Raw genomic sequence first — 121,318 nt, 5'->3', positions numbered from 1 at the left:
CATTAAATCTGTCGTTTTGGATTTATAATCTCTGTCTGTGTCTGCTTTCCCGCAACCACTGTGACAACATTTCAGTAAAAGCAATTCAATTTATAAAGGCCAAAATTAGCCATTGTAAATGGGAAGACAGTGAGCCCCACACAGTGTTAAAAGGAAAAAAGGTGATAAAACATCACAGGATACTGTAGCTTTAGTGTGTGTGTGTGTGTGTGTGTGTGTGTGTGTGTGTGTGTGTGTGTGTGTGTGTGTGTGTGTGTGTGTGTGTGTGTGTGAGAGAGAGAGAGAGAGAGAGAGAGAGAGAGAAAGAAAGAAAGAGAGAGTAATAATTTAAAACAAAAAATATGGATCATAAATTCATTCTCTCTGTCACTTGTTTTTTTTGTAACTTTCTTTTTATTTTTTATATTTTAGAAAAAACAAAACAAGCAAAAACATACAATCACATTTAAACAACCATCATTTGGTCAACTACATTCTTACATACATATTAATGGAAGCATACCTCAGATGATACAGCAGACAATAAACGTCATAGAATCATAAACACAACCATTTTTAAGTTTAATGTGAACATCATCCTCTCCATATTTTGGACAGTGGTCACAATGTCCAGCCATTCAGTCTTTGTCGGAGGTTCTAATTGTAGCCACTTTCTTGTTACAGATTTCTTGCTGGCTGCTAATATTCTTTAAAAGGTATTCATCTTTCTTCATCAAATGAGCTGCTAAATTGCCCAGATAAATTGTAGAAAAAGAACAATCAATTCCCTCTCCAAAAATGATATATATTACTTGTATTACCTCCTTCCTTCCTTCCAATATGACTGAATGGCTGGGAAGCTCCAGAATACATGAAAATGATCTGCCAACTATTTCCCACATTTCCTCCAACACAGACCACTTCCATTCTTGCCAGTCTGAATAGATTTGAACTTTGGGGTTACAAAGTATTTAATAATATTACGCCAGCAGAATTCTCTCCACGTACCCAAGCTGGTAGAAGTAGCCTGTACAGAACAGATATTTAGCCAGTCTTCCTCTGAGATACCTAGACCAGATTCTTTCCCCCATAACCTTATTTGTTTCTTAATGGACTGAATAGCTAGATATAGTTTTGAAACATTTCCTATTGTCTTTATTTTTATACATATAAATGAATAGATCAATTAAATTGGTGTCATGCTTCTCCATGCATCTTATCTCTTTATTAAAATAAGCCCTAACTTGTTCTGAAGGGAAATTTAGTCCATTGATTTAAACTTTTAGAAAACTGTTCATATAAGATTTTGCTACCAAGCACTGATTGGAGTGGTACAGCAAGCTGTAAAACTCCTCTTGCAGTGACTCTCCAAGCCACTAGGGAGCGCTGTATGCTCCTTCATGCAATGACTCTATTGGTGGGCACCCCCTGCTCTTTACTGTGAGGACTCTCCAAGCCACTAGGTGGCACCACCTGCTGTGAACTCTCTAATTAAGACTGCTCATCAAGTTAATTTGTTCCACCTGTATTTTGTCCTAATTAATTTTGGTAGATTCATTGAGCTGTGTTCAGTCTTGGGGTCAACCCAGTACGGATTACCTGAGTTCTAGAAAAAGTTAAGTGATGTTTCTCTGTTGCCATTTGGCCTTATTTATGTTTTGTTTTGTAAAGCTATGATTGCTTTTTTTGTTTGTATTTGAAAACTGACTCCAAGTAAAGACAGCCTGCTTTTGAGTTATCTAGCCTCCTAGTTTGCCTTTGATTCTGCACATGGGTCTTCTGAAAAACTATCATCTCCAGTGGACCAGAGGTAGAGAAGTAGCTTTCCCTGACTGGGAGACCAGGGTTCGAGACCCACCTCAGACACTTTGGTTATTGTGACAGCAAGACTGAACCATGGAAGTAGACACAGCAGAGGAACAGACTCCGCCCTCCAACGTGAAACACATTTTATCTGAGCTCTCTAGCCAAGCTGCAGCCATTCACAAGCATGAACAGATTCTAACTGAGATTCTCCAGCATCTAAGACATCAAGCCTCTCCAGACCCACCAACCCAGTCCATTTCTCAAGTTGCTCCAGTCCCACCAGCACAGTCTCAAGGTATTCCTCAGCCAGGTCCACCAGCTGGTCTCCTGATTGAGCCTAGGCTTCCAGCCCCTGAGAGGTATGATGGGAACCCAGAGAGTTGTCGAGGATTTATTACACAGTGTACTCTTGCTTTCCAATTGCAACCTAACAGTTTCCCTACAGAGAGCATCAGAGTGGCATATTTGACAACCATTCTTGTAGGAAAAGCGCTGGACTGGGCTACAGCTCTCTGGGGGCAACGGTCTCCCCTCATGTTCAGCAGTGACCTCTTCATAGCAGAGATGAGTAAGGTCTTCCACCACCCTGTTAGTGGAGCAGAGGTCGATCATTGTTTGCTTCAACTCACACAAGGAACACGCAGTGTTGCAGAGTTTGCTATCAAGTTCCACACCCTGGCTGCAGAAAGTGAGTGGGATCAGCGAGCCCTGAAAGCTGCATTCCATCGTGCGCTATCACATGAGTTAAAGGATGAGTTGGCCTACAGAGACCCGGCTCCTGATTTGGAGTCTCTGATTGATGTTGCCATCAGACTGGTCACCGCATTCAAGATCGTCAGGGTGAACGTCGTTGTGAGACTCGACTGCCTGAGATCCACACCTCCACTGGTTCTATGGAACCTTCCTCACTGATTGGGTGTTCTGAGGAGCCAATGCAACTGGGGAGAACCCGGTTATCACAGAGACCGAGAGGGAGAGACGCATGAGAGATAAGTGTTGCCTGTACTGTGGTGAGTCAGGTCACTTCCGAGCCAACTGCCCTGAACTGGTGGGAAAAAGCAGCTCTTGCCCAAGAAGAGGGGCCCTGGGACGAGAGTATCACTTTACCCCGACCAGCAGCTTCTGGGCTTATGATTGATGTCTCAATATTCTGGGGCAATGAACTTCATAAGCTCAAGGCTTTCATAGACTCTGGTGCTGCAGGGAATTTCATGGACTTTACATTGGCCACACAGTTAAAGATCCAGCCCATCACTCTCCATAATCCTCTGACTGTTACTGCACTAAATGGAAGGCCCCTAGGTTCTGGCCAAGTAAGCCAGTGCACCACATTCCTCCATTTTCTAGTAGGTTCTCATAGAGAAGATGTACAGTTTTTTAATTAATTCTCCTGAGTTCTCTTTGATCCTTGGGTATCCCTGGCTAGCTCTGCATAATCCACAAGTTAATTGGTCTTCCAACCAGATAAGTGAGTGGGGGCCTAACTGTTGTGTATCTGTATCAGGCAACCTTCCCTAAACTACTTGAGTCACCAGTCCCATCCACAGAGATGCTGGCTATTTCTGGGTTGAGACAAGTGCCTTCCACTGATCCTGCTGCCTCTCCTGAGTTATCCCGTGTCCCCCAAGAGTATGCAGACCTATGTGAAGTGTTCAGCAAGGAACGTGCTGCCTCTCTTCCACCCCATAGGCTTTATGATTGTGCCATTGAACTGCAACCTGGCACTTGTCCACCTCGAGGGAGGTTATTCTCTCTGTCTGCCAGAAAGAGCCTCTATGGAGGATTATATCAACAAGGCTGTTGACAGTGGATTCATCTGCCCTTCAGCCTCACCGGCAGGAGCTGGGTTTTTCTTTGTGGGGAAGAAGGATGAACGTCATGGACCATGTATGTATTGACTACTGTGGTCTATATCGTATCATTGTGAAAAAACGCTACCCGCTGCCATTGATGACTACAGCATTTGAACTCCTACAAGGTGCAACTATATTCACCAAACTGGATCTTCGGAATGCCTACCACCTGGTTAGGATCCGTGTTGGGGATGAGTGGAAGACGGCTTTCAACACCCCGACTGGCCATTATGAATATCCGGTAATGCCCTTTGGGCTAGTCAGTGCCCCAGCTGTCTTCCAGGCATTCATTAACTATGTTCTACGAGAGATGCTTAACCAGTTTGTGTTTGTTTATCTTGATGACGTCTTAATCTTCTCCCGTTGTTACCAAGATCATGTCCAACATGTCTGGCAGGTTTTGTCTCAACTGTTAAGGAACAACCTCTCCAATGGCAGCATTCAGATGAATCCTGGCAAGACCCATGTAGTTCTGAATTGGCCTCAGCCTGGCTCTGTCAAACAGGTACATCGTTTTCTTGGTTTTGCAAATTTTTATAGAAGATTTATAAAAGATTTCAGCTCCACTGCAGAACCCCTTACAGCCCTTACCAAAAAGACCTCAAAGCCATTCCAATGGACAGAGCACCGATTCATCTCTGCACCCATCCTGACCCTCCCCGATCCCGAGTTGACTATTGTAGTAGAAGTGGATGCATCAGATGTTGGAGTGGGAGCTGTTTTGTCTCAAAAGGCCAAAAGGGACAATAAACTTCATCCTTGTGCCTTTTTTTCACATTGACTCACCCAAGCCGAAAAGAACTATGATATTGGTAATCGGCAATTGCTGCTGGCAGTGAAGCTGGCACTCCAGGATTGGAGACACTGGCCACAGGGGCCCATTTGTCATTTGGACAGACCACAAGAACTTCACATACATCCAAGAGGCTAAAAGTCTGAATCCATGCCAGGCCCAATGGGCTCTCTTTTTAACCGCTTTGAGTTCATTCTCTCTTATCGACCGGGCTCTAAGAACTCCAAGCCCAATGCCCTTTCGAGACAGTTTGACACTCCAGAGGTGGAGGACAGACCTGAGCCCATCATCTTGTCAGACGGCAGACCTCATGATGCAGCATGTCTTCAGGATCCATGGGTTTTCTCAGGACATGGTCTCTGATTGGGGGTCGCAATTCACTTCTTGGTTTTTGGAAGGCTTTTGGCCACCTCATTGGAGCTTCCATCAGTCTGTCTTCTGGGTTCCTCCCTCAGTCTAATGGTCAGACAGAACGGGTCAACCAGGAGATTGAGAAGACCCTTAGGTGCCTGGTCTCTAATAATCAAAGCACCTGGAGCTCCTGTCTGATCTGGGCTGAGTTTGCTCATAACACCCTACACCATTCATCCATGGGCAAGTCTCCATTTGAATGTCAATTTGGGTTTCCTCCATCTTTGTTTCCTGAGCAGGAACTAGAGATAACAGCCACAGCCCAATTAGTCAAGAGGTGCCATCAGGCCTGGCGGAAAGCTCGGACAGCCTTAGTGAAAGCATCGCAATAGCAGCAGAAACGGGCCAACCAGCGCCGTAGAATCGGGCCATCGCTATGTCAAGGTCAGAGGGTGTGGTTGTCAACTAAGGATCTTCCTCTTCATGTAGAGTCTCGGAAACTGGCACCCTGATTCATTGGACCTTTTAAGATCCTTAGGAAGATCAACCCTGTCAAGTCAAGTCACCTTTATTTATATAGCGCTTTTTACAATGCAGATTGTGTCAAAGCAGCTTTACATTGATAACTGGTTCATCATTTTTGCTGCACAGCAGCTCTTCAAGTATAGTGTCAATGCAGGCAGATCAAAGCACTGTTTGATCAAACTCCAACAGGTGACATCAGGTGGCAAACAAGTGGCAAATAGGTGTTAAAAATAAAAAAAACCTTGGGAGAAACCAGGCTTAGTCGGGGGCCAGTTCTCCTCTGGCAAATAGTGCTTTGTTACGAATCAGGTTGCTATCATAAGTCTGATGGGATCGCAACAACCAAAGTGTATGTGTCCTACGGCTACTCCTACCCAGGTCTATGCACATTCACCCCACTTTTCACATTTCACGTTTGAAGCCTGTTGTCTGCTCTCCTCTGTCCACAGCCAAGAAGCCCCCCTCCATTATCTCAGATCATTGGTGGGCAGCAAATGTACACTGTCCGTCGACTGATGGATTCATGTCGAGTTTATGGAAGGGTCCAATACCTAGTGGACTGGGAGGGTTATGGCCCAGAGGAGCAGTCCTGGGTACCAGCTGGGGACATCTTAGATCCAGAACTTATCAGAGAGTTCCACCTTGTTTCGCTGTTTCTGAGAGAGGGCCTCCTGTAAGACTCCTTGCAGTGACTCTCCAAGCTAGGAACTAGGGAGGGCTGTCAGCTCCCTCATCCAATGACTCTCCTAGCCATTGGTGGGCACCCCCTGCCCTTTACTGTGAGGAATCTCCAAGCCACTAGGCGGCACCACCTGCTGTGAACTCTCTAATTAAGACTGCGGAATTGGCCTCTTTTGGAGCACATTGGCGGAGTTTCTTGTACTCCCTTTGCCTTAAGAATATTAAGTATGCTACTGAGTACATTGCCTGTTGGAATGTGTGGACTGGAATTAAGCGCAGGTAGAGTTATAGTTGAACCTCACTGTATAGTTAGGTTCTATATGTGGCTCCCTGAGAGCTTAGTGTTTGCCACTTGAAGCTGATGCCATGTGTCGTTCTGAGTTGTAGGCTCCATTTGGGCCTCCTTTAGAGTATGATGGTGTAGGTTTGTAGTCCTCTTGCTTTAAGAGTGGAAGGTGTTTTTACTGAGTACATGACCTGGTGGTAAGATAGCTCAGGTAAGATAGCTCATTTGAGAATGATGGTTACTCTACTTGGCTCCCTTTGAGCTTAGAACACTGCCATGAGCTGATGCCACGTGTCTGGAAGTTGTAGGCCCTCTTTTGGGCCTTCTTTAGGGCGTGTTGGCGTATGCTGTACTCCTCTTGCTTTAAAGAGTAAAAAGTGTTTTACTGAGTACACTGCTCATCGGATTGTTAGGTAGTTAGGTAGACTGTTATGTGGGTACGCTTAGTCTAATTCTACTGGTCCTGCGTTCAGCAAGCAAAGCTGTTCAGGTGTGTGGCCTTCACAGGCCCCCTCTAAGCTTCCCCCTCCCATTTCTGGGTATTCTCTTAACAGACTGAGCACATGTTGGCCTTTAGTAAGGCTGCTGAAATGTATTTCTTTCTTTCTTTCTTTCTTTCTTTAGAAAACACTGTCCCACAACTGCTATTTGATCCAAAGTGCTGTACAATACAGGTAGAAAAAAATTAATAAAAGACAACAAAACATTGAAACACAACATAACAATACAATTAACAAGGCTACATAAAAGCTATTGACATGAGATGATTTTTAAGCCGGCATTTAAATACAGGCAGAGAAGGCACAGCTCTAATAGAAGCTGGTAAATTGTTCCATAGACTAGGACCAGAACAGCGAAGGCTTGATCCCCTCTGCAATGGAACCTAGATCTAGGAACAGTGAGGAGACCAAGATTACTGGATCTTAGAGACCTATTTGGTTTATAAGTATAAATTGCCTCAGAGAGATATGGTGGGGCTTGATTGTGCAAGGATTTGTAAACAAAAGTTACAATTTTAAAACTAATTCTAAATTTAACTGGCAACCAGTTTAGTGAAATAAGAATGGGTGAGATGTGGTCGAACTTTCGCCTGCCTGAAATCAATCTTACAGCACCATCTGTAAGCGCACTGTAGAAGACTTATACCATAGTAAAGTGAATTACAGTAATCTAGACGAGATAGAACAAACAAGTAAATAATCTGTTCAAACTGTTTAACAAATAGTAAAGATTTGATTTTTGATAAACTAATTAATTTAATTGCACTAATTTGATTCTCAAAACAACACCAGATTTTTGGCACAAGGTGTAAGGTAGGAAGAGAGATGACCAAAATGAGGGGCACAGTCTTCATATGACTTTGAGCCAAACAGAATGATTTCGGTTATGAGAGAAGAGATTCTGCTGTAACCATATTTGTAATTTGTTTATACAATTCAACAGAGGTCCTAAAAATTGTTTACTTTTATGCTGCAAGGGAAAGTACAGCTGAGTATCGTCCGCATAAAGGTGGAATGACACTCCGTATTTCTCAAAGATAGCACCCATTGGGGGTGTGTGTACATATGTGTATATATTTCTACACATATAGAATTTATGTCATGTGGCAGGCCACCTCCTGGGCCTCCATGATTTTGTGCCTACAGTACAGTTTATCTGTTAGGTCGAGCTTCGGTACTCCCCTCGTTTGAGGGTTGTCCTGCATAGTACTTAGATTGAGCAGAGTGTTACGCCCCTCATTAGTAAGGGTAAAAAGCACTAGGCTGAGTCTTGCTCTCCGGGATGCCCATCTCTACACTCTTGTCTGAGTTAGTTACTGCCCCTTTTGCATTCACTCTTACTAGATATCTTCTCTGAAGAAATGCGTTTGGAGACTTGTGCAGAAGGCCTCTTTGAGGCTTACAGCTTGGGCTGTTGGCTATAGGGAATGCTGTCAATGACAGCCTATGTATGACCCGAAGGGGGAATGGTTCTGGCAATTCAGTTGAAGCTGCTAGCTCTGACATTTGTCAGTCATTTTTTGGCATGCACTCCCCTCAAGCATGGCGGTGTGGGCATATCGTTCTCCAAAGCGTATTCAAACACAGAGTTAAGTTCCCTTTCGAAAGGGAACGTCTCAGGTTACGCATGTAACCATGGTTCCCTGAGAACAGGGAACGAGACTCTGTGTTTCCTAGCCATGCATTGGGGCTGCCTGCTGAACAGTCCCTTCAGACGATAAGGAACAGACTGGTTCTCTAGGCACTTCTTATATACTTCCGGGTCACGCTATGATGACGTCATAGGCTATCACCGGCCAATAGGATTGGTGAGATTTGACAATTGCTTTTAGACACCAGTTCACATGATGACGTTCCCCAAAGCGTATTAAAACGCAGGGTCTCGTTCCCAGTTCTCAGGGAACCATGGTTACATACGTAACCTGAGACATTTTCAAGGATCAGAAATGCACAAATGTGTGGGACGAAAAGTGACAGTCTTCTTGGAGCTGCTGCATCTTTGAAATTATGTGATTAGGCAAACTTATCTTGTTTAAAGACAGGAATGGCATTCTTGGTAGATGATTATAACTAATGACAGGGTTTGGGCTACTGTTTAATTGCAACTGATATGTAATGAAACACGTTGGCAAAGAGACAAAAAAAAATTCTGCATACAAACTATTTTACAGTCTAAATTTTGTTTAAAATAAAACGTATATAATTGATGCATTAAATCCTTTTCCTTCTAATAATAATCCAGAATCATAATGAAGTGTCTCAACCTACTTCTTTATTATTGCTGAACCATTTCTACCTGGTATGTTGTTTAATATTAATCAAACTGTGCATGTCACACTATATTTACACAGAGGAGAACAGTCTGTTTTTGCACATTGAAGCTTCTGAAAACAAAAGAGTCTTTTCTTTTCTCTCTTTTTACAAGAATAATCTCCTGGTGTCATGATTAATACATTATTTTTTAGGCATGAGGAACTGAGGAACAATGAGTTTTAACAGTAAAGTAATAAAAGAGTATAAATGATAAATGTCTGTGTACTTTATATTATCCACAAGAATGTTGAAGAGGTCATTTAATTGTTTTAATTAAGTAAAGCCTTACTGTTGCATCTCTATGACATTACATTACCTTTTCACATATTTTTAAGTACACCTTATTTACAAAATATTGTCCACTCTCAAGCTTAAAAAAACGGTTCTAAACTCTTCAGTATCAGTAACACTTCAATATCAGAACCCTTTTGGTTCTAAATAACCCTTTTAATCAGGTACCATAAAGAACCATGCTTTGAAAGTGATAGAACTTTTTTAATAAGTTTATTAATTTTATTTCATTAATATTTGTTTTTATTGTTGTTGTTATTATTATTAATGATATCCTTTTTACACCTCTATCTGTCTGGTCTTATAATAAGTTGTGGCTTCTCTTTGGGTTTTACATAAAAAAAAAACCTAAAATAAATAAAATTAGGTACTTTTATTTTATTTTATTTATTGACATGCAAAATTGTAGCAAAAACGACAACAACTGTTATTAGCTGAATATATAAATATATGATAACTGACAATAAACATGAATAAATACAATAAAAAAAACCAAAGAAATAAAAAACAAAAAGTAAAAATAATGAAAGCCATTTTCAGTAAAATATCTTCACAATCCTTTTGATGTCTCAACCGTTCATCATGTGTGTATTTTTGTGTAACTGAGTGGCAGTTTCTGGGGCGTTTGTGGGGCGTTGCAGCATCTCTGGGCAGAAATACAGTTTACAGTCACGGTACATTTTTCACAGTCTGTTCTGTTCATTTTTGGTTATCATGGACATTCTGTTTGTTTTCATGTCACATGCTTTCCTTTGTTTGTAATTCCCGTCACTCCTTCGTTAGCATGATAATTTCATTATTAGTTCATTCTGTTCAGCTGTGTTGCTTGTTAATGTGTTTGTGTTCCTAAATAAAGGTGTGTTCACACCATATCGTAATTACTGCAAGTACGAGATTCTGCTCATAAAAAGCGTCCTCGCAGAGCTTGTAATTACAGCTTGTAGGATGGGAGATTTCTGAAAGCTCCTACATCTACCACGTGGCGCTGTACCACCTGACCGCTGTAGATTAATTTAGGCATTGATAGTGGTGCCATAGAAATGCATTATTCCCAGTCCGAGGACATGAACAGCTCTGAATACAATGTCACATGTTGTCATCTCAAGATTCCTTTAAAGGTGGTATGAATGTAGCATAAGTTCATCTTTTTCAGTCACTCCTTGCACATTCACCATCTTTGTTAATATGTGTTGCTGATGTTCTGTCTGCTGGAAAACCATTGAATCTGTCATTTTGGATTTATAATCTCTATCTGTGTCTGCCTTCCTGCAACCACTGTGACAACATTTCAGTAAAAGCAATGAAATTTATGAAGGCCAAAATTAGCCATTGTGAATGGGAAGACAGTGAGCCCCTCACAGTGTTAAAAGGAAAAAAGTAACAAGTCATAGGATACTGAAGCTTTAATGTTTGTGTGTGTGTGTGTGTGTGTGTGTGTGTGTGTGTGTGTGTGTGTGTGTGTGTGAGAGAGTGTGTGTGTGTGTGTGTGTGTGTGTGTGTGTGTGTGTGTGTGTGTGTGTGTGTGTGTGTGTGTGTGTGTGTGTGTGTGTGTGTGAGAGAGAGACAGAGAAAGTAGTAAATTGTAAAGTTTTTTTTACAATCCCTTTCCCTCCAAGAAAGTGGGTTGTATTTATAGATAATTAATATTTCAATCTTTTATCCTACATTCATCATTACCTGATTGCTAATATTCCATCTTAACACATCTGATAAGTTGACACTACAGTAGAGTATATCAGCCAGCCACTATGTGGAAACATTAGAGATATTTAACAAAGATTGAAATAAAGCATACAAACATTTAAAAATAAATATAATGGGTCACAGATTGAATTTTTGCACCTTTTAATGCAAACTACTGAAGCCTGAACAGTTGGCAGGCAAAGCAGTAGAACTTGTTTAAGGGATAGTTCACCCAAAAATAAAAAATAAAATTTGATGTTCTTCTGCTTACCCCCAGGGCATCCAAGAAGTAGGTGACTTTGTTTCTTCAGTAGAACACAAATGATGATTTATAACTGTTCCAGTCTGTCAGTCGTAAAATGCATGTCAATGGGAACACCATCTATAAGAGTCAAAAAAACTTGCTTGGACAAATCCAAATTAAACCCTGCGGCTTGTGACGACACATTGATGTCCTAAGACACAAAACAATCATTTTGTGCAAGAAACAGAACAGTATTTATATCATTTTTTACCTCTAATACACCACTATGTCCAACTGCCTTGAGTGTCCGGTGTGTAAGGTCTGAAAACGCGTTCTGATGCCGGAAGTAATACGTCGCGTGTATACATCAATGAGTTCGAGCGATCACTCCCGGGTCCATTCAGGCCTCACCAACCGGATGCTCAAGGTAGTTGGACATGGTGTATGAGTATGATGTATCAGTGTACTAATCCTTTAACATCGTCCAGACAATAAAATGTTTTGATTAAAAAAATGTATATTTACATTGTATGGTGCAGCACTTCCAGGTTCTTATTGGCTGGCTCTTGCGTCAGCAACACACACATACGTTGTGGTACTCACGTGAGCGGTGTCAGCCAATTCTGACGCAGAACCTGAAAGCCTGTACTGACAATGTAAACAGTGTAGGAGAATGACAGGGTAGAGAAGAAATGGTTGAATAAAGTCATTATTTTAGTTTTGTTTTTGAGCACAAGGTATTCTCGTCACTTCATAATACGAACGTTGAACCACTGTAGTCACATTGACTATTTTACCAATGTCTTTAGTACTTTTCTGGACCTTGAATGTGGTAATTACATTGCTTTCTATGGGGGATAAAAATATCAAATCAAAAATATTTGTGTTCCAATGTTGTGGCAAAAGCAATGAAAGTGAGTAAATGACCTTTGAAACTAAAGAGGACTTTTCACACTGAATGCGATGCGAAAAAGCAAGGCGAAGAACAGATGTTGGCCCTCCAAAAACTAATTAAACACACCTGGACCAACTAATCAATGTCTATAGAATTGCTAGAAACTTCCAGGCAGGTGTTCTGGAGCTGGTTGAAAATCGGAATATCAGATAGTTGATGGTAAGCAAGTTTGTGAATATTATAAATAATAAAGGAAAAACAAAATAATAACTATCCATCTGTCATACAGTGTTTCTGTGGCTGCGTTCAGTGTACAGGCTCTTAACAGAGCATCCAGAAAAATGGAGCACATCTGGAAGAAAACAAAACTAGAGGTTTTTCGCATTTTGTGGAGAGGGAGAATGATTGAGTACAGAAAGGCCTTAAAAACTGGTAGATCTGCTTATTTTTCAAATGTTTTAGAAGAAAATAAACGCAACCCTATGCATTTATTTGATACAGTGCTAAATTAATGAGAAATAGAGCTTAAGCTTCTGATGTTTCCATCACAACAGTAATGACTTTTTGGAAGGACTTTTTGACTTTTTATTTTTTACTTTCACGATTGACAATAATAGAAAGAAAATTATAACCATGCAACCATCTACTACAGTATCGCGTCAGACAATGCATTGTGTCCCTGAGGAAAAATTCAATTCATTTGCTGCTTTAGGAGAGGAAGAATTGTCTAAACTTGTTAAATCATCAAAATCAACAGCTTGTATGTTAGACCCTATACCGACTAAGCTATTAAAAGAGATGCTTCCGGAGGTCATAGATCCTCTTCTTAATATCGTTAATTCATCTTTACCACTAGGATACGTACCAAAAACTTTTAAGCTGGCTATTATTAAACCTCTTATTAAAAAAACACAACTTGATCCTAGATAATTAGTCAATTACAGGCCGGTCTCAAATCTTCTGTTAAAAATACTAGAAAAGGCAGTTTAATCAGAACTTTGTTCCTTTTTTAGAAAGAAATAGTATCTCTGAGAATTTTATATATAGACTTGAAAATTATATTGGCATTAGTGGAATTGCATTGGCATGGTTCAAATCATCAGACCGTTATCAGTTTGTAGTAGTAAACGAAGAGATGTAATATCGATCACAAGTTCAATATGGAGTACCGCAAGGCTCAGTACTAGGACTGTTGCTTTTCACTCTGTACATGCTACCCTTGGGAGATATCATTAGGAAACATGGTGTTAGTTTTCACTGTTACACTGATGATACTCAGCTCTATAATTCTTCGCGCCTTGACAAAACTTACCAATTCACAAAATTAACGGAATGCATAGCTGATATAAAAAATTGGATGACCAGTAATTTTCCAGGTGATGATTGGATGTCCAGATTCTACTTTTTGGAGCAAAAACTTCATGTAATAACCTAGAATACTGTCTAACACTTGATGGCTGCTGTGTTAAGTCTTTGTCATCAGTTAGGAACCTGGATGTGCTCTTTGATACCAATCCTTCATTTGAAGGCCACATTTCTAGTATCTGTAAAACTGCATTCTTCCATCTAGCATTGGCTTCCTGTTAAACATTGTATAGATTTTAAAATCTTGCTAATTACTTACAAAGCACTAAATAGTATATCTCCCCAGTACCTGAGCAAGCTCTTAATGAATCATAGTCCTTTATGTTTATTGCGATCTCATTATTCAGGCCAGTTGATAATACCTAGAATATCAAAATCAACCGCAGGCGGTAGATCCTAAACTCTGGAACAATCTTCCTAGCATTGTTCGGGAGGCAGACACACTCTGTCGGTTTAAATCTAGACTAAAAATGCATCTCTTTACCCTGGCATGCACCTAACACATTATCAATTTATGTTTTCAAATCCATTAAAGGATTGTTAGGCTGTATAAATTAGGTCAGCTGGAACTGGGAACACTTCCTATAACATCAGATGTACTTATTACATCAAAAGAAGAATGGCATCTACGCTTATTACCGTAGTCAGAATAAATATTTAGACTGTTGCGATCCCAATCGGACTTATGATAACTGCCTGAATCATAATAAAGCACTGTTCGCTGTTGGCCAGAGGAGAACTGGCCCATTATTCCAAATATTCATTTAGAATATTTTAAATTCATGCTTGAAAGGGTTAACTTATTAATGGCTTTTTTTAATAAATGGTTTAAGTTTCCCACTGGATCACTGAATAATGTTACACAAACCTGTTGCAACATTCAATGCACTATTAAATAGTATTGCCCTACATTATAATGCATTCTTTGTAAAAAAAAAATAATAATAATAATAATAAAAAAAAAAAAATAATAATAATAAAAAAAATAGTAATCTAAGTATGGCTTAATAACTTTGGCTTTCACATTGTCCTTTAACCTTGGCTTTGGCATCTGCTTGCTGATGGGCATGTTGGTACATGTTACCCTGGACATCAATTTTTGTGCCGATGAACCAAGTATCTTATCTCAAGGAATGCTGTGGATGTTTGACAAATTCAATCACAAGTCTGTCCCATCCCTCTTAGTGGTTTCGAGCAGGCGCTTTGCACTACGAATGGCTCTCTCTGCAAGACCGTTTGCCTGGGAAAACTCAGGACAGCTAGTGATGTGACAGAAGTCCCATGAACTTGCAAAGTCTGTGAAGACCTGACTCGTGAACTGGGTGCCATTGTCAGTGATAGCTTCTGGGGAATACTGTGCACAGAAAAGTGCCTTTTGATGACATTTTGCGATGACAGGGTTCTAAGTGGGTTTATCTCAAACCACCCAGAGTAGAAATCTACCAGCACTAGTTACTGTTAGCTGTTTCAGTCAAATATGTAAACGGCAACGACGGACCAAGGTAATTCTGGGATCTTGTGGAGGTGCAATGGCTCCTTTTGTTTGGTGAGGTTTTAAAGCATTGCATATGCTGCAAGACTGGATGAAGTTGTCAATGTCCAGCCTGGTCTCATTTTTAATACGTAACTTTAAAAGACACAAAACATACATTTTTGTACATTTTGAAAGGCGCTAAAACGCAGTGTTGGGAAAGCTACTCTGAAACTGTAGTTTGACAAGCTACAAGCTACTCATAAATTAGTTAAACTACAGTCAAGCTACCCTTTTGAAAAAGTAGTTAGCTACACTACAAGTTAATTTCAAAAAGTAGCTAGCTGTTACAGACACGTCAGGCTCCACCGCTCACCAATCACAGCGCACCCAGTCACCAGAGTACTGATCACAGACACCTGCACCTCATTAAGCACCTCATCACCTCCAGCATAAAGAGCACTCACACACCACTCGATGTCTGGTCTCGTTTGCATTAACTTACCTTTATGCTTACCTTAAGGACTCCTAGTGATCTGCTTACCTGTCTCCAGTATTCTCCTCATGGGTTATCGCCTCTCTGTGTGAGTGCTCCTCATCTCTAGGGTCTCTTTTGTCTCCATCTCCAAGTTCGACTCCACCTGAAATCACAAAGGAACCCATCATCACCCAGCACTTCAAGAATCTGCACTACTTCACGTATTACTCACCTGCACTTCTACCACAACTCATACTGGTTCTCAATAAAGCTCCATCTCCTGTTAAAGACTGTCTCTGTCCCTTCTGTATTGTAACACTAGCTACATTGAAACTACTTTTATTTTTTATTTATTTCTTATTTTTTAAAATGACATAGCTTATTACAAATAACTGGATAACTGTTAATGAAGAATATTTAAGATGTTTGGGGTTTAAAACAAAGCAATGCACTACAATTATGATTTCAAAGCATATTGTTTTATTTTGTAAACTATATCAAAAGATACAATAGGCCTACTCAAATGTATATACAATGTCAATACTCCTATATCTCACACTGACTCTCTTTGCACGCTTTATATAGGCCTACATTAAAATTCTGAATGTATTATAAGTTTTGTTTTTCATGATATGAGAGGACCGAAGACCAATTGCACTCTGCAGTTTCAGAAATGATTCCTACATAGAAATGCAGGATTCACGCTCAAAATTGCTACCATGACCATAACACGGGACAAAAAATGCAATAATAAAAATAATAAGCAATGTAAATTTTAATATTAAAATTTAATATTTTTAAAATTCTATTCCAATTATTTGTAAAATGATTTAACATCTTAAATGTCTCACTCATAGACTGTAAAAAAAGATGGACGACGCGACGCCACTTCCTTCCATTGTAATGAACTGAAGGTAAAACGGACGATGATGGGCGTTGACATGTTGGAACCTGGGCATGCGCAGAAAGACTCGTCAGTGAAACCAGGAGGCGGAGGCGGAGTCGCGGTATCAAACTTCCGCCCAGACGTCTGCGTCACCAAGATCAGATCACCTATTTGTTTTATTATCTATTGTTTATTATATTTTTCTTTTCCTCCTCCCTTTTTCATTTGGCTTAAACGATGCTAATTACATCTGGCAATAAGGAATTTACATTTATTTGAATGTTTATTAATGCACATTGTTCAGTTTTAAACTAAATTACTCATAACTAGGTCAAAACAACATATCGTAATATTTTAAATAAATAAATTATACACAAATTAAAATTATACTTGTAAAAAAATATTCTGTTTCTAGAACAATAATATTTTTGAAACCTTGGTAAAGTTGAACTAACTCTACAGCAGATCGATTGCTGTAACGTTAGACAGTGCTCTTTAATTAACTAGAGTAGGATTAGTTTTGTCCTGATAATTATTATTTTATACCCATAAAGATAATTAGTGACTGCCAGATTATGATCACCTGCTTTTTCCGTCATGGCTAACATTCATAGACAGTAATTAGCCGTGTTATCTTGGCTAATAACATTTAGCTTATAAAGCACATTTAACGTGACCGAAAAAAACTCAGTGATCCGTCAGATCTGTAGGTCGGTTAGGACAGTTTACTGCTGAACAACAACTTTTGTCAGTGAGAAATAACACAGAAATCGAAAAATAATAGTTATTTATTCATCTTCAATCTCCCCTCAAAGCTCCGACAGTCCTCAGAGAAGCTGTCAATCAACTGTAAATTGTGACGACACACCCCGTTTCTATAGCACCAAATTGCTTGCAAAAATCAAACTGATCACAAAAATGAACTATTGAATATATATCAGCATGATAACAACTACCTTAAATGACCAAAACCATCTTTCGGAAAATTTTATTGTATGTGTAATTATTTTTTTGTTATTTTGACAAGTGCCATTAGTTTGCATTGAGAGGGCGGGTTTATGACTTGTACTATATCCAGCCACCAGGGGGCGATCAAAGAGCCCGCGGCTTCACTTTTCAGGACGTATGAGACACACCCGGTCTCACTACGCGAATCATATGCTTCTCACGTGAACATTCTTATACCCGATTTTATTAGATCAGCGCACTAATCTATGTTGTTGTTTTCGGTTCAACTGACGGATGCTGCCAATGCAATGAATCAAATCACCACGTTAGTGATCTAATGTTCATTATAAAACTGGAGGGACAGATTAGACTATGGCGGGTCACCACTGTAATAAAATAGTTTGCATACATTTGATATAGACTGCAATAAAGCAGAACAATCAATTTAAAAATTATTCACCTGTATGTGCTTCGACACAGACAGCGTTTTAATCATGTTTATAAATTAAGCGTAACTTTTACTAATCGATTCGTGCAGTGTCAACCCACTCCTGTCCTTTACATTATCATCAGGCGATCTCTTCTCAACTAGTGCAAGATTTTAGTTTGTGATCTGAAGACGCTGTGCTGCTTTATTAATGAATTAGGCTCGTCAGAACTCAAAACGGAATGTAGCTTGTAGCTTTTGGTCGAGCTACACTGCTACTTGCTGGAAAATGTAGTTAACTACTGAAACAGCTACACTGTTTTAAAAGTAGCTGAACTACATACAACCTACTGAAAATGTAGTTAAACTAGTAGTGCCGCTACATGTAGTTAACTACTCCCCAACACTGCTAAAACTTACAATACTGACGTAATTATGGCACCAAAACGTAAAAATACCTACGTTTTTACAGCGAATAAAAAGTCAAATATTTACGAATCTTTCATGTCATAAAAATATATTATGTTAAAAGAATAAAACATAATGGACAGAAATGTGTAGGAAAATGAAAATTGTAGTAAAAATATAACATTAAAATGATATTTTGAGCCACTAATCCTACACCTACCCCTAAACCTACCCATAACCATTTCTTAAAACTACATACTGTTATAAATAAATGAATAACAGACAAACAAGCCTAATGTTAATCACAATCATTTATTTTTTGCGAAAATGTCAAAAGTGGTACCAAAAGTAGTTCAAATGATAATGAGTTGCAGTCGCAGTCCTGTCTGGCGGTAATAGTTTTTATAGGGTACAGAGCAGAATTTAATTTATTAATCCGTGAAATTATGAATCTGTCTTCTCTCCGTGAAGGCGTGCACTTATTTCAAATGTCAATCTACTGAAACACGGCATGTCGCAATCTGCGACGAAGCAGGTGAGAACCAATGAGCGCTCGATATTAGTGCCGTAAACCATGTCGTAACGTTTCTCGAGGGTGGTGCACTGGCGCTACCATAGACAGACCCTGCATCCCAATGTGCATACTATCCACCCTATCCACCCTAAATAGTATTGAATATTACTAGTGTCGCATACTATTTAGGATGGATAGTATGCACATTGAGACGCAGGCATAATAAACATTTATTATATGTCTATGGGCGCTACTTTCAAATTTGAATCATAACGAGCGTGGACTTTGACAGTGACAGACGCTGCTGAGAATGAAGATGAAGATCGCTGGATAAAGGGCTGAATTTGGATCCATTCTTTGCAAACATATGGATTCTAATGATATGGAGTACAGCAAACAAATAAAATGGATGTGATTTGTGAATTTATGTTGTGTATCCTATGGTTGTATTGTCAGTCTCTGCATAGGAGAAAATCGCACAGCAAAATATTACAAAATGGTTAAACAATTACAGAAATTTTATTCATTTTAAGGTTTCAAAGTGTAGTCTTGTTTAACATTATATAATCCCCCGAAACGAGTTTGCAGCATGAACAGAAATGTTCATATTAAGTAGATAAGTAAACTGCTTTCAATAAATTCAACTAAAAACATGTATTGATATGACAATTGAATACAACAGATTTAAATCATTAAAGCCAGGATTTTAATATTAATACATGGGAATTCATATACATTCCCATTTTATGTTAGATGATTTGTTTTTTAGCTGCCAATACGTAAGTATTTGTACGTTTTAGTGCTATAAATACGTCAATGTTGTACGTTTTTGTGGTATGAAAGTAAATGTACATGTGGTAGAACCACACGTGAAAATACACACGTATTCTCATGAGATCACGTTGCAATTTCCTGTGTCATAGTTAACCAGAAAATGGTGTCACATGCTCTGCGTTTGGTCGCTTCAGCTCCTGCATGTCCTGTGTGCAAGATTTGTAGATATTTATGCTGTGGACTTTGAGGAATTACTACTCTTGTTCCCTCACTCTTGTACTAAGATTTCATCCTTAATAGTGAGCTCATCTTGGAAAGGGTTTTAGTGGCACTGGCACACTCTGGATTTTCTTTGGCCTGCCATGCTTGATGGTGTTGCACAGACTTTGCAGAAAGCTATCTTTTTCAGTATGTTCTTTGAGCTCTTGCAGTTGGTTGACTGAAATCCGTTGGACAGTCATCACCCTGAATTCATCCTGCTCTTTGAGATCTTTTGTTGTTACTTCCCAGGGAGCACGTGATAGGTTATCTGCCAGGTAGAGCTGCTTTCCTTTCTTGTAAGTAAGAGTCAAGTTGAATTTGTGCAGCTTCAGTATCATTCGCTGAAGTCATTCTGGAGCAGTGTGTAGAGGTTTGTTCAAAATTGTGACAAGGGGTTTGTGGCCTGTTTCCACCAAGACCGGTTTCCGTAAATGTAGTCGTAGAACTTTTGACAGCCGAAGACCACTGCCAATAGCTCATTTTCTCATACCTCATTTCTGTTTCAGCGTGAGGCATAACTGATATGATCACCATTCTGTAGGCATGCTGCACCCAATCCGTACTGAGAAGCATCACATGTGATAGTCAAGGGTTTGCTTTATATTGAAATACTTCAGCAATGGTGGGCACGTGATGCATTTTTTTTTCGCATTTCACATGCTTCCTGTTGTTACTGGGACCAGCACCAAGCTACATCCCTGTGGAGCAGCTGCCGAAGTGGTGCCGCGGGTTCACTGAAGTTTGGGATGAATTTACCCAGGTAGTTGGCCATGCCCAATAATTGTTGTAAGGCAGCTTTGTCATTTGGCGGAGGCATCTCTGTAATGGCCTGTATCCTGGCTGGGTCCATGTTCTGTGAACAGATGTCCCACATAACTGACTTCTTTTAGCCTGAATTTGCTTTTTTGTGGGTTTAGTTTCAGATTTACTTGCTGTGCTCTGTTTAGAACCTTCCTCAAGTTCTCATCATGTTCTTTCTCCCCTTTTCCTCCAACAATGATGTCATCTACGATTATGGAGCATGGGAAGCCTGTGAAGATCTGCTCCATTGCCCGTTGGAACACCTCTGATGCTGAATTAATGCCGAAAGGCATAAGCAGAAAACGATATCTGCCAAAAGGTGTTGCGTAGGGAAAATTCATGGTCTAACTTAGGGCTGTCCAGATCCGATCATGTGATCGGAAATCGGGCCCGATCACGTGGTTTCAGACTCGATCGGAATCGGACGTTACCTCCCGATCAAGACTATATTAGGGTTGCAACGGTTTTCGGTAAAAAAAATCGAACCGTACCGTATGGTTTGTTTAAAATAGCAACGTGGAAAACAGACAGACAGAGTTCAAATAATGTACGTTTCATTCGATGGATGCGCAAAACGTTACAACAACGATAATCAAAAAGCGTGGACAAAACAGTCACTCTTTTTTGCCCTCGAGTCCGAGTCATTTGATTTTGAGCATCTACCGATACCGAGTCCCGATCCGATACTTCTATAATACATGAAAAAGAATAAAGAAGAGCGAAAAAACAGATCCAGGAACAGTGCTTTTCAGGTTTTTCAGGTATCTAACAGTCGTTTCACGTACAGAAAATGGATAAAGTAATCAAATATAAAATATCACTGCATATTATCTTTACTGTATAAAATAAATAAAGATTAATCATTATTGAAGTTACAGAAACTATTCAGTCAAGAGCAGTAAGTGATTTCTTTGTTATTTGTTGTTTTATTTAATATTAAAAACAGGCAGCAGAAATAGTTTTTCTCCCTTTAAAACATGCACAATCCAGTATACCTTTATACTGTTCCACATGCGCTGTCATTCTCGACTAATATACGTTCACTTAAGACATAACCGACTATGTTTGCTAGGATACTCGCTAGGACGGGCATTTTTAAATAATGTTTGTATGAATTTGTCCGCTGAAGCGCAAGACGTGAAAGAGAACTCATTATTTGCGCGCTGACTGGAATAAGCGTGCGCGCGCTTCGGATGAGCGCACACAAATCTTCTCACAGCGCGTGCGAGTTCTCTTTCGCGTCTTGTTCTTGAAGGTTTAAATCAGCAAGGCTTAAAAAGAGTTAGTTTAAACACAGATAGCAACGTGTGCTGTTCAGGTCTCACCTGTATCAACACCCGGGTGATGACAGCGTAAATGACTGGACATCAGAGCAGACGGCACTCGCAGTTAAAGGTAGGGATGTCCAGATCCGATCATGTGATCGGAAATCGGGCCCGATCACGTGGTTTCAGACTCGATCGGAATCGGACGTTACCTCCCGATCAGGACTCAGGATATATATATATTTTAGGGGTGCAACGGTTTTCGTTAAAAAAAAAAATCGAACCGTACCGTATGGTTTGTTTAAAATAGCAACGTGGAAAACAGACAGACAGAGTTCAAATAATGTACGTTTCATTCGATGGATGCGCAAAACGTTACAACAACGATAATCAAAAAGCGTGGACAAAACAGTCACTCTTTGTAAACTGTTAACTGCAAGTGCCGTGATCGGGACATACCTAGTCTAACTTAATTTGCCAGAATAAGGCTGCAGTGAATTTCTTGTTTGTTAATTGCACTGTGGTAGTTAACTGCATCAATTTCACTAGCACCAAGACAGAGTCCATCAATATGAAAAGATTCTTAGCTGCTGTATGTGTTTGCGTCAGTGATCTGATTAATGGACTTGAAATCTCTTCTTTTGATGCAGATTTGCACTGGACTGGAAATGATTAAACTTTTTACAACAATGACTTTGTTGCCCAAAAGCCTTGCATAGTTCACGCTTTGCTGGATGATTTCCACCACAATTATTACAGTTAACAATGTTCTTTGTCCTGCTCGGACATTTCTGCTGTGGTTGCTGCCGGTGACTTTTCTCCCTTTTGCGTTATAAGGTACTGCATCAACGTTCGTTAGCCCACTGTGCGGCGCGTGTGCTGCTCTGTTAGTTCACTGATTTGGTAGATTTTATTTGAAGAAACAAAAAAATAAATAAATAAAAATAAAACAATCCAGACGAACTTGTTTACACTTTGATGCTGTTCTTCATACATACTGAAATGGCTCATGCATTGCAAAATATAGTATAAATTAATAATATAGAGAATGTGTCATCTTGACAAGTTTGTCCTGTTCACTTCCTCTAGCCACAATGTTTATTGTAAACGCGCAGTGAACTGCAAATAAACAAGAAAAGGCTGTCTTGAGATAATCAGTGACTATTAATCTGCCTGATACTGCATCTGAGATGTGCACGGATATAACTCTAAAGACCCATTGTTGTTTCTGATTTCGTTAATAGATAGCTTATGAAAAGGGTGAATGTGTTTCCTTGAGTTATTTATATGGCATTTCAGAATAGTAATCTTTTAGATCAAACTAGGTTAGCCTTTTGACCATTTCCTTGTACATTCTGCCCTACCTATTTTGGGCAGGAAGTTTGTTTTTGATGAAAATAAAGAAAGAATAATCATAAAGTGATATCTGTATGTCAGTTTATGATGAGCAACTAATGCAAATAGTGTGACATGATTGAGGAAAGCAGCTCATTAGCAGCATAATATCTAATACACTGATGAACCCAATGGCCTTTCCAAGAAACCTAGTATATTAAAAGAGATGGCACACCTTTCTTGTTGAATTACACTGTGACAAAAAGCAAATAGAACTCATTATAATCAGTGTTTCTGTCTACACTGGACGCGGTGCGATGCAACACAATAGATTCCTGACAGTAAATTGATGGCTCGTTCTATTTCTGACGTACTTCAAGTGCTAGGCTACTTCTGACACGAAGAACAAATGGTTTTGTTCAGAGTAAACAGCCTGAAGCTGTTGTAGTGCGCTGATGCATCCAGCGTAGACACCGTGTTAAAGGATAGTTCACCCAAAAATGAAAATCCTTTCTCCATCGAAACGTGTAAATTTAGATTATTTATACATTTTTAAACCGTGCTTTTGCATTTAAGAAGGATCCTTTTAATCAGAAGCACAGAATTAAATAAAAATAATTAACAAAAATGAATAGGCTGTTTTCTGTTTTAGAACAGAAAATCTTAAAATAGTTTATTCTTAAAATAGTTCCCATTCTTGAGAAAGAGAAAATGTAGTGATTGTTTCCTCAATAACAATTCATTCTTTCCATATGACACATGCAAAACAATCAATTCAGTTTTAGTTTCTCTTTGATTTAACAGCCTGTTCCTAGATATAGGTATAGTGACTGTCCCATTATTAAGGTGTGGAAACTTTGGATTTTCTTTATCTAATTGTTTTAATCTTTAACTGGGATTAAATGTGGTGAATTAATGACCTACTTATCTATCTGTTGTTGTCCTTTTTAAAGATACAGTAGATAAATATACACTATAATTAAAACTGACAGTCAACCACCTAGTGTAAATGGGCCTCATTCTTGAAACTTTACTAAATAGGCCTATATGTACAGAGCCCCACACATGACATGCGAGAAAAAAAAATTAAATCGTGCGCACGATTCACTAATTCATTCCCCCGATTAACTAAATCATGCGCACGACTTACCATTTCATACCCTCCATTTATAAATCATGCGCATGATTTATATATAGAGGGATCAAAATAGCAAATCGTGCGCATGTTTTAGTACATCGAGGGAGCAAATTACTAAATCATGCGCACGATTTAGCCTACTATTTTTTTTTTCTGCATGTCATGTCTGGGGCTCTGTATATATGAGTATATAATACCCAAAATATATATACTATAAATTAGTGTTTATATGACGTAACTTTACGTGTAAAACTCTTTAAAAGCTCTTCTGAAAATGGCCAGCTAGTGGCACTTGAGAGCACTTTGGAGGCACAGCGTTTCTCCAGCTGAGACACTTTCCTATGATTTGGAATATCCAAGGCAGTAACATGTTATCTAATTTTGAAGAATATTACTGATTATGCTGTGAATGCTCGGATCTTATCGGTTGACGAACGTTCTAAGGTGTGTAATGATTGCAATAGGTCCTTACAGCCTACAACTGCAAAAGAAATCAAACATACACACATACAGAGTGGACAAACACTCACACAGAAACGTGTTGTCTGCGCTGCTCTGACGAATTAATCAGTTAAATAGTTTAGCAACTTAAAAACCACATGACATTTCTCACCAGCGAGGTAATACCTGTGTAGTTATTGATGTAGATAAACTTATAGTTTTGCTATTAATAGAGACACTGCTGTAGTGAGAGATGCACAGACTCAGGTAGGCTAATTCACATATGCTTTATCTCTCTCTCTCTCTCTCTCAACTGTGCTCGTAACTGTATCAACTGTATTATTCTACTACCAAGGCTCAAGCGTTCATTACCAGTTCTAAAATGACGTTTTGGAATTAGCAACGGAGGCTTGGGATGAGATGTGTAACAAAATTAGTCCCAGTGTTTCAAGGAAATCTTGAAATACAACATCTGAACAGTGTCTTGAAGTGTGGTAACGTAGTATAAGCAGAATACTTGACTCCTGACCGTTGAATTATTTTGACGTTGACGTCATCCAAAACGTTATTGTGGCGACCAGGGCGGGCGAGAGCCGTGAGGGAACGGCGCGAGGCCGGTGGAGCGAGTGTTAATGAGCTTCACCTGGGAGGCGCACCGGCCTTGAGTCCCTCACGGAGGAGCTCCGGGAGCATAAAAGGAGGAGTGACTACCGTGAAGGACGAGAGAGGACCAGGCCTGGACTTTATGTTATGTTTTATTATGTTTGTGTGGCCGGCAGACGTCCGCGATGGTACTTTCGTTTTGTTCTTTGTTTATTTTATATTAAAGTTTGTTGAATGTTCGCCGGTTCCCGCCTCCTTCTTCCCACAACTATTAACTTCGTTACAGTTATTTTAGAACTGGTAATGAAGGCTTGAGCCTTGATAGTAGAATAATTTGCTTCACATTGTGGCTGCATTACCATCTCAGGTGTGCATTATTTTCTAATAATTCAACGGCCCATCGTCAATTATTGCTTACATATAAAAATGTAACTAGCTATTATTAACTTCTCCATTGTTGTTTATTCGTTGTACAATTAGGATGGTCGGTCGGTGTTTGTCCCGCCCCTCCTTCACTTTGATTGGATGGCTGCATGAAAACTGACATTGCAGGGTGCCGCATTTTACCAAAAGTTTTCAACTCTCAGCTACAAACAAAAAAATAAATAAATAAAAATAAAACAGTCTTAACAAACTCGTGAAATAGTATTATGGTACATAATGTTATCAAAATATAGCCTATAGTGTCATCAGTTTACCTAAAGAACAGAGCTTTCGAATGTTTTACGCACCATGATAGGGAGCAGGTGTAAATTTCTTTTGTAGCAACTAACATTTTGGAAATTGCATAGGCCAAAAAATTACGTCAGATTGGCTTTACGAACGATTTACACACACACAAAAAAATCATGTTGAATAAGGTCAATTGTGTAACAAATTCAAAGTAGGCCTTATATGCTTGACCTCCAAAATGTGTAATGGCACCATACAATTAAACCAGATTGTTTGTATTTTATGCAATCAGCATCATGACAAATTAATATCGTATGAACAAATATCACAAGGCTAGTTAAAATGTAATTTTCAAGAATCATAAATACAAAAATGTATGAGATGCAAAGTGACAGTCGTCTTGGAGCTGCCGTGTCTTTCTATGAAATCATGTGATTAGGTAACCTTATTTTGTTTACAGGCAGTAGCATTCTTGATTATATAAGTAATGGAATGGCATTCTTGTGGTAGCTGCATATGTAACTAATGGCATATGTAACTTGGGCTACCAATACTGAAATTGCAACTGATATGTAATGAAACATGATGGAAAAGAGATTTTTTTTTTTAATATTCTGCATACAAACTATGTTACAGTCTAAAAAGCTTAAAGCATGAAATGCTTTTGCTTCTAATAATAACCCTGCATCATAATGAAGTACCTAATTATAGGTACTACATTTATATCCTACTTCCTTATTATTGCTGAACTATTTCTACCTGGTATGTTGTTAAATAATCCAACTGTGCATGTCACACTATATTTTCACAGTGGGAGATTTCCTGTTTTTGCACTTTGAAGCTTCTGAAAACAACATATCTTTTATTTCTTCTCTTTTTACAAGAATAATCTCCTGGTGTCATGATTAATACATTATTTTTTAGGCATGATGAACTGAGGAATAATGAGTTTTAACAGTAAAATAATAAGAGTATAAATGATAAATGTACTTTATATTATTCACAAGAATGTTGAAGAGGTCATTTAATTGTTTTAATTAAGTAAAGCCTTACTGTTGCATCTCTATGACATTAGCTTGCCTGTTAAACTCTTTTCACATATTTTTCATACAACCTGTACACCTCTACTCATTGTGTCCAAAAATGGTTCTTCTAAACACTTCAGTTTGTAACTATCAAAACCCTTTTGGTGCTAAATAAAGAACCATGCTTTGAAAGCGATAGAAGCTTAATGGTGATATATAGAAACATTTTAATAAGAATATTAGTTTAATTCATTAATATTTGTTATTATTATTATTATTAATATTCTTTTTACCCCTCTATCTGCCTGGTCTTATAAGTTCTGGCTTCTCTTAGGGTTTTACATTATTATTATTTTTTTAATTTTTTTTTTTTTTTTTTTAATTGATTTGGGAAATTGTAGCAAAAAATTGACAACTTTTATTAGATAAATATATTAATGCATGATAACTGACAATAATAATGAATAAAAACAATAAAAAAACAAATAAAAAACAAAATATTATCAAAGTAAATATAATGAAAGACATTTTAAGTAAAGTATCTTCACAATCCTCTTTGATGTCTTCACCGTTCATCGTGTGTATTTTTGTGTGGCAGTTTCTCTCTGCAGATGAAGTTTGTGTGGCGTTGCAGCATCTCTCTGGGTAGAAATACAGTTTACAGTACATTCAAGTAAAAGCAATTAAGTTTATGAAGGCAAAAAGTGGCCATTGTGAATGGGCAGATAGTGATTGTATTCATAAACACAATTAATATTTCAATCTTTTATCCTAAATTCATAATTACCTGATTGCTAATATTCCATCTTAATAAGTCTGATAAGTTGACAGTAGAGTATATCAGCCACTATGTGGCAGCATTATATGTAGAGATATTTGACAAAGATTGAAATAATGCATACATACATTTGTAAAAAAAAAAAAAAAAATGTAAATGAAAAAAAAAAAAAATAGGTTACAGATATAATTTATGCACGTCTTAATACAAACTACTGAAAACTGAACAGTCGGCAGGCAAAGCAAGTAGAACTTGTTAATGCTTTAAAGTTCAAACCAGTTGATAGTCTGGTTACTAAATAAACTTGTTTATTTTCCGCCTTCTAGTTAAATATAAATGGGAAAATGAATGCTATGACTGATTAACTGAACCAAAACATTGGCATTCCTTCATCGTGTCAACACAGTGTCTGTTATGTAAAGGTATCAGTTTTATTTTAGGGTTTTTAGCCCTTAAAGGGATAGTTCACCCAAAAATGAAAATTTGATGTTTATCTGCTTACCCCCAGTGCATCCAAGATGTAGGTGACTTTTTTTCTTCAGTCGAACGCAAATTATGATTTTTAACTGCAACCGCTGCCGTCTGTCAGTCGAATAATAGCAGTAGATGGGAACTTAAACTATAAGAGTGAATAAACCTTGCTTAGACAAATCAAAATTAAAACCTGCAGCTCGTGACGACACATTAATGTCCTAAGACACGAAACGATCGGTTTGTGCGAGAAACCGAACATTATTTATATAATTTTTTACCTCTAATACACCACTATGTCCAACTTCGTTCAGCTTCCTGTTAGTGAGGTCAAAAAACGCGTTGTGATGACGGAAGTGATGTCTCGCCCATATACTTCAATGAGCGCGAGACATCACTTCCGTTGTCAGAGCGCGATCAGACCTCACTAGCCGGAAGCTGAACGAAGTTGGACATAGTGGTGTATTAGAGGTAAAAAATTATATAAATACTGTTCGGTTTCTCGCACAAACCGATCGTTTCGTGTCTTAGGACATCAATGTGTCGTCACGAGCCGCAGGGTTTCATTTGGATTTGTCTATGGAAGTTTTTTTGACTCTTATTGTTCAAGTTCCCAATCACTGCTATTATTTGACTGACAGACGGCAGCAGTTGCAGTTAAAAATCATAATTTGCGTTCGACTGAAGAAAAAAAGTCACCTACATCTTGGATGCACTGGGGGTAAGCAGATAAACATCAAATTTTCATTTTTGTGTGAACTATCCCTTTAAAGGTGCTAAAGAGGAGGTTTTGTCTTTACTAACTGATAAAAGACTATTTATTAGGGCACTGCAGCGCCTGTGGAGTGTGGAAAGTTACTGGAGCGTGCAGCCGTCCTGGCAGTGATTGACAAGCCATAGGGCCAATCGTTTACGCGATGATCGCGTAAACAATTGGCTGATGTTTTTAAGGCCCTACCTCGTGCACAGATGATGTATATTAATATTATTCCTTTCAGTGCACCTAATAAATAGTCTTTTATCAGTTAGTAAAGACAGTTTCAAGTAATATTGCAAAAATGTATAAAACAAAACATCCTCTTTAGCACCTTTAAAGCGGTTGTGCCAGTAAACTGAATCCTTTAACTATAACCACATAAATGAATAAAGATTGTGAGGACATGGTGTGAGATGAGAATATAAAAATACATAGGCTACAGGTCGCAAGATTAACCATTAAAATATCTCTATTGAGTGCAGCGCTTGTATGTCAGAACGACGACTCAATAGGGGTGTGATGAGATCTCGTGTCACGAGATCTTACGAGATTAAATTGTGATGAGATTTCTCGTCGAGGCGAAAAGCAGTCTCGAGATAGTGTGAGGGTGAAATTAGGATATAATATGCCACCGCTACGTTTACATTACGCCTCCACTGTTGTTTTGCTTTTTATAACAAAAAAAAACATTTAATTTAGTTGGATAACGGTAGCTGCCGCTCCCTATTCACAGAGTAGCCTACACGCGATCGCGAAAGTAAAAGTAAACGTGAGCGTGTATTCAAACGCGATGCCAATACCCCGCATTTGAAAGCGGCTCCCTGATGCATGCAAATATCTTCCAGTATGAAAGCTATCTTAGGCTGGGCTGTGTAGTTGTAAGCATCTCTCAGCTCTGTATCATGCTTAAAGAAAAATTTGGTATCTATTTGCACTTTGAATACCGAGAGAGTGCTTTGATTATGGTTGCACTTATTAATTGCACTTAATAGAGACTAAAAGAAAACGTTTTTTTATGGTAACTCTTTACAATAAGGATTCATTAGTTAATGTTAACTTTACATGAACTAAGGGAGAACAATACTTCTACACTATTTTAGTTAATGTTAATTTCAACCTTTACTAATAGAATGTTAAAATCAAAAGTTGTATTTGTTTACATTACTTGATGCACTATCATGAACTAATCATGAATGACTATTTTTATGTTTAACTAACATTAACAAAGATTAATAAATACTGTAGCAAAGATATTGCTCATTGTTGATGTTGGTTAATACATTAATGATTATAAATGAAACATTTGTATTTATTTATCTTTATTTCTATGATCAGTTTGTGGAAAGGAGTTCAGTTAGGAGGTCAAAAGTTGTAGAAGCTCATAAGTCATGTACAGTAAGGTCTGAAGAGACCTGTATGAAATCATACAGGAGAGAAGCCAGTTTGTGGCAAAACATTTTACAGTGCTTGAATATTGTTGTCTTTTACTGCATATGATAATTCACATTCAGAAAGTAGAACTGAAATGACATTCATTACAAGATGATTAGTTAAAACATTTCAAATACACCTGCAGATTATTGTTCTAGTCATGTATTTCATCTTTGAGGATTTCTTAAAAATAGTGTGTTAAAAATCTCGTCTCGTTCTCGTGAACTCAATCTCAAGTCTCGTCTCATCTCGTGAGGTACCCGTCTCGTCACACCCCTATGACTCATTATTGGCTGGCTCCTGTGTCTGCATCACGTGCATGCATCATGGTGTTCATGTGAGCAGCGTCAGCCAATACTGAGCCCACATTGTGATGTAGAACCTGGAAGCCTGCACTTCAGTGGTTCCCAACCACGTTCCTGGAGGCACCACAACACTGCATATTTTGTATCTCTCCTTTGTTTGAAACAACCATTCAGGTGTTGGAGTCTCTACAAATGAGCTGATGATCTGAATCATGTGTGTTTGATAAAGGAGAGATGGAAAACATGCAGTGTTGTTGATGAGGGGCCTCGAGGAATGTGGTTGGGAACCACACAGCGTAAACAGCATAATAACAGGGTAGAGAAGAAATTGATGAATAAAGTCATTATTTTTGTTTTGTTTTTGTGCACAAAATGTATTCTTGTTGCTTCATAATATTACGGTTGAACCACTGTAGTCACGTTGACTATTTTAATGATGTCTTTACTACTTTCTGGACCTTGAATGTGTATTTTCAGTGCTTTCTGTGGGGGGTAAAAACCTCTTGGATTTCATCAAAAATATCTTAATTTGTGTTATGAAGATGAATGAAAGACCTATGGGTTTGGAACGACATAAGGGTGAGTACTTAATGACAGAAATTTCATTTTTGGGTGAACTAACCCTTTAATACTTTTGCGCTGCTGCTGATTCAGAGAGTGCAGCACTCATGTAAGCTATATATGTCTGAAATAGATTCAGCTGACAGTATTATTTCTTTGTTGCAAACATACGAAAATATTGGGCTTAAAGTTGGATAAAAACAGATTTTGTGGCAACCGCAATCAAAATGAATAAATGACCTTTGAAAACTATTAAAGTTTGTATATATTACACTGTTAAGTCTGTAGGTGGCGAACAGTGACTGTTAAAATGCACTACTCTGAAAGAAACGAGTCTTCATTCATAATGGCTTTTTTACTGGCTAACGAATTTGTTGATTTTTCCTCTTTGTCGCCATCTCTTGTTTGAAACCTGCAATTGCAGTCATATGCGGAACAGTTAGCCCTATCTGTACGTGCCTTATCTGTTGCTCGTCAGCGCGGATGAATCTAATGTTTGCTGTCAGTCACACCGGTGTGGATAGTGTATTTCAGAATCACAGATTCTACGTCTTGAAAGTATGACCAATATAAGAATTTTCACTGGAAAATATCATCTGAACAAGTAAGTAACATTTCTGCCACTTTTGTTCTTAACAACTGAGGAAAAAGGCATCAGGCCTACAATAAATTGCGCTGCCAATGGTGATTAAATCTAACGATCACTTAGCTCTGATCACATCAAACCGTGCAAATTATTATTACTCTTATATTGTTCTCAAATTGTTAATGTTAACAACATCAGAATTACTATGACTATGTGTATATTAGTGTTACCGGTAGATTTCAATTTCTGTATCAACTCAACAGTCCAAAGTCTTTTGCTTTTGACTACGGGTGAATCTCCAGTTGTCACTCATGATTGAACCTTTCTGGATTACAATCCGCCATCAAAATGATAAGTTTAATTATTTCAGATGCTGTGAGAAAAGGCTATAAATGTGCCTTTACCAGCAGCATCCTCACATGATGAACGGGGCTCCTTCCTTTCTGTTTACGGACGTGACGTAATGACGCACAGACGAACCGCTGCATGCTCGAATTTCCCGCGGAAATCCACCAGATTGCTCTTATTATAAAACATTATTACAAGCTTACCTTTGTGAATTGAGTTAAGATAATGAGATAGTTTTGAATACTGGCTGGTTATGTACTTGCTCAAAAATTTATTTTGGACCATTTTTAACCAAAAAATGTTACGGACTGCAGCTTTAATAAATATTTTTTAACATTTAATATAACTCATAACATTTAGACTCATTTATATCATTAAATAGAACAGTTTGTCAGTAAATGACATTATTTTGTTTGGTTGTCAAATGTTTTGTTTTCAGAATCATAGGAGAACCGTGATCTCTATTACTGTATTTGTCTCTTAAAAAATACATATTATCCTGAGTTATAAATTAAGCTGAAAAGAAAATATATCTGGCCATCTAATTTATAGGCTATTAGCACTAATATTAAAATGTAATTGCAGTTTGCAATTAATATTTCAATCTTTCAGGTTAAGATTAAGTCTTTATGTAGCCTACATTAACAAGGATTTGGTGCAATTATAATTAATGGAGGATTCTGAAATGTTTTCCTATTTATAACGTGGTGCTTCGGTATGTTCTGCGATCCATGCTTTGTATTACAGTTTTAAGGTCTTCCAAATTTGTGGATAGTAAAGAAACGTACTTCATTATTGGCATCTGCTCTTTAATTTTCTCTTAAGTGTGTCACATAAGGGCTCAGAGACGAGAAAGTTAGATCCAAGTGCAGCTTTAATTGGGTAATCCAAAAACAGAGTCGTCCAGGCAAAGGTCATAATCCATCAAACAGTCCAAAACAAAACAAAGGAAATACAAACAGAAACCAGTGACATAAAACAAAACCGCAATAACAAAAGCAGAAACAAACCAGGTATAAATAGACAGACATTAATGATGAAACACAAAACAGCTGGGTGCAATGACAGGATCATGTGTCCAGAGTGAGTATGGGAAATGTAGTCTGCAGTAGTGAGGCAATTGTCTGGGTTGGAGTGCCCTCTGGTGGCTAACTAGGTCACTCCAACTGGTGATCATGACAAAGTGGTGTTCATCTTTGCCATTGAACTTCCTTCTCTTTTCACAATGACTCTCCTGATGATCTGAATCATCTGATCCATCTCTCTTGCTTCCTCCCTATTGTAATATATCACCTATTCACCAAAAAACAGACAGTAAAATTAGGTAAAGTAACATTTTTTTTATTTTTATCATGAGGCCTATTATTTGTTAAACTACATTTACATTTACATTTATGCATTTGGCAGACGCTTTTATCCAAAGCGACTTACATTGCATTATACTATACATTTGTATCTGAGTATGTGCAATCCCTGGGATCGAACCCATGACCTTGGCATTGCTAGTGCCATGCTCTAACCACTGAGCTACAGGAAAACTACAAGAGAACACTAGCTGAAATTTTACAATTATCACAGTAGCCAATATATTTCATAAATCATAACATTTTGAAACTGGATATATTTCCTTAAAAAACAAATTACAGTCATTGGCTACTCCAGTTGATTCATCACATTCTCAAATTTCTTCATGTTCAGAATCAGAATTCAGAAGAATTCTTGGTTCAAAGTGGATCAATGAAATGTGGTGTACAGATGCAACAGTGTTGAGGAAGATGTGCTGTCCCAATCTAGAAGCACTCTTCGTCAACTGTAAGGCTTTCTACTCGCCGCAGGAGTTTTCCTTGTTCATTCTCGTAAGTGTACATTCTTCCGTAAGCGTGTGTGAACACAGTGCTACAGCTGGCTGATCAGATCACAGACAGAGCAACAACACACAACACCCGGACTCTGTTATAATCATTTTTCGGGGACTTAAAAAAAGCAAATCTCTCCCATTAACTGCCAAAATACAGACAGCGCATCATGTCCTACCAGAGATACACCACAATAAAGGATGCATATCTCTCTGTCCCACGTGCAGCTTTGGGGCTCCCTGATCACTGTAACATTATATATCAGTTTCTGTCAGGATATGTACAATCCTCGCAGAACTCGTTTAACATACAACAATGACAGACCACAGCAAAACCCAGCTTTGTCAGGCCAAAGAAGATGCCTACAGAGGTACAGAGTCTTCAAGCAAAAAACACACTGACAAAGGAGAACAGAGTAGCTAAGAGAAACTACTCCAAAAAGCTGAAAAGGCTTTCCCTTGCAAGCCAATGACCCTGCATCAGTGTGGCCTGAAAGACATCACCAATTACAAGACACCATCCCCTAACACTGTTGAAAACCCAGTGTCATATCCCACATCCCTTCTGACCTTCTCTCCATGCATTCATCAACACTTCCAGCGACTCCCCTCTCCCACTCTCCTGCACTTCCACCATCGGTAAAGAGGATGTTTCTGGAAACAGAAGACAAGGAAAGCACCAGGCCTAGACGGCATTTCACCAGCCTGTATGAAATCCTGTATTGACCAACTGGCCCTATCTTCACAAAGATCTTCAACAGATCACTGGAGCTATGCAAAGTCCCTTCCTGTTTCAAATGCTCCATCGTCTGCATACCAAAATCACAGGAGACTGAATGACTACAGACCTGTCGCTTTTTCAATTGTGGTCATGAAGTGATTTTAAAGACTGGTGTTGGCCCACTTGAGAGACAACACTGGACCCTTGCTGGACCCCCTGCAGTTTGCTTATCGGGCAAACAGGTCTGGACCTGGGACTAATTTGAGGATCCTCAGCTTTCAACACCATCATCCCAACACTCCTCCTGACCAAACTAACCCAGATCTTTGTTTAGCTCCATCTGTCAATGGATCGCCAGCTTTCGGGCAGCTAGGCAACAGCACTATACTAGGGTTTAAAAATACTTTTGTAGAGGTTGAATTATCAACTCAAGCTTTTTACTAAATATTAAATATTTACTAAATAAGTAAATATTGTGCACTACTCCACCTCCTCAAAAAAAGCATTTTTCTAAAGGCCATAATGACTATAATGTTATAATAAAATGTTAATGTTGAAAACTTTGGGATGCACTAGGCTACCCTAATATATGCTCATTGAAAATGAATGCATTTTAGTACAATGCAAATACATTAAAGCACCATATATGTGTACTACTGAGCATTAACGTGTTTCGTGGAGTGGAAGATATGATGACTAGTTGCCTATAAGTATTGTAATGGTGCAACAAGTCATACTTCAGAGGCATGTCATCAATGACCTTTATTGGAATTTAAATGACATCCAAGCTTAAAGGTGCTAAAGAGGACGTTTTGTTTTATACATTTTTGCAATATTACTTGAAACTGTCTTTACTAACTGATAAAAGACTATTTATTAGGTGCACTGAAAGGAATAATATTAATATACATCATCTGTGCAAGAGGTAGGGCCTTAAAAACATCAGCCAATCGTTTACGCGATCATCGCTTAAACGATTGGCCCTCTGGCTTGTCAATCACTACCATGACGTTCCTTGTGAGAGACGAGTGCGACTGCGCTCTCCAGTAACTTTCCACACTCCACAGGCGCTGCATGCAATGTTTTTGTCAGGAGACAGGAGTAACAACTGCAGATTATGAGTTACCTGCGGTGAGTCCGACATAATGAATCCAAAAAACACGACACAGCGAATGCCGGTGGTAAACACCCGTGTACCAATATTCGTGCACGAGTTTTGGGAGGCGTTCCTTTGAAATGAGCTGTGAAGGAGGGAGGCTGTTCTTACGCATGCGCTTCAAAAACTCAGTCTTTGGATTCTCAGTCGACGAAAAAATCCTCTCTATCACCTTTAACTGCAGGAATCTGTGAGGGCAACAGATAAGAAAAATGCGGGTAGTTTTGGTGTACCCAGGGCAGGCTTAGTAACAATCTTGACATTAACACCCGCCAACCCGCCAAATGCGGGTAGTTTTCAGCTGTTTCAGTTCACACCGCACCGACAAACGCCAACAAACTCGTCTGTTGGAGTTTGTTGGATAAGTGTGATAGTCCTGTTGACGTTGGTCAGTCTTTTTTTTTTTTTATCAGACTGAACATGCTTAATCGGCGTTTGTTTGGTCGTCTGAGCATCCAACAAGCGGCACCAAATTCTGACGTAATCTGACCTGTTCACGAACCGTTGCCATGACGATGAGGCAAGTCCCCTGCAAAGACAGCTGTTTGATCGCGTCCGCGCCTCACACACACACACAACAAAGCTATTGAAGCGTGACATCGCAGCTTGTTCGTTATAAAAAATAAAATAAAGTTAAAATAAAAAAACATATTAAAGGTACAATTGTCCATAGTGCAATCCGTGCCGTTCAGCAAGAGCACTGCCCCACAGAGAGTTATAACAACATGAGAGCAACGCAGGTTTACCTTCAGTTTCGTTTTAAATTAGGCTAATTCGTTTTGAAAAAAAAAAAAAAAAAAAAAAAAGGTTTAAAAACCGGTGTATAAGCCTACGCTAATTTATTCAAACGTCTCTCCGAGCTACCTAGCTTAAGCGGAGGACGAAGAGAAAGCACCCGTTTGATAGCCCAAATGAGCCAGTAGTGGAGTAATAATAACTTTTAAGAAATAATATTTTTTGAGTAATGCCCCCAACACTGTCCTCCTTGCTGATGTGTGATGATTTGTGACATGTGCAGGTGATCGCGTACAAACCAATAAGGTGTCAGAATGGTATATGTTTATACTTCTCATCCAACCACAATCAAATTCACTCTATCCGGATGGCGCGATTTATCTGGATATTTTTTTTTTTTTTAAGAAATGAAATAAGAGTAACGAGGCTATTTTTAAGATGTAAGGAGTGGAAAGTACAGATAATTGCATGAAAATGTAAGGATTAGAAGTAAAAAGTTGGCTGAAAAATTATTACAAAGTATAGATACCCGAAATTTCTACTTCAGTAATGTAACGAAGTATTTGTACTTCGTTACTTGACTCTGGGCAACAGCTAGAGAGACTGGTAAAATTCATGTCCAACACTGTACAATAAGCGCTGGCACCCTGCAGGGATGTGCTCTCCCCACTGCCCTTCTCCCTCTACACCAATGACTGCATTGCAAAAGACCCCTCTGTCATGCTCCTGAAGTTCGCAAATGACACTCATTTGCCTCATCCAGGATAGTGACGAGTCTAGAAAGGAGGTTAAAGAGATGGCTGTCTGGGGCAGTCACAACAACCTAGAGCTAAACATGCTTAAAACAGCGAGATGATTGTGGACTTTAGGAGAAACCCCCCACTCACCATGTGAACAGCACTGTGGCAACAGTGGAGTCATCCAGGTTCCTGGGCACTACCATCACTCAGGACCTGAAATGGGACACTCGCATAGGCTCTATTGTGAATTTAAAAAAGACTAAGCAGAGTTTGTATTTCCTTCGCCAGCTAAAGAAGTTCAACCTGCCACAGGAGCTGCTTCTGCAGTTCTACTCTGCAGTCAGAGTCTGTCCTCTGCACTTCTGTAACTGCCTGGTTTTGGCTACCAAGTCAGAACTCAGTCCGGACTGCTGGAGGAATCATCAGTATACACCTACACTCTCCAAGAACTGTACTCATCCAGAGTGAGAAAAAGGGCTGGTAAAATCACCCTGGACCCCTCAGGCCACTTCCTCTTTGAATTGCCATCTGGTCAGTGCTACAGAACACTAGCACCAGAACAGCCAGGTACAATAAAAAATTTTCTTTTCTCGGACCATCTACCTCATGAACAGTTAAATGCCCCCACTAGGCAATAAGCATGTGCAATACACAACAATATTTATATTCATATTTATTTGGCATTATTCACAGTCCTTTTGCATTGTATATAACATACCTGGTACTGCCTGTATATTCTATTGACTATTTTGTATACTGTGTAATTTCTATGTATTTATTTGTATTCATTTATTTTATTTTTATTATCTGTCTTGTCGCTGTCATTCTGTCTGTGCACTGGAAGCTTCTGTCACCAAGACATATTCTGATTCTGATTTCTCCATGTTAAACACCAGGTGGCAGTGTTGTATAAGTTGGCGTAATATTGACTGTTCTCACCTCACCTTTCTGTTTAAAATTGTCTTTCTTAATACGGTATCATAATACACCTTACCAAATCAACAATGAGTCTGACTAACTTTTCTGGATTTTACTGTTCCAGGTTTGTTAGATACTTCGAAGCTCATCCCGGAGTTGATGTCATAGCAACAGGTCCAGCTCAACCTGCTCGGGAGCAGGCTTATTTCATGCAAACAAGATTCAGTTGCATCTTTTTAAGCCGAGGTGACAGGCCTATTTAAAGTCTGTCCCAGCCACTGCTACTTTATTGAACTTTTAGCCACTGTAAGCTACCCTACTGAACCAGGGACAATAATCAAATTTTGAGAGATGTAGCACAAAATAACCACTGAGTTACGATGCTCAAACAAAAGTTGTTACTTTCAACCCTGGTGTCCCCTACATGTTATTTAAGGAAAATAATTATATTTTCTGAATGACATAATTTTTTCAAACCTAGTCTATGGGGAAAACGCCACAGACATTGCGTTTGGTTTGAACATAACCACATCATAACAACTAAGTGCTACCTCAAGTTAGCATCAGCTAGCCAGTTAACATCAGTTGGAAAATTTTTCAGATAGCCTTTTATTCAGCATGGTTCATGAATAAATATTTATATTTATCTTCTGTTATTTTAGCTTGTCTTTTGTCACATTTAACTTTTGTTTCACAGAAAAAAATTACACAGACCTAAAGGGGGCATTTTCCCCCACTCTACCCTACAACATTGAAAAAAAAAAAAAAAAAATGTAAAGCCTGTATAAATATTCAAAATGGTGAAATATTTGGGAATTATGTAGTCTAACAAACAGTACATATTTAATTTATTATAACTTTAGATAAGTTTGAGAAAATAAGTCAGAATTGAGATATGTAAACTTGCAATTGTGAGATAAAAAGTCAGAATTGCGAATTTACAGTATATCTCACAGTTCTGACATTATCTGACAAACATGGACTAGGCTTAAGCATTGTCTGTGAAATTGGAGGCATAAATCACAATTGGGAGTTTATCTAGCAATTCTAAGATGTAAACTCGCAATTGTGAGAAAAGAATTGTGAGAGAAAAAGTCAAAATTATCTTTTAAATTGTTCTTCCATAAGAATGTGCAGTAATCTCAGACAATTTCTTCTAGATATTTTAAACAAATCCTCAAATTCGCTTGAAGAACTAAATTAGCCAGAGACAACTTATCACAATTAGAAGATCTGGCATCTGTCAAATCATCTCAGATGTAGCCTAGGCTATTAAGCGAGGTATGAACAATGGACCCCAGGCCTCAATTTTCACATATAGGGCTTAGATTAAGCCAGCAGACTTTAGTTAAATTAGGACATTCAAGAATCTTTCATAAATGTGACTTAGGAAAAATATTAGGTATTAGGATGTGTCAGTGCAAGTTGCTTTCAGTTAAAGGGTTAGTTCACCCAAGAATGAAAATTCTGTCAATACTCATCCTCATTTCATTCCAAACCTGTAAAACCTTCGTTCATCTTCAGAACACAAATTAAGATATTTTTGATGAAATCCGATGACTCAGTGAGGCCTGCATTGACAACAAGATAAGTAACACTTTCAGATGCCCAGAAAGCTACTAAAGACGTATTTAAAACAGTTCATGTGACTACAGTGGTTCAACCTTAATGTTATGAAGAGATGAGAATACTTTTTGTGCAAAAAAAAAAAAAAAAAAATTTATATATATATATATATATATATATATATATATATATATATATATATATATATATATATATATATATAATAAAAAAAATACATAATAATAATGACCTTCTTCAAAAATATCTAGTGCACTCTAAAAAATGCTGGGTTAAAAACAACCCAGGTTGTGTTGGAAATGGACAAACCCAGCAGTATGCTGGGCAGTTTTATTTAACTCAACTATTGTTTAAAAGTGACTATATGACTAGCTTAAAATGAACCCAAAATATTTTGGAAATTAAAAATCAGGCACATAATTACTAGAGGCAACAATAATAATAAAAAGGTGAACATAATAATAAGCACAATTTAATAAATGTTTTATTGTTTAATTATTATTAATTAAACTTATGAATTCAGTTCATTTATTAAACATATTAATAAATTCTAATTTTCAACATATTTTGGATTCATTTTAAGTAAGCAATACAGTACTTTTTAAAAAAATGGGTGAATTAAATTAAATGACACAGTACGCTGGGCAAACATTTAACCCAACCGCTGGGTTTGTCCATGTTAAACCCAACTTGGGCTGTTTTTAACCCAGCGTTTTTTAGAGTGTGATGGGCGATTTCAAAACACTGCTTCATGAAGCTTCGAAGCTTTACGGATCTTTTGTTTTGAATCAGTGATTCGGAGTGCGTATCAAATTGCCAAAGTAACATGAATCATTTGGTGTGTCCCAATTCATGTTCTTATGCACTATTCTATGACATTTTTAAGTATAAATAGTGCAAGTAGTGCGTTCACACTGAAAATTCCAAAAAAGAAAAAGTGCACTTTAAATACCCAGATGATGCCCTAAATTAATGGAAAAGAGTGTGGAATGTTGGTCACTTCATGCACTCAGCTGTCGCAGACTTAATTACGCAATGGAGGGGGAGGGGGTATCAGACTCCGATGTAAAATGACAAAATAACCGTATACAATTCATGCACTACATGGATGAGTACATAGTGTATAAATGCATAGTGTATAGTGCATCATTTGGGACACCATTGAAATTTCAAAATGTTTAGAAAAACTTATGATGTAACAAATAGTTTTCTTGAAATCACTTGAATTTGGCAGTTTGATACACTTATTCGAAACAAAAGATTTGTAAAGCTTCGAAGCTTCATGAAGCAGTGTTTTGAAATCGCCCTTCACTGGATATTGTTGAATAAAAGTCGTATTTTGTTTTTTTGGCACCCAAAAAGTATTCTCATCGCTTCATAACATTAAGGTTGAACCACTGTAGTCACATGAACTGTTTTAAATACGTCTTTAGTAGCTTTCTGGGCATCTGAAAGTGTTAATTATCTTGTTGGCTATGCAGGCCTCACTGAGCCATCGGATTTTATCAAAAATATCGTAATTTGTGTTCTGAAGATGAACTAAGGTCTTACGGGTGTGGAACAACATGAGGGTGAGTAATTAATGACATAATTTTTATTTTTAGGTGAACTAACCCTTTAAAGGTGCCATCGAACGTTTTTTTTTTTACAAGATGTAATATAAGTCTAAGGTGTCCCCTGAATGAGTCTGTGAAGTTTTAGATTTTTTTTTTTTAATTTTGGGGCATAATTAGAAATGCGCCGATTCAAATGCTCACGCCCCTTTAAATGCTCACGCTCCCTGCCCACGGAGCTTGTGCTTGCCTTAAACACCATAAACAAAGTTCACACAGCTAATATAACCCTAAAAATGGATATTTACAAAGTGTTCATCATGCATACTGCATGCATGCGTCGGATTATGTGAGTATTGTATTTATTTGGATGTTTACATTTGATTCTGAATGAGTTTGAGGCTATGCTCTGTGGCTAACGGCTAATGCTACACTGTTGGAGAGATTTATAAAGAATGTGTTGAAGTTGAAGTTGTGTTTATGAATTATACAGACTGCAAGTGTTTAATAATGAAAATAACGATGGCTCTTGTCTCCGTGAATACAGTAAGAAACAATGGTAACTTTAACCATAGGCGCCGATCCCGTGGAAAAATATGAGATATTCTCCATTGATTTTGACCAATAAAAAATCAATTGTAGCTTTCAGACACGATCTTCACCCTTTTTATAGTTTATTTAAGGCCGTTTCTATGGCGATATTTTAATGGCAAACGTCGAGAGCGCATCCAAGTGATGCGCGCGAGCACAAATGGCTCTGCTCTCGATCAGATACATGCGCGCACTCCAACTCCAACTTTCCTTGCACCAGATATCAGCGAGAGCATGACTCGCGACAACACTCATGAAAAGAATGTGCTTTTGGGTCGAAATTGTCATATTGCTGCACGGATATAAAGCAAATAAAACATCAAGCTGACGTTTATTTGAGTTAAATAAGAAGCAAACTAGCGCTGAAACGTGTTCTTTTTGAAATCATGCGTTGTGGCACGTTTAAGTTAGTCTTCTGACATACGCGTCAAGCTCTCGCTTGACACTTCTTTCCAGGGAAATCACTAACAAAATGCACACAGACATGTCCCTGGTCTTGATATACAAATATTAATTAACTTCTTTGAACTTTATGAGGGGAAAAAAAACGATATGAGGGCAGATTCGAACCACTGATAATTATAGGCTGGACCTCTGATTCTATTAAACATAACATAAATCGGGGCCTATGACTTTAACCACATTTAACAGTACATTAGCAACATGCTAACGAAACATTTAGAAAGACAGTTTACAAATATCACTAAAAATATCATGTTATCATGGATCATGTCAGTTATTATTGCACCATCTGCCATTTTTTGCTATTGTCCTTGCTTTCTTACCTAGTCTGATGATTCTGCTGTGCACAGATCCAGACGTTAATACTGGCTGTCCTTGTGTAATGCCTTGAACATGAGCTGGCATATGCAAATATTGGGGGCGTACATATTAATGATCCCGACTGTTACGTAACAGTCGGTGTTATGTTGAGATTCGCCTGTTCTTCGGAGGTCTTTTAGACAAATGAGATTTATATAAGAAGGAGGAAACAACGGTGTTTGAGACTCACTGTATGTCATTTCCATGTACTGAACTCTTGTTATTTAACTATGCCAATATAAATTCAATTTTTAATTCTAGGGCACCTTTAAGACAGCTCAAACATGCATGCCTGGAATAGGCTTAAGCCTTGTGTGACACTGGTGTGTGTTCCAGTCCCCATCATGCGACTTTTCTGACACTGAATCGTGTTTACGTGATTCACATTTTCTTATGTAGGCTATGCTCCATTTTGTCGAGTCAAGCAGGTATCAACGTATTACGTTTCATGTCCCCACAAACCTTTCAGGAGGAGTTTTGCGGGCATCATGTGTTGTTTTATATACCACTTATCCTCCGATAGAGGACGCTGTTTTACCTGGCTCACAATCTCGGAAAGTAACTCCGATCCCACCAGCTCTGGGAATTCAATCACACGCTTTCTAGATGCAAGATTATAGTACTGTAGTGAGAGCAGCAGAGTAGTGTGCTGCTTGCGATCTTCCGTTTTTCCTTTTGTATTTTTTTTTAAACAGAAATTAGAGAAAGGGGCGTCATCTGATTTACATGAACGTGACTGTCACAGTGATCCGCTGCAACGTGGAGCGTCTCCAAACCAAACTGCGGCTTGGTCTCAGGTCTGTGAGAATAAACAGCGTTGTTTGGGAGTGGAGGATCAACTTAAAAGTCGCGAATGTTTTGCCGAAATCAGACAGCGAGAGCGACTGTCGCTCGGGGCTCCGCGCTGGAGATGGAGATCCGCCGTGGAAAGTTCAGACAAAGTGTTTTCATGGAGACCCCGCAGGTAAATGAAGCTCCGGTGATCTCTGTGTGTCCAGAGGCTCAGCTGGACTCGAGTATAGTCTGCTGTTTAACGTTACTCTTCATAAATGTTAACATTTACGAACACCAATAAATAAAGGTGACTTATAAAGGAGTAGTTTATAGTAGGTAACGGTATTTCCTACAAATGATAGGAATAAATGATGTAGTGGCTGAATGATACTCTTGCCCTGGTTGAGGGCTTAATGTGGGGCTTTAAGTCAAAAGTGTTGAGGTGGTCTAACTGTCGCTGTAAAAAAAAAAAAAAAAAAATCTTAGGCTGAAATTCTTTTGCCATAAGTAGTCTCTAGTCTCTAGTTATTAAAAAAAAAAAAAAAAACAGTGAAGAGATTTAGTTTTAAATTATCATTAATGATTATCATAATTTGTCATATCAAGTCAGTGTGGTGTAGCCTAACCAACACACAGGAGGCCATTTTATACATTTTAAACTCCCTCATGACAGAATAGTAAGAGCATAACATTCAAGTTATTAATAAAAAAAAATTACTTTTATTTATTTATTTATTTTTTTGGGAAAATAGAGGAAGAAAATTATTTTAGTAACGTTACTTGATAGTTACGTTTTCTAGAGCCATTAAAGTCAGCAGTAATCAAAATGGACTGTTATTATTTATTTATGTACTTATTTTTCTTTTTGGATAATTGCAGTATTTATTACAAATGTTTTAACCGTGCACATTATTATTATTATTTTGTTAATTTATGTGCCCTTATAATCTGTGATCAAAATAATTTCCCTTTCCTCTTTCAACGACATCTCTTCTCTGGGGCACATTTAAGCTCAAACCGGTGCGCAACGTTTTGCTACGGTTTCCCTGTTTACCTACATGTTTCCTGGAAACGATGTGCAACAGGGTTTGAGATATGTTTTCTCTTGTTTGGTGGGTGTGTCAAAAATGTCAGCCCAATCAACATGTATAAACCACGCGGTATTAAAGAAACAGCTCATAAATGTAATAAACATCTAAATAAATTCACAAGAGCAAGTATATTTTTTTGCTCATGTTTATTTACATCAATGGCAAAATAACTTAAATAAGGGCACAAGTATAGATCTGGAACTTCTTTAAGTCTGTCTAAATATCATTTAGTAATTGCAATGTCTTCTGGTCCATATCTTTTCCTTAGGAAGATGTGCTAGACACTGATTAGTGTAACATAAAAATACTATACTTATATATTTTGCTATTGTATTGTGGTGTGATACTTTCATAAACTTTCATAAACATAAAGGCAAATGTTGGATCACAATAATTAGGAACCACTGTTTCCACAAATCCCTTCACTTGATTGGGATGTTCTCTTTTTATTCTGGACAGCAAGGGCACAGTGGCTGTAACATTGAGAGTATTTTGCACTATTAAACATGTATTTATACTGATTTCATCAGGCTCTGAAAATTATTCAAAAAGAACACAAAGAATGGCCCTCTCAGCTGCCGTAGTTACAACCCTTGAGTCATCAGAACAGGGTGTTCAATGCACCACCGTTTCTGTTTTAAAAAACGTTTTGCAATGTTTTGTCAGGGCTGAATGCAGCCTTGATGATGTGTTCACCGGCGTGAGGGCGGGATCAACCTGTCACTCACATGAGATCACAGCAATAGCAAACCACAATGATCCAGCAATCCAATGAATTCCTAATGGACAAAATCAAGTCCAGCCCTACGTTTTTTCTTGTTTGAAAATCTGTTTTACTTGGATAGACGTAACAACAGGGAAGAAAAGACAATCACAACTTCCGTTTCATGCCGACTTTAAACTTTTTTTTTTTTTAAATGCACTTTTTTTTTCAAAAAAAATGTGTGAAACAAACATAAATACAGATTGCATTTCCAAAAGCTTGACACACATGTTTTATTCTAGATATTTCCCCTCTTAGAATTTCTAACATGCTCATTTATCATTGACCGCCGGTACACATGATCTTATCAAACACTGCAGTAGATCCCTTGCATTCTTCTAAGGGGAAAGGGCTGCATGGCATCTGTATATGATTATCCCAGAGTAGGTTGAGTTAAAAGAGAACTCTGTCTAACCCCTAATTATTTTTATACGTAGCCTGCTGTGGTGAGATGGAAAGAAGCATGGTTGGTTCAGAATGTGGCTGTTGGATGTGTAGAGCCCCAGTGGCAGCTCTGGGCTGCTGTGCTTGAATTCCTAATTTGGCTTGGGATTTGGGACCTTAGTCTTCATTCTGCTGCGGTGACTATATGTTTACATTTTAGTTGTGCGGGAGGATTTAAATCCACGTTGATTTGACATTAAGGGATCTTAAATCATAGGTGAATCTTGTTGTGATTGAACAGGAAAAGTCACATGGACTGTCGCATCTTTTGGTTCATTGGTTGTTAATTCTCAACATTGGTTCAATGATTCTCAACCAGGGGACCTCTGCAAACTTCAAAGGGGCTTCAACATGACTTAAAATGTTTTAAAATAAGACATAAACATTAAAATAATCAAAAACAACTAAAAAATTAAGATATTCCTTATTTTAATTTACTCCTCGACACCTGTTTGTTTCCTTTTGAAGAACCAGGATTCTTGGAAATCCTGGATATAATTAGGTGAATTAATAAATTCTAAAAAATGCTAAGGACATTTATATATATATATATATATATATATATATATATATATATATATATATATATATATATAATATATAATGCTCCTTTCACAAGGCGTAATATTAGTCTCTGGTGTCCCCAGAATGTGTATGTGATGTATCAGCTCAAAATACCCTGCAGATAATTTATTATAGCTTGTCAAATTTGTTTTTGTGTGTGTCCCTTTAAATGCAAATTAGCTGCTGCTCCCAGCCCCCTTTCCAGTAGAGGGTGGAGCTTTAACAGCTTCGATTGCTCAACAACAACAACAACAACAAAGCCAAAATGATGATTGTCAGTAACAATTGACCCTCGTTTGTGAAGCAATATGGCATAAAATGATGGTATGGCAACAACACTTTACTACAGCAACTCTACCTTATCTCTAAAACAGCCCAACATGGCCTCACCCTCTTTGTTGTGTGTTCTCAGGGGCATGGCTTATGTAAATTTTGGGGTTTGTGATGTCACCAACCCGGGAAGAAGCTTGTTGTAGTCCCTACCAGCGTTTGTTCTGAATTCTGTAAAAGAAAATATCTCCCTTTGCATTGAACTTTGAGCGTCATAACTTTGCAGATGTTGTTTATGCTCTAACAGCAACATTACACACTAACTAAAGTTAAAAAGTGAAAACATAATCAACCACCCCTTTAAAACGGTTGAGAACCACTGGTTCTCAGTCAATTTTCAAATTTCTTTCCTCATTCAAGTATTAAGCCTATAAAATTACTGTCAGACTTAGAAGCTCAGTTAATAACAGTTAAAGGGAAAGTTCACAGAAAATAAAAATTCTGTCATTTACTCTCACTCGTGTCGTGTGTTAAATAGTTAGTTTTTTAATCACTAAAGTGGAGGTTCTGCTTGATTCTTTAACTGCTGTAATCAGAGTTTGCATATCTTCTCCATTGATAAGACTTACCTACTAGCCCCTATCAGTATCATTTAGGCACTAAATGCATGTTACTAATGGAGTCCTTCATTCAAAATGCATGTGATTTCACTCAAGTCATTGTGTGCTTTGTTGAAAAGCTTTTAAGACGTCCCAGGTCCCCACTGACATCACATTACCCCCTCTAGATGAGTTACATTCTACTGTTTGATGTCTTCACCGTAGCTGCTGATTGGAAATCAATATGACCTAATGAAAATCTTTTTAATGAGATCTTTTTACCTTTGCATACACACACAGAGATGCGCAACCTGATTGAACTTTACAATATCGTGCCCCAGTTTGCATTAATACTATAGTACTGCAGCAGGCTGTGTGTGAAAGCTCAGGTGAAGCAATTATACTGAGCGGTAGAGGGAAGGAAGATTGCCGGATCAGTTAAGTGACTTAAAGCAGTAATGGAAAAATTGGCTCACAGATCTGGTGTAATGCCTTTGATTACTGGCAAGTCAGCAACAAAATTAAACCTCTGCAGTGCACTTTTTTTAATTGAAAACTGCAACAGCTGATGAAAAAATGCATTTTTGGGGGGGGTTATGTTGTGTCATGCCCGGTGTCAGTTAAATCATACTGTCATTTTTATATTTGTCTAGTTAGCATACATTTTTTTTGGTTTGCTTACAACACAGTCCATTAAAACCACAGTGTTTGCCCGCTGAGGGACTCTGCCACATATAGATTTCCCTGAAGGAAGTTAAAAGTGATGTAGGCTACATACCACCAGACCAGACACACCCTTCCACCCGCACCATTGCTTCTTTCCTGACGGAATTCTGTTTAATTCACTCTGTACTGGATTGTCCAAGATGATTGCTGACGATTATTGATGCTGACAAGAAAACGTACCTACACTGGTTTCCTTAGACATGTATTATGTTCGTTTCTCTCATCAGGCAAAGCTGCTTGTTTTACACAGTCCGAGTTGCTGTTTTTTCCAGACTGTATTTTTTTATGATGATGTTTTCTCCATTTCTCCATTGGCTCTCCTGTGTATTTGCTTTGAGCACTTGACCATATTCTCTGTACTTCCTTAGGGAAGGGAAGATATGCATAGACGCACACTACAGTTTGGAGTCAGTGCAATTATATAATGGTAATATATAGTAGTGTAGTGTACCAGCTATCTTAAAATATTTCTTGCTATGGTTCATCTTAGATGGGCAATATAATATAGATGAATGCACACTTGTATTTTTAGCTGAAGATTTTAATAGTAATTTCACTCATATATTTGGCTTTCTTGGACTTAAGGTGAGGTCACACGTTGCACTTATGCGGCGCCTTTCGTCATGTTCAGAATGAGGCAATACATGCCATAAACTAGGAAGGAGTTGATATCTTAAAGAAATGCAAAAACTTCCCCTTCAGCATGTTAGCAGAGCTGCCAGGCCCCAGAGAACAATGAGAAATCTTTCAGCACTGGGGCCCAAACAGGAGCACATGCTTTTGGATTTAAACGAAGGTCCCTGGCAGAAAGCCCTGTTAAGAGGAACCGGAGAGGAGGATAATCGTCCACGCTCTGATGTCATAGAAGCCTTGCTCTTTTTAGTTAGTATGCCAGGCACTCTTGAACCGTGAGAGCTGAGAACAGGCGTTTTGAGCATTGTTTGTTGAACTCTGTATAAAAGAGAGGGGATGTTTGAGTTTCAGTGACAACAGCTTTTTTCAATTACATTTTTTTTTTAAATCTTTGTTTGCTTTGCTTAGAATTGTTTTTTGAACCAAACCCAGAACCCAAGAAGCATATTGGCAAAAAACCTCTATTAATGAGAACAACATCCTGTGATTGTGTAGTGGAAGAAAAAATGGTAGAGACCATGAAGGGGGAGTGTTCGAACCATTGCATTGCAAGACATTCCAATGAATAATTACTGACAAAAATATGACAATACTATTCCATAGTTTTGTTTTGCTGCATTCACATTTCTATAAACCATACAGGAGTTTATATCACTGTATTCAACACTTTTTAATTGTATTTCCTATATTTTCTAATTCATGGGGTTAAAGCAGCTTGACACATCTTGCAGTCTCCCGCATACAAGAATATTTCTATTTAAAGGTGCCATTGAACGTCTTTTTACAAGATGTAATATAAGTCTAAGGTGTCTCCTGAATGTGTCTGTGAAGTTTCAGCTCAAAATACCCCATAGATTTTTTTAAATTCATTTTTTTAACTGCCTATTTTGAGGCATAATTAGAAATGAGCCGATTCAGGCTGCGGCCCCTTTAAATGCTCGCGCTCTCCGCCCCCGGAGCTCGCACTTGCCTTAAACAACATAAAAAAAGTTCACACAGCTAATATAACCCTCAAAATGGATCTTTACAAAGTGTCCGTCATGCATGCTGCATGCATGCGTCAGATTATGTGAGTATAGTATTTATTTGGATGTATTACGTTTGATTCTGAATGAGTTTGAGGTTTTTCTCCGTGGCTAAAGCTAACATTACACACTGTTGGAGAGATTTATAAAGAATGAAGTTGTTTATGAATTTTACAGACTGCATGTGTTTAAAAATGAAAATAGCGACAGCTCTTGTCTCTGTGAATACAGTAAGAAACAATGGTAAATTCAAACACATTTAACAGTACATTAGAAACATGCTAACGAAACATTTATAAAGACAATTTACAAATATCACTAAAAATATCATGATATCATGGATCATGTCAGTTATTATTGCTCCATCTGCCATTTTTCGCTGTTGTCCTTGCTTGCTTACCTAGTCTGATGATTCAGCTGTGCACAGATCCAGACGTTAATACTGGCTGTCCTTGTGTAATGCCTTAATCATGGGCTGGCATATGCAAATATTGGGGGCGTACATATTAATGATCCCGACTGTTACGTAACAGTCGGTGTTATGTTGAGATTCGCCTGTTCTTCTTTTAAACAAATGAGATTTATATAAGAAGGAGGAAACAGTGGTGTTTGAGACTCACTGTATGTCATTTCCATGTACTGAACTCTAATTATTTAACTATGCCAAGATAAATTAAATTTTTAATTCTAGGGCACCTTTAATAGTATTTATAGTGACATAAGATATGAACAGGTGACAGAATACAGTATGTAACAGTTCATTATAAATGCCATAAACCAGGGCTGGGTTGAAAATATATATTTTTCGATTTAAATAAATAAATCTCATTTTGTTGAAACAATAGATGCAGGATTTAATCATTTTATTTCTTGAGAAACATTGGTCAGTATACTGTACATTATATATCCAAATCTAATTAAATCGAGATCTGAATAGCATAAAATCACTTGATTTGTGACACAAAAATCTGTGTCAATGGCCAGCCCTACCATGCACAGTAGCAGTGTTGTAGTTACGTTAAAAAAGTTATTAATTACTACGTATTAACTACATCTTCAACAGTGTAATTAGATTACTATACTAATTACTCTCTCTAAAAAGTATCGGATTACTTATTACTAATTACTTTCTAAATCCCATATCAACCACGAACAGGTGAATAATACAAGGACAGACACGAAACTGCTCTTTTAATTCTTTCATATAAAATACACAATTACTTTAATTACTCTTAAACTGACCAAAGCGTGTAACGGGAGAAGGTTACATTAAAAACATACATTTTAACATTAAAATTTGATGTTAAATCCACTATTGTTTTATATAGAATTGTTGTAGTCTATACAGTATTTCATGTAATTACATCAGAAGTAACTGTAATTAAATTACAAAAAAAAAAAAAATTAAGAGCAATTCCTTACTTTACTTTTACAAGGGAAAAGTAATTAAATTATAGTAATTAGATTACACCAAATAAATGACTAATCAAGTAATTGCATACAAAATATTAAGAGCTGCTATAAAACACTCAACTACACATTGTGGATATTGGAAACATGCTCAGTATTTAGTTGACATTGACTTTGCTGACAACACCCTTCAGTATTGGTATGTTTTTGTCCTAAAAATGAATGGAGGCTCAGATGTTCACAACAGCAGGATGTCAAATAGTTCAGGCCTCAACCCAGGATCTTGTGCTCAAGGACATCAAGATCAAGTCCAGTCCACTCTTATCTTATCTTGTTTGTGCAGAGCTGACATGGGGCATTATTCATACAATTGGGCATGTCATATGATGTTTTTCCTTGTTAGGCAGATGAAGACAGGTTACTAGTATCTCCAAACTTGCATCATGACCACAGTAATGAATGTTTAATTTCATTTTCAGAAATGAAAAGACACATTTAATTCAGTTCTGTCATCATTTCCAAACGTGCAATAACACCCAGACAGTTAAACTTGTATACTGACTAATGCTGAAATCATTGCCATATGTTGGTTTTTACTCAGCCTCCAGCAGCTTCTTGCCACCAGTCAAAATACTAAAAAAAAAAAAAAAAAACTCTTGAAATCAGTATTCAGATAAATAATACAGATTATTTAAGTTTAAATTAAAGTGTCATCTTTCCTTGCTTAAAGCCATGGTTTCATTATCTAAATGACTCTGGCATTAACCTTGTTTTTTTTCAGAAGGCTGAGTGTTTGTCTTGTAGCTTGAAGGAACGTCTTCCAGACAGAGAGGGATGAGACAAAGTAGAGGCCCGGACTTTTGTTAACGTCATTAACTGTTTCTAAATCAACTGTGTTCAGCTTAAGGGGAATTCATTTCATTCATGCGTACCTGTCTGCCTAGAAAAAAGGACGTGAGTCACACACTCTTTGGCAATGGCATGCCCACACAGTCCTGAAGTGATCACTGTTATAATAACAACCACTGTGATTATACTAGTTCTAGTTGCTTGTGTTTGTGTCATAAGAGAGTTAATCCTCAGAGTTCATAAACTCCATCCTCTTAAACGTTTGAGTGTGTGAGAGTGTCAGCTGGGTTTTTAACTGTGTAAAGCAGTTCAACTGCAGTGATGCTATGCTAAGCTTTTGTAAAGGTTTTAGTTTGGCACTTACTACATCTAACTACATTGAAACTATACAAGGAGGCAGTATATTTTAAATATAAATCAGGTGATATGGCTCATTTATTTTTGCAATCAAAGCATTATTTAAAGTCTGTAACAATGTCTTGAACGTGGGGGGGGGGGGTATTTTTATTTAAAGAAATTAAATAATTAAAGGATTAAAAGTGATTTAAGGGAATAAAGCATTAAAGGGTTAGTTCACCCAAAAATGAAAATTCTGTCATTTATTACTTACCCTCATGCCGTTCTACACCCGTAAGACCTTTGTTCATCTTCAGAACACAAATTAAGATATTTTAGTTAAAATCTGATGGCTCAGTGAGGCCTCCATAGGAAGCAATGACACTTCCTCTCTCAAGATCCATTAATGTACTAAAAACATATTTAAATCGGTTCATGTGAGTGCAGTGGCTCAATATTAATATTATAAAGCAACGAGAATATTTTTGGTGCACCAAAAAACAAAATAAAGATTTATTTAGATTTCAAAGCACTGCTTCATGAAGCTACAGCCGTTGGCAGATTGACATGCGATCCGAATCATGATTCGACATGCTGATTCATTTATGCTCCGAAGCTTTATGAAGCAGTGTTTTGAAATCGGCCATTACTAAATAAGTCGTTATTTTGTTTTTTTGGCGCACCAAAAATATTGTCGTCGCTTTATAATAATAATATTGAACCACTGTACTCACATGAACCGATTTAAATATGTTTTTAGTACCTTTATGGATCTTGAGAGAGGAAATGTCATTGCTGGCTATGCAGGCCTCACTGAGATTCAGATCGGATTTCAACTAAAATATCTTAATTTGTGTTCCGAAGATGGATAGTTCACATTTTTGGGTTAACTAACCCTTTAAACACCAAATCAGCATATTAGGTTGATTTCTGAAGGATCATGTGACACTGAAAATTCAGCTTTGCCATCATTTGCAATTTAGTGATTCGATTTTGTTTCTATAGATCACACTGAAAAAAAGATTCACAAAGATTTTGTATGAGAGAGAGGACGGACAGCGAGTTTTTTTTAATTCCCTGACACAAAAACAGCTACTTGTTACTGAAAAAAACAACAACCGCTGAACTACCATCACTCTTCTGAAAATAAAGTCACTACTTTTAGTTGTTAGTATTTAGTTTTACTCCCCATCATTGGTGAGTGTTCATGGGTCTGTGAATATAGGAAATGATCCCAGTAAACAGTGAAATTGTAAACAGTTTGAGGTTCTCATTGTGTTTTACCCTGTGGACTTGATGGAATCTGCCCTTTCGCCCTTCTTTCTATTCGTCCATGAAACTCAGTCCGACTATGTGCAGGGTGAGCACAGCATTGTTCACACACAGGGTTGTGCTCTAAAAGCGATGACGAGCACAGCTGTCTCACACAGACACTGTACTGTATGTCACTTTTGGATGTGGTCCAAGCCATTACATACCTGTATGCGTAATAGTGTTCACATCACAGAGCTGGCACACTAAAACAACACTATACATGAACATCTGTGCAAAACACTCTTGTGGGATTGACTCAGACTGCGATGTAACACACAGATGTCATATGAACAAAGACCTCATGCCAATAAAGTGCTAACATGCTCAGTGTGACTTTAGACACCAAGCTGGCACCCATGAACTTCTGACGTTTCTTTCACAATGCCCTTTAGCAGCTAAAAATAGCATTAATCCTCATATTCCCCACCCTGATCTGTTGAGCTTTAATGCTGTCTGTACTCCTAAGCCAGTATTTGAGTATTTTTATTCCACAATGACAAGATTAAAATGTCTCTTTTCTAGAACTTGCTTAGGTAATCTGGCTTCAGTCAACTGTAGCTGTTGACCAGGGTCATTCCTAGTCTGGACTGTGATAGTGAGAGTTAAATCTTAATTTATTTCTTTCCTAATCACTTTAAAGCAGAGTCAGTGAGGGGTTGGTTTGTGTGTCCACACACTTTGAGAATGTCTGGTATTTGTTAACATTTATTAACTAGTGTTGTTCATCGGCACTGTGTCTGTAGGCAACTGTCACATGTCTGCGAGAACAACACTCTGGGGCACATGCAAATACATTGTTAAAGAAAACGTTACTTTGTAGTTTCCTCATTACTGATAAGTGCCACAAAAATGTCTGTTGTATTATCAACACACTCTTTTGTTCTGTGCTTATAGTTTAATACACTATTTTAATTTTTTTTTTGATAAATGTAAAATGTACCTAGTCAGAAGATTTATTTAATTAATATTAATAAGTTAATTAATATTACTCAGTACTTATTTGAGTACTACGTCACCTTAAAATAAAGTGTTACCAAATGTTTTGTAACATTGTAATTCTTTACTGTCACTTTTGTTCAATTTAATGTGTCCTTGCTGAATAATTTCTTTCAAAAAATGACCTCAAATTTTTTTCACATTATAGCTTAACCTTGTCCATATTGCACTTTGCCTATTGTGACCAAAAATTCTGTTATAGCAAGTAATTGGTATAGCAGCTGTTATTTTTAGAGCCCAGAACCCAGCAATCCAACATAAAAAGCATGGCACGAAAAACTGTTCCTCTTCTGGTACATCCTGTGAAAAGTGGCTTTGGTAAAATAAATAAATAAATCCATTCAACCCAATCCCGCTGTCATCATGAGAGTATTTTCATCTAAGTCATTAACACACTTCTTGGTGTATTTTGAGAACTCCCACTCAAGGGCTTCTAAATGCTTCTAAGAGCACTCTGATAATAAGGTGATGGTGTGTCAGGACGATTGCATCACACTGCTGTTAGACCAACATAACTCATTGTTAGGTTACTCATATCTTATCTCCATAAGAAAGAGAAGATTTTGCCTTCTTATTCACATCACTTGAATTGAAGTCTTTTTCAGGATGTCAGAGGAAGTTAAATTATGTAATGTACAGTCCAAAGAGTGAGAAATGAGAGCGACTTTATATTTCTCATTCAGTTGACTCATCTTGGGTGAGCCTTTTCAGTCTGACTAGACCATTAACCCATGGTAATGTATATCTAACCCTCTAGGGCTTTATGGTTGATGATTGAGAAACTGATATACCTGGAGATTTGCTTTACCTGGAGGTGTTCAGATTGTAACTATCTGTGCTAACACTACTCGCAGACCTACGGAAGAGGATTAGGGCCAAGCAATAATAAAAAAATCAATAATAATAATTTTAGCTCTACTATTATATAATGTTATATAACAAATAGTACAGCATGCCAAGTTGTAGGCTAATGTTAAAGGATCTGAACAGACAACACAAATAAATGCTGCTTCAATCCCAAGGCTGCCCTTGAAAATCCCCCAGGATGCTCAAATAGGATTGTACCGTTAGTGTACTTTTTTAAATTTTTTTAAATGGAATGCATCTTCTAGATGACAACTGTGAGATTAAAAATAACCTTTACTCTTCTAGTAAATAATAGCAGCTATAATGTTTGGGCTGTCTGGTTTTGCAATAGTTTGCTGTTCCATATGCGACTGTCATGTGTCTGTGACTTTTCTCTCTCCTGGACAGCTGCTTTTTCCCTCACTGGAAAGAAAACCTCACTAAGCACAAACATAAAAGCACTGGCACCCTGTTCGGTGCTGCTGTGGCTCAGCCTTACTGCTTTATTAGACCTTTTATTGCTGTAAAATGTGGTTTGTTGCTGATTTGGTTAGCTCATGCATTAGGCAATGAATCTGAGACATTTTACGTCGTTCTGTATTTACATTTAATGTTCAACCAGTGCGTTGAATCATGTTTTTAGAATTGTCCATTAGGGGGAGACGTTGCTCTTTTTTGAAGATATTACAAGTCAATGGCTTAACCAGCTTCAAGCTTCAATTGATTCTTCTCTCTGACATGCTGTACTTCAGTCATATTATTAATGGGCACTAATGAACAGGCACTCTTGATTTTTGTGTGGCTGGTATTGATGTGTGTGGTCTAATTTAAAATCTCTCAGTGCATTAAGTAAACATTAATTTCCCATGAAAGTACTGTTTAAATTGAGTCCATGAATCAAATCATTTTTAAAATGTATTTAATGAGCTTTCTGTGTAGTTTGTGGAATATTTTTATTGATTTATTTTGTATGTGTTCGTATGAGAGAGAGAGAGAGAGAGAGAGAGAGAGAGAGAGAGAGAGAGAGAGAGAGAGAGAGAGAGAGAGAGAGAGAGAGAGAGAGAGAGAGAGAGAGAGAGAGAGAGAGAGAGAGAGAGAGAGAGAGAGAGAGAGAGAGAGAGAGAGAGAGAGAGAGAGAGAGAGAGAGAGAGAGAGAGAGAGAGAGAGAGAGAGAGAGAGAGAGAGAGAGAGTTGATTTGTAGGCAATGGAGGGGTCCTGGGACGGGGGCCAGATCACACGGGCTGCAGCTGACTTTAGAAATGAAATGTCTCCAGGGAGCTGATGAGCCTAGAGAAACTCACTGCCAGTGGACATGTGGAGCATGTTAGCACGGTGACATTGGCAGCAGACTCAGAGCAGACAGGAAGTTCTGGAGACCCCAAAGGACTGAAACTTTCAAGGATAGAAAGCTGGGCTCAAAAATCATCTTTTTGGAGAAAAGACTCAACCAGGCACAAAATGTGGTTTTGTTTTGTGTTGGGTTGTTATAACCATTTTATGACTTTAAAATAACTGCTTGTTGTAATACTGATGAGTAGCGTGTATAAATTTAAGCAATAATGTAAGAGAGATGGTGCATGTTGTGCATAGTCATTGATGACAGACATTTTTAATCATGAAATTCACAATATAGCACAACTTGAATCAGCATGCAGGATCAAATCTATTCATTTATGGAACTAATTTTTATAACATTTTCCTTAAAGTCCCCCTGTGGTGAAAATCAAGTTTTTAATGTTGTTTATATGTCTATGTGGTGTTTTTAATATGCTTTACTACAAACCATGTGCAAATTCATCAGTCAACACCATTGCTGAAGCATATTCTCCTTAAAAATGCTGTTTACTCAAAAACGCAGTTTGAAATCTTCGCTCAAGTTCCCTACATCACAAACATGTTGTAACCAACCGGGGCGGGCTTTAGCATATATTCTGCAAAGCAGGGAGTCTTAAAGGTGCCGTAGAACGTCTTTTCAAAAGATGTAATATAAGTCTAAGGTGTCCCCTGAATGTGTCTGTGAAGTTTCAGCTCAAAATACCCCATAGATTTTTTTTTATTAATTTTTTTAACTGCCTATTTTGGGGCATCATTAACTATGCACCGATTCAGGCTGCAGCCCCTTTAAATCTCTCACTCCCTGCCCTCCCGAGCTCTCGACTATAAGTGCAGTTATACAGTGCATAAACAAAGTTCACACAACCAATATAACCCTCAAATGGATCTTTACAAGATGTTCATCATGTGTGCTGCATGCATGCATCGATTCCTGTGAGTATAGTATTTATTTGGATGTTTACATTTGATTTTGAATGAGTTTGAGGCTATGCTCCGTGGCTAACGGCTATTGCTACACTGTTGGAGAGATTTATAAAGAATGAAGTTGTGTTTATTCATTATACAGACTGCAAGTGTTTAATAATGAAAATAGCGACGGCTCGTCTCCGTGAATACAGTAATAAACTATGGTAACTTTAACAACATTGAACAGTACATTAGCAACATGCTAACGAAACATTTAGAAAGAAAATTCACAAATATCACTAAAAATGTCATGATATCATGGATCATGTCAGTTATTATTGCTCCATTCTGCCATTTTTCGCTGTTTTCCTTGCTTGCTTACCTAGTCTGATGATTCAGCTGTGCACAGATCCAGACGTTAATACTGGCTGCCCTTGTCTAATGCCTTGAACATGAGCTGGCATATGCAAATATTGGGGTCATACATATTAATGATCCCGACTGTTATGTAACAGTCGGTGTTATGTTGAGATTTGCCTGTTCTTCGGAGGTCTTTTAAACAAATGAGATTTATATAAGAAAGAGGAAGCAATGGAGTTTGAAACTCAACGTATGCCTTTTCCATGTACTCTTGTTATTCAGCTATGCCGAGGTAAATTCAATTTTTGATTCTAGGGCACCTTTAAGAGAAGCCAGCTTATCACGGTATATTTTTCGGCTGATATGAAAAATCGGGTACATTTAGCAATAGTTATGTATATTATTATGTATTCTGATGAAGAATGCTGATTTTTAGAAGGCAGCTGTTTGACTCTGATGTTGCGAATGGGAACATGGTTTGTATAACATTAGCAACACATTATTAGCTGTTAGATAATGTAGTCAAGTTAAAGGCTAATCATATCAAGTGTCTGACGTAGAGAGCAATACATAACTCATTAGCTTTCTGATACATCGACTTGTAGACAAGCTTGTATAATTCACTCTTCCTCTTCTTCTTCTAAATCAGTGTCTTGTTCAAATATGGCAAATATGGAATTAAACCAGTATTTCCACTTGGAATTGTGTAGCATTTACCACAGAAGAGTTGAGCGAGTGGATCAGGTATTCTGAGCTTGTGAGATTGAGTGTAGGCGGGACTTGTAGACTAATTTGCATAGTCATGGATCTGTATATAGGCCTGCTAAATGAAGGAAGGGTGTAGAGTAACATTCAAGCTATTTTAAGGCATAAAGAAATTATTTCCACAAGAAAAAATGTTTAAGTATGTCATTTTGGTGATTTTTTTGAATTGGTGTTTAATTTCTGAACTAGTCAATTTAGTTGGTTTCATAGTATCTGATTGAATATACACTGTTATTCTCTTGAAATCTCTGTGTGTGTGTGTGTGTGTGTGTGTGTGTGTGTGTGTGTGTGTGTGTGTGTGTTTACAGCTCTTTCTGTTTCTTGTGGGTTGTACTCAGTGTTTGAGATGGGGCTGGGTAGCAGCTGAGGCTCTTTGTAGTGGTTAGCAGCCCTTCAGAGGCCTTGCCCTTCCCTCTGTTTGTTTCACAGATGCGCCCTGCCTGAACTTCAACCCGTATGAATTAACAACACAACGTGAGGTACACTTTAAAATAGCTTTTAAAGGGTGTAAAAACTCTTGAATCAGCCACAGAGCTTAGAGAAATATTGCAGAAAAATGAGTCCATACAACTAAAAAATAAATTTAGCTGAGTGTTGTTGTAAAACAAGAGCCGTTTCCCCCTGTCACGATACTTCCTTTCCCTATAGATTTAAGTGTACAGCAAACCTGAAGTGTTGTGTTAACTTCATATGGCATTTCCTTACTCCACCCAGTCAAATTCCTTCTGCTTGCCACCTAAGCAGCGCCAGCCTTATCACACTGGTCACCCAAACAAGAAGCCATTTCTATTCTTTTATTCTTGATTGGCAAAGGGAAATCTGTCTATATTTGCTTCAGTACATCCGCTGAGGAACAAAAACCTGTCAGAGGTTCCTTTTCACTTCACACCCTATTTCTAAAGATGTTACTAAAACAGTAATATCATCTGCAGGTGCACCAACCTATCCTGACTTAAAGTGCCCCTATAATGGTATTTTAAAAGTTCCTAATTTTGTTTTGGAGGTCTCCTACAATTTTTTTATGCATCCAAGATCAAAAAAACTATTTATATTTCTCAATATACATTGCAGCATTACCTATTTTCTCTACAGTCTCTAAAACTGTTTGATAAAGGATTCGGTCTCTCTAAACCCCTCCTTTTCGAGAGCCTACTCTGCTCTGATTGGTCAGATGGCCCAGTCTGATTGTTCTACTGCTTACAGCATGTTTTAGAAAGATTTGCTTTCGCAGCACACTGAGCACAGAAAACACTGTCTTCTCGACATGACAACAACACAAACCACTCTTCCAGGCCTCAGCTACAACTAGTGTTTGAGGGCGGGTCAAAGTAGAAATTGTTTGCGGGCAGCCAATAAAGACATAGGCTGACCATAGGCGTTATGCAGATATGTTACAAATTTAATGTAGGTTCTTGCATGACATAAGACTGGAATTACTGACGAGTTTCAGGCAGTTCAGAATCGGTTATTTCTTTTGGGAGACAATACATTTATCGTGCCCTTTGAAATTTTGCAGACCTTTCACATTCACAAACAGCTACATTACACACTACATGTAAGGTAATACCCGAAAAAGCATAATAGGGCACTTCAAAACATGTGCATGTCCTGTTATGTAACTCAGCAAAGTACAGGATTAGCAGCATTACTGGAGGAAAAACGGGGATTGTCAACCACTTGTCAAATGGCCAGAGCGCTCATTCACACATCAAATACAATTTGTACTTGCTTGCTTTTCACGGCTACATCTTCTGGACAATTTTCTGAGGTGACAGTTTTTTTTCTCCCCCAATTGTAACTCTATAATAGCTTTTCTCATTCAGTACAGGGATGCAATGTAAGTGTGAGCGAGTGCTTTGAGTGAAGAGAGCACATTACACACTTTAATTTCTGTAATCGCTGTTTTGAATAGTTGTCTGTACTTAAGGGTTGACATCCAGTTTTGTTTGGTTTTAAAGCCTTGTTGTTGTGATAACTGTGTTTAGATGTGTGCCCTTGTTAGAAATAATGCTTTATTCTTACTGACTGTTGACTCGGGGCTGATCATCTATGTATGTGGCCTAATGGCTTTACTGTTGTTTTTGCGTCAGGGACTGTTTGCTCACATGTTCCACTGGTTTGTAACATGCAAGTCTTTCTCTTTAAGGAAATACAATTGAGGAAGAACATCAGAAGAAGCCAAATATAATACAAATTATGTAGACTAGATCTTTACTGATTACAAACATTTAGTTTAAAGGGGTAGTTCACCCAAAAATGAAAATTTGATGTTTATCTGCTTACCCCCAGTGCATCCAAGATGTAGGTGACTTTTTTTCTTCAGTCGAACGCACATTATGATTTTTAACTGCAACCGTTGCCGTCTGTCAGTCAAATAATAGCAGTGATTGGGAACTTCAACTATAACAGTAAATAAAACTTGCTTAGACAAATCAAAATTAAAACCTGCAGCTCGTGACGACACATTAATGTCCTAAGACACGAAACGATCGGTTTGTACACGAAACGATCGGTTTGTGCGAGAAACCGAACATTATTTATATAATTTTTACCTCTAATACACCACTATGTCCAACTTCGTTCAGCTTCCTGTTAGTGAGGTCAAAAAACGCGTTGTGATGACGGAAGTGATGTCTCGCCCATATACTTCAATGAGCACGAGACAGGTAAAAAATTATATAAATACTGTTCGGTTTCTTGTACAAACCGATCGTTTCGTGTCTTAGGACATCAATGTGTCGTCACGAGCCGCAGGGTTTAATTTGGATTTGTCTATGGAAGTTTTTTCGACTCTTATTGTTCAAGTTCCCAATCACTGCTATTATTTGACTGACAGACGGCAGCAGTTGCAGTTAAAAATCATAATTTGCGTTCGACTGAAGAAAAAAAGTCCTCTACATCTTGGATGCACTGGGGGTAAGCAGATAAACATCAAATTTTCTTTTTTGGGTGAACTATCCCTTTAATATGTGCATGATTCAGTCCTTAAAACCTTCTTGCACATATGGTAGATAGTTTTACAGAGTCAAGACCCCTTTGTCCACTTTGTTTTCACAAACACTGAGTACCACTCCCTTGGAGCCCACATTTTGCAGTCTGTTGATTTTCTGTCTCCCAAGACTTAAGGAAAATAACGAATCACATCTCTTTGTTTTCCATTGTGTGTTCTTGTTTCAGCTGAAAGAGACTCTGTGAAGACTTGTGAGTTTGTTATATGGCATAATGTTTAATCTGTATTTGCATTGTCACTTATTGTATTATTTTTTTGTGAATTGAGTGATCTGACTTCTTTTCCATTATAGTGACCCATCAGATTCAAACAGAGTCATGGAGATTTGCAAGTGTAGTTTTTAGCATAGCCTATAAATTGACAGGCATGTTCTGCTTTAGTCATGTTGCCACTCCATCACAAACCAATTCTTTCTATATTAAGTTTGGCATCCATGGGAGAAACTGATTATGAATGTAACATTTATATGACCCTGAATAGGGTAATTTAAAGAAACTGAATGGGCTGGTTACACAAATTCAATAGGATACTGTTTGCTTTTCTAGTAACTTAGACTGAAAGGCTCTTAAAGGTGCTAAAGAGGATCTTTTCGTCGACTGAGAAAACAAAGACTGTTACTGAGTTTTTAAAATGAGCGCATGCGTAAGAACAACCCTCCTCCTTCGAAGGAACGCCTCCCAAAACTCGTAAACACTCGTATTGGAACACGAGTGTTTACCACCGGCATTCGCTGTGTCGTGTTAATGGATTCATTATGTCGGACTCACCGCAGGTAACTCATAATCTGCAGTTGGTACTCCTGTCTCTGGACAAAAACATCGCATGCGGTGCCTGTGGAGTGTGGAAAGTTACTGGAGCGTGCAGCCGCTCTCCTCTCACAAGGAACGTCATGGCAGCGATTGACAAGCCAGAGGGTCAATCCACACACGTCTCTTTTATCAGTTAGTAAAGACAGTTTCAAGTAATATTGCAAAAATGTATTAAACAAAACATCCTCTTTAGCACCTTTATTAGTATAATGAAACATCATTAAATAATGTGTACTTATTTTCCCTTTAAAGGTTGCCAATATCTAAACAGATAAACAAATAAAAGGAAAGAAACAAGAATATGATTGAAAATGTAGACCTAAAGACCATAAAAATGTATACCGTTTGCGCTGATGCATTGATTTTTACTACTCACTGCAGTGAGAAGGTTCTTTTGAGTCTGAAACTGAACCGTGGTATTAAATTATTGAGCATATATTAAAGATTGATACCTTGGAAACACATATTAGCCACTGTACGAAATATATATTTCAGTAGTATGTCTTTTAATAAATGTATTGCTTGACAGGTCGATAAATCATGCTTGGCAATCAAGATGACTAATTGTGTTGGATTTATGAAGCTGGATGTCATCATTATGTGGAAAGTATTAGGCAGAGTGCAGTTACAAAGCACTGTTCTCATTGAGCGGACAGATGGACCCTTTGTTTCCTAGTTAATGTTCTTATATATTCCAGCTAAGGCAGCATGCAGACACATGTTCCTGAAGCAGTAAAGAGGCTTCATTTGAGGAACTTTACATGAATAGGGTACAAATTAGGGCATGAAACACTTATTTTCTCTAATAATTATATTGATTGAGTTTTTCAAAATATTACTACAAAGAAAACAAGAGAACCAACAAGAATAACAACAACTTAAAGGGTTAGTTCAACCAAAAATGAAAATTATGTCATTAATGAATCACCTTCATGTCGTTCCAAACCTGTAAGACCTCCGTTCATCTTCAGAACACAGTTTAAGATATTTTAGATTTAGTTCGAGAGCTTTCTGTCCCTCCATTGAAAGTGTAGGTACGGTAAACTGTCCATTTTCAGAAAGGTAATAAAACATCATCAAAGTAGTCCATGTGACATCAGTGGGTCAATTAGAAGTTTTTGAAGCATCGAAAATACATTTTGGTCCAAAAATAACAAAAACTACGAATTTATTCAGCATTGTCTTCTCTTCCATTGAATCCATTCATATGTCGGTGTTGGTAATGCACTTTTACATCGCCGTGGTTGTTTTTGGCGATTAGGACATCCGCAACATTTTGAAGCATCGAAAATACATTTTGGTCCAAAAATAACAAAAACTACAAATTTATTCACCATTGTATTCTCGTCAATCTGCTTCTTCTTCTTCTTCTTTCCTGTTTTACGGCGGTTGGCATCCAGCTTATTGGTGCATTACCGCCCCCTTCTGCTCCGGAGTGTGGATCACGACTCCGCAGTGATGCTGCTGACGTGTTATCCGGTGCGCCCGAGCTTCGTTTACAGTCTGAGGGAGACGCACGCTGTATTCAAGCTATTCTACATTGTTCGTATTTTGGTATTGCTATATTATTTAAAATGGTGCGCAATTGTGCATGTCGCGGATGTCCTAATCGCCAAAAACAACCACGGTGACGTAAAAGTGCATTACCAACGCCGACAGATGAAAGGATTCAATGGAATCAATTCAATGGAAAGGATTCCGGAAGAGAATACAATGCTGAATAAAGTCGTAGTTTTTGTTATTTTTGGACCAAAATGTATTTTCGATGCTTCAAAAACTTCTAACTAACCCACTGATGTCACATGGACTACTTTGATGATGTTTTTATTACCTTTCTGGACATGGACAGTCTACCGTACATACATTTTCAATGGAGGGACAGAAAGCTCTCGAACTAAATCTAAAATATCTTAAACTGTGTTCCGAAGATGAACGGAGGTCTTACGGGTTTGGAACGACATGAGGGTGAGTCATTAATGACATCATTTTCATTTTTGGGTGAACTAACCCTTTAAAAAGAGAAAAGAAACTTGTCCACCCAAAAATAAAAATTCTGTTGTTATTTACTCCCCCTCAAGTTGTTCCAAACCTGTATGAATTTCTTTGTTCTGCTGAACACAAAGGAAGATATTTGGAAGAATGTTTGTAACAAACAGATCTCGCCCCCCCATTGACTACCATATTTTTTATGATAGTCAATGGGGGGCAAGATCTGTTTGGTTACTGACATTCTTCCTAATATCTTCTTTTGTGTTCAGCAGAACCAAGTAATTCATACAGGTTTAAAACAACTTGAGGATGAGTAAATGATGACAATTTTATTTTTGGATAAACTATCCCTTTAAGCTTCAAGAAATCTTGATTGTCAAAGCTGTTTTATATTTTATTCTTTTTATATGGTATTTGCAAAGTATATACAGTCTGGTTTGTGTGATTTTTGCAATGATAACAGCAAATAATATACATAAAAATAAAAAATAAACAAACATAATAATTAACCAGATGCCAGAATTAACCAATTTTGCCTAAATTAAGCTGTCGCTTAATAGGGGCGAGCTAGGACCAAAAGATGTTGTTTGTGTAAGTCCATTTCATTTTTTAGTTATTTAATATATTTATTTTATCATATTGTTTTAATGTAGCCTATTTTTTTTTTTTTTTCTTACAGTAACTTGGGTAACAGCGTTGAATCACCAATCGACCTCTGCTTTTGCCTTTTAAAGCCGGATTTCTTGGCCATATATTTTATGGGGTCTTTTAGTTCCTTTCGTATCCCCTTTCTGAATGATGTGAAGGCTTTCGCGATTGCGATAATTGATATTCGGCTGTTTGTTTATGAAGGGCGTGTAGTTTCTCTCGCGCCGGTAGTTGTGCTGTAGTGTTGTGAGCTGAATGGTGAATGAGGCGGTACAGTCAGTCCACGCGCGCTGATGCCCTTTTGTGGGAAAGTCCTGCTAGAGCACACAGACACACTCACATCAGCACTGAGGGACGCAAAGAAAGAAACCGCATGTAAATGACCCATTATACTGACGGGGAGAATGTGATTTGTGGGTGTTAAGAAAGTCGTCTTTTAATGCAGTAGAGAGCGTCTCTTTACTGTATCCACTCGCTATTGTTGTGAAGGCTTATAGACGAGCGGACGCTTGGAGGTCGTGTAGTACAGCAGCTGGAGAGATATTTTTACTCATCCGTCTTTCTTTTTCGTTACCTTCATTTATATTTCCTGTTATTCGCATCTCATGAACTGTTGTTTCCGAACACATCTGGTCTGTAATGTGAAAACTATTTTCTTGGATAGGACACGCTGTTGGATTTGGATGCGTTTGGAAGTGTGTGATTCAGATACTCGTCAACTTCTTCCTCTCTTCCGATAATGTTTCTACACTCTCAAGATAGATTGATGGTTTGAAGAGCAGTGGGAGACTGAACCTTAAAGCAGGAGCTGGTATTCCTCTTGAATGATGCCCATAAACAGACTCGCAGACATGGAGGAGAAACTTCGTATTTTAGAGGATCTCAATATGATATACATCCGTCAGATTGCCCTGAGTTTAAAGGTAAAGGTATTCTCATAACCTAACTTGATCTTTATGCCTCCTTTGAATTACATTAAAATGCTTATGGACATCTGAATTAGGTCTGAATGTTGTTATTAGTCTATTAAATCAATCAGATGATATTGAGATGCAATAAACAAATCATACAATCTATTAGCACATTTAAAAGATGGGATTTCCAAATAAAGAGAATAAGAATAAATGTCATTGCTGTGCTATAAAATTAAAAATCTTAGTCTGTAGGTGAGGATCTAATTAAATACTTTCTGTAATAAGGTGTGAGAGATCACTTATGTGGTCTTGCTCTGGTAGTTTTCCAGTGTTAAACGTTTTGAGAGTTCTGTAGCCTATACATGTCGTAGTACAGCCGTACTTACAATGATGTTGATGTGCAATGTCTTTGATTGTCTATGTCAGTTTGGTGTGTTTAGTCAGTAATGCTTAAAACAGAAGCAGCAGCAGTATTTCTCCAATGGTCCTGCTGCAGCTGCAATCGCACAAGACAGAGTCTCATGGGATGAAAGTGTGTGTTGTTGAACGTTTGTGCCTGGTTTTGTGAATTTTTTTGGTCTTCCGTGCTTGAACATATAAGCTTACCATGAAAAACATACAAATGAATGTAAGCACTTTTGCAAGTGCCTCCACAGAGACTTCATTTGACTTTGGAAACATTTGGACACTTGATATCGGTTTGAACATACTGTTACCTTATTTTAAAGTCAAGTCCCCTTTCTTCCTTGAAGACTTCAGTGTTATGTGGCAATACCTCTTATACTGATTTACAAAGTAAGCAGTGGTAATGGTGAAAATTTTTAATTTACTACTTAGAAAGCAGGAGGCACACGGTAAACTATATGATAAATATCAAAGTACATATCAAATACCATACTCTGGTTTGCTGTCTTTTTGCCCTGCAGCTGTTGTCTGTTAGGAACGCCTAGTATTTCAGTGAATGACATGATGAACACTGCCTCAGCCCCCGTCACTGCTCTGAGCTCTATGGGGTTTTTTGTGTGGGTGACCAAACTGGGCTTCAGCCTCCTCTCATAGCTCATGCTGAGATCACACCTCACTCCTCCAGGGTGCCTGCGTGCAGACAGATTGCGTACTCACTATTCCTGCAATGTGACCCTAAATTTGAATCCTGAGATAGTGAAAGGACATGGAGGCGCCTCCTTTGAGCTGAAAGACATCATCATAGATTCCTGGTGCATTTAAATATTTCATGGTCAATGTTGGCAGTCTTGAGTTCTCAGAAGTCAATTAGCTTCAAGTTTGTGTCAGTTTGAAAGGGCCTCTGTGTATAAATTTAATCACCCATGTGATCTTCATGTAAAAAATGGACTCTTTGTATGATCTAGCAAAATGCTGCCCACTGTAGACATGTTGGATTCCTTCTAAATTAGGGTTGGACATGAGAACTTGATGTGACGGTAATGATTGATCACGAAAACACAAATATACAAATAAATGTTTTTTTTTTTTTTTTTTTAGAAATTATTTTTATGCAGCAAGGATACATTATTGATTTCAAATAAATGCTATTCTTTTGAACTATCAGAAAATCCCCCCCAAAAAAATGTCAGTTTCCAGAGTACAACTGGTTTTAACATTGATTATAATAAAAATATATTTTTGTTGTATTTTGGTCTTTCACCTATAATCTTCAAAACCTCTAAACAGTGTTTTTTGGATGGCAGAGAGAGGTTGTGGACCCCATTGTTGTTGTAAAGATTAATTTAAAGAGGAAAGTCTTTCTGGGCTGTCTGACAACATAAAATGGTAAATGATTTTGCTTAGCCAGAGTTTGCACAAGGGGGTGATATATTCTCCAGTGCAGCGGAGGCAGGAACCTGTGGTTTTCTGAATGATTGGGGACCACTGTTAGCGCTAGCAGTTGCAGTCAGGCTTCAAGTTTTAACAAGTCCATTTCAGAATCGAGGCAGCCACATTCTTGGCACTATGTGAACATTCCTCTCGTGTCCTTCCTTTACGATGTCTCTGTCTCTTGAAAACCAGGAGTACACTTTCCCGGTGTCGTCACAACCTTTTGTTGCTGCAAAGCTGTGATTCATAGCCTTCTTGTTGTGATGGGTGATGGGAACAGGAAATAGCTGAGCTTAATGAGAGTGATTGGCTGGTATGATGTCATCTCTGCTTGACCGCACATACAATAGCATGCTGTAGATATGGAAATGCTTTTGTGTCACTCAGGTAGTGCTTAATATTGTGAGTTGCTTTTGCTCACCAGTCCCTGCCTGAGGGGTGATGGGTCGCTTTCTCTATATTTAGCTTGCTGATGGTACACCTACCAGTATTTTTTCAATGTTAATACTTTCTCCATAATATGTAGAGACATTTGTAGGTTGATTTCCCTGAAAAGTGTAACATTCTGCCTCTGTCGCAAAAACATTGCTCTGTTTGTTTGAGCATCCAGACTAGCCCGACAACAGCATAAAGGCCTTCTGATGCGAAGCATCACGTTAGTGTAAGAAAAATAAACATATTTAACAAGTTATAAAGGAAGAAAGCGTAACTGACGTTGTGTCAGTTAAGCTATTTTTGTAAGTTAAATACGAAAGGCGTAGGACATAGCATAAGCATTTTGAACTGCAAGAGGCGTTACACTTTCTTTGTAAGTTGGATACAGAATGGTTGAAAGAAGAAAGTCATATACACATGGCTTGAGGGTGAGTAAAGCTTGGGGTAATTTTCAATTTAAAGTGGACTAATCCTTTAAGCAGCTCAGCTTCAACATTGATAATAATAAGAAATGTTTCTCAAGCACCAAATCAGCCTATCAGATTTCTGAGGGATCATGTGACATTGAAGACTGGAATAAGGATGCTGAAAATTCAGCTCTGCCATCACAGGAATAAATTACATTTCAAAAATACTATATATATTATATTTCACAATAACTGTTACTTCAAACAGTTTCTACATATAACTGTTACTTCAAAATCAAAACAAAAAATTACAGACCCCAACATTTTGAACGGTAGTGTTTGATTATAAGATAAAATTGAGTTGATTGATTATAAACAGGAGGTCATGCTTCATCCGTTATTTGCCATTTAACAAAGCAATTCACTGTGCATTAATTCTAGGGGACAGTCTCACGAATGTGCTCAAGGTCATAATGATAATCAAGCAACAATGTGATCTTTGTATCTCTTCAGTTCCCTGACGCCTTTTCTGTGGAATGAGTCGATAACATGAACTGAACAAGTTGCAAGGATTTAGTGATTTCTCTTTCCATTCACACAGCTTGTTTACATGGATCTGCAGCAGATACAGAGCTCTCTCTATACTCTCTAAGCAGTGTGTTTACCAGGGATCCTCCCCTCAGGTGGATCAGTGTGGCCTTTGTGTGTCCAGCCCAGCAGGAATGATGCCTGCTGCTCGCATTCATTTCTTATGGTATGTTGTGCAACTAAAATGACCCTAGAAGAACCTTATTGTGCTTGCACAAGAAAAAAGGACCTCATAACTCTGGCCTCCACCCATGCTGTCCTGTGGGTCTTTGAACTCCAGCCAGAGCATGATGAAATGCTTGGGAAAGGGCAGACCTCTCACCTCACCTACAACCCCCAGTGTGACCTGATTCCACCTTAGATAATCGCCACACTTCAGCAGGTACAGGCGTCATGTTTGGCCCGATAGTAGACGACTCTTGATATTTGTTTTTACCTCCCAACAAGTTCTTAACTGCATAATGTGGGATATGAAATCTCACTGCACCACCCATTTCTTTGTTTGAACATCCACAAGAAATGTCAAATATAACTTTGGAATGCTTAGTTTAAGCTTACTTTTAGAATTTTGTTGAAATGAATGAACTCCAGTGGTGAGCCTGAGCCAAACGTGACTCTCTTCAGGGTTCATAAGGTTAGAGGTCATCAATGTGCGCATGCCAGAGCCATTTACTCTGTCGTTTACCCATTCATCCATAGTAAAATAAGGTCTTCTTTTCTTTCTATTAGTTCAGCTGGAGAGATGTTTAACTAGCTTTGTTATGGATTGTGAGGTTTAAATATACTTAGAACGAAGTTCTTTTTTGTTCTTCGCTTAGGGGTAGATGTTCGAAAAAGCTGAGCATACAGGTTTACTGTTATAGAGAGCATCATGACACTACCAAGACTGCTGGGAGCAAAATTAAGATGAATATGTGCTGTGCACTTTCCTCTCAATAACAAAATTAACTTAATTATAGAAAGCGATCAAAGTGCTCCCTTTACAATCGCTGGAGCTGTCAATCAAACAGCATGATTTTATCAGTGACAGTGAGTTCTGGACTCTCGCCGAAACTCCCGTTATATTCAACAAATCTCTTATTTACATTGTGTTTGCACTGTTAGTTATGTTGAAAACATTTGTTAGTGTGCAGAAGTCGAGTTGCACTGATGAGATCACTGCATTCATGAGCTCAACATGTCTGTGATCGGCTACAGTGTTCATCACTGCAACCTTTCATGCCACAATCTAAATCTAATGCTATAATCGGCACTTTTCACGATTAGTTAAACTTGAGAGCTCTTATAGTAAAATTGTGCTAAAAGTTTTCGAGATAGAGGGTAATATTTAGCTATTTCATATGCAAAGATGTTAGCCAATCACAGCAGACACGCCCCTTAAAACAGAGCATTAAAATCAGGGGGTTAAAATTAGGGTATGCCTTTTATTTCTAAATTGAAAATTTTTGATGTAAAAATCATACTAACATAAGTTCACCCCAGGAAACATTATAAAACAATAAAACAATGCAGTTCATGAGCCATTTAAAGAAAGCAGTCAACTTCAGTACTATAAAGCATTTCTCCAGTGTCTTTGTTTTTATTCACATCTAACCTTGACGGACTGAACAGAAGAAATGAACAGAGAAGATTTCCATGTCAGAAGGTGGCGTTGCAGAGCCACACCTACATTTTATGTAATCACCACAAACCAATGGACCAAGCTGTTTCGAACACGAAACGAATTGCCTAATGACGTAACACTAGTTCGTTCTTCGATTTAGCTTTAAGTATGTTGGGGCCACACATTTCAGTGTTATTCACCAACAGTCTTTATTGATTTAAGAAGGAAATGGAGCAAGAGTACATATTTGACCACTACTGTATGTTTTGTTTCTTTTCAAGTAACCCAATTCTCAACATACAAACTGGGTTTCAAGGAGCCTTAGTGTTTCTGCTTTTTCGTGACTAGGCCCTGTATCTGCAGGGTTCTGGCACTCCCCATGCCCTCCAGGCTGGGTGGGGTATTCGTAGGAAGGCATAGGCTGGTAGTGAAAGAGGGCATTGTAGTTGGGCACCCACGCCTCAGCGCAGCCTCTATCGTTCCTGGCCTGGGTCTTGGTGTAGTCAGGAACAGGGCTGAATGGACACTCTGTGTGCAGGAACCAGCCAAATGCCTCGACTCAAGCCAGCTTCCTTTGGAAAACACCTCCTAGCATTCAGTGTGTTAGAGGAGACCGCCGTCTCTAACCCAGTCCGCTTACTTTATTACCTATTCAGTCTTTCCTTCCCTTCGCAGGCATTCTATATGTTATGCTTCTAGAAAATGAGCCTCATTTCTCTAAGATAAGACCTGCTGTTGAATCTGTCGAGTCTGCACTGTCGGAGTTCAGTTAATGGGCATATATGTTTCATGCAGAATGGAAGATTTTCTGTCTATCCAGTTTCACTGACAAAGCCTTTCCATATCAATATATATAGCACAACACGTACAGGTCTATACATGTTGCCTTGCACAGGCCTGTTCACACAACAACCAATGTTGCGTAAAAAAAAAAAAATGGTGTGATAAACATTTTAATTTCCAAACCAACATGAACATTTTCTTGCTGTCAATGCGACTGGTCAACCAATAACATTTGTGCTTTTTGTCACATGCCCAGCAACAGAGCCACTTCTGTTACATAAAACTACAACGTTGTGGTGCTCACGAACAGACTATTTTGCTTGGCGCCATCGAATAGCAGAGGAAGAATCTGGAGCCAGTGCTCTTGTATTTGGTTTTGTTTGATAAACACCACAGCGAATACAAAAATCTGAACAGCTTTTAGAAAACGTGTAAATACTGTTTGACTTCCTTTCTTCTCTGTAACAAATGGGTGTCAGAAACATAAATCTGTGCTGTTTTGTGTAAATAGGATTTTGTGTAACTAGGATATTTCTGGTTTTCTGTAAGCGCCACCTACTGACAGTGAGTGAATATGTATTTTCATTCAGCCTGTCTGCCTTTTTTTCCATGTTGGTCTGAACGGACATAACACATGCAAAAACTGATTTTTTTTTTTTTTTTTTGTGTGTGTGTGTGTGTGTGTCGACATTTGTGTCCTTGAGGAGAAATCTGATAGGTATATAAAAATATTATTATTTGATTGTTATTAATACAATTTTTAAAATAAATTTTATAAATGATTGTAATATAGGCCTAATGTTATTTTTTATAATTTATTATGATAATATTATACTACGTATATCTCATATATTTCACCAATATTCTAGATTTATTTGCTTTTAGTTTTGTGTATGCTAGAAGAACTAGTTAACTTAGCCTAAACTGAATCTGGTTGCTGTTTCTGGACTCATATGACTTGCTTCATGCCGGTATCAGGAGGAGCTGAATTTGGAGGGGAAAGCAGTATTTTTAATTCATAGAGCAGCTTGACTGCTCTGGCAGTGCCTAGTCAGTTGCTCTCTGTGTTGAAAGAAACCCAAAATAAACAAAACCTCTTCATACTAAGGACAAGCCACTCACTGTAATTTACCCCCAATCCCCACTTTTTTCCCTAAGTCTATCAGCTGGATGAGTTCTTGCTTGGTCTAATGTAGGTGTTTATGCGGTGACCTATCCCTCTCACCACTTGCAGATGAAGCAAATGGAGTCCGCTTGGCCGTGTAATTGAATCAAGCCTCATGTTGGTAGTTTTGGACAGAGGAGTGAATGGAACAACAGGAGGGTCATTTTAGCATCAGTATAACAAACCGGCACACCTCCACCCTCTAGAGAATAGCTCACAATTTACGGCTGTTGCTTCTCAAAAGCTTCAATCAACACAGATGAGATAATGTACTTTACGCTGTTTGTTCATGCTTAGCGCAGTTTGATGGGAACCATCTGGCCAGGCTTCAGGGATAGAGCTGATGAAGTGTGGGGCGCTTAGCTTATCAGATACAGCTGAAAAGGAGCCCTTGTCCTCCTGGTACTCTTTGCTCTGGGGCTCTGAAGATGATGTGCGGCCTGTCTGGATGTTCATGTTCAATTTGTTGGTCATTTTCAGCTCAGCACCACTTTTTCAGTGGTGTAAGAGCATTTTCATGTTGGAAATAAAATTGATTTAGTAAACTTTTACTAGCACTTTATTTTGGGGGTGCTTTTTTAGGTTTATTTTTAGCCTTTCCAAAAAGAAAAGTGACAAAGAGAGTCAGGAGGAATGGGATCGGGACTAGTGATCAACCTTATAGGTTTTTGATGTCCAGTGCTGATATCTTCCAGAGCTGTGCGGCCGATTAAAAAGTTGATAATGTATCACGTCACACAATTTAATTTAAAATAAACACAATCACAACAATTGCTGCTATTAAATGTGTATTTACATAATATTAATTTTAAATAATTAGAAATTAAAAATAAGAAAATGAATGAATTTGAAAAAAAGCTACACACAGTACATATGAGAATATGACATAATTATGACCAAAGTCCCTTTCAAGGAAAGTCTGTGCACTTGGTGGCCATATTTGCAATGCCTCTGGGCAAATATTTCGGGCATCCAAGACCAAGTCCTATCTATTTCAAAGGAGGAAATCCTGAAATCTCTAAAACTGCTTGCTAAACTCACAAAAACTCACAATTAAATAACAACTAAATCTGACATGAACCGTCCCATAAATGTTGTTTCTTATGAAGTAGCGTTATAAAAAATGGCATTAAAAAAAAGCTTATTTTCCAGTCTAGACCAGCCAATGCGCATGTGCAGTCCTCTCTAAATGGCACTTCTAACAGCAACTGCAGTGACACAATGACTTTACCAATTGTTGATTGGCTATTTTAATGAGAAGGCAGAACATATTCTGTCATATTGTGTGTTGCAGTTTCTCCCATTCATAATAGGAGTCTTATTTTGTGTATCTATAGTCTTTGCTATGACATAGTGGCAAACTGGCATCATGGTTTGAAGGTACTCACCCGTATATACAGCCGAAATCTCGTCCGCATCCAATTCGCACGTGTGAATGACAGTCAACAAAGACAGAGTATGAGCATTCCTGTACATCTGCATGCAAGCGCTGGGTTCTCAAAATAAAAGTCCTGCTTATGACACTTATTGGCTAAACAGAAAAAACTTATCAGCCAATGCTGATCATTTAAAAATGGCAAATATCGGCCTACACTAGTCAGGATATGACCCAGTCTGGATCGAAACTACAGCTCTTATATGACCTTCTGTGAAATTTTTGTTACTGTACTCTAAAAAGCAGTATGATTGAGTTAGTTAATTGTTAATAAGTTGTCAAATCGTAGACTTTATACTTGTAGTGTGAACTTTCATAAACTTTACAAATAATAAAAAAGGCACACAAAACCGTGCTTGACCTTTTCAGCAAATCATTATGTTCTCTCAGAGAAATACAGAATTGCGTTATATGGTGCTGTTGCCCAGGTATGTGCCGACATTTATATTACTCATTTATTTTTATTAAAACATGATTTATGTCCATATTGCAAAACTTTGACCTGTTCTCCAATTTCGCAAACCATTCATTTCAGATCTGTCCTCCTTTAACCTCCCCGCAGTGAAGTGGCACCTCTTCGTGATCTAGCGCTAAGGCATCTGTCAGTACCTATGAAATAGATGAGCTACAATTCTCTGCTTGCACCATCACCAAACCTTTCCTTTAGATTTATTGCCCCACCGGTAGAAATAGATTTTCCTTGTGCGAACAGTTCAGCAGCGTCAGCCTCCAGCTCCATCGATCCAGCTCCTGCTATCCATGTAGCTGCAGTTGTTGACGTCCACGTGGGCCGATGAAGGTGTTGAGAAGCACAGACAGTCTGTTTCTGTTTCTGTCTGTTGATGTCATTGGTACAAACCCCTGATGTCATCCAACTTTGTAGTTCACAGTTAAACTGGAGGTCAGGCAAGAGGGCTTCCTTTGTAAAATGACTTTTGCTGCAGGGCTGAAGCAGATGAAGTATGGAGCTGCTTTGTTTGGTTTCTTTTGTAAAGCCTTGTTGTTGAGGGTGACATAGTTTTGGTTTAGTTGTGCACTATGGAAAGGGACTTCAATAAAATAACCATTATCTCCATTAGATTTTAATTGGAAGTTTTATGAGTGCATTTAAAGTAGGATCTTTACTATACTATATACACTTGAGTCCAGTTATGGGTCTTTGTTCACCACCAGTCAGCTCTAAAAGATTACAATATTTTCAGCTACTATAAATACCAGTAGATCTGCTAGCTGTTAAATCACTTTCATATTAAATCTGCTTTAAATGAGCTGAGTACTGCTCATTTAATTAGTTCACCCAAAAATGAAAAAATATGCCGTAATGTCGTTTCAAACCAATGTTTTGTTGTTGTTGTTGTTGTTCTGTGGAACACAAAAGAAGATGTTTTATAGAATGCAGAGAAAATTTGTTTCTCACTTACTTCCATTGTAATTTTTGTCCATATCTCTTTTTATGTTTCACAGAAGAAAGAAATTTACAGGTTTGGAATGATGTTAGGGTTAGTAAATGTTTACAGAATTTTCATTTCTGGGTGGACTATCCCTTTAAGACTCTGCAGAGGTGTGGACAACCCTTGTTTACTTAACAGGATGCTCTGGATAGGTTTTTAACCTTTTTATCCTCAACTTTAACCTTTTCTTGGAAACTGATCTGTGGTCAGCTGCTCAGTACCTAATGTGCGTCTGTCAATAAACAGATCAAATGGGCTGTGCCTTCATGAAGACTAGACCCATGTGTATGTCTTGACGTGATGATAAATCCTTTAAGTTAATCCAGTTTACTGTGCTGCTGTGTAGATTCTGCAGGAGCTGTGCACTGTCTCCCATTGGCTAAGGAATGGGGATGAGATGGCACTTACTCTATAGATTAACCCTTTGTTTGACAAACCAATTCTCTATCTGTTTATCTGTCTGTCTCTTCAAGTATCATCATGGTGAAGAGTGGAACATGAGCTTGTTTGAGAACAGGTATATGATAAATGTTCTATATTGCTGTACTCTTTCAGCAATTGCTATGCTATGCTGATGTTATCAAAACATTGTTACCAATTAGCATTTGCTGACTTAACAAATTATAGCTAGCTAAATTTCTACTACTAAAAGTTGAGATTACATGATAATTTTAAGTTAAATTAATGAATTCATTTACTCAAAAATTTCAAGTTAAGAGCAATTAAAATGTATGAGTACAAAATTGAATTCTGCCAGTTTTGCTTACTTAAACTTTGAATTTCTTAACTTAAAGGGATAGTTCACCCAAAAATGAAAATTTGATGTTTATCTGCTTACCCCCAAGGCATCCAAGATGTAGGTGACTTTGTTTCTTCAGTAGAACACAAATGATGATTTTTAACTCCAACCGTTGCCGTCTGTCAGCCGTATAATGTGGGTCAATGGGAACTAAATAAAACTTGCTTAGACAAATCCTGCGGCTCGTGATGACACATTGATGTCCTAAGACACGAAACGATCGGTTTGTGTGAGAAACTGAACAGTATTTATATAATTTTTTACCTCTAATACACCACTATGTCCATCTGCGTTCAGCATCCGGTTATTGAGGTCTGATCGCGCTCTGACAACGGCAGTGATGTCTCGTGCCTATAGTTCAATGAGTGCTAGACATTACTTCCGTTGTAATGTCCAGCCACAGTGATCTTTGCGTTCTTCTTTACCTCTCTCACCAAGGCTCTTCTCCCCGATAGCTCAGCTTGGCCAGACGGCCAGCTCTAGGAAGGGTTCTGGTCGCCCCAAACGTCTTCCATTTAAGGATTATGGAGGCCACTGTGCTCTTAGGAACCTTAAGTGCAGCAGAAATTTTTTTGTAACCATGGCCAGATCTGTACCTTGCCACAATTCTGTCTCTGAGCTCTTCAGGCAGTTCCTTTGACCTCATGATTCTCATTTGCTCTGACATGCACTGTGAGCTGTAAGGTCTTATATTGACAGGTGTGCGGCTTTCCTAATCAAGTCCAATCAGTATAATCAAACACAGATGGACTCAAATGAAGGTGTAGAACCATCTCAAGGATGATCAGAAGAAATGGACAGCACCTGAGTTAAATATATGAGTGTCACCGCAAAGGGTCTGAATACTTAGGACCATGTGATATTTCAGTTTTTCTTTTTTAATAAATCTGCAAAAATGTCTACAATTTTGTGTTTTTCTGTCAATATGGGGTGCTGTGTGTACATTAATGAGGAAAAAAATGAACTTAAATGATTTTAGCAAATGGCTGCAATATAACAAAGAGTGAAAAATTTAAGGGGGTCTGAATACTTTCCGTACCCACTGTATTTTTGAATTTCATTTTATTTGAATTCTACTTCCATTCATTTAAATTTGAGTTATAACTCTGCATTCGTTTTGCTACCTCAGTTCAAATGTAGGAACTGAATTGAAATTTAAAAGCCATTCTTAATTCAGTTCTGAACTGTGCACAACACTGCAGGATACAATAGTAAAAGTTCTTGCATGGCATTTTTTTTTTTTTTTTTTTTTTTTTTGCTGCACTATGAATTAAGGGTTTAAGCATGTTGCTGTTGTTTTTTCAGGATGCTGCCAGTAGACTTTCAGATTTTAATCAATATTGGGCTTTCAATCATCTATAGTAGGGTTGTTGCTATAGGTTTGTTGCAATAATGCCAAAATCAATACTTCCAAAAGCCTTTTAGTAAATCCACTGATTGAACAGCACTATTATCAGCTTGTGTTTTTAGCTCTAAATTATCTGCTGCTCAAATGTGTTTTTCAGGGATGTCAGTGATTCAAAACTGCTCATTGTAAAGTGCTTACTATTGTAAATGAGAGTAAGGGTAAAATTTAACAAATGTCAGCAAAGGGAACTGAACTTACATAAAAGGACATAAAATGCAATGGGATGTACACATATATACATAAAATAGGGATTTGTATGCTTGGATATGTCACGGTTTACAAGAATATATTGCCATCGGGGATTTGTTTCCTTTCCTTCTGTTATGAAATAGGGAAGATTTTAAATATCTCATGTTGTGCTGCTCTTGTTGTGGTATGTGGTCTACTTCCAAACCACACTGCTCATTTCCTGCCTCAACGCACAGTCCCTCCTGAGGCGGAATTGCTAGCTATATACTTTTCTGAGAATTTATTGGTATTACAACAAAACTGGAATGTGGCATGCAGTACAATGCATCTGTGACATCAGGACCAGCAAGAACTTAACAAGATGGATGAAGAGGCGCTGTTTTAGATACGCTGTATATGGTGAGGAAGGAAACAAACTTCAGAGACACGGTCAACACGCCTCAGATAGGAAACAAGATTTAGTTTGCTTGGGAAAAAAACATTCCTTCCAATGAGAAAGTAAATACGGTAGAAATCGGAAATCACAAGCCAATAAGGGAGATTTTAGGAAGGTTATAAAGGCTAAACACCAAACTTGATGTACTCTCTCAGACTTGATTCAAAGGCAAGTGAGATCATTTCAAATCTGTTTATTTTGTTCTGCTTTAAGTGACTTGAACCATCAGATTGAATCATTTAATCGGAATTTTGCATTAAATCTCATCATTGTTGCTTTTCAAATCTGTTGTTGTGTTTTCTATATTCCAGCAGGCTACTCATTGACCCTTTGCCCTTGTGCAGTGACGCCTGGCTTTTCAGTCTGGATGTTTACTTTATGCTCACAAATACATAATGCACTCACATTCCACAACACTTGGCTTCCTGTCTTAGTTTGTCTCCCTCTTTCCCACCCCCTCTCCTTCTCTTTTTGTCTGTCTTGTGTTAGCACAAGGCTAATTTTACTCCATGATGGGTAGTCTGTGGCCCTGACACGTTCTCTTGCTCCTTGTGACCAATAATACTGTCCGTCGCAGTTAGTGCAGCTGTTGTTGAATGGATCTTATTACTGCACTGATGATTCTTATGAAACCATTCCTTAACTGCTGGATATGTGTTTACACATGGGTGTTGAGATATATGCAACAGCCTGTGGGCACATACAGTACAGCACATCCTGAGGATGTGTGTGAAATGGTGTCAGGTCAAAAATCCTTTTCCCTCTATAAAGCTTTCTTTCATCTCTGCTTGTTTCTCACCATGTTCATCGATTTTTGGAGGACAATTCCCTACTGTACCTCACTTCCTTTTCTTTCTCTGTTTCCCTCTCTCGCTACTTGCTCTTCCACTAACTCAATCCATTCAGCCTATCGCCTCATATCCTCCTCCATTTATTCAGAATGGCACTTTTTTTTCCTTTTGCCTTAGCTTTATTTATTTTAAATGACCACAAAATGAACCAAAAATGTTATTTAACACAATGTATTTATTATATAATGCAATGTCACTCTGCTATTACTGTGTGCTTTTGATTGTGTTATTCAATTACACAGACAGTGAATCCTACAAAATGGAGCCACCAGCAGCACACAGGGCTTCTTGGCATTCATCTTCATTTTGCTGGCTCACTCCTCACCTATTTTCCACCTGAGTGAATATGACCTACTGTGCCCCCTATAACTGCCATCTGAAGTGGCTTAATGAATCTGAGAGCCTTTCTGTCATAGCCCTGGCTTCAGTCCACTCTGAGCAGGCAGTAGGACTGCATGTGGTTCAGCTAAATCAGACTGGGTGCAACAAAACAGGATTGATGAACATGCTTTTGACTTGGGTTACCAGGTTACACAAGCATGGAGCAGTGATCATTATTATTATCATTATTACATTGTTGTTTGCTTTTGAGAAAGCCACCAGATAATGAAGACTATCAGCATCTAATGAGCTGCAAATGGCATCAAGTGCAGCTAAATTTGTATTGATAGACAGAAAATAATTGCTTTTCTGTTTGTCTGTTTGCCAAACAAATTCATCCCCGTGTTTTTGTAGCCATTTGTAAAAGTCTTAAAGTCAGCATGAAACGGAAGTTGCATTAGTCTTTTCTTCCCCGTTGTAACATATATTCGAGTGAAACGGCTTCTCGAACAAGAAGACTGTAAGGCGAGACTTGATTTTGTCCATCGGGAATTGATTGGATCATTGTGGTTGGCTATTGTTGTGATCTCATGTGAGAGACAGGTTGATCCCGCCCTCGCGCCAGTAATCATGACATCAGAGAAGGATTATGAGGGTTATTCATTTAAAATAAAATAATGATGTACATGGATAAATCGTTTATTAAAAAAAATTCAATATTCCATAAAATTGTCCATTTTGATTTCATGGTGACTTTAATGCAATTTACCATGAAGTTCTGCATATAAGTAATTAGCCTGTTCAATGATTGTTAACCCTTAGTACTGTAATGATGGTGGGGTGTTATCAAATGGTAATCAAAGATTACTATTAGCCATATTGATGTAATATAGTTATATTTATTTGGAATATATTAAAATTGTTAAAAAAAAAACTGTAATGTTTTTAATTATGATGGGTCTTCAAACTGGGTTTTGGGGGCTAGCAAAATAGTGCTAGGGGTCTGTGTAACATGTCAGAGAATAAAAAATACTGGATTCAGATTTTTAAATGTCAGAAACCATGAGATTACTTGATTTGCTAATCCACTAACAGCTAATCATTTTTGTGTATCCACAGTAAGATATAATTTCTTATTGTCACCTTTAGCTTCCTCACTTTGGAGTTTTTCTTCCCAGCTTTATACATTTAACAATACTCTAATTCAATAGCAATAGGAAGTTTATAATAAGGGTGGCATCAAAAAGTTTGAAAACACCTGAGCGAACATAAACAGAAGCTCAACCGAACATAAATGACACATGTAAACAAACCCCTTGCAGAAGCTGCATAACACATGAGAATGAACCTCATTGGTTATGCAGCACATTTGTTCTCGCGTCATTCAGGTTTGTGTTTGCTGATCAGTGTTTATATGTGAATAAACGCCTAAATTAAATCTATTCATCTTAAACGATTGAGTCTCTTCAGAAAATTTGGATTAAACTGCTCATTTCATATGGATTAGTTTTCCAATCTCTTCATGAACTTTTTGAAGCAACAAAGCGTAGCAATTGCGTAGGCTGTCTATGGAGGGACAGAAAGCTCTTGAATCTCATCCAAAAAATCTTCATTTGTGTTCCGAAGGTGAACGAAATGGGTTTGGAACGACATGAGGGTGAGTAATAAATGACAGAATTTTCATTTTTGGGTGAACTTTAAACATGAATCTCTGGCAACTTTGTCTCTTTGGACTCTCCCTGCTTTATAAAGATTTAATTGATTTAACCCACGTGCTGATCTGAACCATATTCTCCACCTGCTCCACTGAGGCGAGCACTCAATGCTATTGTTGGAGGGCTGATGTAATTCAACGTGGATTTGAAGCGGACGAGGACGGAAGATGGAGAAAGACAGAGAGATTATACTGTGGTCCAGCAGAGCCTAGACTGACAGCTTTGTTTAGATCGCGCGACTTCTTTATAAAATTCTACGAAGGCACGCGAGATGTATTTGTATCTTTGTTTGCATGCTATCTAGGAAAACCTGATGTTTTTTCGATAAACCTACACCGGACAGCGACTGTAAACCTACAGAAGTCAGCAGCACTGACGCCCCCTCTCCAGCCCCACTGGTTGGCTGTCACACACCGCAGCTCGTGCTGACCCCCTCTGGACTAGAAAGAGAGAGACAGGGACAGGGAGAGAGAGAGAGCACACGCGCGGCTTGTGATGACAGCTGAGAGATGAGCTCGACCAGATGACCGTGTCAAACACCGACGGTCCCTGGCAAGCATTCTTTCTACCGTTGTGATAGAGCCACGTACTGTTTATTGCGGAGAAAAGGACATTTGATCACTTCAGAGTTGCAGTGAATGGGCTGGATTGCGTAAGACCGCGCGGTGATTTCGGAGTTCGAGCTTCTTCGAACGACTCTTCAAACATGAATAATACGAAGAATCAGCGAGTAAGTGATGACTTTTCGCGCTGTGCACTTACAGATTTGATTTTTCGTTCTAATCACGATGGAACATTTTGCTCGTACTGTCAGTGTTTGTTTTAGAAACGCAGTTTATGGCGAAAATAATCCCCTAGTTTGATGATAATGCATCTGTGGATGTTATTATAATGCTCAGGTAGCGCTGCGCGGTTGTGTGCAGGTGCGCGTGCAGCAGCAAGGTCAATGCCCACGCGCACTCAATACCTGCATACATGAGTACATGAGATGATGCTTGGAGGAGGCCTGTCTCTTTTCAGCCTGTATTAAACTATATTTAATTTTGGTATGCTAATGTTTTTGAGAAATTTGCCCTATTCTTATTTTTAAAAAGTTGATAAACTTTTATTCCAATTATTTTTTAATTAAGATATTTATGTTGGCTATAAAGAAGGGCTGCAAGTTTGTCAACATGACAAGATGCAGCAACTTGCGTTGCCAAAACAGAATTGGTCTAATGGCAATATAAATAGTGAAATAGCATTCCTATTAAATTGTATTAATGTTTGCACAGGATGGATAGTGTTAGGAATTCATTATTCTTGAAACAATGCTTCTACTATACTGCAGTAACAGAACCCTGTAATGAAAAAAAAAAAAAAAAAAAATCAAAGTCAGGATGGGGCTTTGTGGGCCCACTGCAAAATTTCCTCTTGCTTTCTTTTCTTAGAGGGTTTGCAATGGAAACAGAGGGCAAGTGTTGTAAGGATATACTGTTGATACCCTTTAAGTCTTCTTACACCGTTCATTGCTGAGAGAGCATTAGTTGTTAAACCTCTGTGAGTCTAGAGTAGACATGCTTGCATTTATGAGGTCTGTTTACTTAAACAGCATTGCAGATTATTGATGTCCGATTTGTAAACAAATCAGTCTTTTGAACCTATTTTTTAGTCAGATAGATCTGAACAATTCTTTCACAAATCAAGATTTCTTTCTTGGAATGGGGCTGAGCTGTTCTCAAGTCAACAAGACGAGAACAATCTCTTTCAGACATTTTTGATGTGTGATCTTTTATTTGGCATTTAATAAGGATTTGAGTGATGAGATAAAAAGGAAGTTTAATAGCAAAATAGCAGAATTATATTATTGTTTAATGTAAAAGCTAATTATATTTAGGTTCTAAATTACTTTATTGAAACATGTTAGGTCATGTAATATATCACACTGGATGTCAGGGACCATGTGATGATGTAAAATAACCACTGAATCACTTTTTGGAAACGGTTATTTGAAACTCACTCAACCGATTCCCGGAAATGAGTCAGACTTCCCACTTCTCACTTCAGTTGTGGTGGGATTGCTTATTGTGTTACATCTAGTCCTGTGAAATACCCTTTTATGCATATGTCTCAAAATGACCCCATGATCTCTGCCACACTATGTAAGAAACTTCAGATGTGTTCACATTTGTAGTCCTGGTTCACTTAGCATTCACACGGTCATTTTTAAGACACAGCCTAAAGATACAAAAAAAAAAGTATTTTGCGACAGAACTTACAATGCTGTGTTCTGGGCTAAATTTGCTAGTTATGTTATACAAATGGTGGCATTTTGACCAGCTGAGAACTCATGAAGAGTTTATAAAAGGAGCAGGAATACCTCTATTGCACACAAATGAAGACCTGCTGCAAGGAGACGGCATTTCTGATGCCTGTACAGAATTGTAATGGGCAACGTAGCTCCTATGACAAGAAAAAACAGGTATGCTTCAGCATTGTGTTCTTTTTAGGGTTGCATCTGGTGACATCACATCCTTTTTATTGGTTCATTTAGATGTCTTTGGTCCATGGTCCGTTCATATTTCTGTAAAACTGCACCAAAGTTCATTTGAAAGCAGACCAAGACCTACTTTGCTTGTTTGGTGCGTACCAGGGTTCGGATAGCAGTATTCACACTTAATCAATTAAGCACACTAACAGAGCTCGTTTTAATTGAACCAAACCTGCCAAGTGTGAACATACAGCACTCACTTATCAAACCATTCAGATACTTTCTATTTTGAGTTCAATTTTTTCCTCTTTTCTTTGAGTCAGTGCGTTGTGAGGGTTCAGTGTCAGGACCATGTTAAACCACTGGCGGTCTGATGCAGAAAAGGTCAGGTTTGAAGAGAAGATTAGACGCAAAGACAGCTTGCTCTTTTCGCATTGAGGATTTCTTAGATTGTTTTGAATCCTTTTGGTCATGACTCTCGACGTGGTGTTTTCTCTCAGGAATTTAATCAATAAAGATCAATATGGGAATGTTTGTCATGATGTGCAGGATTCTAGATGCTGCTGCTGCAGTTGAATCATTACCGTCTAGTCTGACTGCATTTACAGAATCAATATCTACTGGAAAAATGCGGTTCCTTCTTCCTGATTGTCTACAGAGATGCAGCTACAACGTATGAGAATTGCAGCTTGTGAAATTACAGCTTCAGACTGTAGATTTCAGGTTACAGTTTCCCTTTGATTGTGAGATAAAATATGCTATATCTTCACACATTCAATGATTAAAATGAAGATGGTTGTGTAAGTAATGGCCATAATTCTAATCGATTAAGCATTTATTTCAAATAAGAGCCTCTTAGTCCATCATTCTGTTCAGATTTTTTCTGTATGGTTTGTGAGAGTTGCTCAGCACAGCTCGAGCCATTTACTGTCAAGCAGAACTAGTTTCGTTTTGACTGTGCCATTTATCTGCACGGACCAGAGAGTGGCAAGATATGTAGATGGACAGGAATAGAGATGAAGAGGATTTTCAAGCAGCCCTCTCACTGCGTTTTATATGGCTGCCAGTCTGAGAGGTTGAAATGCCAGTGTGTGCTCATCACACTGGAGCAATGCTGAATTCTCAGCTTCCCTCACACTCACATTGCCCATATGGAAGTGTGCATTCATGAGTGCTTGCTCGTGTGTTTGTGTGTGCGGTGGAATCAGTTTGTTGCTCTAAGAGTTTTAAAGTCTATTCACACCAAAAAGAGTGAATCAAGCCATAGAAAAAAAGCAAACTGTAAGCTCATTCACTTTCAGTGCTGCAAGATACAATCAATCTAAAATAAATGTGTATATGTCAAGGTGGCACATTCTCAGAAAGGGCAGAGATTTATTGTGTTGGAGAGTGTGTTGTGTGAGGTGTAATTATATAAGAGTTATTAAATATGGATGTGTCAACTCTGTGTTTTCATACTCAAGTATGAAAGCAGCATTAGTGGGAGAGAGGGCAGCGTGTGGGCTTCATGTGTGTTAGCGTGTGTAGGTTATTAATCTGCACTGCCGTTTGTGTGTGTCAGTGGCTCTGTGTGCTTTATCTGGAGGTGGTTGCTGTGTGCAAATTGGGGTCCACATTCAAAACACCAAAATCCCACACAAGCAGCCTATTTTATGTGTTTATATAAAGCGTGTTCCATAGGGATCTTTTGCCTTATAGCTCAATGACCCATTTTTGCAAAGAGAAAATGCAGGTTTGCCACTTGAAGTGAGCACTAGAGCGCAGACACACTTATTATGCTTACTTGTTAGAGATTTACAACAAGTGTAAACAAGTTCATTTCTAAAGAACATTAAGTTCCTAGAGATTGTGACTTCAGTGTAGGCTAAAATGTAAATTATCTTGGGTTTATTAGTGCCGTTTGCTAATATTTATGGTAGTAAAAGCAGTTGTTTAAGCGTTTCTCACCTTTTTTGATGATTGATACCATGCACAGAAATTGTTTATGGGAAGTGTTCTGTTACTTTTCTAGGTAATTGGACAATTGTCATCTCCCAGACAGTAAAAGTAGCCTAAACTGGCTTCACAAATTTACTTTCAAGAGAATTTGAGCTATATCTACAGACCGGAATATCATAGAGACTAGTGCTTAGTCTGTTTTGACCTGGGACAATAAGTAACCACTTAGCAACACACTAGTAGCCAACCAGAACACACTAGCAACCGCATAGCAACACTCTGAGAACCGCTAAGGACATCCTAGCAACTGCCTTATGCACAAAAACTAGTGTTATTGATTAATGCTTCGGTACATTTTCTTTTCAGATTAGATGGAGAAGAGAACTGCCCAGACAAGCACTTTTTATGCATTTTAAATAGCATAAAAACATTCAGGTACCAGGATGCAGTCCCAGCAATATACGCAAGGTCCCAATTGTACACAGTCTCTGAAAACCAGCCTGCATAATTGAGATTTTTGCCTTGCAAATTGCATTCAGCACAATTTTTTAGGGAGTTTTTGTGTCTCTGTCTGATTTGCATAATTCCTTTATGGAATCGGGTGCTAAAACAATGCAGACAGTGCAAGCAAATAAGCGTTATCAGCAGGTGCTCTTCACTGTATGTCAGTGGTTCTCAAACTTTTATTGGAGAAGGAGAACATAGACCATACTGAGACCAGCATTTTTGCTATATTTTTCATGCTGCTTTCTGTGTATGCCTGGATGTGTTTGACCTACTAAATCTATATGTGTGTTACTAGAACACATCTTAACAGACTGAACTGGTGCAGATGCCCTATGTCTTAAAATATCTCTTCTTCTACTTCCCTCATTTTCCCCCTCAAGTCACACATGCATAGTTTTTTTTAACTCGTTAAATTCAGTATCCCTTCAAGGGCCTTAAAGGGACAGTCATTATTCACTCACCCTCAAATTGTTCCAAACACAAAAGAAGATTTTTTGAAGAATGTTGATGACCAAACAGTTTCTGGTCCCAACTGACTTCCATACTATTTTTTTTTTCTATACTAGGGATTAGTCTATTACTATTCGGAAGTCAATGGGGACCAGCAAATGTTACCAATATTTTTCAAAAGATTTTCCTTTATGTTCAACAGAAGAAATAACTTCATGCAGGTTTAGAACAATTTGAGTAAATAATGACAGAATTTTCATTTTTGGGTGAACTATCCCTTTAATGGCATTTTCTGTTCTCATAACTCCTCTTCTTCAGTTTGTTTGTTTTGCTTCTTCCTCTCTTTTCTCTGTTTTGTCCCATTTTTATTCTTTCCGCTTTTTTTCCCTGTGTTTTTAATCTTTCCTGGTCCTGCTGTGAGTTGCTCTCAGCGTGCGTGAGAAAGATCTCAGAGAAAGTCTGTCTGCTTATGTATTTGCATGTGTAAGAAATCTGTTGTCTGCCTCCATCCAATTCTGTCATTTCCAGAATGTGTGTGAACAGAATTTCAATAAATGTATATTTGCTATTGCTAAGATTGTTAAATGTGCATTTGCTGTTCCCTCATTAGAAAAGTTTTAAACGTAAATGAATAGTTTTCTTAACAAATATTTAAAATGCGCTGCAATAGGCTCCAGCGTCCCGCGACCCTGTAAGACAAGTGGTTTGAAGATGGATGGACGGATGGATGTTTACTCGCATTATTTTACATGGGGGCTGCCATTTTGAGATCACATGACCTGAATACTACTCTGTCTTTTGGTCTTCGATAACTGTAAAGTGAAATTGGACATTTTGTATCACTGAAATATTTAATCAGGACTGAGAGAAAACTGCAGCCGCACCATTATAGGTGTCAGTACAAGCGTGAGACTGCTGCCATTTTGGCTTGCATAATAAAGTGCACCCTCAAAGGTATGTAGGATTGTAAAGGATTTTACATTTAACGTCTTTACTAATTCAAGGTGCATTAGAAATGCACTAGAATGACGTTCCTGCAAACGGCACATAAGCTGCACACGGAATTTTATTGATTACAGTTATTGGTAGTTTACTAGCAGTGACTGCTTATCCATACTTACAGGAAGATTATAAACAGATGGAGAAGACAAGGGAAAGACAACAGATGGGAGGGAGGGAGCAAGCGAGCAATACTGAAACAGGCAAAAAGCTTTATATTCCTGCACACTAGCCCTCAGAATGATAAAATGATGCTATGCTTGAATTTTAATTCAGCTCTGATCTTGTCGACTAATGGCCTCTCTCTTTCTCTCACTCCCTGATAATTGCTTATGCATACACTCCTCTTTGCAATCATCTTTCAAGTAAAGCTAAAGATTAGAGGAGGGAACAAAAACAAAATATGCAGATTTCATCTCATGGTCTATCTTTCCTGCCCAGTTCAGTTTGAGCAGGGCCTGCCATAATTATACAGGAAGTGAATGACAGGACAATGCTTTGTGTGCTAAAGAGGATTTGGTGCATGTCATTGAGGATTTAAATGAATGAGCGTTAGTGGAATGACGTGAGATGGATTTTGAATGACTCATGCTTGCGTTTGATGTTCATAACATTCATAAAAGTTTGTATGAACGAGCTGGTCTTTGGTTGGTTGTTAAATGTTTCGGTGTGTATCATTTAGAAGTTTGGGCTCAGTAAAATTATTTTCTTAGAAAAGAAATTAATACTAGTATTGTTTCTTGAGCAACAATTCAGCATATTAGAATGATCTCTGAAGGATCATGTGACACTGAAGACTGGAGTAATGATACTGTTTTACTGTAATTTTGATCAAATAAATGTAGCCTAGGTGAGCATGAAGGACCTGACACACCAAGCTTTTTGACTGACTGAGCATGTTGAATCGGTGTCCGTCAGCATCGGGGCCTTCTGTGAGAGAGAGAGCATGATTGATATTCAAAATGGTAAGCAAGCGCTGCTTTGTTTTATGGTTTGTAAATCTGCAGTCCTAAAAAATTGATTCCTGCTGATAGACATTTACAGTCTCCTGTAGTCCTTTTGGTGTGTTTAAGTGCAGCTTTTTGGCTGTGTGTCATGGCCTTAAGAGACTTCTATTAAAATGTTAAAGGTGTCATCAAACGTTTTTTTACAAGATGTAATATAAGTCTAAGGTGTCCCCTGAATGTGTCTGTGAAGTTGCAGCTCAAAATACCCCATAGAATGTTTTTGATACATTTTTTTAACTGCCTATTTTGAGGCATAATTAGAAATGCGCCGATTCAGGCTGCCGCCCCTTTAATTGCTTGTGCTCTCCGCCCCCTCCCAAGCTCTCGAATCTATCACTGCATAAACAAAGTTCACACAGCTAATATATCCCTCAAAATGCAGCATGTCTAATCGCGTAAGTATTGTATTTATTTGGATGTTTACATTTGATTCTGTATGAGTTTGAGGCTATGCTCCATGGCTAACGGCTAATGCTACACTGTTGGAGAGATTTACAAAGAATGAAGTTGTGTTTATGAATTATCCAGACTGCAAGTGTTTAATAATGAAAATAGTGACGGCTCTTGTCTCCGTGAATACGGTAATAAACGATGGTAACTTTAACCACATTTAACAGTACATTAGCAACATGCTAACGAAACATTTAGAAAGACAATTTACAAATATCACTAAAAATATCATGTTATCATGGATCATGTCAGTTATTATCACTCCATCTGCCATTTTTCGCTATTGTCCTTGCTTGCTTACCTAGTCTGATGATTCAGCTGTGCACAGATCCAGACGTTAATACTGGCTGCCCTTGTGTAATTGTGTAACAGTCGGTGTTATGTTGAGATTCGCTTGTTCTTCTGAGGTCTTTTAAACAAATGAGATTTATATAAGAAGGAGGAAACAATGGCGTTTGAGACTCACTGTATGTCATTTCCATGTACTGAACTCTTGTTATTCAACTATGCCAAGATAAATTCAATTTTCAATTCGATGGCACCTTTAAAAAAGTCTTATTGACCCCACACATTTGAACATGTGTATAGATGCTTAAGACAATTAATGTTTCTCAGTTTAGCCACCATTACCCGTATCCACTTCTTGAAAAGTCTTTTTCTGTATTTCCCTCTTTCTCTGGTCAGGTGGGCTCATGGCAGCTGAGTTTGTGTGCTCAGCAGGGCAGTTAATCCCGCCTGCAGACCTGCACTTTAATAGACATGCTAATGAAGAGCTTCTTCACTAGTACACCAGTCACACAGCTGCGTTTGTGCATTAATTATTGAGTCAATAGTGTATTGGGAAATCCATAACAAAGGGCTTCACGGCTTTGTTACAACACTTGCTTTTAGCATCAAATGCAAAACTGCGAAAACACAAGGTCTGTTTCTTTGTTCCTGTAAATCATCTCAGTGAATGTCTGGAAGCTTGAACTTCTCATTTAGCTGCAATGAGCAGCAACTGTGAGTGTACAAAGCAGACTGATGTTGATTCTGCAGGGGGTCTTTCTGCTGTTCAAGCTCTCAATGTGCACACACACTTTCAGCCTTGATCTTAATGAGGCGCAACAATTCAGTTACACACAGTCTGAGAGAGTGTTCAACAAAACAGCGCACAGAGCATGATGTGGTGCTAGAGAGAGAGATGTTTTACTGTGATTAAAGTAATAAACATTCTCTGCTGGTGCTGCTGATTTGTGCAACCATAACTTTTGAAGTTTGTTGGTCATTTTAGAGGTCCAAAGATATCTATAATGGCTGAGCCGTAAATGTCATGTGACTATCCCTTACTGTCAATGAAGAAAAATACCCGTAGAGTCTGCAGTCTTAAAGCAGGGGTGAAAAGGGTCATGCTAACCAGCCAAAATGTGATCTCTTTGTGGTGTCTGTAAATTGGATCATCTTAGTGCACCAACTGTAGTTAATCTGTTTGTCAGTTAATGTTGATCTGAATTGCCTTCAACATCTATGATGTAAACACTATAATCTCCATAGCTGCACCTGTACCTTTATCTACCAAAAGCTGCTACATACATAGTTAATGTGACAGAAATTGAGGTCAAGTCATGCAGAATCATACATCTGCAATCATGCATCTCAGGCATTCATCAAAGTCAAAACAGTGTGAAGGAGAACTAAAGCTGTGCTCTGTTGCATTTTAATGCAGTCCATTCATGACATTTAAAAGGAACATGTCATGGATTTCAAGATTTTCCTTACTCTTTTGAAATAAAAGAGTTCAATGTATGTTGACGTAGTCATTCACAACACAAAGAACTCTTTCTAGTCCACAAAGTCCACATTTATGGAAAAGTTATGGTTTATGGAAAATTGTATCATCATGGTATTAATTTGAGGACCATGAGCACCTATCAACAGTATCTTAAACACCTATTTAGTATTCAGTTAGTTAACTGTGTAAACTTTACAGCCATAACAGATGTGGTTTACATAAAGAAGTCTTAAAGGTACAGTAGCTAAAATAGACAGTTTAAGGGTCAGAGAGAAGGTGACATTTATATATATATATATGTGTGTGTGTGTGTGTGTGTGTGTGTGTGTGTGTGTGTGTGTGTGTGTGTGTGTGTGTGTGTGTGTGTGTGTCTGTGTGTGTGTGTGCATTTTTGTGATTTATAAGGACACAAATTTGTATAATGACATGGGTATTACACTGGTATTACGACTTAAACATGAAATATTAAATATTAGTTTAAAATAGCTTTAAAACATACTAAATGTTTTATTAAAAATGTAAAAATGCAGTCAGTTTTCTGTGATGGGTAGGTGTAGGGGTAGGGGTAGTATAGGGGGATAGAATGTACAGTTTGTACAGTATAAAAACCATTATGCCTATGTAATGTCCTCACTTTGATAGCAAAACAAACCTGTGTGTGTGTGTGTGTATAAATATACTGGATGTTTTGGTCAGTAGTTTTCAGCGTTTTCAGCACTCTTTCTACTGTTGCCCTGGTCCTTATTGTTGAACCCTAAAAATGCAGAAGTGTAGAATATAGTACATATAATAAAAGTTTGAATCCACAGAGTGTGTATACTCCTGTAGTTTAAAGGGGACCTATTATGCCCCATTTTACAATATGTAAAATATGTCTTCGATGTCCCCTGAGTGTGTATGTGAAGTTTTAGCTCAAAATAACCCACAGATAATTTTTTATAGCATGTTAAAATTGCCACTTTTTGGGGTTGAGCAAAAACGCGCCGTTTCACTGTGTGCCCTTTAAATGCAAATGAGCTGCTGCGATCGGCCTAAGAGGGCAGAGCTTCAAGAGCTGATTCTCCGGTGTCAGGATCATATCACTATCAGGATCACTATAATGTCAGCAACTGTGAATATATGCTGCATGGAGATAGAACAGGTATAGTTTAGTTTAATTGCGGTTAAAACTTATATTGTCGTCTTGTTTTTATCCACAATATTATTACAAGCCTTTTGTACTGGACCCCATTCGACTTGTATGACGTTTATTGTACTTCACACAAAAGGTGAAGTGTCCATTTTCACTCTAGAAAATCACTAAGAGCTTAATAAAACACTGCAAGTGTGCATTAAAAATTATCCATAAACTCTCTCTCTCTCCCTTGCATTATCATCAACATACACAGAAAAATACACAGAAATACTTGTTACAACTAACAGTAAACAAATATATAAAGACCTTATGCCTTTTTGGGTGGTGCTTAATAAACTGGTTAACTATCCATAAATCAACTCTGATTAACTATAATAAAGTGCTCTCACCTTCATTTCTGCCATATCCAGTATCACTCTGGAGACTGTAAAATGGATCACAAACTGATCTATCCTTGAGTTACAAATTTTTAGCACAACCTCTGTTTTGTCCCTTTGTATTGACATTCGTTCACAACTGATTCGCGCAGACATAAACGAATTTCTGTAGAGTTGAGAGAGCAATTTCTTCGAAAACAAAATTTACCCACCTCGTCTTCAGCGGCTCAGATTTAGGGAGTAAATGGAGAGAGCTATGTGAATTAATCTATCCAGCTACAGAACACATAAAACACTTGGGGAGACATTCTCGTCAGTGCAGCAATGGCGGACTGTGTGTGAGCTGGCTGTGAACTTGTTTCTATGTTAAAACGGCAGTGTCTGTCAACATTCGTGGACGGGGCCTGTTTCTAATGTAACTTTACACTGCCAGGGATCTGGAAACGGCTTGTTCTGAGACACTGCTTATGATTTATGGGGATTAAGTAAAAAGGAGCGGTTAGATTTTTATCATTATAGGGTGGTTGTGCACACTGCCAACAGACATTTATAGCCAAACACCATGCAAAAGTGAATTTTGCATAATAGGTCCCCTTTAACAGATCTACCCTAGTGTTTACACTAGTGGTCCTCCAAGGTCACTGCTTCCACTTTTCATCACAGCTCTATACTTAGAGCAGCCAGAGGTGCTTAACTGCCAATTAGCCCGCTTGAGCTGATTAGAGACCAGTCCCACACTCGGCCTCGGACAGCATCAAAGTCTAAGATTAACAGCCATAAGGGAATATAGATCAGCTCAAGTGTGTCGCTGAAGCAAGCAGACCCCCCACACACCCCTTACCTCCACTAGCCCAGAAACCGAGTCTGTAAGGGGTTTAGCAGGGATCGTTACCTGGCTGAAGAAGGGCAGTGAGTGTCTGGCCTGAGGTGAACATGCTGTGTTTGGGTGTGGAGAGAGGATCAGTGGAGGAAATGGAGGAAGCCTGGAGAGAATCGGTGTCCCTGTGGATGGTTTGCCTGTGTTTTTGTACAATATACAGAGTGAATACTGAGCAAATCCCATTGATTTATGTCAGTTAAACCATGGCTATAATGGTTTAACTCCTTGTTTTAAGTTGTATGTTTTATCTTCTAGAATTAATGTGTTTATAATTAGAACAGGGCTCTCAGTCATGGATATACTAGAAATACTAGGGAGTTATAGTTATTTCCAAACCTAGAAAAGTCTTAGAATTTTAATTATTGTGAAAATATCTGTTGTGAATATATATTTTATCTAGTTATCTAAAATATCACTCTAGTGATGTTACTCTTGTCTAGAGCTTTGGAGAGTAAATTAAATATATGATGTTGATGTTAAATATGTAATGAAATTGTTACTTTTGGTTTTTGAATCGGTTCACAAAATATTTTGAATAATTTTTAGTTAAACAGTCTTGCAAATTGCCATTGCGCCATATTGCTGTTTTAATGCCAAGATGAAAGTTTTCCTAATTCATCTTCATTCAGTTCATGAAGATCAAACTCATTTTAATGATTCTCTGATTACATAAAGCAGTTCATTTCATTTAGACAATTATAGACATTACAGATTACATAACATTACTGATTCTGGTCCAGGCGAGATCTATAAGTCAATTTGGGATTTCTTAATTCTATAGGCTTTGCATAAGCAGGTTAAGTGAGGTTATACTATAGGCTCAAACACACACAGACATTCTTGCTTGCACTGATTCCCAGATTGCACACAAACACCTAAACAATTTTAAAAAAGACTTATTTTCCATCACAGATGTAGGCTGTGTTTTGTCAAAGTTCACAGCTCAAACATGCACATGTATGCCCACACCCCTTCTTTTTTCTATCTCAGCCTGAGCAACTCTCTCCAACACACACAGACACCTCTTTTTCCCGAACACACATTTACACACACACTTTTTCAGTTGTCCAGAACCAGCTGTGCTGGAAGGCTTCTCGCTTTTGTGTGGGAACAGCTGGCTGGGGAGCCATAGTCACACACTGTGCATTTTAGACGGCCCTCACACACACATACACAACAACATTTCAAATGGCCCATTGTGTGTTATTAATGAGACTTGTGTATTGCCGTGCAGCCTAAATAGGATTCCATTTTGGCCTACGCAGTGCTAGCAGGGTGAAATCTGTGTCTGGAACACAACTGGCCTGTTGAAGCTGTTATTTTCCTTAGAGTCATTGCAAATGATTGGAGCTTCCACTGCCAGTGTTTCTTCAGTATTTAGGTAGCATTCTGAATGGGATGAGAGGGTTAACGCAGGTCAGCTGAACCCTGCACAGCAGCTTTCCCTGAAATCAACTCTGTGCCAAAAGACTTAAACCGTTTCCTCTCAAACAATGCTCGTGCCTGTCCTGGTTGTCATAGAAATTTGACTCTTCAAACTCTAGAGAGGATTATTTGTGTCAGTGGTCACTAGGTGTTTATCTGCAGATTTTAGAGCTTGTTTTCTTGTTGTAAATGAATAAAATGAGGGAGTATACTACAGTCACATTTGCTATTTTTTCAGTTTTATATACTCTACACTACCGTTGCAAAATTAAGGGTCTGTAAGATTTTTTTAATGTTTTGAAAACTGCTCACCAAGGCAGCATTTTTGATCAAATATAAAATAAAATCAGTTTAATTTAAAACTGTTTTCTATTCTAAATAGAAATCTAGCGTTTATTTGAAATACAAAACTTTTGTACCAGTTCAAAGTCGTTACTGTCACTTTTAAATAATTTAATGGGTCCTTGCTGAATATATTTATTTATTTTTAATAACAAAACAGTTTTTTTTTTCCATTGCAGTGGACAAAAATGAATTGGCAAAGAGGATATAATAAAGTGTATTATTACTATTTGTATTTTTAATAATTATAATAATATAAAAAGTTGCTTTTTATGAATTACACAATAACATATATAAAATATGTTTATAATAACAAAACAGATCTATTATAAATGGACTGTATGGATAATACTGGTTTGGAATGCTAGCTAGATAGCTGGCTATGCTTGCAGTACATCATCTATTCTTGTAAGCTTGAATCTTGACTTGTTGTTAGTATGATTTATCTTTTATGTAACTGGATATCTTAGCTTATGAGAAGGATTTGCCTTTTGCCCTGCAGAAAACTGAATCACCAAAACTTTACTCAGTCATCAGTGTCCCTTTTTGCCCCTTCCAACCCCATGTGGCTCCTTCCCAAGCTTGTTTCTCTAAATCTACATTCGTATCAATGGGAAAGTCCAATACTGTTCTCAACGCCGACTTGAACCACAAGAACAAAAAGAGGAGCGCTGGGATTGGGTGGAACAGATGGGGAAGGCGGGTGCATATTTGTGGTTGACTAATTGGAGGTTTTCTGGCCTCGGTCAGTGAAATCCAGTGTGTCTGTGGGTGTGGTCAGTGATTTGGCCTTTTCAATTGGTGTTTTGCCTTTGGGTGTCACCATATTTCTTTCTTCTGTGTGAGAAAGTCAAGGTTCAGTAATGCAGAAAAGCACATTAATTAGTGTGGTGCGAACTTTTGACTTTTAGTGAAAAGCAAATTGTTAAAGTCGCTGAAGAATATAATACCACTCTTTTCACTTACTCTATAATCTCTCTTAGTGCTAAAGGTGATGATAATTTCCTGTGTGTCTGTTTAAAGCCTGTAGTTAACATAGTTGGCCATTTTCCAGTGCTTCTTATGTTCACACCCATTTAAGCAGCCGTAAGCAAAAGCAATCCATGTCATACCATGTTTTTTTTTAAGTTGGTTGGCATAGCCCAGAAGATTTCATTCTCTTTAGCTTTGCAGTTTAAGAGTTACAGCTGCTGCTGTCAGTCAGAAGAGCCCAGTTTTCATGACAGGAAATGAATTCACAGCATTTGAATTCTCTGAGAAGAGTACAATATCCTCTGAGATGTAAACTTTGACCCATTGAAAACATTTAAAAGCAAACAAAAGCAACAGCACTCCGCGTTGCTTTTCACCAGCATAAGGTCTGGATTTTATAATGCTGTTAAAATGTCTCAACTAACAAGACTTCATTGGTCAACTGACTTCATCAGAAAGTTCATATGCTGGTCTAAAATGATCTTAAATTTAAGTGAAGTTAAATTTACCACAGGAAACTTGCAATTAATATGGGAAATTAGTGTTGGCAAAGAGTTCCATGTGACAAATGATACATCAGTGCAGCTAACTGCTAAAATACATTAGCAAGTTGAATTTTCTATCATGTTGCAAGCGTGAAAGCTCTGACCATTGGAGACGTGAGGCTTCATTTTCTGATGTCATTGCTGGTAATAGTGTACAATATAGTAAAGTGGTCAAAGTTTAATATTTAGCCTCAGCGTGAGAAGCAAAACAAGACAAAACAAACAAGCAGATAAGAGCATTATCCCAGAGAGAAATGTCCTGGAGGATGTCACTTCATGCAACGATAACCCCAGAGGGCCTGTTAACTTGTTATTTGGTAGGCTGGATTTGGTCACAATGGCTAATGACAAAATGGTAGCAAAATTGCTTTTAAAAGCAATGTGGTAATTGCCACGTGTGTCAGCTTTTCATAACACTAATGGGCTTTTCACACTATGCTTAACACTGTCTTAACGTGCAGATTATGGCCGCTTTTAACCCAGGCTTTAGCAACATTTCACACTTGCAATGTTAAAAGAGGGTTAGCACCGTTTTTTAACCCTAATTGGAGAATTTGTTGAATGTTAAGTACACTGATTTTCATCAATTGAAATGAATCCAATCCTGTGTCAGATTCTGAAAGATCTGTTTATATTAACCCTGAACATTCCGATTCAATTCACATAATAGTAAGTTTTTGCCTTGATGACATATTTAAAAAGAAAGCATATATCAGAAGAGCATTTTATCAAATATTTAGTAAACATTCAGTTCATAAGACAAATTTGCAAGATGTAAATAAACGTATGCATGCTTGTAAGACATAAAATGCAATGGCACTGCGCAAAGTAGTTTTAAATCCGATTGAAAAAATAGACGGATACAAGAATTTGTGGTTAATTTTTTTTACTGTTTATCGGATTATTTCAGGTCTGGACTATTTTTGTGCATGTAAATGAAGCTACTACAATGTGAAATGCTAACCTAAAATCTAAAAAATAAAAATGATGAAAGTTGTTCAAAACCTGTATGACTCACTTTCTTCTCTGGACCACAAAAGAATATATTTTGAAAAATGCCTCAATATTTTTTTTTTGTCGTCCATACAGTGGAAGTCAATGTGGTCCAGTGTTGTTTTGGACCCCACTGATATTTGTTTTATAAACACAAAGAGTTGAAATTTTCTTCAAAATATCTTATGTTGTGAAGAACGTATGTCATACCAGGGTGGGAGTAAATGACAGAATTTTCATTTTTGGATGAACAGTTCCTTTATAAAATACTATCTTGAATCTAAATAACCTAGCTTGATGTTAAAAAGGGTTAAAAAAAAAAACTTTAAATGTGTTCAATTTCAAGTGTGAAAAGTCTTTGTAAACATTTGGGCTGAAATGAATCAAGCTGCAATCATCGACCGGTGTATCAATGTGCTTTAGATCAAATCAGCATCTCATTATCTGGCTCCATGTGGCTGGTTCCTCTGTTTACATTCTTTCATTTGTCATTACAAAGCCATTAGTTCACATTCATTATTTAAGGTATTTTCAGGGGAAAGACTTCAAATTTGTAGCCTATCCTCTGAAGACCATAGTCATTTCCCATGACTCACGTCCCCTCCCAGTGAAAAAATGTGTTTCCGATATTCCTCCTGTGGTCGTATTATACATGTCTCGCATCCACCGAGTGCTTTGAGAACAAGACCAGCTCCATTGTGTAATTACTAGCAATTAGTAAGTCCAAGTAGTTTGCACGTCTCAGAGCAATAAGACAATCATTTTCCTGCCGGTCCTGTAGCTGTAATGTTCTGGGGTTTCTGAAGTGTGGCAGAAATTAACATGCAAGGCGTTTGTCACTGTAATTACAGACTCATTAGTTTTTTCATACTCTTTCTTGTGTCCTCTATCTTTCTGACGACTTAGGGAAGATTCCATCTCCCTCAATTATTCCCATCTGGGTTCATTTTCAACACTCACGCTTCATTACCGGGGAACAGAGTGCTCACTGTACTCGCCTCCCTCCTCTTCCATTTCGCTCCTCCCTCTCTCCCTTGCTCTTTCACACCTTCTGCTGCCAGCCCGCCACCATCGCTCACACTTACACTGATGACTGGCACACACACACACACACACACACACACACTCACCGCCCGCCGTGCTGCTCTGCCCTGGCACCTGTCACAGGGCAGGCGGCGCTTGGCAAACCTGAAAATGTGTTTGAAGGGTCTTTGTGTCATGTGGTTGTATATTTACTACACGCTAATTCCTGCAGTGCAAGTACATACACTACCATTCAGAAGTTTGTGTGGGTACCATTTTTAATGTTTTGAAAAAAGTCTCTTATGTATTAATTTGATTTTTAAAAAAAAATTAACATTAGTGTTGTGAAATATTATTACAGTATTATCACTATATTCTAATGTATTTATTAAATTAAAATGTTATTTATTCAAAGCTGAATTTTCAGCATCATTACTCCAGTCTTCAGTGTCACATGATCCTTCAGAAATAATTCTAATATGCTGATTTGCTGCTCAAGAAACTTTTCTTATTATCAACAATGTTAAAAAACAAATTAACAGTTTACAGTGATATTTTTGAGGAAACTGGGAAACATTTTTTCAGGATTTTTTGATTTAATAAAGTGTTAACAAAATATTTTTTTGAAAAAGAAATCTTTTGTAACATATTTTGAGCAATTTAATGCATCCTTGCTTGTGTGTAATGAAACCATGGCATGAAAGTGAGCAAATAAAACAAGTTGAGTCAAGTCATCTTTATTTTTATAACACTTTATACAATGCAGATTGTTTCAATGCAGCTTTATAATAATAAACAGGAAAGTAACGGAATTAATGATGCAATCTTCATCAAATATAATGACTAATGTTGTTATTCTGCTCGAGTCAAATCATTGTTGATTCAGTTCAGTTCAATAGTGGTGTCAACGTTGCAAATTTCTTTAGTTTTGGAGGAAAAAATAATTCAGCTGTAAAGCAGAAGCAAGTAGTGTCTGCTCAGTTCAGTTCAAGTATTGTCCTCATCTGATAGAGTCAGTGCAGTTAAATCAGCAATATATAATAGTGTGTAAAAAATACACGTATTACAACGGTGTCCATCATTTATGCACCAACTAATCTTGCTGTGGCACAAACCTAAATTTCATTACACAATCTGAAGTGGAAAAGCAAAACTAATTACACCTTGGTTAACTGCTGGTTGGAAAACTAATTTTTAAGACCCAGTCTTAACATGGTGGCTAAGTTTATGCAGCTGGCACCTAGTCTAATTCATAAATTAATTGAAAAATTCTATAGCCACTGTCAATGATAATGTTTAGCTTGATGTAAACTTTTTTTTCCTAACATTTTTGTGGCAAAATACCATAATTACTATATTTTTTGATACTATTACTACTATAAAAAGTGAATATTTGATCTTTTTCAAACAGTTTAACACTGTCCTAACCAGCTGAGGTTTGACAAGTTTCCAGCAATAAGCTATTTTCACACTGAAAGCAAAACTGGTGCGATGCCAGACTATCACATGAAAAGTTTTAAAGCATTTTTTTTATTCTTAAAATTTCTTAAACTTTTCCATCATATCAATAGATCATCTCTCTCTTTTCTTAAGCTCTGCTTTTTCTCACACTGACAGTGTTTGATGGCTGTTGGTGCTCAGCTCTGTTCTATATGTACTTGTCTCTGTTTACAAACAGGATGGTGGCCGTAATTCCCTGAGCTCTTATCTTGAGTCTTTTAAGAATCTTAAGTGGTCACGGTTGGTTTGTTGTGTTCTGGCTTTCACAGGGGTTCATGCTTTTGATGCTCATCTAGCCCATTTTTGACTCTGGCTGTACGATCCAATGCAGTAAACAGCAGCAAATCTGGTTTTCACTTCCAAAAGGAGGAGCTGTCTAAATTGATACCTGGTTAGACCTTAATGAGCTTCTGAAATTTGCACACAAACGAGGGTCCTGTTGTCATGGCAACAGGAGCCCCAGTGGAAGGCAGAAGGGTAAAGCATAAGAAAGTCTGGATTATGTCACTTGAGAACTGTAAAGTCAGAACAGTGACCAACAAAAGCATTTTCATCAGTTATTGTTTTCTTCAGTATCTTGTTTTGTCAGATTAGACAGAATCTTTAGATTTACACAAACAAAATAAGCCTTGATGGATGGTAGTACAGTCGTTGTTACCAGTTATTGATCATTTAGGCATCTGTCCCTCCCAGCCTCATTTTCACTTTCAAGGTACAGTATATGGTTGATAATATATGGGTTAAAATTGACTTTTTTTTTATCTCTCTCAAGCTTTGTTCTCACTTGTTCTTTTTCACAATTTTCTCCACCTCATTCATTTCTATGTAGACTTAATACTAAATCCCACTCCAGAGTTAATTTAAATGACAGTAGGTTATATTCACCCTTTAGAAATCCTCAGTCACACCTATCTCTCCTTTCTTTCTCCTTTTCTCCTCAAGCACCCTCTTTTGTTTCCCTCTTCACTCCTATTATTTCTTTTATTCCTGCCCTGGATAATCCTGCCTCGGTTCACTCACATCTTCCCCAGGGAATCTGGGACCCTTAAAAGATGCTCTGCCCTATCTCAAATGCTATGCTATGGCATCACATCCGGACAGTTTGCCACTCTCTGTTCATGTGTAAATTATTTAGCGTCCTGGTATCTGGTTGTTTGAGGGTAAACAGAAGTCAAGAGGCCAGAAGCATCTCTTCCAGCTTGTTAACCCCCATATTCAATTTCATACTTCACTGCATTAAGACACATGGCGAGCTGGAGCAGCCCATTACAGAGGTCATGTGACTGGAGTGTGACCTCTGTGCAGTGCCTTTGGATATTTTGGATTAAAAGTGATCATTTATGGCCTGAGAGTGTTATACAAGTCAACATGAATGAGAACTTTAGCTTACACCTATGCAAGTCAGATCAAATCATTAAATTGCTTGACAAAGTACCAATTGCACATGTTCACTTTTCATAGTGTGTATGTCATGGTCCATTTGAGTCAACCATTTAATACTGGAAACAGCAAAATTTGTACAACTAGGCAGCAGTAAACCTGACATTAGCCTCTTTTTTTTTTTTTCCAGGACAGTGACATCCAGAAGAAGATCGACTATGAGATTCGAATGCGTGAGGGTGCGTGTAAGCTGCTGGCCGCATGTTCTCAGAGGGACCAAGCGCTGGAGGCCTCCAAGAGCCTCCTCACCTGCAACGCCCGCATCATGGCCTACATGTCAGAGCTGCAGCGCATGAAGGAGGCACAGGTCATGCAGCGGATCGCACGCAGGTTAGAGCTTACTTATGACGAATGTACTTTGGTTTGTGTCAACTTACATGTACACTTTGCAACTTTTGGCCCTGTAGTGGTTAAAAAAAAAAAAAACTGCATGCATTTTGTGGAAGAACATTGTTTTGGTTGTGCTTTGGCTACGTGAATGTGCGGATGAATATGGTTATCCTACTGCTCTTAAAACATTCACTACTTGGCTTAAAGGAACACTCCACTTTTTTTGAAAATAGGCTCCTTTTCCAACTCTCCCAGAGTTAAACAGTTGTTTTACCGTTTTCAAATCCATTCATCCGATCTCCAGGTCTGGCGGTACCACTTTTAGCATAGCTTAGCATAGTTCATTGAATCTGATTAGACCAAAAGCATCTCGCTCAAAAAATGACCAAAGAGTTTTAATATTTTTTCTTTTTAAAATTTGACTCTTCTGTAGTTACATTGTGTACTAACACCGCCGGAAAATGAAAAGTTGCGATTTTCTAGGCCGATATGACTAGGAACTATACTCTCATTCAGGCGTAATAATCAAGGAACTTTGCTGCCATGCCATGGGTGGAGCAGGTGCAATGATATTACGCAGCGCCTCTCACAAATGTCTCCATGGTTGCAAGACATGCTCCTTGTGCAAACAGGGGTCACAGCTACTGTGTAATATCATAGCACCTGCTCCACCCATCGGCTGAATGGATTCGAAAACGGTAAAACTAAACTGTTTAACTCTAGGGGAGTTGGAAAATGAGCATATTTTCAAAAAAAATTGTTGTTCCTTTAAGAGATGGAAAGGTTCTCAAGCTGATAAGCTGAAGATGTTACTGTAGCTTTACCCATTAATAGACACAGTACTTCCTTGAAATTAAATTCCAGCACAGCGCTACAACAACTCATGAAAATGATTTCACAATAGATAATGCTTTACAATTAACTCTTTTAGAGAGCTACGTATGGCAATTTATCTGTTCAATAAAATACCTTACTCACCTGAGTAATAAAAACACTTTTTTTTCTCACCATCTCCAAAAAAAACAAGCCAATTTTGATTCTCGTTTTATTACGAGCTCTGTCGTGTTCTCGTTTTGCAAGCAGAAGCTCCTCTGTTCGCCATTGTTTTGAAAACCGGTGATTCCCATGGAGGTTTGAGATTTAGCGTGCTCCATGTCAACCTTTCTCTCTAGTTGTCACAACTAACCTATGCCACTCCCATATTCGTAAAAGTAGCCAGAGGAGCTTTTCTCTATTTACGAATATAACAAGACACGCATGGACGAGTGATGTATGTACACCATTTAGTGCGACAAGCATCCCGCTCTGTCAAAAATAAAAAACACTTATAATAGCCTTACCATAGTGAATCAGGGTAAGACAAAAACACATTTTGGAAGAAGGATTTATGGTGCATTGAAAAAAGTTTCATTAAAAAAGTTTGGTTAAACTTAATTAGATGTGAAATTTTTGGGTGTCTTAGATGTTTGTGGTTCTTTAAAAGATAATCAGATAAAACCAGTTTCTTGGGGTCAAGTATTTCTAATTATACTGTCAGCAGCAGTAAATATGAAGTTTTATCAAAATATGCATAGCTGATAACTACACTTTGACCATCTACTGACAAGTACTTCAACATACACAAATCACATACTTATACCGTCTTACTAAAAATAGCTGAATGTATTGACTTAAATTAGAGAAAATTGGACAGACACAAAGCACATGACTGCAGAAAATAGTGTTGAGGTCAGAAAGAGTTTAATGTGGTGAGTGTTGTTCATTTTACAGGGTAAATCTCAGTTGCTTCATCAGGATCGTTACTTTAAAGGTGCCCTAGAACTTTTTTTTTAAAAGATGTAATATAAGTCTAAGGTGTCCCCTGAATGTGTCTGTGAAGTTTCAGCACAAAATACCCCATAGACTTTTTTTAATTAATTTTTTTAACTGCCTATTTTGGGGCATCATTAGAAATGAGCCGATTCAGGGCTACTGGCCCTTTAATTCTCCTGCTCCACGCCCACGGAGCTCGCGCTTGCCTTGAACAGTGCATAAACAAAGTTTACACAGCTAATATAACCCTCAAATGGATCTTTACAAAGTGTTCGTCATGCATGCGGCAGATAATGTGAGTATCATATACTGTTATATTGTTTATATTTGATTCTGAATGAATTTGAGGCTGTGCTCCGTGGCTAACGGCTAATGCTACACTGTTGGAGAGATTTATAAAGAATGAAGTTGTGTTTATGAATTATACAGACTGCAAGTGTTTAATAATGAAAATAGCGACGGCTCTTGTCTCCGTGAATACAGTAAGAAACGATGGTAACTTTAAACATATTTAACAGTACATTAGCAACATGCTAACGAAACATTTAGAAAGACAATTTACAAATATCACTAAAAATATCATGTTATAACGGATCATGTCAGTTATTATTGCTCCATCTGCCATTTTTCGCTGTTGTTCTTGCTTGCTTACCAAGTCTGATGATTCGGCTGTGCACATCTAGACGTTACAGGCTGCCCTTGTGTAATGCCTTTCATAATGTTGGGAACATGGGCTGGCATATGCAAATATTGGGAGCGTACATAATAATAATCCTGACTGTTACGTAACAGTCGGTGTTATGTTGAGATTCGCTTGTTCTTCGGAGGTCTTTTAAACAAATGAGATTTATATAAGAAGGAGGAAACAATGGAGTTTGAGACCACTGTATGTCATTTCCATGTACTGAACTCTTGTTATTTGACTATGCCAAGATAAATTCAATTTTTCATTCGAGGGCACCTTTAAAGCTAGTTTCAAAGTGTTAAATGTCAGTTTAAGGAAATTACAACAAGGTTGTCTTTTTAGTCACATCATTAGCTTTAGACACACAACAGATAAACAAAAATAAAGCTATGTTTAGAAAGTGTTTTAAAGCTAAAGTGTGTAATGCTTCACATCCCAGTTTATGTAAGTAACCGTAATAAGAGCATTCGTAAGTTAACAAACTCGTTGCGCTGGCTGTCGTTTTGAACTTATGTATGGATGTCAGTACATTGCTTTATTAATTTGAGCATATCAACCAACCTGACACAACAGAGAGTGGTGAAACTATGATACATTTTTCTAGGCCAAAACCTGGAAACGAGTTAGCATTTTAGCACTTCCGGTTCCATCGTCCCAAAGTCAGTGGGTTTTTTGAATGGGTTTTTAATTAAATGGCTGAAATAAGGTCCGTGGGGAACACAAGCTCAAGATACTTTCCCGTTTTATTCTATGACATAAAATACATCAGTATTAACCTACCCGGGATTTTTTTTAAGCTGATACATGTCTCGAAAGTGACAGTTGCTAACAAGCGGCTAAATCGGACATTAAACGTAATCACTCCAAACATGTAAACTCAATCCGCTTTTACAGCCTAGGTATGTTTATAACTGCGCTCTTACAAACTATTCTAATTCAAACTTTCAGGGAAAATGTTTTTAGATAAAGACTGAAAGAGTTGTTGGAAGCTTAGTGTTGGTGACGTTGAAATTGTGCGACCGTGGTGTAGTTCGCTTATAGCCTACCTTTAGATTTTTGCTTCTGGCGATTCACTTAAGCTTCAAAATTCATAAAAGATGTGAAAATGATCTTGATGGACAAAACGTGTTAGTATCATACACTTTTGTTGATCACAGAGCTTATTTATTGCGATAATCCAAAAGCCTATGGGAACATTTTATTGGATTTTTGTTGAGGGAACCAGTGTGATGCTAACTGCCTATTGGCCAACAAAGTGACATCATAGTTCCACTACTCTATAGTATGAGCTGACCAATGGCAAACAGGGGATGTCTTCAGGAAATGGTCTGTATTTTTACAAATCCATTTGGTGACACACACTTCAGCTTTAATTATAGCTGGTTTGAAGCACTTTACACATTGTGGTTTGTGTCTTATTGAGTGTTTGTGTTCAGGTCTTCTGATGCAGGTCCAATGGATGACCGATCCCCATGCAAAGGCAAAGTAGCAATTTCAGGTATGTTTGCAGAAAAGAATTCAGGCTGCTGTGATTCATTTATATGATAAAAAAAATATACACTACTGTTCAAAAGTTTGGGGTAGTGCAAGACTGAAAGACATAAATACACAGTAAATCAAAAGTGACGTTAAAAACGCTTATAACATTACAAAAGATTTCTATTCCAAATAAATGCCTTTTTTTTTTTTTTTTACTTTCAATTCATCACTGAGTTTCCACAAACTATTAGGCAACATTTTTTTCTCAAGCAGCAAATCATCATATTAGAATGATTTCTGAAGAATCGTGCGACACTGAATACTGGAGTAATGATGCTGAAAATCCAGCTTTGCCATCACTGGAATAAATTACATTTTAAAATGTATTCAAATAGAGTCATTTTAAATTGTAATAATTTTTCACAATAGTACTGTTTTAGTGTATTTTTTTATCAAATAAATGCAGCTTTGGTGAGAATAACAGACTTATTCCCCAAACTGAACGGTAGTGTACTGTATATAACATTCACTGGTTTTTAATTTGTGTATTATGTGTAAATCATGCAAACCAGTCTGTTTATACGGGTGCCTGAGCACTAAATCACACCCTGCTGTTTTATATATCAGTGCCTGTGTCTCACAGTCTGCTGTGGGGCTTCTTTTACGAGTCGTCCTCCCCTCCTCCCTGTCTGGATCTTTTAGAGGGACCAACCCACTTCTTAACACCCAGTGCTATTAACTCCCAGTTCAAACTCCTTGACTGCACCCATGGCAATTTGTGTTTGAGATCTATAGTGAGAGGCCTGTAGAGGTGATACTCGGTAAATGTTGTAATCATGACGTCATTATGAAGAGGGTAATAGGGGACCTTATACCCTCACTTCACAGTCACATGCACACTAATGTAAACCACTCATATGTACTCACAGACAAAATGGAGAAAAAGTCTGTGCAATGGTTTTATTGATCGCTAAACGCATTATCAAATTAGACCAAATATTCAATAAACAAACACATTTGCAGAATATTATCAATGACGAGCATTTCTGTTCTGTAGAAATCTGTTTCACTTTCTGCAGCTGTAGATTCTGTGTGGGATTCTTGTTCATGTGCTGTTATTCCATCACACAAATGCATAAAGACTGTTATTTAGTTCAACCCACGCACATACAATCTAATATTCCTACATGCAGCCTACATTTTGTCTTTTCTGCTGTCCATCATCTAGAGTCAGTACCCTATTAATTGTTCCCTAACAGCCTCTTTCTATTAATTTAATGAAGTTCTGCTGTTATTAATAAGCTTGATTACACAGATCTTTATAGAGAGGCACATCCAGGTGGGCTGGAGCGATGAATTTGGTCTTGAGGTGGTGGGTGGGCCAGTATGATAATGGCAGCATGGCATAAAATAGCAGCTGTGTGTTTTGAATGTATTTTTTTCTGTTGATTGATATGGGATGACAGTCAGCAGTGGTTTCTTGCAGCTGTCAGTGACACTGAGTGTGTGTGTGTGTGTGTGTGTGTGTTATAACCTTGTGTGTTTCTCTCTGACCTCTGACTCCTCTGTGTTGCAGATCTCCGTATACCTCTAATGTGGAAAGATACAGAGTATTTTAAGAATAAAGGAGGTAACATCTGTTTTTCCTTTTCACTTTGATATGAAGGATATAAGTAACACTGCATGTTGTTTAATAACCCATTGAATATCACACACACAAACAATGGGGAATACTGCTCTGGTACATTGTGCATTCAGTATATGCATTACCACGATAACAAAAAACACATTTATTTATGAAGCGTTCAGGCCCAGCAAAGCCCTCTGGGTAAACAGAATATTATTACTGGCACTGGAAACCTTTTCCAGACAACAGTGACTAATGTATTTTCGCCTAAGGTGCTTAGAGCAGCTGACAGAGGTGACATTATGTTGATGAATGTGACACAGGAACCCACATGCATGCGTTATTCTCTCATGGGAAAGCTTTTATATGTGCTTTATCCTGTTAATAGGAACATATATTTTAATAGCCATCAAAATGATTTGGGCAAGAACGTTTAGGACACAATTTTTCATGTTCTACAATTTGTACAAGGAGAAAAAAATGACACTGATACTAATGTTGCCCTGAGCAGGAAAAAGCAGGACAGCACACACACAGGTGCAGGAGTAAATGCTTCCTGAATGAAGAGAGCTGCTTTGGGAGATTTTACAGGCACTGGGCCAAACCTGCAGCTTCTAAGTAGAAATCATGTACAGTAAATGTCTTTGTTTTTTTTGTTTTTCAGAGCTGCATCGGTGTGCTGTGTTCTGTCTGCTGCAGTTGGGTGGTGAGATCTTTGACACAGACATGGTGATGGTGGACCGGACATTGACAGACATCTGCTTTGACAACACAATTGTCTTGTGAGTGTACATGTTTTGTCATTTTAACTGTTTAACTAGACATTTATTCCACAAATCTAGAGTTTAAACTTTGTGCAACCTTCTAACTTTATATTAGGTGTCTTTAACTACTATGTATTTACATAAAAACATAGTATGTACAATGTACCTACTATGTTGTATTGCAAACCACTTGTGCTGCTATTGATGTGGGATACAGGTAAGGTTAGGGACAGGTTTGGTGGTATGGGTAGGTTTAAGGGTGGGTTAAGGTGTAAGGGAAGACTCAACAGTGTACAATGCAAGTACAGAAATTAATTACAGCTATAATTACATGCAGGCATTGAGTAAAATGTAAAAATATGTATGTACACAGTGAGTGCACTGTATCAAATGTTTGACTTAAATGTTAGTATATAGTAATTAAAAACAAACCATTTAAGATATGAAGGAAGAAAAAAAAAAAAAAGAATCCTTTAGAAGCTCATTTGGAGCATCTCTTCCTGTTGGTTAATGTTTGCCCAGATACAGTAAAGGCACAGATTCAGACTGTAGTAAAGTAAAATCACATATTCAGACTTTAAAACTTTTTAAACTTTACTACATAATCTCATTCAGAAGTTTTATTTAGAAGTTTCTATTAGTCAAAAGTAAGGTAAGTGATAAGACTTTATGTTTTTGCTCACCAAGGCTGCAATTATTTGATCAAAAATACAGTAAAATTGTGAAATATTATTAGTAAAAATATTGTGAAATATTACATATTTAATTAAAAAACAAATGTTGTTTATTCTTAAGCTGAATTTTCAGCATCATTACTCCAGTCTTCAGTGTCACATGACCCTTCAGAAATCATTCTAATATGATCATTTGCATCCTTGCTAAATAAAAGTATTAATTTCTTTAAAAAAATCTTACTGAACAAACTTTATTGAACTGTAGTGTATACTACTGTATACAGTAAATGAACATTTGCTCTCTATTGATATCAGATGTGTGTAGTAATATGAAGTACATGTGCTTCATTAATGCTGTGTTTCCTGTGTGCAGTAATGAAGCCGGCCCAGGGTTTGAGCTGCGTGTGGAGCTGTATAGCTGCTGTTCAGAGGAGGACTACTCAGCAGGCAGCACACCGCGGAAGCTGGCCAGCAAGCTGAGCTCGTCTCTGGGCAGGTCAGCGGGAAAGAAAATGAGGGCGGGTTTGGAGCCTGGAGCCTGCAGTCCCACCAGCAATGGAGGAGGAGCGACAATCCTGCTGCCTGTGCCCTCTGTACCGTAAGTGTGTAGAAACACACACACAAACAATGCTGCTACCTGAACCAAAACGCAAAAAAAAAAAAAAAAGGATTGCTGTGGAATGTATGCCAGTGATAGGCTTAATGAAAAGACAATACTGTTCAATAGTTTGGAGTCGGGTAGATTTTTAAAATGTTTTTGAATGTCTCTTATACTATCCAAGGCTGCTTTTTCTGATCAAAAATACAGAAAAAACTATAATATTGTAGAATATTATTAAAAATGTGAAAATAACTGTTTAATATTTTAATATCTTTTAAAATGTAATTTGTTAATTAATTTGATTAATTCACCAGCCTATCATGTAAGTAATTCAATTACATTTGTATTTGACAACCCTAGTTTAAATATGTTTGCATATTCCCTTTTTTATGTTTACAGGGGGCCCAAATATCATCTTTTGGCTCACACAACCCTCAATCTCTCACATGTTCAGGACAGCTTCCGCACACATGACCTCACCATCACAGGAAATGGTAAGAAGCCTCTTTCTACCACTGCCTTTCTAAAACTCTGTTTTTAATTAGGAACATCTTTATTTGGGGTATATATATATATATATATATATATATATATATATATATATATATGTGTGTGTGTGTGTATACACAAAATTACAGTATTTTATCTGTATTTTTTACTTTTGATAATATAATTATATGTAGTATTTTTTGATATTAGTGATAAAATAAGATGTTTTATCTGAGAAAGAGTTTGTAACGTCTAAGTTCTGTCATCGAGTGCTTCTGGGATTTTATTTAAAGCACATTTGTTTTATGACATGATAGTTTTCTTCACATTGCAGGTAATCAATTACAGACAGGCCTGCAGAGCACATTTGTGTGTGTCTTGTCTACGTCTGTCAGATTTATTGTGTTAGGGTCGCGCTCATAAACTTCTCTAGGTGGCCAGTCGTGGTGTGTGAAGGGCCAATAAGAGGTGCTTATGGCCTACTTTATGTCTGGGGAGTTACTGCAGACAGTCTTACAGCCTGAGTGTGGGCTGCTCGCTCTCGCAGATGATAGTTTAGTTTGCTGTAAAAAATGTACTAAAACTATAGAGTGCAAAACATGACATCATTTGAATAGCTTGTTTACTGAGTTTTAAAATACAGTTTCTAACTTTGTAAGATCACACATTCCTTTATCATTCTCTCAGTAGGAGTGTCATTACCATCTCATTTTGTCTCTCTCTGTAGAGGAGTGTTCGTACTGGCTGCCTCTGTATGGCAGTGTATGTTGTCGTCTGGCCGCTCAACCTCACTGTATGACACAGCAGATGATGAGTGGCTGTTTAAGGGTAAAGGTGTGTAGGAAACACATTCACTCACTTCAATATCATATGTCTCCATTTCATTTTTCTTTGGCTAATGTTCTCCTTCCTTTCTCTCAAGCTTGGAGGTGAGCCACAAGGCTGGACAAATGTCTATGGTGTTTTAAAAGGAACAAATCTCTTCTGTTATCATCAAAAAGAGGACATGGAGGCCAGTGTGGAGCCCGTCTTAACTATTGGTATTAACAAAGTAAGCCACTTTCAGTCACTCTAGGAATTATAAGCATGCTCATTCATGCACGATATCAGGGTCATTGTTCTTCTTTTGGGAAATCATGAGATATTTTTCTATTGTGATTTTTATAAAAGAAATCTTTCAAATAGATTTCAAAGTCTGTTTTTGGAAAGATGTTTCTGTTCGAAGATTTTTCATTGTGTCAGTAGTTATGAAAAGACTTTTTGTTTGCCGTGCACTGGATCTGTATCTTTCAGTGCCCCTAGAGAGCTGCGTATCATGAGCACAAAGAGCTTGTTTTAACATCTGAGAGCTGCACTGTGAATCTGCACATTCCTCAGCTCTCAGGTGACTGCTGCGCGAGGCAGATGCTTTACTTGAGCTCTGCTGCCACTTACTGGTTTTAATTGAAATTACTACTAAATACTGCACAACATGAGCTTTTTCTACTGGTCGGGTATTACTAGATTGTATAATCTGACTTCAAACTAAAAATATATACATAGTTCATGATGTTTTAAAGGGGTGTATCACACACAGTTTATACCAATCTCATGTTAATCTTGAGTACCTATAGAGTAGTATAGCATCCTTCATATCGCCAAAACGTATTTAGTTTAATCATATTTATAAAAGATACATACAGTACAGTCCAAAAGTTTGGAACCACTAAGATTTTTAATGGTTTCAAAAGAAGTTTCGTCTGCTCACCAAGGCTACATTTATTTAATTAAAAATACAGTAAAAACAGTAATATTGTGAAATGTTATTACAATTTAAAATAACTGTTTTCTATTTGAATATATATCACAAAGTAATTTATTCCTGTGATGGCAAAGTTGAATTTTCAGCATCATTACTCCAGTCTTCAGTGTCACATGATCCTTCAGAAATCATTCTAATATGCTGATTTGCTGCTCAAGAAACATTTAATGTGTACAATTGTACAAAATATTTGTGTACAATATTTTTTTTCAGGATTATTTGATGAATAGAAAGTTCAAAAGAACAGTGTTTATCTGAAATCTAATCTTTTGTAACATTATAAATGTCTTTACTGCCACTTTTGATTGATTTAATGCATCCTTGCTGAATAAAAGTATTAATTTCTTTCATTTCTTTTCAAAAAAATAAAAATAAAAATTCTTACTGACCCCAAACTTTTGAACGGTAGTGTATAATGCTACAGAAGCTCTTTTGAACATCAAAGAATCCTGAAAAAAGTACCCAACTGTTTTCAACATTGAAAATAATCATAAATGTTTATTGAGCAGCAAATCAGCATATTAGAATGATTTCTGAAGGATCATGTGACACTGAAGACTGGAGTAACGATGCTGAAAATTCAGCTTTGCATCACAGGAATAAATTACTTTGTCAAATATATTTAAATAGTACAGTTATTTTAAATTGTAATAATATTTCACAATATTACTGTTTTTACTGTATTTTTAATTAAATAAATGTAGCCTTGGTGAGCAGACGAAACTTCTTTTAAAAACATTAAAAATCTTAGTGGTTCCAAACTTTTGGACTGTACTGTATGCTGTACCGAGTTTTTCCGAAAACAGCCGAGCGCCTGTAGGCGTGTTGTGTGAGCGGAGATAGTGACGAGCTGTCACAAGCACGCTAAGCTTTTGTGTAGAGATCGGCTGCAAGCTATCAATGGTCAGCTAAACAAATGTGTTTAAACACACACAAAACACCATCACATTATCCCTGGATAACTTTTGAATCACTATAATGAATATAGCGTATAGTGAATGATGAATAATGAATTTATAAATTCTCTACGTTCGTGTTGTTTACATTATATGCACTTAGGCGCCTATTGCCAACAAAACAGACATTTGAAGCAATTTTACTCACCACCTGCGGTTCTGACTCATAACCGGGATCATTATTGCTGTGACCGCTCCATCTTTCAGTTTCAAATTATCTGTGAATCCAGCGTAGAACTGGGCCTTGTTTATAAAACCATAAGCGCCGATCCAGAGGGCTTGAGCAGCCACTGAAAAAATATGAGATATTCTCCATTCATTTTAACCAATAAAAAGTGATTGCAACTATCAGTTTCTATGGTTATTTTAATAACAAATATCGAGAGTGCATCAATGTAATGCGTGAGCACAAAACTCTCCACTGAACCCTGGGTTCTTTGGGAAGCAAGGTTATATTTCCCTCACAACCAAAAACACACTTCTTTGTTGACATTGTTGATTTCGTGAAGTCCTGTGACCTGTGCAACACTGCCGACGACTTCCGTAAAGCCGAACGCGCATTGATGGGCGTGCTCTTGCCCTCTCGCTCTGGTCGACGTGTGCGTGCGTGCTCTACCGGGAGAAGTGCCCATACAAGGAATTCCGCGCCCGTTTACGTCACACAGACCCATACTCGAAAAAAAGACCCCGAAGTCTATGAGGATTTGGAAGAGTGTTTTTGGCAATATGAAATTCTCCGTCATATGTCCAACTCGTGCTTTGAAACTTTTGCCATGTTTAGCATGAGAATCAAACTATTTAACAGTGTAAATACGTCAGAATGCATGAAATAGCATTATACACCCCCTTAAAAATATTTTGAAAGTGAAAAACTACTATCTTACGCTATATCCTTTAGAGAAGGAGAAGCTTTAATGTAGTCAACAAGTCATTATTGCAAAATAAAATACATTATTTTGATTAAAAAAGACACTGTATTATTATATGTATTTGATATTATTACACTCTAAAAAAACCCAAGCTGGGTAAAATATGGACAAACCCAGCAGGTTGGGTTAAAGGGCACCTATTATGCCCTCTTTCAAATGATGTAATATAAGTCTCTGGTATGGTCATGTTTCAGCTTAAAATACCCCACAAATTTGCCCCTATTTGGGGGTGAGCAAAAACATGCCTTTTACTATATTAATATATTGCTGGCTTGGTTGCAAAATTGGTTGAAAAAAATGGCTGGGTAAAAACAACCCAATCCATGGTTTTGTCCATATTTAACCCAGCGGTTTTTAGAGTGTAGTATTAATGTTGTCAAGTACACATAAACAAATATGTGAGCAGTCAACCATTACCTTTTATTTTGCACTGAATTTCCTTTTTTTTTCACTCTCACAACTATCATATTGGCTTACCGTTATAAACTATATATATATAGTTTATAAAGAGTTGTTTTCATGTGTCTCTATTTCAGGAGACAAGAATAAGAGCTGCAGAGAAGGACCTTCACAGCAAGGCACAGAATATCTGTATCACTAACCAGTATGGAGGAGAGGAGGTGACGCACACACTAGCGGCAGACAGCAGAGAGGACACACAGCGCTGGATGGAGGCATTCTGGCAACAGTTCTATGATATGAGTGAGCACATGAACTGTCAACTTACTAAAATAAACCATATCTTGCAATAAGTGACTAATGTATTCTAAAACCATAAGCCAAAAGAAATGAACATTACTGTGCAAAAAATCCCTTCAAGGTGCAGTAAGCAAGTTCTAAAAGAAGTGCTGTTGAAAGTGGGTTGATCAAGCAGCACAGCACCCTTGTAGCCAATCAACGGAAGGGGGCGTGTACACTCATGATGGGGGAGGGAGAATGAGCAAGAGGGAGAATTGAAGAAAGACTGTAGAAAAAGAGATGGCTTAGAGACATTACAAAAGAGAAAATATTAGAGGAATATCACAGGAAAATAAAGGGTTATGATCAGGCAAGAGATTTGGGACGCACATTAATATTAGAAAAGCTTTCCAGCGCTGGAGAGATCTATGTGGGAAGGCCTGAAAATGGGGTTGTGTTGTTCCTGCTCCATACGTGAGTAACATTGGTTTTGCTATGTTTCACAGAATGAAGATTTGCGGTTATCGTGTCATTGTTTAACTGGAGCTGGTGTGCTGCTGGTGACTAACAAGCAACTCTTGCTTGTATATACTTGTGTACTGTATGCTCATTTTTTATTTTGTCATTTGTTCGTCATCTTTGCTTTAAGCATTATTTTGCTTTGCTTCAGCTGTGATAGAGACATCCACTCATTGTGCAATTTAGGGACGGAGCAATGAAGAGTGGGTCATTTTTTGGGGTTGATTTCAAATACCAACAGTGTTTGTCAGAAATTGCTTACTGCACCTTTAACTGTGGTAAAATCATGTTTATGTCAGCCTTTGAGTGGCTTTTTGCTGTTATGAAACGGTGACGACAGCAATGTGCTAAAAGACACTCAGAAATATATATTTAATATTAATAAATGATTTGCAATAATATTAACATATTTATGAATAATAATTTAATAATTATAATTGTAATAATTCTTCTGCCAATTAATATAGTTTATTAGCCTGATTGCAGGCTCAAAGCCTTTGCCAAAAAAGTTTGACTAAGTCACTTGCGCCCTCTACAGGTCAGTGGAGGCAGTGCTGTGACGACCTGATGAAGATCGAGCTGCCTTCACCACGCAAACCTGCCATAGTCACGCCGAAGCAGGGCTCCCTGTACCATGAGATGGGTAAGTGCGTTCAGACACACTGTAAACACACATTTCGAGAAGTTTTAAGCCCTACTTTGTCACAAAATAAAGACCAGAACTGCAGCACTCCAGAGCCATAACACTAGACAGAAATAATGCACAAGCAGGATTTCCTGTCATGAATAACACAGATATGAGTCTAACGATGATGTTTGGATTGAACTGCATGTCCTAGTCCTCTTTCAGATCTAAATCTTTCTCTTTATCAATTTATCTCCTTTTAACTGCTAAATGAGAAAGCTGCTGTTTCTGACAAACTGACAGTCTTTTCTCTCTCTCTCTCTCTCTCTCTTTCTTTGTCTTATTTTCTGTGTGGCTTTTATGTATCTCATTGCTGATGTTTTCCTGTCTGTTTTTTCCCTCCTTCCCTTTGTTCCTCACTATTGATTTTTCATACACTTTTGTATGAAATCATGTACATTCCTGGTTTCATGCCTTAAATTTATAATCCAAACATCCATTCCATACATTCCCCAACCACTATTATTTGGTTGTTATATAAACACTCATTCCCCATGCCCTCCCCACAACCCTGGTGCATTTTGCTGCCCTCCCCCTCCTCCTCAGTGGCCCCTGCATCCTGTGAGGGGCTTTTGCTGCAGGATAACGCTGTTTCTGCTGAGATCCGAGCTCTGCTCTCCTCCTATTACAATGACAGGTGAAGTAACTGTAATGAGAAGTTACCTGACCTCACCTACTACCCACAGAAGATGCTACTGTCCCATGTCATCCCAACCTTTTTTGTCACCCTGTGACCAACTACTTTTACTTTAATTATGGAATTTATAACCTTTTATAAATTCAATGTATAACACAGTTTATTATTATTATTATTAGATAACACCATAGTAGATTGATGTATTTAAATTGCTTTTAATTTCACTTGTTTTATTTTAATACATTTCTAATTTTACTTAATTTTTACTCTCATTATTTTAATTTTATTTTTTTTATTTCAACAATTTATTTTTATTCTAAAATTAAAAATATAATAAAAATATAAAATGTTTAAATGAGTACAAATTAAAAATTGCAAATTGCTGTTTTAACAAAATTATTTTATTTTATCTTATTTTATTTGAATGAATTGTATTTTTTACTTACATTATTTTATTTAAATCATTTATTTTATTCTAGAAAGTGAAAATCTAATGTTAAACTAAATTTATAAAGAATAAAAAATAGAAATATTTTATTTTTACCAGTTTATTTTAATGTTTTTATTTTATTGTATTTTCACTTTTTGTACATATTATATAACAAAATAATAATAAAAAAATAATTTATTTTATATTTTCATTGCTTTCATTTTTACTATTTATATTATTTTATATTATATTATATTATATTATATTATATTATATTATATTATATTATATTATATTATATTATATTATATTATATTATATTTATTATTAGAAATTCAGATTACATCAGATTCCAACATTCCAACCGATTCTAGCTTGTCAATCTTTTAGTGTGAGAAAAAGCTCAGTGGTCAAAAGTTACGAAAACCCGTCCCACTAACTGAGAGCAATAATATAAAGTATAGGATGTTGATGATGATCTCAAACGACTATAAATTAAGCATGTGACTGCTCTTCCAGGAGTCAGACAACTTACATTTCTGCATCTTTTTTTAGAAAAAGATTTTCATTGTGGCTCCTGTTTCTCTTCCGTCACAGTTATTGATACCTCTGACGACATTGGAACGGTCACTGACATCCTGGCACGTCGTATTGAAGAGTTTGAGCTGAGGACCCAGCTCGGATCTCCACCTCACTGGATGTCCTTGTTTGAAGATCCCCCGAGAACCCCCCTCAACGATCAGCACCTGCCGCCCCACTCGCCCAGCCCTCGCCTGCACAGCCGCCAGCCCCGCAGCCCACGCTGCCACCGCACACCCGGCCTTCTCTCCTCCAACGCCAGCCTGACCTCAGACAGCGACAGTCCCGCCAGCGTCAGCCCCTGCTTTCGCCAGGCATGGTCCCCCGACACCTCTTCCTCCTCCGGTCACTTCCGCCCACGTACCCTCTCCCTGGACGCCAAGCTCTCCACTCTGCGCGGTCGGGGCTACGGTGGCTTCCGGTGCACCTGCCAGCCGCCCACGGCCGGCTCTGTCTGTCCTCGCCCCGCTCAGACTGCTCTGTCCTGCTCCAGTTCCACCTCCAGCAGCAGCTCCAGTGAGGGCAGCAACAGTCAGGAGTCAGACCTGGGCTTCTCTAGACCGTCCAGTGCTCGCCGCAGCCTGAGGAACCTGAGAGCCAAGCTAGACCCCAGGAACTGGCTGCAGAGTCAGGTGTAGCTGTCACACTTCCTCTGCTTACTGTCAGAGCCTTCCTGTGTCCCCCTGGAAAAAAACTGGAATACCTGAGGTCATGTTTGCTCAACAGATGTCATCGCATCCTTTTTACGTAATAACACAGAGAGCATCATGCAACTTTTTCTTCTGCCTTTTAAAGGAGCTTCACAATGGGAACTGAATATTATTAGATATATAATACACATATATATATATATATATATATATATATATATATATATATATATATATATATAGCATTACACATTGTCTCTTCATGAAATGCCCATTATTTTGGATCTTTGGAGAGTGTGCTGTTTTTATGTGAGAGAAATTCCTGGTACAGTGGTTTTTGGACTGAACTGAAGCAGTTGTCCTGGTGTTGTAGGATCTGAAAATGTAACTTTTTGACCAGTCATTGTTTCGTATTAGATATATGATGCTTCATGAAGCATCGGAGCATAATGAATCAGTGTATCGAATCATGATTCAGATCGCGTGTCAAACTGCCAACGGCTGAAATCACGTGACTTTGGCACTCTGAACAGCAGATTCGATACACTGATTCATTTGTGCTCCGAATCTTCCTGAAGCAGTGTTTTGAATTCGGCCATCACTAAATAAGTCGTTGTTTTGTTTTTTTGGCGCTCCAAAAATATTCTCGTCGCTTTATAATATTAATATTGAACCATTGTGCTCACATGAACTGATTTAAATATTTTTTTAGTACAGTAATGGATCTTGAGAGACGAAGTGTTATTGCCCCCCTATGGAGGCCTCACGGAGCTATCGGATTTCAACTAAAATATCTTAATTTGTGTTCCGAAGATTAATGAAGGTCTTACGGGTGTGGAACGGCATGAGGGTAAGTAATAAATTACAGAATTTAAGGCTGGTCATACATTACCATTCAAACGTTTGGTGTCTTGAGATATTTTCTCATTCTTATTTGTATTTGAAAAAAATCTGCTCACCAAGGCCATATTTATTTTGATCAAAAATATGTATCAAAAAATTACATTTATCCCTGTGATGCAAAGCTGAATTTTCATCATTACTCCAATCTTTTTTTTTTTTTCTCAAGAGAAATCTTACTGACCCCAATCTTTTGAATGATAGTGTATTTCAGGATCAATGAGTTTCATGGAAACACAGTATTAATAAACCTACCATGTGTGCAAGTTAGTTTAAAAGGTTAGTTTACCTGAAAATGACAATTCTGTCATCGTTTACTCATTTACTCTCATGTCATTCCAAACGTGTATCAAGTCCAAAGTATACTTCACTTTTTACGCGTACACAAGTGTCAGCATCAGGTCAGCATACAGTGCGCGTGACGCAAATTTCGTCATCGGAGGAGTATGCGCGTACTGTATGCGCACCGCCAGATTTTTGTAACCGCGTGTACTCTGTACGCTCAGGTCGCACATTTAATTTTTTTTTTTGTTTTGCAGTATTAACATGGATTGGAACTCGTGTCGAGAGATTGCTCAAAACTGCGCACGTGTTGAACACCTGTGTATGCGTACTTGAACAAGTCAAAAGAAGTAATTTATACTTTGCAAGGCTGTGCATTCGACTGTGCACGTTCGCTCATATAACGTTACGCGTAAAAAAAAAATATACTGTGGGCTTCACTTTGTTTCCTCTGTGGAACATATTTTGAGAAATGCTCATTGTTTTCTTCCATACAGTGGAAGTCAGTAGTAATCAAAACTGTTTGGTCACCAACGTTCTTCAAAATATGTTCTTTTGTGTTCTACATAAGAAAGTCATACAGGTAAATGATATAAATACATGCGATAATTGTCATTTTTGGGTGAAATATCCTGATGAATTTTCACTGCATCTTAAACACCAACCTGCAAGTTACTTTCTTTCAAGGTGCACTCAGTCATTTTTGTTGATGTCAGACATATACTGACATCTTGTGGTGTGGAGGCAGCATCACAAATCAATATTTTTCATTTGGAGAGATGCTAACAGTCAGCTATGTGTTATAATTTTTTTGGCAAAACATCTAATAACAGGAGGGTTACTGAGCTAAAGCGAGCACAGTAATATTGCTGGTCATGTGATCTTAACATGACCACTCCCATAATGTGACCTGCTCCATATAAAATAAATCCGCTTTTGTTAGGTGAATATTAATATGACTGGAGTCTTCATCTCATGTGAATGTACACGATTTGAAGCATATTTTTTCAACAGTACTACCATTTCATTTTGACACCTGAGTGCATCTTTAACCTACAGTATAAGTGTGTAATATCTGCTACTCTTTGTTCATGAAACTTTCTTTGCGTGGCTTCAATATATATGCAAAGGTCCAGACATCTCAAGTCTCTGTATTCAGGTTTATAATGATGGGATATATAATGTGACTCCGTTTACTACCTGTGACTGTGATGACCTCAGGATTACTGTACATACCTTATCACGCTCTGCAAATGTGAATCCCCACAAGTCATGAAAAGTAAAAAAAAAAAAAAATCAGAATGCACATTAACCAGTATACAGCACAAGCAATGAAATATGGCTGATAGTTGAACGTTTTGAGTGTTTTGTTTTAATGGTGCTTTGTTTTGAGCCATTCTGATTGAGAAGGGTTGCAAAGGCTCTACTATGCAAAGCTACAACAGCTTAAAGTTTATTGTGCATTCTAGATTTCGTTTACATAAGCGGTACATGCATTATGTTTTCCTTTCCCTTGTTGGCTTGCAGGTCAGTTTTGTCAAGCTTCTAACTGCTGAATTTGAGTGTTTCAGTGTCATAGCGCATCTTCCGGATCAGACAAATCGTGTATTTGCCTGAAGACTATTATATTAGCAATATTTACAATTATGAAAGACTAGTTGGATAACTATTATTGTGATTTCAGTAAAACCTCAGGAGTGAAGTTACAGTCCATCTTGCCATTAAAATATTAAACAGACAGGTTAATAACTTTTCTGTATTGCGGAAAACATATCTGCACACTATATTAGGTATCCAAACCTGTATTATATTTTGATCTTTCATTTGAGATTAAAAAAAAATAATAATAAAAATCAGATGGAGT

General features: G+C 37.8%; 1 protein-coding gene across 5 annotated transcripts; it reads left to right on the top strand.

Annotated features, from left to right (window-relative positions):
- The first annotated feature begins 43,567 nt into the window (after positions 1-43,567).
- On the top strand, positions 43,568-118,444 carry rtkna (rhotekin a). Of its 5 annotated transcripts, XM_067406119.1 has the most exons (13): positions 43,568-43,888; positions 102,078-102,277; positions 106,211-106,272; positions 107,830-107,883; positions 108,545-108,662; positions 109,692-109,916; positions 110,319-110,413; positions 111,136-111,242; positions 111,331-111,459; positions 114,631-114,796; positions 115,830-115,934; positions 116,523-116,613; positions 117,641-117,775. In XM_067406119.1, exons 1-13 carry the CDS (start codon positions 43,778-43,780, stop codon positions 117,645-117,647), a joined length of 1,470 nt encoding a protein of 489 aa, XP_067262220.1. In that variant the 5' UTR covers positions 43,568-43,777; the 3' UTR covers positions 117,648-117,775. The 5 variants fall into 5 exon arrangements, with proteins under 5 accessions (XP_067262220.1, XP_067262216.1, XP_067262217.1 ...); XM_067406115.1 differs by lacking the exon at positions 116,523-116,613 and having other exon boundaries at positions 117,641-118,444; XM_067406116.1 differs by lacking the exons at positions 43,568-43,888; positions 116,523-116,613 and adding an exon at positions 65,706-66,310 and having other exon boundaries at positions 117,641-118,443.
- The last annotated feature ends 2,874 nt before the right edge of the window (positions 118,445-121,318 follow it).

This window comes from Chanodichthys erythropterus, chromosome 13, assembly GCF_024489055.1.
Source record: "Chanodichthys erythropterus isolate Z2021 chromosome 13, ASM2448905v1, whole genome shotgun sequence".
In the NCBI taxonomy this organism is placed as follows: Eukaryota; Metazoa; Chordata; class Actinopteri; order Cypriniformes; family Xenocyprididae; genus Chanodichthys; species Chanodichthys erythropterus.
This window is presented reverse-complemented; position numbering and strand designations above follow the sequence as displayed.

Excerpts from the sequence above, each read along its gene's own strand:
- rtkna (XM_067406115.1), top strand. The coding sequence starts at position 43,778 with ATGTTTTGCCGAAATCAGACAGCGAGAGCGACTGTCGCTCGGGGCTCC. Across the intron at positions 43,889-102,077 it reads TTTTCATGGAGACCCCGCAG|GACAGTGACATCCAGAAGAA; the intron begins GTAAATGAAGCT and ends TTTTTTTTCCAG. Across the intron at positions 108,663-109,691 it reads TTTGACAACACAATTGTCTT|TAATGAAGCCGGCCCAGGGT; the intron begins GTGAGTGTACAT and ends TCCTGTGTGCAG.